This window comes from Ictidomys tridecemlineatus, unplaced genomic scaffold (genome assembly GCF_052094955.1).
Source record: "Ictidomys tridecemlineatus isolate mIctTri1 unplaced genomic scaffold, mIctTri1.hap1 Scaffold_88, whole genome shotgun sequence".
Taxonomy (NCBI): Eukaryota; Metazoa; Chordata; class Mammalia; order Rodentia; family Sciuridae; genus Ictidomys; species Ictidomys tridecemlineatus.
In genome coordinates this window covers 681,693-800,765 of record NW_027526121.1, presented here as the reverse complement: position 1 = coordinate 800,765, position 119,073 = coordinate 681,693, and the positions used below count along the sequence as shown (strand labels likewise).

Below are 119,073 nucleotides of genomic sequence, written 5' to 3'. Positions count from 1 at the left end.
ATCCTCAAAGAAACAAATATTCCTGTTTCACAACATAGGAAACTTAAACTAAAATATACTCAGGATCAATAATCACAACTAAGACATACATTCAATTCTTTATGACTCAGCTAGTGTTGCATAATTACCAACATTTCAGAAGTATAATGAAAGCAGTACTAAGATGGAATTTTATAACTATGAGTACATACATTTAAAAAATCACCACAGCAAACACAAAAAAATCTAATGATATTTCTCAGGGCATTAGAAAAACAGGAGCAAACCAAATCCAAAATCAGTAGCAGGAAATAAAACATAAATATCAGAACAGGAAATAAATGAATAGAAAGAATAGAAAAGATCAATTAAACTAAAAGGTGGTTCTTTGAAAAGATAAACAAAATTGACAAATACTTAGCTAAACAAACCAAAAAAAAGAAAGAAAGAAAACCCAAAGAAATAAAGAGATGAAAAAAGGATAATATGACACATATCACTGAAATTCATAAGATCATTATCAATATTGAGTAAAACTATATACCAATACACTGGAAATTCTAAAAGAAGTTAACAAATTTCTGGGCCCAGATGACCTACCACAATCAAACCAATAGGACATAAAAAATCTAAATAGATCAATAATAAGCAATGAGATTGAAGCAGTAATAAAGAGTTTCCCAACAAAAAAGTATAAGAACCAGACAGATTCATTGATGAATTTTACCAGATTTTTAAAGAACTACCACCAATGCTCCTCAAACTATTCCATGAATTAAAATGGAAAGCAACTCTTTCAAACTCATTTTGCAATGTATCACCCTGTTACCAAAACTTGATGAGGATACAACAACAACAACAACAAAAAACTATAGACCAATGTCCCTGATGAACATAGATGATATATATCCTCAATAAAATACTTTCAAATGGAATTCAACAGCACATTGAAAAGAGCATATATCATGATCAAGTTGGTTTCATTCCTATGATGCAATGATGGCTCAATATATATGAATCAATAAATGTAATACAGCACATAAATAGAATCAAGAGTAAACATCACATGATCATCTCAATAGATGCAGAAAAAGTCCTTGGTAAAATTCGACAGTCCTTCATGATTAAGTTCTGAATAATCAGATATAGAAAGAAGATACCTTATTATAATAAAACCTATATATGATAAACCTATATCCATCATCATTCTGAATGGGGAAAAACTGAAGGCATTTCCTCTAAAATCAGAAAATAGAGTTTCTATTCTCAACCTTTTCATTCAGTACATTGCTTGAAATTTTAGCCAGAGCAATTAGGTAAGAAAAATATATAAAGTGATATAAATATGAGAAGAGGAAGTTGAATTGTCCCTATTTCCAGATAATACAATTATATTCTGAGAAAATCCTAAAGATTCCACCAAAGGACTCAAAACTGATAAATAAATTCAGCAAAGTAGTAGGGATACAATATCAATATACAAAAATCAATAGCTTTTCTATACATCAGTAATGAATGGACTGAGAAAGAAATCAGTGTTTCTTGAACGAGGAGGCGAAAGATTGCTACAGTGAAAACTGGAAAGTAGTGAAGAAAGATATAAGAGAGTAGAAAATGTAAAGATCTTCCATGTTCATGGATTGGAAAAATTAATATTGTTAAGACAGCCATAGTACTGAAAGTGATCTATGGATTCAATGCAATCACAATCAAAATACTAATGACATCTTTCACAGTTCTTCACAGAAATAGAAAAAAAAATCCTAAAATTCATCTGGAATGAACAAAGACCACAAATAATCAAAATCATTCTGAGCAAAAGGACTAAGGATATAGGCATTGTAATCGTTTATTTTAAAATATACTATAGAGACCCTCATCAGTATATAAAATATGAAGATGTGAATTTGGTGTCAACATACCTTAAAGATATGATAAATTGTGGTATAAAGGTGTATTAAGAATTGTAATGCAAAAAATAAATAAGCAAATGACTAAACAAGCAAATAAATAAAGTATACTACAGAGCTATTTTAATTTAAAAAACCTGGTATAGATATAAAAACAGATATACATGGATACAACAAAAAGAATATAAAGGGGCTGGAGTTATGGCTTAGCAGCAGAGTACTTGCCTAGCACATGTGGGTTCGATCCTCACTACCACATTAAAATAAAGGTATTGTGTCCAACTACTACTAAAAAAATAAATATTAAAAAGAGAGAATATAAACATAAATAAGATATATCTTCCTATTTATAGATAATACAATTATCATTACAATTTCTTCTCCCTCCCTCCCTCCTCCCCCTCCCCCCGTCTCTCTCTCTCTCTCTCTCTCTCTCTCTCTCTCTCTCTCTCTCTCTATATATATATATATATATATATATATATATATATATATATATATATATATGAATTGAGGACCCAGAAATAAACCCATGTATCTTCAGACAGCTGATCTCAATAAAGTGCCAAAAATCATATACTGGAGAAAAGCCTTTTCAACAAATTGTACTGAGACAACTGGATATCCACATGCAGATGACTGAAACTAGATTTCAATCACCTGAAAAAAATCAACTCAAAATGGATCAAAATCTTAATTTAAGACATAAAACTTTGAAACTACTGGAAAAAAAACATATAGGAAACACTTCAAAATACTGGGACTGGCAATGATTTCCTGAATAGTACTCTGATATCTCAGGAAACAAAAGCAACAATTGACAAATAGGATTACAATAAATCAAAACTCCTGCACAGCAAAGGAAACCACCAAGAGAGTGAAGAGAAAAATCTATAGAATGGGGAAAAATCTTTGCCAGCTATTCATCTGACAGAGAATTAATCTTCAGAAAGAACAAATATTCCAATCAGTAACTGGACCAATGATCTGAACAGACATTTCTCAAAAGAATACAAATACAAGACAACAAATATATGTAAAAATAATATCTTTAGCCTTAATAAATCACAAAAAACTACATGGAGATTCCTGTCACCCTATTCAGAATGGCTCTTGTCATATAAATAAACAAACCAAAGCAAAAGCAAAAAATAAAATAACAAATGCTAGTTGAAATGTGGAAAAAATATGAATCTGTATAAACTGTTGATGAAAATGTAAATTAGTACAGCTGGTATGGAAAACCATTTACAGATTCTTCAAAAAACTAAAAATAGACTTACCATAAAATCCAACTAGAGCTGGGGATAGTGGTGCATACCTGTAATCCCAGGAGTTTGGGAGGCTGAAGAAGGAGCACCAAAAGTTCAAGGCCAGCCTCAGCAACTAAGCAAGGCCCTAGCAACTGAGTGAGACCCTGTCTCAAAGTAAAAATAAATAGACAGGTGATGTCAATGACTAAGTACCCCTGGCTTCAATCCCTAGTTCTCCCCTCCCACCACCACCACAAAAAAAAAAATCCAAATAGACCATTCCTTAGTGTTTTTTCAAAGGGTAAAAAGTGGGAAGAAGATGAATTGAAGGAGAAAAGAAATTATTGGGAAGGGGGAAGAATATTGTGGAGTGGGGCAAAGAGCAAGAGAAAGTAGAATGGAGGGTAGACATGATCAAAATATGATACATGTATATATGGAAATGTCAGAGTAAAACCCATTACTTTGTATAATATATATTGATAATAATAATAGTAATAAAAATGCACAAGATGATCTTGAAAACAATTAAGAAAACTGTGAAAATATATTGGAGTTTATGTTAGAGGGACTCAGGATGGTCTCTAATGCAAAAATCTGAACAAATTTGGTGTCATGACTCCATAATTAAAACAATCACATACGTTTCATTCTGTGCTTTCATAATGATACTAAGAAAAGAATGCTTCATCATGTTCATGCTAGAGAACAAGACCATTATTTAAAAACACATCCAGTAAAGAGAAATAAATTATCCCATTTTCATATGACCTTTTCTGACTGAATTTAATCTAGGGAGTCAACTTGCTGATATGAGTGCGTTTGTTTTATAGAAATATCTCAACAAACAGTTAAAAGTAATGTTCACATACACTCTTGTCCTTTATCAATTACTGGTTAAGATGCAGACAATAATTGTTGATGGCTAACATTAGAAAATATGATAACATGTTACTGTCAGTTAATGGTAACACAAAAATAATACCTATGAAGTTTTTTTTTTCTCTCTATTTTTTGGAAGCAGAGTCTCCCTATGTTGTACAGGCTGACTCCTGGGCTCAACCAATCCTCATACCTCAGCCTCCAGCGTAGCTGAAACTACAGGCGAGTGCCACCATGCCTGGCTACTATATTCTTGCCAGAGATGTGTCACTAAAACCTAATTAAGGCTCTAGATTTAATAGTCAAATTTCAGGAAATAGAGGGGACAAAGAAACATGTGACAAGAATACATCACCAAATTTTTGAGTAAGACAAACTATAAAACAAATGACCTGGTTTTGTCAACAAACCAATTGCAAATAATAAAAAAATTAGGACAGGAATAAATTTCAAAAGCATTCTCTTACAAAAAACAAGGGTTTTATAGCAAATCACAATGTAATTTCAATGACATTGAAAACAAAGCACTGTGTGTCAAAATTTGATATAGCTAAAGCAGAGCATAGCAAATATACATTCTTAAATGTTTATTTAAAATAAACGTTCAATAAATGAAATAAATCATGATAATGTAGGGACTTCTCTAGGAAGGCAAAGATAGTACCAATAAATATTAATGCAATATGTCTTGATAACATTAAAGAAAAACTATATTCCACAAATTAAAACTCATATCTGATAATCCAAATATTAATTAAGTAGCATGCATTCTGCATGAAAAGCCTAACAATAGTAACAATTAATAATGATGAACAGGTGGATAGGACTTTATGTTTAAAGAATTTTTCATGAACAGAGCAGGGAGGAAGAGCAGGAAGAAAAGACTAACATTAAACAGAGACATGAGATGGGAGGGAAAGGGAGAGAAAAGGGAAATTGCATGGAAATGAAGGGAGACCCTCATTGTTATACAAAATTACATATAAGAGGTTGTGAGGGGAATGGGAAAATAAACAAGGAGAGTAATGAATTACAGAAGATGGGGTAGAGAGAGAAGATGGGAGGGGAGGGGAGCGGGGATAGTAGGGGATAGGAAAGGTAGCAGAATACAACAATTACTAATTGGGCATTATGTAAAATTGTGGATGTGTAACCGACTTGATTCTGCAATATGCATTTGGGGTAAAATTGGGAGTTCATAACCCACTTCAATCTAATGTATGAAATATAATATGTCAAGAGCTTTGTAATGTTGTGAACAACCAATAAAAAAATGGATGAAAAAAAAAGAATTTTTCATAGGCCCATTTTACTTCTTAGAATATCTTTTTGAAGGAGTTATCAACAGTTATAATTCTAAGCCCTTCTTATTTGAGTAACGCCAGCATTTACTCTATAGATATAAAGAAATATAAGCAATGTTATCACTCGAATTCACATCCAAGGAGCCAGGTGATCAGAGATTTGAATAACTTGCACAAAGATACACAGGTTATACATGGTAAAACTAAAACCAATATCTATTTAAAGACTTTCTGTAATACTTGTGGTTTTTCTTTTTTATGCTGCTATTTCATTTTAAGATAGAATCCCCTAATAAATAAATATATATATACATACACACAATTAAGTTAGAAGAACAGGTGGAAAATTCATATGGCAGCACAATAAATAATATGACCAGAGTGCCAAGCATGGTGGCACATGCCTTCAATCCTAGCTATGGAGGAGGCTGAGGCAGGAGGATCACAAGTTCAAGGCCAACTTGGGCAATATAGGGAGACCATGCCTCAAAATAAAGCAATTCTTACAAGGGCTGGGGATGTAGCTCAGTGAAGAGCACCCTTAAATTCAATCCCTAATACTGGGAGAATATTTATTTATTTATATGGAGAGTATTTCAAATAATGATTTTTCCAGACATCTTGTCATCCTCTGCACTAGTTAACCCATCTTCTCTAAAGTTCTAAATAGGAATCACTACAAGTCAAAGTGAAACACTAAGACAAGTGAAAATTTGAGCCTATTTTAAAAAAACAACTCGATACTAGAGTTTCCAATGATACCAAACAACCTAAGAGCTGAGGACACTTATAGCATTTTGGATTGACCTGTAGACACTGTTAAAAGAAAAAAAAAAAAGCTTTCTTAATCTTATTCAGAGCATTCAGTCATCTGTAAAATCACATACTTCCACTGCTGGAAGGTGTAGTAGCAATCTATATATTCAACACCTTTAAAATGAGGTACAAAGGATTATGAAGTTTGCTTAGGGTTAAATACATACAGAGTGGCAAAGTTAGGAGCAGAAGCCAAGTGCAAGTAACAGTGCTGTTTCTGGAAGGAACACAGAAACCATTTTTTTTCCCAATTTTTGTGCGTAAAGGCAGACGGGGGGGGGGCGGGGGGGCAGGGGGAGCTTACCTCCAGCCCTTCAAAAGGGACAAAGCTGGTCCTGGCAAACCCATCGATGATGTCCTCTTTGGCCAAGGTGGACTCGCTACGCTTCCTCAGCGGGGGTCTGGGCAGGACCAGGCAGAGGACCGGGGCTTCCCATTGTCTTCCTTGTCTGAGCCCGACGACGAAGCGAGCCAGGGCGCCCGAGTCCAGCCGGTCCCCAGACGGACCCAGGAGCGCATCTCCCGGTGTCGCTGCGACCGCAGCTTTTTGCGGAGTCCAAGGCCCGGATCGGGTCCATCCATGGCTCTGCCATGCCAGGGTCCCCGCGCTCACCGCCCGCGCGCCACAGGCTCCGTTTGCACAAAAAAATTGACACCGAGCCCTCCCTCCTGCGGCATAGCGTCCCTCCGCCCCATGCAGACGCTCGCCGCCCGCACCCGCCGCCGAGCCCGCAAAGGTCGAAGCAAAGTGGGGACGAACGCCCCCGCCGCTGCTCACGCAGGAAACTCACCTCTGGGCCGCAAGAAGTCCAAGCAGCACAGCCAGTGGCGGCTGGGACCCGACAGCAGCCAACAGGATCACGTGGGCGGCTGGGGGCCGGCAGCGCTCCGGAGCCCAGGGCGTGCACGCTGGGGCAGCCGGGCCTGCGCACTGGGGTAGCGGGGCGCCGCGCGGGGGACAGGGGGCGAGGGCCGCTCGGGGGCTGCCCTCCGGAGCGCACCACCGGGGGATCCTACACGCGAACCGTGCGTTTTCCCGGGACACTTGCTCCTCGACCCGCCCGAGGAGCCCCAAGGCGTTTCCCCTGGGCGACCCGTGGGGTCGGAGGAGGAGGCTCGGGGCGGGGACACCGCGGGGTGCTCGGGCCTGGGCGTGACCAGGCGCCTCAGAGGAAGCGGGGGTCAGGTCGGGCGAGGCCCTGCAGCGCTCCTGCAAACTTTTCCGCACGTGGCGCCACCGCGCGAGGCAGAGCCTCCCCGCCCGCGCCAGGCGGCCTCCAGTGCAGCCAGGGGCCCGGGCGGCCGCGAACTTGACCCATGGGAGCCGCTGCCGCTGAGGGCTTTCACCGCGTCTCTGCGCCGGAAAGCAGCTGGTGCTTGTGGAGAGTTGTCCTGAGGAGCCCAGGGATGCAGGACCACCGCCCTCCAATGGGTTGGGATCCCGCGGGCCATCACCAGCCCCTTGGCACCTCATTGTCCCTGCAAGCAGAACCCCACCGCCTGTCACCCTATCGCCCTGGACAGCCCACTTGGGGAGGAAGGGAAGGGAAGTGACCCGGTCTCCGGGCTCTGTGTAGGACCCTTCTTAATTTAGAATTCCGACTTATGTGTTCATTAGTTCTATGGGAAAGAGGTGGAAGGAAACAGCGGGGACCGAGTTTTCTCGGATACACCCCGGACTGACTGGCTGCTTTTCTTTTTTCCTTTATCCCCCACGCTGCCCCTCCCTTTCTCATTTCAGTTTTACTTACCATAACACACTTTGATTTGTAAACATATCACATGCCTGAAAGAGCTAATGCAAATAGCATGCTACATTTCTTCAGAGAATTTATTTAAAATAGCTTCACAGATAAAGAAATTTGGAAATTTAATGATCACCAAGTTAACACTAATACTTACATTTAAATTAAGAGCTAAGAATGTTTGTGTTTACTATAAACTGAACATTTAATGGCACATAGAAAATGTAATATTCAATTAAAACCTAAGTTGTCCTGGTTGGACATATTTATTTCGAAGTCCAACACTGAATGGCTGTTCACTTTTCTCTATTGCCAATTTGTCTGCTTCAGTAGGTTCTGTATCTGGAATTTCAAATCTAAGAAGAAAACCAAAAGGAAAGGAATTTGTTGATACATAAATAAAAAAAACATTTTAAATACAACAGAGAAAACTAATCAACTGAAGATTCCAGTTTCCTATCATTTTATAGAACATACAAATTCTATAAAATCTTTTCTACAGTACTGCATACATAGAACTACAAAAAAATTGCCTTCAGCTATATGATGCTTAATTAAGAGAAGCAAGGGCTGCCATCCAATTATTTTTCTCTTCTTCAGACTTAGCAGCAAATATGATACTGTTGTCATTTGGGGGTACTAGTGCAAAGGCATGTCTGCCCCACAAGTATCTTCCTCATCACAGATTTCTACTCTCCACATAAAAGAAAACTTTTTTTTTTTAATCTATAGTCTGCACTACTGTAATCTGGAAGCTGGTCTGGTCATGATTAAGTTTACTTCTGATCATTAAGCCATCAAAGAAAAAAATATGTCTTTCTTCTTAGCACCAGTTCTTGTCATTTGTCCTTCCATTATGAATTCATTGCAGCACTGTGCATATCTTTGCTTATCCATCCATCTATTTTTCCCAATTTCTGTCATTTTTCTGTTGGTCCAGTTCTTTCTAATTAATTGATGATTATAAAAAGGGCAAACTGGATCTCTAATTAAAAAAAAAGATAAGAATTTAAGTTTAATCAATAATTGCACAATCCCAATTTCTAATTGCCTCAAGGGCAAACTTTCAAATCAAGTTGCAAAAATATTGCATTGGGCTAATGGTGTTATTCAGTGGTACAGAACGAGTTATCGGTATAAATAAAACCATACGTATAATACACAGACTTTTAAAAGAAAAAAAATAAATAACAAAATACTAAATTTTATAAACAAAATTTATGTTCCTTTAACTTTGTCACTAATACATATATGCCCTGTTTCAATGCTGTGAAAAAGAACTACTACAGACTCTATATTTCAAAATTCCTATTACCCTAAGTAGTAAAATTACAAAGAAACTTAAACTCTTGTATTGATTATAAAAATAATTAAACACATTTTAGGTGTATTAGCTGTGAAAGAGCTAATAAAAAGTAAAACAAACAGAAAATTGAAAGAAAAGCACAACTTTTAAAATTGCAACTTTCATTATAATTTATATTTTTTGAGAAAACCAAGCACCAAATACAATGAAGCATGAAGAAATATTCATTGTTTCTTCAGTTTGGAATTAAGAAGATTGGTGTCTAGATGAATACAGTTTTTACATTATGTCCATTCATGATTCATGAGAGAAGTAACAGCTTGGTTCAAATCTTCTCTGTCTTCTAGCTCCTCACCACAAGCTTCCAATTGCTAAGAATATCCAAAAAGATAACTTAAAACTGCATTGTTTAATTCTTGCCTCAATTTTTGTTACTAGAGAAAGCATCATCAAGCATTTAAATCTTTAAATACAGTTTAAATACATTTAATAAAACAGTTATTTTACACTACTCTGTGTACTTTATTATCCCTTAAACAAAGCCTCTTTCTACAAATACAATATACATGTAAATTATTACTAGCAAAACAAACAGTAAAAAAGTGAATATTATTTAAACATCTTCTAGATTTACAATAATAATTTAAAATATCTAAAACAAGAAAACTATGTTACTTTTATTTATTAGTAACTGTGACTGCATGAAACAGGATAAACTCCTACAAATGATTTCATATTCTTTTAAGGATAACATACTTGAGTTTCAGCAATTTCAAAAAATTTACATATCTTTGTTTTACAACAGAATAAAGTAGAAAACCTTTACCACTTCAAATCTTCAGAAACTTTTCTGCATACAGAGTCCATAAAGGATTCTCCTAAAATTTTTATAAGAAAAAATAAAACCAGTATATTCAGTATCAAAAAACCATGAAAATAAATATTCTATGTTATAATCCTGAGAAATCATAGTTAAAAATCAGTTTGTTAGTCTGCAAATCTTTGGTTTTGTTTCATTTTCCAAAACTTCTCTTGTATCTCCCTCTCAAAAAGAAAGAAAGTTTATTTTTTCTAAATCAATTACATTGGACTATGCTTCTATATTTCAGCTCTTTTGACAGAAAAATTCAAAGTGGAATAATGCATAAATATCATATAAAATTATATAAAAGTATGTTTATGCAAAAACAAATGTAACAAATTATTATCACTTCTTTTAAAAAAAATAAAACTTAAAAATCTATTTAATGATTTTAACTGTCTAGAAAATGTGTGCAAAGTTTATATTTTCCCCATATTTCAATCAATATCTCAAAAGCATCCAGGGATATTTTTTTCTCAGTAAGGAAATGGTAAAATATTATTTGAGAACTTGATCCATTAACTTTAATTCATCTCCTAATAATTACTTTATGTATGAAACACGGAGGCACTTACCTGGAGAAGTTTTGCTATTAAGAGATTAGCAATAAAAATATTTTAAGTGACTATCATTTGAAGTAATATCTTAATCTCTAGACTAAGAAATAAAACATTAAAGTATTAGGAAAAATAGGTGAAATTACCATATAAAGTTTCCAAAAATATAACACTTGCTTATTCTGTACTTTTAAAAATTTAAAAGTGAAATTTACTAGCATAATCACTTATTTTGCTGCTTTAAAATTTCTGATGTTTCTTCTCAACTCCACTTTAAAATATTCTTAATAAAGATGGATATTGATTTTAGAAATGGTTAAAGCATTTTATTCAGTTTTTGTTGACATCAATTTCTAAATTGCCACTAATGTTCAACATAACTCTTATGCGTTAACTTATTTAATCTTTATTGGATTCTAGGGCTACAATGATACTAATTTTTTAAAGTCTACTTAGCTTAAGCCCACCCAAACGGTTACATATGTCTTTTTTTTTTAGAGAGAGAGGGGGGGGAGAATATTTTTAATATTTATTTTTTAGTATTTGGCAGACACAACATCTTTGTTTGTATGTGGTGCTGAGGATTGAACCTGGGTCGCACGCATGCCAGGTGAGCTCGCTACTGCTTGAGCCACAACTCCATCCCCAGCATATGTCTTTTTAATAGAGTTCTGTAATAATTACAGGTTGTCAAGCAGGAAAAAAATTCAGATATTTAGAATTTGAGATTTTCTATATTTATTGGTATATAAATCATGATTCTGGCATAAACTTCATCCAATAATTTGCAAAATATTTTTAAAATTTTCAGCTTAAGAATATTCTAAGCTAGTTTCTGTATAGACATTTGAAAGCCTATATTCTAAATTTTCCACACTGACATGCAAATTATCATACTGAACTACTTACAAATTAATCATACTCTTTTATGGGCTCCAGATCCTTTTTACAAGTTGGCTTTGCTAAATACCCAATGAACTTAGCCTTTAGGATATTTAGAATGGCTCTTAATGAACTTGTCTTCCAAGTAAGCCTTTTATCTCTTTATTTTTTTTCTTTTGAAGCGACAGCACATTCACAGAAAAGTTGCATAAAAAACACATAAACTCCTATATATTTTGGTCAGTAATTTGTTTTAACACATGGTAAATACCCCCCCCACCAAAACTGGCAGAATTTACTAAAATAAATGACTTATTTTATAAACACTTAAAAATTAGATATTAAACCAAAAAAGATGACTATTTTGTATTTCTCTGTCCATGTTCTCTTATGCATTAGCTTATTAATCTTTATTACATCCCTGTAAGATAAGCCTTTTTATCATAAACATGGCACAAATAAAGGAAGTGAAGCACAGAGAAGTGAAGTCATGTGCCTAAAAGGTTTAGGGGGTGTAACAATACACCTTCCCCTGAAGCTTTAAACTAGAGACCTCCTAAAAAAGGAACCAATACTTACTCTAAATTTACTGAAGTCAAGAATTCATCAATAGATGAGCAGATAAACAAAGTGATAACCTTAAGTCACACTAGTCCAGCCTTATTTCTTATGATTCTCATGTCTTTAGCAATGAAGGACAGACGTGATATTTTCATGTGAATATAAAATTGTATCATAAAGAATTTGTAAATTGGGAAATGAGATTATTTTCTTATTCCTATTAAATAATGATTGAAGAATGTTTTAAAAACTAAAATTCATCTTTATAAAGAGGAGTTCATATGAATTAATATGAGGACAAAAATGAAAAACAAGATTTATAATCAACCATGGGAGGGGACCAATTTATAAAGAACAAAAAAGTGTTTTCTACAAAAAGAACTTTAAAATATTGCTATCAGTAACAGCAATTCAGCAATGTATTTGAAAATAAATTTTAGGCAACTGTGTATGTATGATATCTAACAATTTCTCATTATATAAATGTATTTCCATCTGCCCATATAATGTATGTGCTTTGGGGAAATAAAATTCAAAAACTATTTAAATACTAAGTTCACAAATAGATTTTTCTTGTCACTGAAGTAGATAGCCACTTTAAATTAAAACAGTGGCTTAAATATGGTCTGATATTGTGTTTTATATTCCTAAAGAAAGTGATAACCTTAAGTCAAACTAGTCCAGCCTTATTTCTTATGATTCTCCTTCCAAAGTTATAGGAAGTTGAACTTATTTTGAGTGAGTACTAATTAGTACTAAAATACTAAATAGTATCATGAAAATCATGTCTCCAATACATGTCCTGAATGTATAAAGAATTTCTATTTATAAATTATTTTAAAATTCTGGTTAGAGAATGGGCAAAGGACTTACCTAGATATTTTTCCAAAAAAAGGGCCAAAAATTTACTCAACACCACTAATCCTTACAGAATGAGATGTGCATGGTAGCCAAAAGGTGGAAGGAATCCCAAGAATTCATCAATAGATGAGCAGATAAACAAAATGTGGTACATATATACAAAAGAATATTGTCATCTCTCATATGTAAGCATCACTGATAATGGTGTTTGTTGTACTAAATTTTCTTCCAGTTTTCTGCATAAGATGTAATTTATTTTTTTATGGTTGAAATTTTTTTTGCTTTTATTATATTTTATTTTTATGTGGTGCTGAGGATCAAACCCAGAGCCTCACACTTGCTAGGTGAGAACTCTACAAGTGAGCCACAACCCCAGCCCAACAATGTTTTTCTATTACTGATAAAACTTGCTATAATGAACATTCTTTTGTGTAAATTACTTTAACAATATTTATTGAACATCTACTATGTGCCAGGAACTGTGATTTTTTTGTCCTAAGTGGTTTTACATGACAGTAAAGCAGAATTCATTTTGACACAATGTACACAAATGGAGCATAAATTCTCATTCCTTTGGGTGTACATGGTGCTGAGTCACACCAGTACTGTAATTATACATATATACATAAGCTAATAGTGTCTGTTTAATTGTAATGTCCTTCCCATCTCCAATGCTTCACCCCTCCCTTCACTCTCCTTTGCACTATCCAAAGGCCCTTCATTCTTCCCTACCCCCACTCCCACTGTGGATCAGCATCCATTTATCAGAGAATACATTCAGCCTTTGGTTTCTTGGAATTGGCTTATATCATTTAGCATGATGTTTTCTATTTCCACCATTACACCTGCAAATGACATAATTTTATTCTTGTGCATGTCTCTTGGTACACTTATGCAGTTAATTACTCTGTAGTACATATTCAGGGATAGAAATGTTTTGTCATCAAGTATGTATATCTTAAAGTTTAAGAAATAATACTAAGCAGTTTTCCAAACTAGTACAGATTTTACTGCTATTAGAATACATAAAAGATCATGTTGCTCTTTATACATATTTTCAATTAAGTTCTGTCATATATATGTATGTAATGGTATCTTGTGGTTTTAATTTGTATTTCCTTGAGTAGTAATAATGAGCTTGAATATATTTTCACTGGCCATTTGGATAAACTTTTGTGGAGTTATTAAAAATTTTCCCCATTTTTAGTATCTTCTCTTGGCTTATCCTTCCATTCTACACTTCTTCTTGTTTTTCAAATCTGCCACGCTTGAATTAAAACTAATAATATTCTATATTAATGCCAAGGATTATATTTTTGTTGATTACACATGGGTGGTTTCCTTGTAAAAATTATTTAAAACTTTAAAGTACCTAGTAAGAGAGAGTAACTGCTGTCCTTAAATAAGAATCAAAACTAATCAATGAGTTTCTTTTCTCACTTCAAGTGCCCATGCACTTTCCTTTAATCTTTTAAAAGCAGGAGGGACTACCAAAGAGTCATGTGGGAGAAGGAGATTTTCTGGAACCATCCAATATCATTTCCCTCCACAAGTGCTACTAATTTTCATTGATTTCAGCTATCATCCAAGCACTTTCATCTACTTTCAAATCAAAATTTCTGCTTTTGATTTTTCAGGTGTGATTCCAACAAATATTGTTCACTGAAATTTTCTTCTCAAACATTTTTAAGAAGCAAATGAATTTTCTGCTTGACTATTTTGTACTTGCTTTCTTTTGGGGGAGTTTTGGGGATTAAACTCAGTGGCAATTAATTAATGAGCCACATCTCCAACCCTATTTTGACTTTTACTTACAAAAAGAGTCTCACTAATTTGCTTGGTGCCTCACCATTGTGGAGGAAGCTGGGTTTGAACTTGTAATCATCCTGCCTCAGCCTTTTGAGCTGCAAGGATTACAGGCACACCTGGCCTAATTTACTTCTTTTGATTATGTTGCTTCAGAGAGCCTGTTTACACTTTTTCCATCTAGTTGTTTTAGTAAAAATATTAAATAAATGTCAGAATAATTATTGTACATACATTTTAGGCACATAGGCAAGAAATTTATTTGGTAATTTTTTTCTGTTTTGTATAGTTTGATTTTGCTGTCAGCACTGAAAACTGAACCCAAGAGTGCTCTACCTCTGACCTGCATTCCCAGTTTTTTTGTTGTTGTTGTTTAATATTGAGATAGTTACCCATTCTGGCTTCCAACTTTCAATCCTTATGCCACAAGCCTCCTGTGTTTCTGGAATTAAAAGGATATATTTGTTGTTGTTGTTGTTGTTGTTGTTGTTGTTGTTGTTGTTGTTGTACATGCTCTAAATTCCTCACTCTCTGTGGCATCATGATGGTCTTTTTAAATTAATTTTGATTGCTGCCTTTTTTCAGGGGAAAAAGATGCTCTTGGAAAATATGTTTTTTTATTACTTGTAATATTTCCTTTATGAAACAGGTTACATAAAAGCATCTTGTAGTCCTTGATTCTTGCCAGTTTATCTACAAAATTTAGAAGATGTAATGTCACACAATAAATGTTCAATGAAAGTTTTGAACAGGTGACTGTAAAAGGCAAGGAAAGTGTGTCCATGGATTTCATGTTAAGGGTTTTTACTCTAATATTTAAAAAAAAAAACCTGTCCCTAATGGTTCTAGAAAAATCACATACTCATAATTTCCTCCCAATGTCTTAGATGCTGTTTTCACTCTAATTTATGTAGGCAAATAAATCTGGAACCATGGTGAAGAATCTGTATACTGATTTTACAAACAGCTCTTACTGTTGTTTCCTTTACATAGTACTTCCCTACCTTCTCATTGTATTTCAGTTTAAAAAGGTTTTAGGGGAAGTGTGATATGGGCCATGAATAATTCACAAGATGATTGAAGTCTGCATATTCCTTTCCTCATTTGGAAATTTTTAGGAGAATTAAAACTTCTTCAAAATCTCATTCTGGTTGAATAAATTATATGGTAAATTTACTGGTATCTGATTTCCATAGTGAGATAGTCAGGATTATTTATAGAAATAGAAAAAAAAACCCATTGTATCCACACACCACACATTCATTCTTGTATAGACATAAATATGACTTATGTTAAGAAATTGGCTTATGCAATTATAAAAGCTGAGGAGTTGTAGGATCTGTAGTAGGCAAGCTGGGGATATAGAAGAGGAAGAGGGAAGATATGTTCCAGTCTAAACATCAGACAATTCAAGATCAAAGAAGAATTGATGTTTCAGTTTTTGTCCAATGGCAGAAACAAAGCAGAAAAAGATGTTTCTGTTCAGGTAATCAGGTGTGAGAAGCTCCATATTACTTACTCAGTTAATCATAATATTTTGTTCTATTCAAACATTCAAATTGGGTAAGAGCTATCACAGAAAAAATGGTAATCTGTTTTCACACTCTACTGATTCAAATCAGTCTCATTAAAAAATCACCTTCATGTGCATCATCTGAATAATATTTGACCAAACATCTGGGGACAAGTGGCTCAGAGGAATCAATGCATAAACTTAATCACTAGAAATGCACATGCATGCTTATTCACAAAAAAAATTTATTATATTTTCATTTCCTGAATGCCACTGATTGAAAGAAAAGTGAGATCATTTTAAAATTATGTTAGCCACTGATTTAAAGACAAATGAGATCATTTTACAATTATGTTAGCCGTAATATACCTAGATATTTTTTATTTATATATACACACAAGTCTCACTCTGATTATTGTATCTTCATCTCTTAGATATAGCAAAAAAAAAAAATTAAAAAATTTCAAGGCTTTAAACATAAAACTGTGTAACCAAAATCTGGTATTTTCTCTCCAAGTAAGAAAGTTAGATATTTTAATGATAAAATCTCATGATTCTCTGTACAGCTTATATTAATTTCTTCATTATTTTCTGTATTTTATGTTTTTTATCATTTGATTTTGAGTCATAAGTATTTTTCATCCTGTCTAATTAGCAAATGATAGACTAAAATCTTATTAGAAATGAGACAATTTAGTAACATGTTGTGCTAATTTTAAAACAAAATTAATCATTTAATTTGCCTTAGGATCCATGTTTCTTATTTAGAGATATGAAGCATAATATTTTATGGAATATTATACATTACATTATGAATTGTGTACATTGTTGTATCTTTTTATTGCACTCTTTTATATAAAAAGATATTCACACTACAGTTTATTTCCTAATGTAAGAAAGATATTTTGATTTCACTGTGAATCTATGCATTTCATCATTGCACCCTCGTTATACACTCTTGTTTCATTCTGTATAAAAACACAATTTTATATACAAAAGTCACAGTGCAATTAGGCTCCTATGTGGAAACAACCAGAGTCACCAAACCAGTGAGCTATATCCCCATTTCTTTTAATTTTATTTTTTAAATTTTTAGACAAGTTCTAAGTTGCTGAGACTGTCCTTAAACTTGTAATCCTCCTGCCTCGGGCTTCTGAGTTGTTGGGATTGCAGGCATGCATCACTATGCCTAGCTGAATTTACATTTTACAAATAAATTGGCATGAATATTTACATGTACCTATATTTTTGTATTGAAGGATTTTGGTAAAATTACTGAACGATAGAAGATGTGCATTTAAAATATTACATGTTTCACAGTTGTTAGCAGGTATTTGCATTGTGTTTCTGATTTCACAGAAATTTTTCTGAAGATTGAACATAATGAAGAATCTCACTTTAGATTAATTTGTTTTTAAACAAAGGTACCAATATTTTATATCTGAGAAAAACTTTCCAACTTTTTGTTAGTAATATTTTTAGACATGAGTAGGTTTTGAACTACATCACAATTTTGTATAAAATTGTTTTTTACATAATTCTGACAGACCCTATTTAATGTTCTTCCAAAACTTTCCTGATTCTATTAAATTAACTTTGGAGCAAGTACAGATATAAGATGTCCAAATTTTGAGTAAAATCAAGATTTTGTCAGAAAAAAAGAAAGAATATAGTCACTAGGAGGAATGAGCAGAAGATGCCATATTGAGCAGAACTTTTATTCAAAATGTGATGAAATAAATACAGACATGTAATGAGTCCTCTGAAGGATATATAAGCAACTTGTAACTGGAGGATCAAAATGTATCCAGGAAAAGACTATCAGAAAATTGACAAAAGTGACAGCTTTGCCAATGGATCAATAGGAGATGTCATTCTCTTGAGGCTAATTCTAAAATGATCAAAAAGTTGCAATACCAGATTTGAAAATAAAGATGTGGTTAATAATAGAAGCCCAAAACATCAGACCCAGAAAAAAATTTTGCAGAATTTCTCAGTGAAGATGGAAGTGGGGAGCAAGATGATGGATATGGAGCCTTTAAAATTATGTTCTATTCAATTTTTAATAAAGTTATCAATGTAACAACAATAACAACAAAACAACACAGGTTTTCCAAATAACTCTCATTGGATTAGAACTGAATTTATTAATTTAACATAATTAGCATGTTAAACATTAATTGACGGATAAAACATCAAATTTAGTATGGTGACCTTATAGCCAGCTACTTTTCAAGCTGTCTTAATAATTATAAAAGTTAAATGTCCATTTTCTCAAAGAGTGTATTGAGTTTTACTTTTTCGCTCAAATTCTTCTAAATATTCTTATTTTAAGTATACTTTTACCTTGAGAGAAAAGGCTAAAATATACTTAAAATAAGAAAATCTATTCTAGCAGATATTTATGTATGGTCTCTTATACAAGCACACCAAATCAAGATGATGTTTTGCTTCATATTTGTTGTCCTTTTGAAAAATGGAAACTAATTTTAATAGGTTAATTGATTTCTACTTCTGATTTTTAAAAATAATTTCCTAGTCACTAATAGACATTGAATATTATTAAATGTGTTTCATCTGCCTATTAATACTCATCAGTTTCTGTTCATTATGTGACAAATTACATTGATAGATACAACAAATTCTGGTCATCATTGAAAAAGCCCTTGTCTGTGAGATATATATATATATATATATATATATATATATATATATATATATATATATATATAATATTGTTAAATATACAACTGAAACAGTTGAGAAGCTCCTTATTACTTACTCATGGGAGAGTATGCTATTTTGTTCTATTCAAGCATTCAATTTAGGTAAGAGCTACCACAATAAAGATGTTGATCTTATACCCAGCTACTTTACAGTTAACATTTTTTTTCTATTTTTTTCTTTTTTTATTATTTTAATTGACAGATAAAATTGTATTTCTTTCTTTCTTTCTTTATTATGTACAAAAAGTTTTGAAGTATATATGCATTATGGAATAATAAAATCTTATTAATTAACATGTATTACCTCTCATATTTATTATTTTTGTTGTGAAAACACATACTATCCACTGTCCCAGAATTTTTCAAGTTAAGCTATATGATTATTGACTATAGCTAACATGAAGTACAACAGAACTTTTAAAATTGTTACTCTTAACTGAGATTTTTGTCTCCTTTGACCAAAATCTCTCTATCAACCCTCCCACATCCACCTCAGACCCAGGTAAGCACCATTCTGCAGTTCAATGGGAAATAATTTTAGATTGTACTTACAAGTAAAATTATGGGGTTTGTCTTTCTGTGCATGGTTTTAATTTAATAACGTCATGCCTTCCATGTTTATGTATCTTCTCACAAAGACCAGGATTCTCTTTAGTTTAATGATTGAATATTATTCTATTGTGTGTATGTACCATTTCTTTATCCATTCATCTATTAATGAATCCTAAGGTTGATTCTTTACCTTGGATATTTTAAATAGTGCTGCAATGAAAATTAGAGTACAGATGTCTCTTAGACATACATATTTCATTCCTTTGGGATATATAGCCAATAGGGATTGCTGGATATGTGGTAGTTCTTGAAGTCTAATGAAGACAATTCTATAATCAAAAGGAGGGGGATAAATAGGTTTTAAATTATTCCTTTGTCTCTGTCAGTTCTGTTGCTGTAGTGTTTCTGCCAGAACTGGCCCTGCAGTCTGGTAATTAACAGCTTTTATTATAACATGTCTTGATTGATCCCAAACCCTGAGTCTTCATGGTAACACACACTTAGACTCAATAGTTACAACACTCTTTTTAGTTCTTATGCACTCATGATTTTTTATTTAACAATTGTTTCCAAGCAGCAGCACTCTGCTTTGGCAACTTAGCCTCTAGCTTTGGCCAACAAATATTAAACACTCTGACCTTGTCCCCATTTTAGGAACCTGATTCCTATTAGCCTTGCCCTTTCTGGTGAATTATCCTTTGAGGACTTTTTCTTTTCTGTCATAAAATTAAAATCATTCAAAGCTATTAGAGAGCTTCAAGTAATGTCACTGGAAGATATCAAAAAAGAGTTTTTTGTCAACGTGGCTAATAGATCTGTTCCCTGAATCCTTCCATCCCTTGAAATAGATTTTCTTTAACTGCAGGGAGCCCCATATCACTGTTTTCCAGGGTGGATGCCAACCTTTGAATGGCACTTCTAATGGTTTTCCGGAGCAATGAAAAATTTACAAGCTGTTGGAATCACTGCCTAAAGTTTTGAGCATTTATTAAGTTCTATCTCAAAAGGAAGAGATTAAGTAGATTCATTGAATGCAAGAGAGCTAAGCCCCATCATGACTCCTCAGCATCCATTGTGTTAAAGAGGAGTTTGTGTTCCATGTCAGTTGGAGATCAACATGGAAACATAGCTACTCTTACAAAGATCTGCTGGTTCTGTTCAACTAGGTAGGGAAGAAATGGTAGTCGACCAAGCCAGTACTTGGCATTTGTTAATTTTTTGCCTTTGATGCTATTGATTAGTCTCACAGAAGGGGATGATTATATTCTTTATTAAAGGAGATGTTTATAAATAGATTTATAAATTAATTGCTGATTTGCTCTGAGTTATAAAGCACAAAGAAGAGCCCAATTGATAATGAAAGTTAGGACACAAGCATTTTTTAAAATAATTTTAACTTTTGAATATTAGAATCTGTGAAAAATACACACTAGTTCTAGGTCAGTTTTAAGTAGTGAAGTATGCCATTATTTTACTATTTTGCTTAACATGTTTCAATATTATCTTGGTAAATCTCAATAACAACCTGGTGAACAAAAGTTATACAACCCTAATTTTTAGAAGGCTTTTAAGCCTAAGAGAAAGTACTTGTGCAAGAAAAAAAAGCTACTTTTTAAAGACAGAGCATTTTCTGAGTTCAGTATACACTAGTTAATATATTTACCTGTCTTTCTCTCAATTCACGATCATTTCATCTTACTTTTTCTTTTTAATTACAAGTTATGAGTACAGAGACACATGCATTTACCCCAGCCACTTGGGAACCTGAGGCAGGACAATTGCTTGAGCCCAGGAATTTAAGATCAGCCTGACCATCATCATGAAATACCATCTCAAAAACAGAACAACACTGTACAAATAATTTCAAGTTAATAAAATATTTATACTGCATACAGATTTGGAGAGCATATTAAAAAGTTCTGATACTAGATCTAAAACATTAATAAGTATTGAAATGTATTTGGTCAATGTTTTCATCTGAATATTAAAATACCAATTTTATTACTTTTTAAAACATAGCAACAGGAATCTAATTCTTTGTTATATGAAAGCACAATCTAGAACATCAGTAAATTTCAATCCAGGTAAGACTCACAAAAGTGAGTTACTCTTGGTGTTCATGCCCTGTGTAAATAAGAGTAAGAAAGTTTGATCACAAAAGAACAGTGGAAAAAAATAAATTTTCAAATTCCATTAATATTTTTCTTAATATCTTTCTTGATCATATAGAATTCAGGAGTTAGTAATTAATTATAGGAAATTTATCATCTAAATGATATTGTAAAGAAATTCTACATTAATTTTGATTATGAAATTTTATGTCTTCGCAGAAGATATAAAACAGGTGTTCTTGTCAACTATTAATACCAACTCCTATTGTATGACCAAATTAGTGAATTTCACAGTGATATTTCTATACACTCATATACAATACTTGAATCCTGACCACTCTCCTTAATTCCAATTTTCCCTCCTCTCTCTTTTTCATCCCCAGTTACCATCCCTATTCTTTAATATTCCCTCGATAATTTCTCTTTCCAGATACCATATGTTAGGAAGAGAATATGATAATTGGATTTTTTTCTGATTTTTTCACCTTAACATGATGACCACCCTTTTCATCCATTTTACAGTTTTTTCTTCATTTCTTTTATTAACCTTTTCATGTGAGGTTTGAATTATACCATTTCCTACTATCCTGGGCCTTTAAATTTCTACTCATAAATCTAATATTTTTCTGATGTGTTTATAATTGCTTTGGCCCTTATTATAGATTTCAGTTTACCTTTGGTAATTTTATAGACTATGATTTGGAGAGGTTCTTATATGTCCATGTCCACTTAGTATTCTAAAATCTTATACCTGGATGTCCATAACTTTCACAATATAAAAGAAATAGTTACTTTTGTTCACTGAGAAAATTTGCATTGCCTGCAGCCTGTACCTCTTCTCCATTGTGTGTACCAGTGATTCATAAAAGTAGTCTATGAATTGTGTCTAGTGGGTTTGTAAGTTGTTTACAATTGTTTTAATTGTTATTGATATTGTGTGAATGTGATATTTCATCACGTTCAAGCTATGATATTTTTCTTTCACTTGATCTAGTTTGTGGGTCTGACTTCAACTGGATATTTTTTAATTTGAGGTATTGGGCTCTTCATTTTTAAGATTTCTAATTGATTCTTTTCCAGAATCTGTATTGAATTTTTTTCCATGTCCTGCATTGTTTTCCTTCATTTACTCAGTTTTTCTTTGCTTCATCTTTGAATTAATTCACAATTTTAAACCCCTTTCCAAACTTTTTTCTGGCACTTTTGTCTATTGCATTATCTTTGGAAAGAGTTTCTAGAGTTATGAACTATGAAACAGTCATGCTACCTTGCATTTTACCTTTCGTATATTTCTATATTTAAATTTGTACATTTTCAGGGATATATATCTTTTCCACATTTATGTGAGTGTCTGCTAAGGAAATAGATTTCCCTGGATGATGTGTCCTGGGCTATTGGTTAAACGTGTAATGTTGAATTCTTTTCCAAATGGTGTCTGTATTGTAGTTTCCTGTGTCTTATCTATGACTCCTGAGTTGTGATAGTTTGCACTGTCAAGTAACAACTTTTTGTGTTGGTGTTGTGAGAGTGGAGTCACGTTATTGGACTAGTAATATAGGCAGTAGAGTATCTGAAATGCATTTTCTGTTGTGGTTCTTCCAAACTTGTCAATAATGTGCTGTCTGCAAATACATTGGAGAGACCTAGGCTGAGGACCTGAATAAATGAAGATCTCATACCTGCATAATTCCATAAGAGTTGCTTCGTTTATTTTTAGTCTTGCTTTAGGATGTCCACACCATTTAATTTTAGTTATCTCTATTTATTACTAAATGGGTGTGTTAGGTGAAAGCTTTTTATCTCTGTTCTTACTTTTAATTTCTTTCAGCACCAGGTTTTATTTTTATTTTTGAAGATATATATGACAGTATAGTGTATTCTGTACATACATGGGCTATAACTTATTCTATTTACAATCAAAGAGAACATTTGGCATTTGGTTTTTTGGTATTGGCATATTTTACTTGGTATAATAATCTCAGATTCCATCCATTTACCAGCAAATGCCATAAATTTCATTCTTCTTTAAGGATGAGAAATACTCCATTGTGTATATATACCACATTGTCTTTAAATTTCATCTTTTGAAGGCCACCTAGGTTGTTTCCATAGCTTAACTATTGTTGGGCTGCTGTAGATATTGATGTGGCTGTGTCACTGTAGTATGTTGATTTTAACATACTACAGCGTGTTTTGGTTATATATGTAGGCCCAACTCTCCATCATGTCAGTTTAGGAACTGACTTCCTCAACAAGACTTCTAAATTGCAACAAATAAATACAAGAATCAACTGGGTTGATAACTGGTTGAATGGGGTTTCCATTCCAAATTTTCTGAGGAATCTCTGTACTGTTTTCCAGAATGCTTGCACAAATTTGCAGTCTCACTAGTAATGTATGAGTGTAACTTTTTTTTCACATACTCTCCAGCATTTATTGTGACTTGCATTCTTGATAATTACCATTCTAACTGAACTAAGAGTGGAATCTCAATGTAGTTTTAATTTGCATTTTTCTAATTGCTAGAGATGTTGAGCATTTTAAAAATATATTTGTTGACCAGTTGTATTTCTTGTTCTATTAACTACCAGTTCAGATTCTTTGCATATTTATAGACATCCTATGCACACTAGAAGAGAATATAGGCCCAATTGTATTGGGTTATTTGTATGTTTGGTTTAAGTTTTTTGATTTTTTTCCATGGGGGCAAGTACTGGTATTCAACTCAAGGGCATTCAACCACTGAGCCACATCCCCTGCCCTATGTTTTGCATTTTATTTTTATTATTTTTAGTTATAGATGAACACAATTTATTTATTTATTTGTTTGTTTGTTTATTTATTTATTTATTTTTATGTAGTGCTGAGGATCAAACTCAGGGTCTCACACCAGCAAGGCAAGTTTCTAACACTGAGCCCCAGCCCCAGCCCTGTTTTGAATTTTATTTAGCCACAGAGTTGTTTAGTACCTCTTGATCCTCCTGTTTCAGCCTCCTGAGCTGGTTTTTTGAGTTCTTTACATATCCACAAGACTAATGTTCTGAGGTGCAGGTGGTAAAGATTTTCTCTCATTTTGTAGGCTCTCTGTTCATGTTCCTGATAATTTTCTTTGCTGTGAGAAATCTTTTTACTTTGTTACCTTTCCATTTATTGATTATTGATTTTATTTGTTGCAATTTAGAAGCCTTATTGAGGAAGCCAACATGATGGAGAGTTGGGCCTATATTTTCTTCCAGTGGGTACAGGATATCTGGTCTAATGCCTAAGTTCTTGATGTACTTTGAGTTGAGTTTTGTGCAGGAATAGGGATATGGGTTCAATTTGATTCTGCCATATACATATTTCCAATTTTCTCAGTACAACTTGTTTAAGAGGCTGTCTTTTCTTTCAATGTATGTTGTTGGTGCCTTTGTCTAGTTTGAGATAATAGTATTTATGTGATTTCTGTAATGTTTTCTGTGTTCCATTGGACTTTTTGCCTGTTTTGGTGTCAAAACCATGCCATTTTTAGCATTATATTATAATTTGAGATTGGATATTGTGATGTCTGCTGCCTCCTTCACTTTTTTCACTAAGGATCGTTTTGAATATTCTGGGCCTCTTGTTTTTTCAAGTGAATTTCATGACTGCTTTTTCTATTTCATTGTAAAATATCATTGACATTTTAATAGGAATTGCATTAAATCTATAGAATTCTGGTAGTATGGCAATTTTTATAACATAAATTTTGCCAATCCAAGACCATTGAAAATCTTCCATCTTCTAAGGGCTTCTTCAATTTCTTCCTTTAGTGTTTGGTAATTGTCATAAAAGAGGTCTTACACTTCTAAGATTGTTTCCCAATTATTTTGTTTTTCTAATTTTTTGAGCCTATTGTGATTCATCAGCTGATACATAATTTGTGTACAAGATCATAACTGATTTATGGGTGTTAATTCTATATCCTGCTACTAAGCTGAGTTTGTTTATGAGTTCTAGAAGTTTTGTGGTGTAGTTTTAGAATCTTGTTGTTGGCAAATAGGGACACTTTGAGCTCTTCTTTTTCTATTCATATCCCTTTAATTTCTTTAACCGAACTTCTCTGATTAGAATTTCAATATTCATATGTTGAATAAAAGTGGTAAAAGAGGGCACCCTTGTCTTGTTCTAGTTTCTAGAAATAATTCTTCATTTTTTTCCATTTGAAATGATGTTAGTCTTGGGTTTTGGAAAATAGAGCTTTTAAAATGTTCAGTTATGTTCCTATTATCCCTCGTTTTACTACCATTTTGAACATGAATGGGTGCTGTATTCTGTCAAATGCTCTTTATTCAATTATTGAGATAATTATGTGATATTTTTAAGTCTATTTATGAGTTATGTTTTGATTTTCATAGGTTGAACCAACCTTGCATCTCTGTGATGAACTCCACTTGGTCATGGTGCACTATGTTTTTAATGTTTTTGTATGTAATTTTTCAGTATTTTGTCAAGAGTTTATGCATATATGTTCATCAGAGATATTTATCTAAAGATTTATTTCATTGAGGTATCTTTGTCTGGTTTTGTTATCAGGGTGCTTCTTCCTTCATAGAATGAGTTTGGAAGTGTTCTATCCTTTTCTATTTAATGGAATAATTTGAGGAGTTTTGGTGTAATTTCTTCTTTACAGATTTGGTAGGAATTGCCATAGAATTTATCTACTCATGGAATTTTCTTTATTGGTAGCTCCAAATACTGATCCATGAAAAATAAGTGGCTTCAAAAATGCTAATAGTCTCTGGGCTCAGTAGTACATGCCTATAATCCCAGTAGCTTGAGAGGCTGAGACAGGAGAATTGTGAGTTCAAAGCCAGCCTCAGCAATGGCTAGATGCTAAGCAACACAGTGAGATCCTTTCTCTAAATAAAATAAAGAAGCAAGGATGAGATGTGGCTCAGTGGTTGGGTACTCCTGAGTTCAATCCCCAGTAACAAAAAAAATGCTAGAAATGAGAAAAAATATGAATTTGTATAAATGCCCATGAATCATTCAGGTCACAATTAAACAGAAAAAGAAAACAATACATTTGAATATATATATTAGTGCTTTTGTGGTGCCAGTGATTGAACCCATAGCATCATGAAATTGAGGTACATTCTCTGTGAGTTGGCTACATTTAAAGCTGTTGTCTTCCATTTTTCGTACTTTTGTTCATCAGAATAGGACATGAGGACATATAGAATGCATACTGAAGCATGCTGAAGAATTGTGGAGTCTATAAAAGACTTCTACTTATGAGGAGGGTTGGGAAAATTGACATCATATTGTATAACACAGTACTAAATGGACCATCCTGCTCTCCTGGGACCAGATAAACTCTTCTTAATGGAATTTTACAGTCTCAAGAAATTGTAGTTTGGGCTGGGTTTTTTGGCTCAGCAGCAGAGCACTCACCTAGTACATGCAAGATTCTGGGTTCAATCCTTAGTACCACATAAAAATAAATAAAATAAAGGTATTATGTCCAACTACAACTAAAAACATATTTTTAAAGAAGTCTTAGTTTATAAAATTGTCATCAAAAAGTCTTCTACATTTACCTTGTTATGGGAAATAAAACTCAAATTTGAATAGAATGCATGAATTGAAATAATTTCTCTTCTTTTGAGTGGTGAATATAAATTCAGCCTGTATAATTTTAACAGTACAATTTTTTTAAAAAATCATCATTCATCATCATAGTCATCATCATCACCATCATAGTTATCATCATCATTATTTATTTCACTGTTGGGGATTGAAGCCAGAGCTCATACATTCTATGCTATACATTACCACTTATCTCTTTCCTCTGTCCTACCAGTAAATTCTCTCAGAGGAAATGCCACAAGATTCACATTGTTTTTTTTCTTTGATTGTTGTTGTTATATTATTTTGTTTTGTTCTATAATGTAAATGAAGTGGGAAAGATTTTCTTCTCCTATGTGGATGGACAATGTTTGGCTCTTTCTGAAAGAAAGAGTGAGTTAATAGTCTATTTAAATATTTTATTATATCAGCTACTACATAACAACTTACTGATACCTTTCTAGTGCTTCTTTCTACATTTCCCCATGACAATGTGGTGTGGATAAAAGTATATAAACTCTGAACGTTGTCATCTTTAAACACTTTTACCCCTAAGGGAGGTAAAGTTTTGTTTGCACCACACATAAAATAGAAAAAGTAGCTGGAAGTAAGATACTAGCATATTTGCTCTCTCCTACACTGGAATGTCTTTGTAATCCATCTTTCCCTGGTCTGTTTACTGCTTTTCTTTAATTTCTATAAACATTTTTATATATTTGTTGATCATCTGTATTTCTTCTGTGAAGTTCCTGTTGAATTTCTTTGCCCATTTATTAAATGGGTGGTAGTGTTATTATTAGTTTTAAGTTATTATTATTATTATCATCATCATCATCAAAATCATCATCATTATTTAGTTCTTTTTTTAAAAGAGAGAGTGAGAGAGGAGAGAGAGAGAGAGAGAAAATTTCTAATATTTATTTTTTAGTTCTCGGCGGACACAATATCTTTGTTGGTATGTAGTGCTGAGGATCAAACCCGGGCCGCACGCATGCCAGGCGAGCGTGCTACTGCTTGAGCCACATCCCTAGCCCCATTATTTAGTTCTTTATTCTGAAGTTAATGCTTTTTCTGAGGTGCAGGTGGCAAAAGTATTTTTCCTATTCTGTTGGTTCCCTTTTCATGTCCTTGGTGTTTTTCTTTGCAATGAAGAAGCTTCTTAATTTGATGCAGTACTATTTATTGATAATTGACTTTACTTTTTGCAGAAGAGTCTTGCCCTTCCAGCATCTACTATTGGGAGCATGAAGGCACAGAGAAACCGCTAAAAGACATTTTCAGAGAATTATTTCTTATCTATTATGCAGCAAAAATAGCTTCTATAGTGGGTATGTGCCAATTTACATATTACAGTCATGATAGGCCAGAGGGGATACACAGCCTATCATATTACAGGATTCTTGAAACCAAGAGTCTAGGAACTGCCTTGTACCAACAGAGGAATAATTTATTGTCAAAGGAGCAGAGAAATGGTGCTTGCCAGTGTTCTGACAACACTCTGTTCCAAAACATAGTGTTGTATGTTAGGACTTCTCTGTTGCACAATGAGCAAGATAGGCATTCTTCTTTGTCGATCCATGGTCAGGCCCACCAATAACTTCTTGTACTTTAGAGATTATATTAAGAAGTCTGTTCCTGAGCTGATATGTTGGAGTTTTTGACCTACATTTTCTTTCATCAGGAGCAGGGATTCTAGTCTAATACATAAGTCATTGATCCACTTTGAGTTGTGTTTTTTGTGTGGTGAGAGGATTAGGTTTCCATTTAATTCTACTACATATGGATTTCCAATTCTCTCAGCACCATTTGTTGAAGAGGCTATCTTTTCTCCAGCATATTATATTGGTGATTTTGTCTAGTATGAGGTAACTGTATTTATTTGGTTTTGTTTCTGTCTTCTGTTTCATTGGTGGTCTTGCCTGTTTTGTTGTCAAAAGCATACTGTTTTTGTCTTTAGAGCTCTGTAGTGTAATTGAAGTCTGATATTGTGATGCCTCATGCTTCATTTTTCTTGCTAGGAATTGTTTAGGGTATTCTGGGTCTCTTGTTTATCTAAGTGATTTCATAATTGCATGTTTTCTGTTTCTGTGAAGAACATCTTTGGGCTCTGGAAGGGAATTGCATTGAAATTTTATAACACTTTTGGTAGTATGGTCATTGTGACAGTATTAATTCTGACTAAGAACATGGGAAGTCTTTCCATCCCCCAAGGTCTTCCTCAATTTTTTTCTTGAGTGTTATGTAATTTTCATTGTAGAGGTCTTTTACCTCTTTTGTTAGATTGTTTCCCAAGTGTTTTTATCCTATTTTGAAAAAGATAATTTTCCTAATTTCTTTTTTAGCTCATTCTTTATTGGAGAATAGAAACAAAATTGATTGATGAGTGTTACATTTGTATCCTGCAATTTGATGAATTCATTTGTGTTCTAAAAGTTTTCTAGTGAGTTTTTTTTTTGTGGGGGGGTGTTCTAAGTATAGAATCATGTCCTCTTTAAATGGAGCTAGTTTTAGCCCTTTCTTTCCTATTGATATCCCTTTAATTGCATTCCTTTGCCACATTGCTCTAGCTAGAGATTAAAGGACTTGATTTGTTCAGCTCTCTGTTTATCATTCAATAGTGAATTTGGTCATTTGGTGTCTTATTCCATTATGATCTGATAGATTGCAGGGTATTATATCTACATTTTGTATTTGCTAGCAGTTTCTTTATGTACTAATAGAAGTTGTGAAAGTAGGAATCCCTGTCTCATTCTAGTTTTTAGAAGAAATTCTGTAGTTGTTCTCCATTTAGGATTATGTTGGCATTGGGTTTGTCATGTATAGCTTTTACAATGTTGAGGTTTGATTCCTTAATTCCTGTATTTTCTAGTGTTTAAAGCAAGAATGGATGTGGTATTTTGTCAAAAGTAGATGGTGCATCTATTTGGATAATCATGTGTTCTCATCTCTGTGTCTATTTGTGTGATGAATTACATTTATTGATTTCCATTTGTTGAATCAATTTTGCATTCCTGGGATGAAACTCACTTGGTCATGGTGCACTATTTTTTAAAATATATTTTTATGGAATTTAGCAGTATTTTATTGAGGATTTTTGCATCTATGTTCATCAAGGATATTAGTCTGAATTTTTCTTTTTTTGATGTGTCTTTGGATTTGGTAGCAGTGTGAGATAGGCTTCATTGAATTAACTTGAAGAGTTCCCTCTTTTTTACTTTGATGAAATAATTGAGGAGGATTGGTATTGGTTCTTCTTCAGAGGTTTGGTAGAAATAGGCTGAGCATCCATCTGGTCCTAGGCTTTTCTTTGTTGGTAGAGTCTTGATGACTTCTTTATTCTCATTATTTGCAATAGATCTGTTTAAATTTTCTATATCCTCTGGTTCAATTTGGGTACTTCATGTTTCCAGGAATTTACTGATGTCTTTAAGATTTTCTAGCTTATTTGGATATAGATATTGAAAAATAGACTCTATTTATGCTCTGTTTCAGTAGTGTCTATGCTGATATTTCCATTTTCACCATATACTTTAGTACTTTGCATGTTTCTCTCTGTGTTAGCTTGGCTAAAATTTACCAATTTTGTTTATTAAAAAATTGATTAATTTCTTTTTCAATATTTTGATTTTATCAGTTTCATCTTTGATTTTTATTATTTGCTTTCTTTTGCTGATTTTAGTGTTTTTCTCTAGGTCCTTAAAATGTAATGTTAGATTATTTGCTTAGTAGTAAAAGAAATAAAGAGTAAAGAGAGAACAATGGAATTTGATTATTTGTAAGAGAAATGAGAGATATAGAAACAAAGGGAAATAAAAGATTTGAAACAGAATACAAAGCCAATGCAAAATATGCTAAATGAAATCTTTAACCCTCAGAAACAGATAATGGAAAAAATAACTATGTTTAACAATGGCACAAATGAAGAGGCAGAAACATATGTAGATGTGCAAATGTATAAATATTCATCATGCATCCATCTGTACACAGAGAAAAAATAAAATAACAATAACAACAACAAAAATAAAAACCTGGGTTGTTACTGAGATTATGTGCTTGTTGTCTGTTCCAAAGTATCTTTCCATATCTCAGTTTCCCTTCTCCATGGAATGGCATGGGGAGCTGTGAGAAGTGCTGTCAGCTGCATTCCCATGATAAGGGTTATGCTGCATTGTACAAGGTATACTCAGGGAAGGCAGTGAGGTCCAGTATTTTCCCCAATTGTTTTATTCCATGGGGAGTTACTAGGCATAAATAAATCAATGCAAATCTCGTACTATATCCCACTCTTCTCCTCAGGGCTACATTCATGGGACAGGGAAGCCAGTCCTTTACCATTCTGTATTTCCAGGGCACTGTTCTTTCTGACATCCTGAGATCTGCTACCAAGCACCAAGCTCCATCAATCCTGCTCAATGAGATTTTGAAGCCACTGCCACTGGCTTGGGGCACTGCTGTGTCAAGGGAAGAGAGGAGAATAGGCTCTTTTTGGCTTATCTGACTTGCATTACCTCCAGGAAAAATACTGTCCATGCCAGGAATTTTACTGATTTGCTAGGCTCAGTTTAGGCCTTGTGGCTGGTGTCTGCCAGAATTATGTATCGAACTGAGCCTCAACACATGGATCTAAATTCTCAGTCTGAGTTGGAGCCACTGCAGTAACAGATGTTTAAATATATCTCCAGCTTCTGCTACCTGTACATAGCAGGCAGACCGGTGGTGACTTTCATTCCACAGTTTAATGAGTAGAAAAACTTGAGTCTGCCCAGGGCAGGCTTGACCCCTGGTCCCAGATTCTGCATTCCAAGACTGTCTGCAGCACTTTTCTTATTATTATTATTATCTTTTTTAATTTTAGGTGGACACAGTATCTTTATTTTATTTTTACATGATGCTGAGAATTGAACCCAGTGCCTCATGCATGCTAGGCAAACACTCTACCTCTGAGGCATAACATTAGCCCCTTATCTGCAGCACTTTTCAGTCTCTTCTGTCCTCATGTACTGATTTCCCCCACTCACATCAGAACCTAAGCTTCAGTTCTGTTTCTCATCTTCATCTGATGCACCCCAAATTCCCCAGTTTTCAAGGCTCTCTGTCCAATATTGAGTATCAGGGGCATGCTTTAATCCCCACCTCACAGAGAAGTAATTTTCTCACTCTCTGAATCCCATGTCATGGAGCTATGAGAAAAGCCACTTCCTGCTTGTCTCCCCTTGTTTGACACTGATATCTTTATCCTATTTTATGTGACAAAGATAAGGTTTTCTTTCATTTTTACAGCTTTTAGTAAAGATTAAGGTTATGGGACCAATAATTTACTTTTAAGTATCAAACTTTTATAATTCCCATGTTTCTTCCTTGCATTTGATAAGTACAAAGTGGGAGACATAGGAATTGTTAATGCATTCATTAATTACCTGTCAGAAATACAATTAATATTAATTCTAAAAATTTCTCCAATATGGGCCTGGGGGAATATTTTATAACAAAACATCAGTGTCATAAGCTTTTAATATTTTTATTTCTATTTTGATTAGATATATATTTAGACAGGCCACTGATTGAGATTCCTTTTAGTTTAACCTTATGTCAGGAATCTGCATATTTAAGGAATGTAGACTTCAAGTTTGGAGACTGCCAAACTGATTTTTGCAGATGAGAAACTGGGAAATGGATTCCCAGAGAAAGGAGGACATTTACATAATAGTTAGGGAAACAGAGGTACAAATACCAAGACTCTGCTTTTCTGGCAGTCTTTCCCCTTGAGTGTCTGTAAAGGTTTTAAAATGCTTCCTAGTTTATGAGGACTTGAAAAAAGTAGGAATGACACAGAAAAAAAAATCAATTTTATAATTTATTTCAATGTGTCTGAAAGATGTATTCTAAATAACATATATATATTCACTTTGTAGCTTTCAAAAAATTTTTAAAGTTCCAGAGAACTCTTTGCACTTTTTATGTATAAAGGGATTGGATAGTGTATTATTACTGGTGATTTCCATGCTGAATAACAAAGACCGACATTTTCAAGCCACCTTGCTTAGTATTTGACTCCTGGAATTCCAAGATAGGGAACTGTGCATCTTGCTACCTTGTCTTGAGTTATCAGAGGTTTGTTTCAGTTCAGGTGGAAGAAAAATTCCAGCCATTACATGGATTTTAAGTTCAGTCTTCAAGACAGGCAATTTGCAAAAATAAATTATTATCAGGTTCTGCTGATTTATTGGCTTTTTCTCTGAATTGGAACTAAGAGTGCCTTCATTGAATATTTTATAGATTCACAGCAGTAGAGACAGAAAGAGGTAAATATATGCTATTTTTTTTAAATGGAGGTCATATTTTAATTATATCAATCATGAAACACCATTTATTTAATAAATTATACCTTAACTTTAAACAGAGTTTACTTTAAAAAGAAAACTACTCACCTGTTTTTTTATACATTTTTGCTCTAAAGATCTACTAAAAAATCACATCCAGGTGATTGCTGCTTTGCAAGGGTTGAGAGCAAGTATAAAGCTCATAATAAGGTAAAGTGATGTTTTATAAAGCTCATGTTCTTGCTCTGAATTTTGTGTTTTAAGATGTTAATGCTGAAAATGTGGCTATATTTTTCTTACATTTTATATGAAAATTTACTAATAATCCATTTTAAAGAATTATGTTGAATTTTTTTAAAATGTTTTTTGTATCAATGTTCTCTTAAGTACTTGGGCGTCCTGGGGGCAGGAAGGAATGATAGCCTGGGAAATAAATAGTAACAGAAAAATTGCAGCTTTCTAACTGCAGAAAAATATAATATTTAGTCAAGGATTTTTGGATTAGTTTATATTCCTGTAGTTTTAAATCATTCTTACATGACTTACAATATCCATTCCTAAATTAATTTTTATAGAATTGTGGAATTTCCCTGGTGCCATTAGTTTGGAATGTATAATATACATTGCATATAACTTTTCTTTTTTCACTTGGACCCTTGATGTTTTGGTATCATAACATTTAAGGAGACTTGTATTCTCTATTTCATTCCTTGGCTCTGTATTTATACGAAAGTAATATTGGGAATTGTGGCAACCCAGTAATCTAGAATCTATATCTTAATACTTGCATTAAGAAGGGCTTGCATATTCATACATTGAGTCTTTCCACTAAAACTTTCAGTAATTTTAAAAACTATAAGTAAATAGCAGATAGATTAGAAGAACATAAGGAAGTACTAGGTCCTGAATTAGAACAAATTAAATTCTATGCTTTTATAATTATAACCTAGTATATAAATTCTATTTTGATGTATAACTGAAAAGAACCAATAAAAATTCTCAAAAAAAAGTCAGGTAATGAAATTTTCTAAAAATTTACTCTTCATCTAATCGAAGAATAGATGGCATGTGCAAAGTAATAACCAGTTTTAGAAGCAGAAACTCCAATAATTGAAATACTTTAGTTTCAGAATTGTTGTTTTTTCATTATACTTTCTTAAAATATCCAAATTCTATGTCACACTCTGAAATTTCAAATTTTAGATGTTTCTATATTTACTTAAATATTCATTGCAAAACACTACTATTTTATAAACTATTCCAGGTTAGGAAATATATTTGCAAATATCCTGGAGCAGCTAAAATAAGGTTAAATGTAAACAACATCTTTTGTTTTTGAATAACTTTAATTTTATTTCAGTTATAAAGAGCCAAATATTATGTGAGTAAGAAGGGTGTAATTTTTATTTGGGGGATAAAAGTATAGAGTTATCATACTGTATTCCATTTAGAATGCTATTATGATATTATTCATAACTTAACTGAGCTCATTTGGCTTGGAAAAATGCACTATTTCTAGCAATTGGTGTTATATACTTTGTTGAACATGAGTAAATGTGGATAAAATAAATGTCTACTTGTTGAAACGTCCTATGTAATATAATATGCATGAGATAACTAGTAATTAAGTATATTGAATTCAAAAATATGCTTTAATTTTTCATTCTCTATTAATATGTTGGATGTGAAAGTTTTGAGCAAGTTATCTCAAATTGGTGCTATAAAGGAAGAATAAACAAGTTAGAGTAATGTCATAAATGTGTTAGTAGAAACAACAATATCCTCCAAGCCTTCTCCAAATTTGAGTTTAGATTTGGACTTCAGATGAAAATTTGTAGTTTCTCCCTTCTTGCTTATCCTTTAAAAAACAACATATTCCACTGTCTTTTGTTACGTATGTCAAGCAAACCTGGTGATGTGGTTAGCAGCACCACCTGGTTTATTAAGAGATATTGTATTGTTTTATATCTTATTGTTTTGTTAATTTAATTATATGAAGGTACTGGAATAAAAAGAATATACATCCCTTTCTAAAACAATAACCTACTATAATGCCTAATTTTCCCTGCAGAAAACATTCTTCAGTGTCTTTTCATTGTGCCATTTCTGTCACTTTGGTTTGGTTATTGAGTTAGTGTTTCTGTTTAGTAACTCTGTGTGGTTTTTATTCATTGATATCACCCCAGAAGATGGTTTTTGTCATTTCTCTTTCTTTTGAAAGCAGCAAAATTTGTATAATCATTTATCTTTAGCTATTTAACACATAAGATGGACAAAACTTATACTGTTTATGAATACAGTCAATCATCTTTGATACTCTAAAAGCTCATGTCTTATGAGCTTTTTCCTCAAGAGGTAATTCATGCCAATATTAAGTCATAAAAACACATTAAAATATTACCTATAATTTCTCATATTGTTAGTCTTTTTCAAAAGTATTCTAAATAAATATGGATATGATTTTTATTCTATAACATTCTGCTTAAAAATAGTATAATGTATTTCAGTATTTGTGTAAAAATCAATTGGAGATAAGGGGAGTGACATTTTGGAGATATCTCTGTCATGGCTCATAATTCTTACCCCATTAGTGAGAGAATTTTAGTTTGAGTATACATCAGAATGCTTATTCTGTTGTACCCTGCAGTAGTGGAGAACATTAATTATTTTGTCAACTTTGGTTCTTATTATATTTTAATTTTTTTCTTCCTAGAACATCCCAGAAGAAGGAAAAGAATTAATTGAAGCTTCCAGACAATCCATGAAGAATGGTAAGATATTTGAAGACTGCCTGAAATTGTGATGCTTATTGACTTTAAATTGCAGAATTTTATATACTGTTTATTATGTTTTTACCGTCAGAAGTAAAATATGACATTGGGAACCAAAAGAGTGGAAACTTACCTGTCAACAGTAAACCTACCAATCAAAGAAGGAAGTAGTTGAAACCACACTTGTGCAGGCAATCAGAATAAAGAATGATTGTCCTTCCATTCCGTCACCTGATTCAAAGGTAATGTATTTAAAAAAAATTCTTTGCATTTTTTTTACATATCATCTTCCATGATGACAAACATGCTAGAAAGAAATAAGGCTACCAGGTTATAGTAGAAAACAAGGATAGCAACAGATGAGGTATATTTATAGAATTCACATTGAGAAAATATGGTGGGAATAAACAGTTTTTCAGTGTGCCCTTATGGAAGGAAAGAAATAGAAAAGAAGCCAAAAAAACAGCTTTATGAATATAAACCTGAGAAAAGGGGATTCATACAAAGAATTCATTTATGAAGGGAAAGTTGTGTCCAGATTGAAAAAGAGAGTCAAGATAGCTGATAGTTAAAATAATAAATATTAAAATTAATAAGAGTAGCAACTTAATATTAGGCCAAACTTTGGAATGTTATGGGAAGTACATGCTGGACATATAGAACAATGTGTCATATTTGTCTATCATTTACTCTTGACGTCCTTCAATGACTAGGAGGCAGGGTTTGGGATTACAATCACAATCATTTGTGATTATAATGAATAGAAAACTAAGCAAATAAATGTGGCATATTTTATATGCTTAAGAAATCAATGTGACATATAACTAAAAAGAAATCAATTAAAAATATATACATATATATATATATATATATATATATACAGATAGTACTGCTATTCAATAAAATAAAAATCTAAACAGAACAAGTATTAGTATTAATGAATATAATAAATAAAAAAATGAACTTCTAAAAATTAAAAAGATGGTAAATTTTTAAAAATTGATACACATTAATTATACAGAATTTTCGTGGTGGCATATTTGTACATACATATAGATTAAGTATATTCCCATAATTCTGTCTTCAACATTCTTTCCTCCATACTCCCAATTTTATGTATGCTAATGGTTAAAAATTTTTATTCATTTATTTTTATGTTGAACATTTCCACCTCTAGTTATTCATATGAGAACAATATATGATACTTTTTTACTGAGTCTGGCTTATATTACTTAACATTATGCTTCCCTGTTTCATTCGTTTTGCTAAAATTAACTTATTTTTGTTGTTCTCTTTGCATAGAAATCTTCCTTGTGTATATATACCACATTTTCTTTATCCATTCTTTTATTAACAAGCATCTAGCCTGATTCTATAACTTGCCTATCATTAATAGTGTCATGGTAAAGATGGGCATATGTATATCTCTAAAGTAAGCAGATTTTAATATTTTCCATTAAGCACTGAGTAGTATAGTTGGATAATAAAGTAGTTCTATGTTCAGTTTTTGAGTAGCCTTCATATGAATTTCCATAGGGATATAGTAATTATGTTCCTACCATTCACATATAAGAGATTTTTCTCCTCATCTTCCCAGTATTATTTGCTTTCTTGATGATTACTTTTTTGAATTGTGTAAAATGGGAGCTTGTTGTTTTGATCTGCATTTTCCTGATTGATAAAGATGTTATGGGTTTTTTTTTTTCACTGAAGTGTTGGCCTTTGTATCTCTTATTTTGAGGACTCACTGTGCATTTGCTCATTGATTGAAAAGGTTTTTGTGTTTCTGGTGTTAAGATATTTGCATTAATATTTTCAGGTTATTAACCCTCTGTCAGAAGAGTAGCTAGTAAAGCTACTCTTTTCTCCAATTCTGGAGGCTACCACTTCTTACTGTTATGCAGGAATTTTTTCAGTTTGATCCACCCCCTCTTATCCATTGTTGCTCTTTTTTTCTGAACTATAGGGAGCTCTATTCAGGAAGTCATTGCCTACATACTGAAGTGTTTTCCATATATTTTTTCTTCTAGCATTTGTAAACCTTCTAGTCTGGTACATATGTCTTTAGTCCTTTTTGAATAAACTCTTGTATAGTGTTATAAAATAGGCATCTAGTTTCCTTCTTTTACATATGGATATCTAGTTTTTCCAACACTATTTCTAAAATGTCTTTTGTCTTTCCTCCAAAATATGTTTTTGGTGTCTTTGCCTAGTATCACATGACTGCATCTGTGTGACTTTGCTCTCTGACTTTTCTTCTATCCATTGGTCTATGAGTCTTTCTTTACACCAGGGCCATGTTTTTTATTACCATGGCTATGTTTTATATTTTGAAATTGGGCATTGTTGTTTATCCATTGTTTCTCTTATAATCAGCATCACTTTGTCTAAGTCTTTTTTTGTTTATTTGTTTTCCTCCCATACAAATTTAGGAGTAGTTTTTTTTTCCCAATTTTCGTGAAAAATGTCATTAGAATTTGAATGGGAATACATGGAATATATAATTCATTTATGGCACTATGTCCATTTTCACAATATTAATTCTGCCTCTCCATGAACATAGGAGGTCTTTTTAATTCCTATTTTCTTCTTTAGTTTCCTTTTTCATCAATCTGTAATTTTTTTTGAAGAGGTCATTCACTTCCTTCTTGAGGGTTATTCCTAGCTATTTTTAAAGCTATTTGAATGAGCTATTACTCTTTCTTCATTCTCACTAGGTATGCTATGGTATATAGACACTTTATTCTTATATATTTATTTTGTTTCCTGTTACTCTGATGAATTCGTTCATCAAAAGTAGAATTTTCATGATACATCATTTATGTTCCTCTAAGAATAGGACTATATCATTTGCATATAGAAATGATTTAACATTTTAACTTCCCTATTTGAATCTCTTTTATTTCTTTCTCTTGTCTAAACTTTTAAGTACTGTGATTAGTGAGATTGGTAGCAATGAACATTTTTGTCTTTTCCGATTTTAGTGAAAATGCTCCTTGCCGCACTCCAGCTGCAGCAAAATAGTGTGGGGCGGAGGGGGGAGCTGACAAGGAACTTGTTTAGATTGATACAGCAGGAGTAGAAGCCCTTTATTGTAGGACAACAGAGGTATTTATACATTTTGCACAGCTTATCTTAATTAGCATAAACTAGATACATCAGTCAACCAATAAGGAATCTCCACACTTAATGGCTCGCTGGCCTTACTTCACAAACCACTCCCTCTGGCATTTTTCCAGGCGCCATCCAGACTTGTTTACAGACTCTAACATTTCTCTGGAAAAATGCCAGGTGCCATCCTGACTTGTTTACAGACTCTAACAGTTCCTCTTCATTATACTATTGGCTTTGGGCTTGATATACTTGGTCCTTATTATCTTGTAATAAATTTCTTGTATTTCTAGTTTCTTGGGGCTTTGTTATGAAGGGCGATTGAATTTATCAAAGGCTTTTCCTGCAGCTGCTTAAATGATCATGAAATTTTGCCCTTGATTCTATGTGGTGCATTAGTTTTATTGATTGGCATGTATTGAATCATCCTAGAGCAAAACCAGCTTTTATATTTTTTGTTTTTGTTTTTGTTTTTATGTGACTAGAGTCTCAAACCAGGAGCACGGTACCACTGAGCCACATCTCCAGCACCTTTTATTGTTTACTTTGATACAAGTCTCATTAAATTTCCCAGGCTGGCTTTGAAATTACAGTGTTCCTCAACAACCTGCTGCCTTTCTGAGAATGTAGACATATACCACCATGCCTGACACTGTATGTAATTTTGTAATGTGTTGTCAAATGTTATTTGTAAAGATTTTATGAATTTTGTACTATGTTCCTCATGGATATTGGTATCAATTTCTTTCCTTGTTCTGTTCATATTCGCTTTTCCAGTAAGGGTAATACTTTGCAGAATTGCTTTGGAAGAATCTTTCCTTTGCTCTTACATGTAATAGGAGGACTAATATCAGTTCTTCTTTAAATATCTGATAAAATTTAGCCATGCATTCACCTTTGGTCTTGGAGGCCTGTTATTATTGCTTCAACCTAATTGCTTGTTATTGAGCTGTTTGTTTTTTTTTTCTATCCCTTTGATTCAAAAATGTTAGGCCATATTTTACAAATATCTTCTAGATTTTTTTTGTTGCAATTTTAGTTTTTAAAATAATCTAGATTTTCCCATTCATTGACAAATAAGGTTTCCTATAGTCTCTAGAGATCTTCTGGATTTCAGTGGTGTCTGTTTTAATATTTCTGTTTTTGTTTATACCTTTATTCATTTGAATCTTCTTTCTCTTTCTTTTAGTTCCCTTGGCAAAGGGTTTGTCAATTTTATTCACAATTTCAATAACCAATTATTTGTTTTATTATTAATATGTTTTTAATTATTTTATAATTTTGGCTCTGAAATTAATTATTTCCTTTCTTGTATTGGTTTTAGAATTCATTTACTGAAGTTTGTCTTAGACTTTGGATGCTTCATAAGGTATTTAATTTGAAATATCTCAGATTTTTAATGGAGGTAGCCATTGCTATAAACTACCCTCATACAACTGCTTTTGGTAGATTAGTGAAGGGACATCAGAAGGGAAAGAAAAGTTCCTGTGCAGTAAGATTTATCAAAATATGACATGTGCATTTCTGTATATAGTATAATGAACCCCACTATTATATTTACATATAATGTCTCAGTAAAATAAAATAAAAAATAAGCAATAAAAAATAACTGCTTTTATTTTGTCCCATAAATATATAGATGTTGTGTTTTGACTCTCTTGTGGTTCTTGGGTTTATTTAAAACTTTTCCACCCCTGATTTTATCAGTGACTCTTTGATTATGCAACTGTATTATTAATTCTTCAAGTATTCATGCAGTTTCTGTAGTTCTACTCACTATTTTCTTCTTTTATAATTAGATAATTATTTCACATATAATATTGGGGTTCATTTTGCAATAATCATAGAAGCATGGTATATATTTTTCCAGTTTGAATTCCCAGTACTCTCCCTTCCCTACCTCTGTTATCTCTTATCTACTCCACTGTTCTTTCTTGTATTTATTTGTAGTTGTTTTAATTAGTACATCATTGATATACATCAAAGTGAAATTCGGTGTGATATATTCCTAAGTGTACAAAGGAAAATTTCTTCAGATTCATTTCACCACACTTCCTTTGACAGTCCCTCCATCCCTTTAAATCTCCTTCCTCTACTCCTCTGACCTCTCTATTTTTATGGAATCCCCCATTTTTTCTTTATTTTTATCTACCTTCTTAATATAAGGGAAAATATTCAACCCTTGACTTTCTTGAGTCTGAGTTATTTCACTTATCAGGACATTTTCCAGTTTCATTCATTTACTAACAAATGTCATTATTTCTTTTTATTGATGACTTACTAAGTAGAGCTGCATTACATGTATGTGCCATATTTTCTTTATACATTAATCTGTTGATTGGCACCTAGGCTTCTTTTTGATAGCCTTTCTATTTTGAATTGTGCTGCCATAAAATTTGATGGGGCTGCATTCCTAAAATATGCTGATTTTAAATCTTTTGAATATATACCAAGGACTGGGAGAGTTGGGTAATACATTACTGGTGTTTTGAGGAATCTCTTCATTGCTTTCCAGGGTGTTTGTGCTAATTTGCAGTCCCACCAACAATGTACAAGTGTACTTTTCTTCTGCATCCTCATCAACAGTTATTATTACTTGAGTTTTTGATAATTACCATCCTGAAGAGAGTGAAGTAAAATCTCAATATAGTTTTTATTTGTATTTCCCAAACTGCTGGAGATGTTGAACTTTTTAAATATATTTATTGTTCATTTGTAATTCTTTTAAGAACGATCTCTTTAGTTTTTTTTTTCAATTTATTCTGTGAGTTATTAATTGCTTTATAATAGTTTTTTGAGTTTTTTATATATTCTGGATATTAACACGCATTTGTGGATCAGGTGGCAAAGATCTCCCATTCTGCAGGTTCTGTCTTTATGCTTTTATTTGTTTCCTTTAGTGTTCAGAAGTTTTTAATTTGATGCCATCCTACTTATTGATTCTTGGTTTTATTTCTTATGCTTTACAAGTTTTGTTAGGGCAATTGGTGCTTGTGTTAATGTGTTGAAAAGTTCACCTTACAATTTTATCTAGCAGTTGTAGAGTTTCTTGTGTAATTCCTGAATCTTTGATCCACTCTTGAGTTTACTTTTTCTCTTCATATGTGTATCTATTTTTCCCAGACCCACTTGTTAAAAAGGCTGTATGTGTTATTTTCTGATAGCAATCCATTGTGATGTGGTAAGGGCTAGAGGGAATTATTTCAGTTTTGTATTTACTAAGACATGCTTTGTATCCTAATATATGATCTATTAGAAAAGAAGTTTTTTGTATGCTAAAAATTATGAGTTCTGTTCTTCTCTGATGAAATAGTGTGTAGATAACTATTAAGTTGATATGATATAAAGTAAAAGTGATATATAGGACAGTTATTGATGTTTTGTCCACCTAACCAGTCACTTTTGATAGTAGTATTAACTTCACCAACACTTATGTTTTTTATTGGGGCCTATCTGTCCCTTTAGACTGAATAGTGATTATTTTTATAAAATTGGTTGCAATGCCATTCACGTGTAAATATTTTACAGATGTTTTTCTTCTTGTTGGATTTTTCCCTTTAGCAGTATGTAGTGACCTTCTTTGCTACATTTGAGTAATTGTTGCTTGAAGTCACCTTTATCACATTTACAAATAGCTACTACTTTTTTGGCTTTCATTTACATGGAATATCTCTCTATTTTTTCACTTTTATTATGTGAACAACTTTGCAATTCACGTGTGTTTCTTGTAAACCACATACATTTGGGTCTTGTTTGTTAATTGAATATTTCAGTCTATATCTTTAAGTTGATAATTAACACGATGTGAATCCAATGTTAATTAGGAGTGTTTCTTTATAATAGAGGGTTCACTCTTAATTCGCATTTGCTTATCCACTCTTCTGGTTACATTAATTCTTTGTATTCTCCAATGATTTATTTTAATCTTCTTCTTGTGTATATAAAATTCCATTGTGAATCTCCTACACTGGTAGCTTAGTTGTCATAGTTTATTTTAGTTTATTCTTGTTTTGAAAGGTCTTTATTTCTGAAGAATAACTTTGATGCAGATCACAGTATAGACTGGCAGTACTGAAGTAAGACAGATGAGACTGGACTCCAGAGGAATTAGCAGGAAGCAGGTTTATTGTCTCCAGCATCTCCAGAGGGAGCTTTCACTTAAAACAAATTCTCTCACTGAATACTGAGTCTAGACATTTGTTGAGCTTTATACCCAGTGGTGTGGACAGGGGAGCTTGAAGGTATACATTTTTGCAGGGGTCTACATGAAAGTTATTTTTTTTCTGCGAGTTCTCATAAGTTACCTGGTGTCTCATTTCTTAGAACTGTCAGGGATTTTACAGATTATACCACAGAAGCAGAGTGCATTCATTAAGTCCAGGGGTAATTTTTTTTCCCCAAATTTGAATTGCTTTTAATGATTTTTAAGTTTCCAAGAATAAAAACACAATACAGGTCTATATCATACCATATGTTAATTGCTCTCATTCAGAGGAAATGCTATCTGGCTAGGATGGTGTCTTAATACAGAAGAAGGAACAAACATAACCCAGGTTTGTTTTGGCCCCTCTTCCAATTTTCTCTTTATCCCCTATAACACACACACACATAGACATACAACTTTTCTCACCAAATAAAACTAATCTTGCTTGGAAACAAATGTGGATACTATTCATCTCTGCATACTGCATAAAACACTGCTCACTAAGAGTGAGTATGAACTATGAAGTAATCATTTTCAAAACCAGTTTAATATAGTTGTAACTTTGCCACATAATCCAATTTTAGTTTTGTTTCCTAAAACTTAGTAAACTATCCAGGTTGACAGGTCTGTAACACTCAAACCCTTTTTTTCTATCACACATGTACTCTACACCCATACATACCACACAAGCACACAAAGACATACAACATTCCCACTCTTCACAGGGCTCTACATTAACATTTGCTCTAATGTGGTGACATCTGAAAATATTAAAAATCACAAACATCTCCAGATGACCTTTCAACCTTGATGTCAATGTATAAGCTTAAGATTAATAACATATATCAGTACCCTGTGGCAGTTCCAATAATTAACTTAAATTTAATAGTTTGAGGAGAGTATAACCAGTAAGATTTTCCTAGAAATGAAAGTGAAAATTTTGAAAGAAACATTTCATGCCTCCAAATTAAGAATGTCAAATTGTCAATTTACTGAGGTTCTATACAATAATATAAACTTTACTGAGGCTGTTAATTATGTAATATAAAATAATTTGTTTTTGTTTGTTTACACCACAGTCAAATGTGAATATTAATATAAACCTTCTCTGCCCAAAGATTATAAAAATCCTAAGTTTAATTAAATTTAGGGGCCTTCACCAAACTTGCTGCAAGTTTGGGGACATAAATATCCAACAGCCATAAAGCTGTGAAAGCCCCTATAGGGAATAAAATAAATCCTACTTGCCTCAGACTGAACAGAGTAACACTGAGACTCAGCCTCAGCCTGTCCTATGGCAGGGCTATAGGAAGAAGAAAATTTTAATTTTAGAAAAACATTACCCAATTAATTTAAAAGACATGCATTAATTTTTTTTAAAAAAAATCCAATGATCAAGCAAGAAAAGGAGAAAAGAGCAGCTCTTTTATCTACTACAATTCCATTTTGAGCCCATATTGTTTTTTTCCTAGGGAAAGGGAATTTTCCCCTATATAAGTTTAATTAAACTGAGTTCAATACATAACTTGTTCAATGGAATAGGTATTCTCCCATATCTAATGGCAAAAATTGTGAGAGATTTCCAAAACACAAATTCAAATGAAATAATTCCAGCAGTCTCTTAAAAATTGATCCTCATTTGCCAGCCTTGTTACTATCATCAGTAGTAAATCTTATAAAATAGAAACTAGTGCCAGAGAAAATGTTGTTTTTGCTTTTCTACAAAGGATGATAAGTGGAGTAGATGAAAGAGCCAAAACTACAGTTCTATTAATCTTATAACTTCCTCAATAATGGCAATCACAGTGCCTGCCTGAATTTATCAAATCCTCAAAGTAGGACAGTTAAAATTCAATTTGACTCAACTTTATCTACTACTTAAAGAAGCACAAGTCAAAAGAGTTATTTCAACATAATTTGTCCCACTCATGATTCAACCACATTAAGGACCCCAGAAGCAGTTAGGTAAGAGGTATTTTCTAGAAGCTTAATCATCTTTAGGTGCATGAAAATTACAGATTACATAACACTAAATGGGCATCACCTATGAGCCACATAACTTACAAGGTACAGGAAAGATCATGTACTTAGTTCTTAAATGCCATGCATAACACCATCAATTAATTGTTCATTAGAATTTTATCACTTGTTTAAATTTTTTTATCCCTTTGGACCCCAGAGAACAATAAACTCTGCTATAAAATATTGGTCTTCTCATAAAATGCACATAAAGCTTTACACAATTTTTATAAAGGTCTACCAACTCTTATAAAGTTTGTGGATAAATCTGTACATGAAATCCTTTATTAACACTGATTTGGGAGAGCATTTCCTATTTAATCATTATAAATGATTAATCATTCTTAATCAGGCCACTTTTACCTTAAATACTTTTCAACAAAGATTTTCTTTGGAAGTATGAAAAACTAGTGACCAAATCTAAAAAAAAAACTTAAGCATATTACAAAACAATTTAGCTATGCAAACAGTGGAAAGGATTGTGGGACTGGCAAAAGCTTTCTTGGTGATAAATGGATTCTGTCTTTTCAAAGTATGGAATTTTTTGCACCTCAATGGTACCAAAGTACAGAAGCTATATCAGAAGAGCACAGCACCAGATTTTAAAAACCATTCAGCTTTAAAATACTTGAAATTATTCACTTAAATACAAACTCTTCTGTAATGAGTACACATTTAAATATATTTTCCTACAAAGTTAAAGCCTTTTTGCCTTAAAACTTTATTTTTTAACATTTTTTCCTATAACCTCAAAGTTATTTTAAGAAATAATCACTTTTTAGAAGCCTTACAATTAGAGAAACTCCACTTGTATTCATTGATAATTACTTTGTGGATTATTTGATACTTAAAGATATCAGGAAAAACAAAAAGTCCAACAAGGGCTATTATTATAAAAGATTTGTAACACAAAATACTGAATAATGGCAGTTATCTCTACAGAAAAGTTCTCTATTAGAACACAATAATATTCAAATTTGCCAAAGATAAAAATAGCAAAGCCAAGTAGGCTTAATAACAGAAGGTATCCATCTAATCAAATAAATAATGTTACCTTCCAGGAACCTAATATATTTAAAAATTGTCAGTCCACCAATTACCATCAAACTACCCCAAGAGGCACAGTAGTACACTTAGAATAACACATAACAACCCATTAACAACATAAGTAGCTATTACTACATGCACCTAAGCTTCTAGAAGTTTGTACCTGAAAAGCTTCTGAGGTCCATGCAGTACTGAAATCTCAAAAATAATCAGCATGAAATTAATCGGTCTGGCAGTAGGCTCTAAATAGCTCATGGAAAAACTATTAAGGCTTATATATTTTAAATATCTATGAGATATGATGACACCCAAGGGTGTGGAAAGGTGACAATATGAAGATTTCAAACCTATTGCATAATAATTAATATGTATATTTAACGGAAATATCAACATACAATTCTATATAAACTGTTCAGTTTAAAACATGCAGCTAAGAAACAATCTACTATTCAAAGGACAGAATTCAATAATGTATCAAAACTGCATTGATAACTATGAATTTTATTATGTGGACATCTACTGTGGCATGCATCTGTACAAACCTTTCAGGCAGTGGTCCACAGCTGGGTTATGAATAAAAAGGCATACATTTATCTCTCTTTATTACAATGAAGTTTAACAGTACAGAAAAGTCACATGACCTTCGTGGGTCAGATTTCTTAAACCCTGCAACATGAGGAACTCTAAATACATTAAGTATTGTTACACATTCAGACTTCCAATGCACAGGTACTTGGAAACAGCCCTCACCAAGCTAGGTTGGGGACATGAAGTCCAACAGCATCTGAAATGCTGTGAATGCATAACTTTACAAATAGCAATGTAAGCTTACAGAACTTGCCTTTATTAAGGTGGTATGTTCATGTAATTCCAGCACCTTTACAATTTAACAATCCAAATTTACTATACTTCACTTCTAAAAGCCTAGACGAAACATGAAAAAGAAGCCATACAGTATAAATTGCAACCTCAGGAAAAGTTCCTGCTTTATTATTCCAAATAATTTTTCCCATGTAAAATAAATTTACAATGGTTCCTGGTATGTGGGAAGATAATGTTTGTTAAAGTCACAATGAAGCCTTATTGACGGAAGCTCGGCTATATAAACAGCACAAGTTGAGAAAAGGTTTAATCTCCAGACCTATTAAACTGGATGAAGCAAGATCAGTAACGGCCACCTTGCAACATTACAGGAGGTCTCATTCCCATTGGAGGTTGAGGAGGCCCACCTTGGTTATTGGGTACCATTGGTGGTCGCTGCCCATATGGTGGCATAGCACCAGGAAGGTAACCAGGCATGCCTTGATGATGACCACCATACTGACCATGAGGTGGCATTGGGGGTCTCATTCCTTGCTGCTGTGGGATGCCTGGCTGTGGTGGCATTATACCTCCAATTGGTCCAACTGGTGGATTACTGATTGGGGCCTGTCCTAGTCGAGGAAGATTATGCTGATAATTATGTAACTGTGCCCTTCTCTCTTCCAGTGATAAATCCTCATCTGGATGGATCAACTTACTGGTTGCACTGGTGGTTGTAAGTGTAGCAAGCTTACTTGTTATTGAAGCTGCTGGTTTTGCTGCAGTACTATTTGTTGTCCTAGTGGTTGAAGCTGTAGACTGTGTATAAGCAGGGAATGTAGGCTTTGGGGGTCCTGTAATTGTTGCAGGGGTGCTATTTAAGGGCTTGATATCTGTACCAACAGGTCCTTGCACAGCTGCCTGAGCTTGTGCTGTGCTAGGAAACAGAGCTTTAGAAGATGCAGAAAGACTTTATGAATTGGATGAAGCTATACTTGAGCTTGTTACAGGTGTCCCCATTTGTCCAGCACTGGGAAAAAGAGGCTTAGTTACTGGAGGCTGTGGAGCAGGTACTGTTGCTGTTGGTGCAGGTGGCCTATTAAGAATACCTGGTGCTTACACAGCCTGTACTTGAGTCATTGAAGGAATTCCAGGACAGGGAATGGGGGGGCATACCTGGTGGCATACCAGGCATAAGAGGTGGTATTCCTGGTTCAGGTGTCATCATTCCACCCATTGGCATCATTATGGTTTCACCACAAAATGACTGGGTGTATTTTCTCTGATGATGCAATCCAGGTGGCATGCCTGGCATAACTGGTGGCATACCTGGCATCAGAGGAGGAACACCTGGCATTACTTGAGGCTTGCCTGGAGGCATTCCTGGTGCTCCTGGAACTGGTGGCAGTCCTGGCTGAGCCATTGGAGGGATATAACCTTGCTGGGGTTGAACAGACTGTGGTTGAAATGAAGTTGAGGCTGCAGAGTCATCATCATCATACTCATCAGAATCATCCTGTTGCTTCTTTTTTTTTTGACTCTCTTGTGTTTTCTGTTCAAGAAGTTGTCATCTTTCATCCATATCTTTTTCAAGAATACCTTCCATACCGTATATTTCCAACTCTATGTATGTTCTCCTAGGTATTGCATTCCTTACAGCATCTATTGTCTCTTTATGAACCTGCATGCAATGAATAGCTAAGCCAGGTCCTGTATACAATTTCTTATGACATATATGGCATTTAAAATGCTTTGCCTTTTTGTGCTGTATAAGGATCTTCTCATCATCAAATCTCTATTACAATACCAGCACCACGGCTTCAGCTAATTCTTCTTCTTGCGACCCATAGCTGTGTCCTTTCGGAAAATTAAAGGGAGGAGAAAAAAGCAGGAAAAGGAGGAAATACATTGCTCACTTTTCTGACCCAATGGCCACCACCTCGTCCCACAAGAAACCCAGGGGTAGATTTAGTTTCTGCAAGTCAGAGCAGATCAAAAAGAAATAGGGAGTGTAACCACATTTGAGCCATTTTGTAGAGATCTTTGTTAATACATTGTAAACAAGAACAATTATGGTGAGGGTCTGTGGAGAAGCTTAATGAAGATGCATTTGTGTATGAGGAGGTGCCACTATAGTATTTCTGTTTTAATGCTTGAAATATATTATTGCGTGTCCTTCTGGCCCTTTGAGTTATCCAGATGTGTTACCTTTTACCAATGACTTGGTGCTTCTCTCTTGAATCTGTAAAAATCTTTCTTTGGTCTGAATTTTGGCATTTTAAACAAAGAGCAGCTTCATTTGTGACTGTCATAAACTGGAAGCAATCAAGATTCCCCTGGACAGGTAAACAGAGAAACAAAGTGATCTCGCCACAGAGTGGACATGACTCGGGATTTAAAAGGGACAAACTAAGGTACCAATAGCGTGGCTGAGTGAGCCACTCTGGGAGTTTGTGTCATTCCATTCACATGACATTCTGGAAGGGCACATTGGCTGAGGCTGGTGTGGGGTTGAGAAGGAGATGTTCTAGGTTATTCTATGATGCTGTGGTGGTGGATATATGCACCATGCCTTGTGAAAATCCAGAGACCCACCAAGAGTGGAACTGGATGTAACCAAGTAAAATCCAACGTGAAGATGGGGACCTGTGACCACGAATCTACCTGCATTAGGAGCACTGAGGATTGAGCCCAGCACTGAGGATTGAGCCCAGGACCTCCTGGGGGCTAGGCAAGTGCTCTGCCACACCTACAGCCACACCTCCAGTCCAACCCTACTGCAAATGCATGCCACAACCCTGCTGAGCAGGGTGAGGGGAAGTGACCTCCTGGAAACTCTGGAGGTCAGAAGAGACTGGAAGACAAAGACAGAGGAACTGCGCAGAGCACCGTGTGCTGGTGGTGACCAGCCCTGGGAGGCAGTGGTGATGGTAGGAGCAGGGTCTCTCACTGGTGGAAATGAGTGACAGATAGGCAAGGGGGAGATAATGAGAGAAACACTCAGTGACAGAGAACTCCCAAACCCGGGATTGAGGGGGCAGGCCAAAGGGATACAGGAGCCAACTGAAAGTTGCCAGTGGCCAAAGCTGGAACAGAGCGCTGGATTGTAACCAAAGGGCAGTGTAGGTATTCATAAGGACAGACTGAAAAATAAATGACTGCACTCATCCCGCCCCAAAAATAAAATCAAATAAATAAATGGTTGCATGAATAAATAAACGGGGACACCCCCAGGCCAAATGACAATGTCCATGTTCTTGACTTTTATAGGTACTCCCTCCAGAAGGCAGGGCTCAACTCCCACTCCTTCAGTGTGGGTGGCCCAGTGACTTCCTTCCAAACAGGACACAAGGTGGAGCAGGGAAAGCCTGACCCCTCACAAGGTGGTCAATACGGGCAGAGGTGAGTCACGCCCAGGACCTGTACCCCGGCAGGAGATGGGAAGAGAGTGACACTCACCATGGTCTTCCTGCCTGAAATCACAACCCGAGGCTGACCAGGAGTGCAGAAGGCGGCCCCCTACACTGAAGGCCAAGGAACCCCCTGACCAGAATTCCCCAAAACTGCCCAGTCATCAAAACAGGGGGCCCGTCAGTCTAGCAGGGCCTTGGGAGACAGATGACTAAGCAACATGGTGTCCTGGATGGATGGGTTCCTGGGACACAGCAAGGGCAGGGCAGTGAGGAATCTGATAGAGGATGGGCTTTTGTTAACACTGTACCAACAGCGGCCCCAGAGAATCGTGAGCAAGAAGGTCACTGGCACAGGGTCCAGGGGACTGCCTGCCCCTGCAACCCTTCGGTAAATATAAGCTATTCTAAAATAAAAGTTCATTTCAAAACACTAGCATGATTTACCTGTTAATTACAAAATTAAATCTGCCTTAAATTTAGGTCTTCAAACTACCCATGACAGTTCCACACAAAATGCCAATTTTAAAATACCTTCTAGTGCTGAGGTAGAGGGACATACTCCCTTGTTATTTTAATGCCCTCCTCAGTAGACACGTCTGGCTCCCATCCAAGAATTCAGTCTCTCTCACATCTGCTCTCCTTCCTGCTGTCCGCCTCATCCCAGCCTCCTCTCTCTGCCGTACCCACCTTTCAGTCTCATCCATTCTTTAAGAATACACAGTGGCTGGAGTTATAGCTCAGTAGTAGAGCACTTGCCTAGCACATGTGAGGCCCTGGGTTCGATCCTCAGCACCACATAAAAACAAATAAAGGTATTGTGTGTATCTACAACTAAAAAATTATATATATATATATATATATAAAATATACATACTGAGCTCCTAATTTGGATGCACGAAATTTGCATCCACTGGGAACCTCAGAATATGGCTGTATTTGGAAACTGGGTCATTGCAGGTGTTATCAAGGTAGGGGGCCAGATAAAACCATTGGATTGAGTGGTCCCTAAACACAGTGAGAGTTCCCTCACAAGAAGGACATGTGTGGACGCCCAGGGGAAGGTTGTGTGAAGAGGCAGGGACCAGCGTGATATGTCTCCAGCTGAGGAGCGCCGGAGACTTCAGGAGCCACCTGAAGCTAGTGGAGCCGTGGAGCAGTGCTCCCTTGGAGTACAGAAGGAACTACCTGCTGACACCTTGGTTTGGGCCCAGAGAATAAGTGGGCTTTGGTGGCACTGTTCTTTTTGTCCCCACTGTTGCTCTCTCTGAGTCTCCCCTCTCAGCCTTCCAGCACCAGCACATCTCCCGCCATCTGCTTCTGTCCAATCCAGTCTCCTTACAGCTCTGGTCAGAACACCCCAGCAACACTCCTGTCTGCCAGGCAACCAGCGCGAGCTTCATAAAAGAAGGTTCGTTGCATAAAAAATTGCTAGTGAGTTTTAAATTAAAGAGGCAGACTCTCGTTTACTTTTATTCTCAGCTCCAGGACGGCTTCTCCTAGCTCCCGCCTCCAGCCACCTAATGCGGTGGAGAGGTTTACAGAAGAGACTAGTGAGAGAGGGAGAGCACGCCAGGGAGTGAGCTTTTATTGGGGAACAAAAAATTCCAGGGAAAATCCCATCCAATGAAGGTTAAGGGGGGCAGCATCCCAAGGTCAGGGCCAGCTACTAGGTCTTCGGGGCAGTGGCCAGGCACGCCTCTGCACGGATAAGCCCTCGTACCTGGGACAGGGTGGGAAAGGCTCTGACATGGCTGTGTCTAAGCGCCTCTCACCCAGCCAGGGAGGTAACTCAAATCACATGCGAGGATGGCCTCCTACACTCCTGGGCCCTGGGGAGCCTGCTGCTACACCTGCTGCAGGTGGTCAGTCCAGGCAAAATGCAACTGCTGGAACGACAGCAGTCCCCGAGCACTTGGAGATGGGCAGGGTCAGCAGCGTGGAGAACACCACGTCTCCTGACCAGCACTGAGGCCTGGCCTGACTCCCACTTTACAATCAGGTCTCAGGAGAATGGAGGCTGGCCTGCCCCACCGAGGGCTGGGCTTGCAGGCGTGCTCCACCACACCTAGCTGCTCGTTCCTTCTTGAATTATAGTTCAAATTCAGCCTCATAATAACCTAGCATTGCCCTTCTCCCTAAAGCAGAAATAGGATTTTAAAAGCCTGTGTAATGAAAACTAAGTGCACGCTGCACGGCGTACAAGAAATTTTACCTTAAAATCTACCAGAATAGCATCGGAAGTAGACAGAACTACTGGAGCCGGGCTGAGAAATCAGGGAAGGATAGAGGGAGAAGGGAGGGAGGGCCAGGGAGCACCCTTGGGATGAGGCTGGGAAGCTCCCCCACTGGCAAGATCACTTCCAGCCACACCCCCCACGTGTGACACCACTGGCCTCTCCCACACCAGCATCACCCCAGCTCCAACAGTGCACTGAACCCCGATTCTGCATGTGATGTCTCTCCAGGCTCCTTTCCTGTCACCAAATCACAAAAGCCTCAGGCTCTGAAGCCCTTCGCATTCTCCCTTAGGGGAAGGAAGGGCAGCTGCCCTCCAGACAGCAGGGACTTAGGAGCCCACTGCTGAGGGCCTGGTCACAGCCTGTGGTGCTGAGGGAGGTGGGACCTGTGGAAGGTGGGGTCCAGCAGCAGAAGGAAGCAGGTCACTGGGGGCATCCCCATATAAGGACAGTGTGACCTGGCCTCTTTTTGCTCTCTCTTTGCCTGCTGACCACCTTGGGCCACCTTGAGGTGAGCAGCTCCCTGCAGCACATGCTCACTCTGTGATGCTCTGCCTCACCCCAGCCCAAGACAACGGGCCAAGTGACCGTGGACTGAAACCTCTGAAACCAGGAGCAAAGTAAACCTTTCCTCCTGTAAGCAGGTCACCAGTAGCATTTGTCACAGCAGTGCAAAGCTGGCTGATGGAGCTTTCACTGAACAGGTTCCGCCTGGACCATGAGGACAGCAGGGAAGTGGAGCAGCCGTGGCCAATCACTTTCAGAGAAGTGCTCCTTCGGCGAGCCTGACTTCCTGCCCTAGTGCCCTGAGGCTCACTGCCTCACCCAGGCCTTGGCATCAGTGCAGAAAGAGTGATGGTGCCCATCCTGCAGCCTGGGAGTGAGGGACGGAGCTGAGAGCGGGCACACGGAAGTGGCAGCTGATGAAGTGGCAGCTGATGTCCTGTAGCCACATTGGCATGGAGGAATGCTCCATTTTGGACACCAGAGTGTGTCCTGAGTAGCATGAGTCATGGTGGAGGGACCTGAGGCAGCCCGGGGTGCTCCTGCGCACACCAGGAGAGCTGGAGGGAGACCCCAGTCAGTCTCGCCCAGCATCACTTCTGCACTGATGCCAGGCAAAGGAAGGCAGGTGGCAGAGCAGGGAGGGGACTCAGGTGTAAGGTCAGGAACCAGGGCGCTGTGCCTGCTATGTCCCCCACTGGCAGTGTGACCACAGGTGAGGCCCCCTGGACCCTGCTTTCCTTGCCTACAGGGGAAAGGCTTACATCTAAATGTTGCTTAGGGAATTTCATGCTCTGCAGTCCATGCCCCTTCACAAGTGAGAAGAGCCTCTGTCAAGTGACACCTGAGGCTTTCAGTTGAGCATGCTGCGTCCCTTCCCATGGGCAGACTGTCAGGTCTGAGAGGCCTGAGGGACAGCAGCCAGAGCAAGAGGCAGAGCATGTGTGGCCGGTGATTTCCTGATGCGCCCCATGCTGACCGACAGTGTCACCAACCACCCCGGGTCAAATTCCCTGCAGTCACACTCGAGTTAGGAGACAGAAAGATCTCTGGCTCTAACTAAAGCATGTCCAGGATGGCAGCAACGGAAACACTCCCCAAGCCAGGAGTGACATTTCTTCTCTCATCTTTCTTAATGGGAGTTTGGGGATACCTAGATTTCAAGAGGTACTAATCATGATGATATATTTTCAAAATCGCAGTTGCTGTAAATACAGAATTTCCAGTATAAGCTAGTCAAACCTACTAAAGCATATTATTATGGGATTAAGTATCAATCTATGGAACAACCAATCCCTTTACCTTACATGATATTCACAACTCAGTGTATAATATCTGGTACCTACAACTTCCCATTAGATTGAGAAATAAATGAAATTATACAAAATATTATTTTGTCTATGATTATATGTGAAAATCTGAAGTTTAATTTAGTACATTTGACCATTAAGCATCAGGATTCCCTAATTATCACTAGGCCAGGTGGGCCACATCTGTAATCCCCAGTACTTGGGAGGCTGAGGCAGAGGATATAAATAAAATAAAAAGAGCTAGGAAGGAAGTTCAATGGTAGAGCACTTGCCTAGCATGCATAAGGCCCTGGGTTCCATCTCCAGTACTGCCAAAAAAGAAAAGAAAAGAAAGGAAGAATTCCTAAATATCTATTTCAAAATTAAAAGATGTCCATGTTTGGAATAGGAGAAGGCAACCTCGTTTTGCTAAATTGAACAACAAAATAGATGATTGCTGAGTGCTAGGGAAGATTCCTGTTGTCACCTCCACCAGGACCTAGCAAAATCACAGAAGCATTTGTCCTCCCGCCCAGCAACCCCACTTCTAGGAATCTATCCTAAAGCCGTCCTGGCCAAAATATAAAACACCCTCTGCACGAGGCCAAGCACGGCAGAGCTATTTGTAAGTAAGACCGCACGACACTGGCTGAGTAAGCCATGTCTCAACCCCATGTGGAGCTCTAGGCAGCTCTGGAAACTCCCAGCACTGCCCTGCAGGCCTCTGGACATGCCCTTGTGAAAAGGGCAAAGCACAGAGGGCGGTATCTGGTGCTCACTGCCCCACAAACCTGAAGATGTAAAGCAGGCTTGAACCCCTCTTATTTATTTATTGGTACCAGGGATTGAACCCAGAGGCACTTTACCACTCAATCACAGCCCAGCCCTAATTATTTTTTATTTTGAGTCAGGGTCTCCATAAGTTGCTTAGAGCCTCAACCTGGTGATTGTCCTGCCTCAGCTTCCTGAGCTGCTGGAATTACAGTTATGTGCCACCATGCCTGGCTTCTTACATCATTAAAAAATATATATTTTTAAATGAGCTTTGCATGGTGGTCCCAACAGCTCAGGAGGCTGAGGATGGAGAATTGCAAGTTCAAAGCCAGACTCAGCAACTTAGTGAAGCCCTAAGCAATTCTGTGAGACCCCATAAAATACTAAAGTAAAATACTAAAAAGATCTGGGGATGTGGCTCAGTGATTCAAGGCCCCTAGGTTCAATTCCTGGTACCTCCTTCCCCCAAAATTTAAATGATCAAAATGCATAAGTTGAGTTTTAATATATTGATCAACAGGTGGATGAGGCTCTCCATTGTACCATTTTTTAATCTGAATTCTGAGGGGTGGGTATAGTTGTGCAAGAATGCTGTAACATTAAAAATTCAATATAATAAAAATATGTGGAAAAAAGACATTAATGAATTGAATTCATGTCATTTGTTAACAACCTAAATGTCCATCAACTGATGCAAGGATAAACAAAATGTTGCATTTAGTAGAAATATTATTCAGCAATAAAAAGGAACGATGGGGGCTGGGGATATAGCTCAGTGGTAGAGTGCTAGCCTAGTAAGCACTGAAAAAAATAAAAGTGAATAAACACACAATAGACATGTTACAACATGAATGCACCTTGGAAGGGTTATGTTAAGTGAGGGAAGACAGTGGTGACAGCCCTCGCACTGTAGGATCCTGTTTACAGAAGACCCCTGGAGAATGGGAGGACCCACAGGGACAATGGTGTGGCTGCAAGCTACGAGAGGAGCCACTGGAAATGACTGTGGAGGAGGGCAGGTTCCTACCTGGTGATATCAAGATTTCTGTGAATATTAAAAACCAATACGATAAGTGAAATGCATCTCATATTAAACACAATTTAAAAATCTGCTGTTAAAGGAATGGATCGGGCAATTAGGGAACATGAAGGCTGACTTGATATTAGAGGATGTAAAGGAACTGTCAGTGTTTAATGGTTACTAGGATCAGTAATTTACAGACTTAGGGAAGAGTCCTTGTAGCCTGGAGAGACACACTGACGTGCTGTGAATCAAGTGACACTGGTCTTGGGTTTGCTTTTAGGTGACCCACCACGGAGAGCAGTGGAGTGAGTCCCTGAGGAGGCGGGCAGAGGTGCTGTCCCGCTTCTGTGTACATTTGAACATTTTCGTGTTACAAAGTTTAAGAACAATCTTGACCTCTGAAGAGTTAAGAACATACTCAATGTTTTCTATAAACAGTGCAAAAAAACCTACTTAGCCTGGCAAGGCAACTAATGAGAAAGTGAAAGAAACAGGGTCTTCTAGCTAAAGGAGAGAAATTCTCCCCCTGTAATTCACCATTTTGTGAGGAGAAAGATACAGAGAACATGCATAGACGAGAGACATAGAAAAGGCTATTTGCTCCCTGAAATTGGTTAACCAGGATAAAGAACTAAGTTAATTATTCATTGATTCCATGAGGGTGAATAGCCCCAAGTATTGAATTTGTTAGTTGTACCTACCTAATAAAGCCTGGGGAGAGACCACAGCATAATATTTCTACACAAGGGCATGCTGAATGTGGTCTATTATATTGCAAATACTTTGCAAATAAAATTAAATCTTGGTGGATAAAAGTCTTATTTCCAGCCATGCAGCTATTCATTTCTTAACTATTTGGTTTGATTTGATTCATGCTAATTTTGAGTTCTATTGCTAAGACACCTGCATAAGGAAGCAGCCCCCTGGCAAAAAAAATTCCTGGAGGTGCTGCCTAGGGTTGTCCCAAGCCAGCAGGGCAACTGGGACAAATTATCCAGGCCTCCTGGAGGCCGCTTTTTCTTGTATAAAAAGAGCACAATAACACCTGCCACGTGGAAGTGTGGAGAGGTGAAATGTGCCAACACGTCCAAAATTGCTATTGCAAAGTCCAATCAACAGCAGTAGTTATGAGAATTGTTCTGAAGCTCAGTGTTAAGTTAGGCTAGCACAGGGGCTGGCAGAAGATCTTGGTCTTCGTGGCCAGGGTGGCCGAGGTTAAGGTCTGGGGCTGGAGGGTTTCAGGGTCTTGGAACGGCAAGACCAAGTTGGCACTTGCTGGCTGACTGTGCCAACTGAAGCCTTTTGGTTCTTTAGTAATTATCTGATCTATTAATTAATAAAGCTATTAATTAATGTAATTCTCCAATCTCTTAATGAGTGGATCCACTAGCTGATATAGCCAATAAAATAGTTTCCAAAGGCACATTAAAGTATTTTAAAAGATAAGCTGCCTAACTATAGTCTGCACGAATGAGCATAATTTAAAATAATAAATATAAACTACTTGCTGGTTCCTGAGTTACAAGAGATAATCCCAGATACATGGAAGAATAGCAAATTTTAATCTACATTTTACATTTAAAATTCCAGCACTAACATGGAAATCAGCCATGCCTGCACACAATGGATCTTTTATTAAGTGAACCCCACACCCTGATCCTTGAGAACACGTGGGAGCCAACCCACCTCCTGACGTTGCCAAGAGCCCTACAGTCCACCTCAGAGTCTGCAGTAAAAAAGAAGTGATTTTTAAAACATGTTTTTCCTGCTTATTAAGGACTAGGTACCACAGAACACTTAGAAACAAACTAAAATTATATAAAAAGTAAAAAAAAAATTAATCCCACACTCAGAAAAAAAAATATTACCAACTTTTGGTCTACTTCATTCCAGTCTTCTCTGCATGACTTTCATCTCTACTTGAAGTGATAGTGTATTCAATTCTATATCCTGCTTTTGACTTAAAATACCGTACAAGCGCTTTCCCTTTTATTACCAATTCTCAGCATTTTCTAAGACTGAACAGGACTTAGCCATATGGAAGTAACCGATTTGGGGCCTGCCCTGTTGCCAGCCGGCTGGCCCTATTGCTTCCCATTTGGGGTCTCCACTGTGCCCAGCTCTGCAGGGATCCCTGCATCCCTCAAGGGTCTGCTCTCTCCACATTGCAATAGCAGCATCTACAGGGTCACTGTGCTCAGCCAGCAGCAAGACCCCCACTCCAGTCACGTCTCTGAAAAACAATAATACGAGCAGGAACGTTAAGAATATAGGCCTCGGGGCTGGTGTTGTGGCTCAGCAGTAGAGCGCTCGCCAGGCATGTGCGAGGCACTGGGTTCGATCCTCAGCACCACATAAAAATAAGTAAATAAAATAAAGGTATTGTGTCCAACTACAACTCATATGTATGTGTATGTGTATGTATGTATGTGTGTGTGTATGTGTGTGTGTGTGTGTGTGTGTGCATATAAAATTTTAAAAAAAGAAGAAGATAGGCCTCCATAAACTTCAAACAACTGGGTTATTTCTTCTCCACTATATGGTAATCCAAGGTCAGCAAAATGGGGACATGCCTAGTGGAACAAACTGTTTCTATGGTCCATGAGCCCCCAGGCAGCACTGAGGCTAGCGAGTATTAACTGCAGGCTAACAGTCAAGGACACCACCGCAAAGATGGACACATCAGGCACTGGCTTCCAGCTGAACCACCTGAGCACTCTGAATGTTCCCTGGCGTCTAAGGCAGCCTCTTCCTTTGTGGTGCAACTGCCCACGCTGTCACCTAAGCAAAGAACAAGGATACACACCTGCAGCTCCAAACATTGAGCCTAGAGTTTCTGTCAGTTAATCTTGGGGTTGGGGGAGTCCCTTAATACTTAAAGCTCAGAATGCCTGTGTCCAGCCTATCTCAAAGCTGTAACAGGAACAAGAGCCAAAATATTGCAAAATGATAACAATAACAGAGGTCAAGCATCCCTCATCCAAAAATCCAAAATGCCCCCGAAATCTGAAACTTTTTGAACACTGACATGACACCACAAGTAGAAAATTCCACACATGACAGGTTGCAGTAAAAATTCAGACATGCAGAATCACTGTAGAAAACTGCTGCTACACCTGGATCCGGAGTGGCTCCCAAAGGCCCTGTTTTCATGGACTGTTCTCAGCTTGGGGCTACTGGAAGATGTGGGCCTAGTGGGAGGTCTTCTGGTAAGTGGGGGCATATTTTTTATCCACTCTGAGGCCATGGTGCATGCAATGTCACCATGATGTGCTGCCTTCCCACAGGCCCAGAGCCATAACACTAGTCAATCATGGACCAAAACTATAAGCCAAAATAAAACTTTCCTTTTTATGAGTTGACTGTCTCAGGCATCTGTACAGCTAATGGAGAACTGATTAACAAGATGACCTTCTGGTACATAAGGTGTATAAGAAACATACATAAAAAAAATACATGAATTTTGTTAGGATTTATCCCCAAGATATTTCATGAAGTATATGTAACTATTTCAAAATCTGAAAAAGTCAGAAATACTTCTGATCCAAGTGTTTCAGATAAGACGTGCTTGACCTGCAATAACACAGCCTCCCAAAACCTTAACATATCTCACAGAGGAAATCCTACACCAAACTGTGGCTAAAGAGTGCAAGGTCAGGCCATGGTGCAAGGCCATGGCTAAGGGGCAGCTCTCTACAGAGGGGCACCCACAGCTTCTGATGCATATGCTTCCCTCCCCTGTCCTCCCCTGCCCTCCCCTCCTTAGCTGCACAGTGCACAGAAACCACGCCTGCTCCCGGGAGACGTCCCGCTCATCCACTTTCTGTGGACTCCATCTCTCAGTGACCTGCTGGCTTTCATGATTAGATTCATTTTCACTTATGAAGAGCAAGGTATAAAAAAAAGTCAGGTAACTATAAAAACAAATCATTTCTCTTAGAAGAAGTTTTACAAAAACCAAGCTTCCTCATAATCAAGAAAATAAAACTCCTGGGCAAGCCCTTTATATTGTTTTTTCCCAACTTTTCTAAAAATAAAGTTTTAGAAGTTTGAATCTTCATAAGGCAACTGCTTCAAATGTACCCTCTGGGATACAGTCGTCATCACATTTATTTTTGGAAAGCCGAGTAGGTCAAGAATACCTAAAATAACCTGGTTTCTATTTAAAATACCCTGATCACTTTGCAACTCAGAAGGAAAAAAAGATTACTTACAATTATTCAAAATATAGACATCCGCTAAGCATGCATATCTGACACACAGTGGGGCAGGACTCCTCTGAAGGACAAAGAGAGAGATTTCCTTTCCCAGATGTGTGAAAATGCAGCCAAGTACTTGAGAAAAAAATTAAGAGATACGCTGGACAGTCATCTCCACGCCAAGAAAAACACATTAACTGTGAAGTGATCTGCTGAATCCAAACAAAAAAAAAAGGCATTTTTCAAGAGATCTCAACATGTTCTTACCAAAGAAACCTTTCAGCCATGACGGCAGCCACTGTGAACATGTTGTGGCAGAAGAGCAATGGCACCCATCCAGTGCAGGCCTTGGGGCCCACCCAGTCAGGGAGATGTTTCCGAGGTATTTATTCCCCAATTTTTAAGCAGTACTTACCACAAATACTTTTTAATGCCTCATTCCCAGGAGCCACAGGACATGAAACAGTGACTTAAATTTGCCAGAAATCCACTGGCTCACACCTCTGCACAGGTGCCCCCGCCCCACCCCATGGCAGAGAAGACTCGAGACAGAAGGGGAGGCCAGAAGGAGTGCCCCAGCCAGGCAGGGAAGTCAGGGACACCATCAGGACTCAGAACTCCTCAAGGAGGGACCCCACCTCTGTGCCCTGGCTGGGGGCCTCCCTGGTGGTGTACATCAGTGAAGTGTGTGCTGTGTGAGCTGAGGGCACAGATAGAGATGGGAGCTGGCAGCAACCAATCCCTGCGGGGCCCTCCGAGGGGCTGGAAGGAGCGGTTACTCTGCAGGCTCTAGCCCCACAGCCCTGATGAACACGGCTCTCAGCAGGGCATGTGGACAGTCCCTTTTCCGAACCAAAAAGCACTGAATCACCACACAAATGCACACCCCCTAGGCAGTGTGATTCACCAACATTGTGCCCAAAATACTTCCACACTTAGCGTGGTTGTTTTGACAGAGCGAATTGTTGTACTGTGATTCTGAGTTTTGCTGCTGTCAGCAATCTCAATGAGACCCGTGCCTCCCTCGTTCCTGAATAATGCCCACCTTTGGTAGTTCCTTTCCTGTTGAGCACACCCTGCTGTTCCTGAGTGATGTTCAGCCGCCAAACCACGTTGGCCAGTGCTGACTTGAGCAGCTGGATGTCGTCTTCCTGCGTCTGGACCTGCTGCTCCAAGGAGGCGATGCGGTCTGACACCTCCATGCTACTCGCGGCAGACGCGCTGTCATCTAAGCCAAAGGGAAGATGGGGAGAGTTTTAGACACTCCCAGAGCAATCACATCTCCAACCACAGGCTGGCACAAGGCTCCAACTAGACTGTAAATTGTACATTGTTAATTGTAATTTATAAACTGAAAATGAAAATTGTAATTTATAAACTCAAAACTTGAGAGACACAGACAGAATGAAAAGAGCGCAAGAGAAGGCATATCTGTCCCAGCATTGCCACGTGCTCCAGCCCTCCCTCTTCCTGTGCTCCAGCTCTCTCTTCTCCAGTGCTCTAGCTCTCCGTCCTCCTATGCTCCAGCCCTCCCTCCTCCCATGCTCCAGCCCTCCTTCCTGTGCTCCAGCTCTCCCTACTGTGCTCCAGCCTTCCCTCCTCCCTTACTCCAGCTCTCCCTCCTCCCATGCTCCAGCCCTCCCTCCTCCCGTGCTCCAGCTCTCCCTCCTCCTGTCCTCCAGCCCTCCTTCCTGTGCTCCAGCCCTCCCTCCTCCCGTCCTCCAGCTCTCCCTCCTCTTGTGCTCCTTTCATTCTGTCTGTGCCTCTCAAGTTTCAACTGTAGTTTTAACTGCTGTTGTCCTTTTCTGCAGGTTGGCCAACTTACTGTCTTTTCTATGACATTAAGAATTCGGAAGTAGAAGGGATGCAGGCATCTGTCCACTTCACCTGCATAGAAGTCTGTTTTGCCTGGTCTGCTGGCTTGTGTTCAGCCATGCTGACGGTAGGCCACACAGGGCTATGTCAGTTGAGTTTGAAGAACAAAGCGCCGAGTGGCCCAGTGTGCTCAGTACACAGCAGCGCACCCCCCATGCCCCCCAGGCAGGCGCTCCAGCATCCTCCTGCCTTTCCTGTCCTCCCCTTCGCCTACCCTGCTCCAAGGGGCTGGCCTCTCCTCTCCTCGGGATTTTTGTTTCTGCATTGCCTTTGCTTGGGCCGTTTCTCAGCCAACTTTTTGCATGACCAAATTCTTATGCTTGAGACTCAACTCAAATAGGAGCTTTTGGGAGAACCTTCCCAAGAACTTTATCTAAAGCTGTTACTTTCTATTTCATTGACCTTATTTGTTGCACAGCATGTTCTAAAAACTATAAAATGGTCTTACTGGCATGTTCACTGCTACCCTTCCACCTGGAATGTGAGCATTGTGGAGGGATTTCTGCTTTGGGGTATGTCAGACTAAAAGACCCTTCTGGAAGCACCCTCCACCCCATGCAGAAACCAAAAACCTGAAGTAGCATTAAAAAAAAAAAAAAACAACTACGTGAAGGTACAGGGAAGAGAACAGAAACATGCACTCTGGTGGGCACTCACACTTGCCCTAGTGGGAAGCTCACTCACCCTAATGAGAGCTCATAGATTCTGATGGGGAGCTCACACTGAGACTCTAGTGGACAGCACACTTAAGACTATAGTGGAGAGCACACACTGAGACTCTGGCGGGCACTGTGGGCCCTTGTGCTCACACTTAGACTATGGTGGGAAGCTCAAACTTAAGACTATGGTGGGGAGCTCACACTTGGACTCTGGTGGGCACTCACATTTCATCTCCAGAGGGATGCTCACACTCAACACTGAAGACTTCACATTCACTTAGAAGAAGTAATGTAGAAAACTATACAAGAAGCCTGTCTCATTGCTTTTACCCTGGGGATAAGCAGTACACTCAGTGGTAAGGGCCCAAGTGGTAAACTTTGAAATATTTTTGCCCTAAGAAATTTAAAAAAATCAAGTTAGGAAACACTACTGAAAAAGGTGGGGAAATCCTACAAGGAAAAAAGCAAGAGAAGGGTCCCCAAATCCCATATGCTCAAATCTCTGACTGATCTGTGAACTGCATACACAGAACAGAGAAATACTCCAGTGAACTGCAAAACATCAGAACTGAGAGTGGAGCTGTTGGCCCAGAGATAGGGTCTGCAGCTGAAGTCCAGAGAAGAACAGCACCTATTAACACAAAGGAAACACCACCAAAGAAAAAAGATATCATGTGGCTTAACATTCACAATGCCCAGCACATAATTCAAAATAACCAAACACACCAAGAATAAAGAAATGGAGCACATTCTCAGGAGAAGAGAAAATAGAATTGAGTCCAATCTCAAGAGGAACAAAATATTGAAACTACCAGATGAGGAATTTTAAATAGATATTATAACTATTCTAAAAAGAAAAATTAACATTCTTTCAGTGAATAAAAATTCAGTAGATAAATGGGAAATCCCAGCAGAATAGAAACAATCAAAAAGAGAACTAAATACACATTCCAGAACTTACACATATATATACATACACACATTTTCTGAAATAAAAGTTCACTGCATGGACAACAACTGAAAGGACACACAGAGGAAAGATCAAGAAAACCTGAAGGAAGGCTTATCGGAAGCAATGAAGATGAAGGACACAGAAAAAAGCCTGACCAAAAATTAAGAGAGCTGTGGGAATCTACTAGGCACTCTTAGCAGTCCAACACACACTTAATTGGCACACAAGGAAAAGCAAGAGAATAGGGAAAAAAACAAAATCTAAAAAACAATGGTCCAAATATGCCAAATCTGATGTGCAGGAATATACAATTGCAAAATGCTAATCAAATGCAAAGAAATAGACGGCCATGATTAATTTCTCTGAAAAAAAAATATATGGGTACTGTTTATGATATTTTTAAAAAGCTAGACCCAACTATAGGCTGTTAACAAGAAATGCACTTCAATATGAAGATACATACAGATAGAATGGAAGTAAATGAATAGAAAAAATACACCGTGCAAACAGTAAGCAAAGAAGGCTGGACTACTGTTAATGTCAAATAAACTAGGTGTCTAATAAAGTGTATATTAGACACTCATTCCACAATGAAAAAAGGGATAAAAACCAGGAAGATTCAACAACCTAAACATGTGTGTGCCCAATATAGAGCTTCAAAATACAGGAAGCAAAATTTGACTGAGTTGAAATGTAAAATAGATGATTCTACAATTTTTCCTGAAATTTTACACCCCATCTTTTAGTGACTGATGAACAACTAATAAAAAAAAATCAGTGAAGTCACAAATAATCTAATAGTATAAACAACACTTACTTGCTACAGACAGAAAACCACACCTATATGACAGTACATATGGTACATTTGCCAGGATACATCAATTCTGAGCCACAAAACAGATTCGAACAAGCTTACAGATTAAAAAAGTACATTCTCTGACTACAATGGTATTAAAATAGAAATTTTAAACAATAAGACAACAAATATTTGTAAGTTAAATACTTCTTAAGTCAAAGAAGAAATTACAGAAAAAATTAGAAAATTGTCTCATTGAAAGGTAATGAAAATACAATGTATCAAAATGTATGAGAGGCAGCTAAATCAGGCTTTGAGGGAAATCAATAGCTTCAAATCCCTGTATTAGGAAAGATTGATTAAATGTAAGTATCACAAACAGGGGTCTTTTTTGCTGCTTCACTTCTCTATGACTTGGTCCATAACACAAAATAGGAACTCAATAAATATTTGGTAAATAATTGATAAATGGGTAAACAATCATTTTTAAAGCATGCATTAAATTAGATAACAGGATATATAGACGACTGATTCACTGACCCATATCTTAAGAAGTTCCCTGTCTAATGGAGAAGAGACATGCCCACAAGTTTTAATTGATACATTGATAATACAATTGATAAAATTATACAATTGATAAATTGTATAATTCAGAAATACACAAAGTGATAGGCAAATACACAGATGGAAACATTAACTATATCTGGAAAAATAGGATCATGTAGGGATTGGTTCCTATATGCAAGCTCTGTCAACTCTATAAATAATAGATAATTGTTTCATACACAGAAATATTTTTAAGTGTGTCTGTGATACCTCTAAGAAAGAATAACACATTAAATATCTGTAAATTAACAGAACTTATTAACTATCTAAGTACATTTAAAACTTCTAAACTCACCTGGACATGGTGGTGCATACCTGAGGCAGGAGGATTACAAATTCAAGGCCAGCCTCAGTAACTTGGTGAGACCCTATCTCAAGATAAAAAAATAAAAATGGCTAGAGATGTAGTTCAGTGGTAGAGAGACCCTTGGGCCCAATCCCCAGTGACAAAGGGGAGGGCTGCAGGGTGTAGTTCAGTGGTAGAACCCCTGGGTTCAATCCACAGTACTACAAAATAATAATAATAATTATCATAAAACTGCTAAGCTCTGAAAAAAAAACATTGTGTCAGTCCTTTTTCTAACTTTATTTTATTACTTTTTATTTTTTGCAGTGCAGGGAATCAAACCTAAAGCACACTCAAGCTAGGCAAGCATTTTTTCATTGAACTACATCCCCTGTATCATCAAAGCCTTTTAAAAAGTATATCCTAGCCATATCTCTTTAAAGAATCAAACTATGAAGCCTGAAAAACTTGAAACATCCTCTCTCACTCTCCTCCTCTCCTAGAACTCTAGGTGTCATTTCCGTGCTCCTACAGAATCCCATTGCATGTCAGGAGTACTGGTGGGTCTCTGGGCCTGCTTTTCCTCTGTCCCTCCCTGTAGATTAAGGCACACACACACACAGTGCATTTAGACTCAACAGTGAGAAAACCAACAACCCAATTTTAAAAATCGTGAGAGAAAACAAGCAAAAGACTTGAACATGATAAGATGCTCAAGGTCATTAGTCACCATGGAAAGCACACTGAGCAAGCAGGTAAATGAAGGTGCACACCTGCCACCCCTGAACTCAGAGGGGGTGGCAGGTGGATTGCTTGAGCCCATGAATTCGAGACCAGTCCCAGCAAAGTGGTGAGACATGTCTCAAAAGAAAGACTGGAGATATGGCAAGCATTGCAGTGGTTAAAGAATGCTGACACCACCAAATGCAACAACATCCAGCAAAGGAAACCCTCCTCCGGGCAGCCAGCACACAGGGCGGTCTGACCCCTTGGAAGGCAGGTTGGCACTCTCACAGAGTCAACAAGCACTTTCCTCAGGACCTAGCTCTTCCCGGGTCCTTACTCTAGAGAAACAAACACATCCAGATACAGGTCTGTCTCCGTGGCTCCACTGGTGAACGGACAGAGTGTGGCATCTGCACAGCCGAGCACAGCTGAGCAACATAAAGTGAACCAGGTCACCCAGAACAACATGGGTGGGTCTCAAAGGTGTTACCTGAGTGAAGGGAGCCAGTAGAAAAAGGTGAGTGGATAGGAATTCATGCAATGACACTCTCCAAAAGACAACCATAGAGGGGAACAGATGGGGTCACCAGGGGTTGAGAGGGGCATGGGGCAGGAGAATTGGGGGTGGATGATTACAGTGCTCTGTATCTTCAAAACATGCAGCTGCGCAAATCCATATGGTATTCCAATGACTGAATTATCTCGAAACCACTTTCCTTAATGTTAACCTACAAAATAGCTTTGTGAGAGTCCAAGTGCAGTAAGATTCATGCACTGGCTTTGCCAGTTTGGGAGGTCATACTTCTGCTTGTTGGGACTGGTTGCCATTAGACTCTGATATCCTAGCTGAGAAATGCTTCTCTGAAACAATGCGTGCTGCCCAGGGGAAGAGACACCCCTCAGCGTTGCCTGACTCCTGTGAGGGCAGCAGGTCTGTGGAATTCCTCCGCTGTCCTTTGACCTGCAGAGTGGAGTAGGAAGCCCCACTTCAGATGTGAAACAAACTGGGAGAGAGAAATGGGAAGATAAAAGGTGTTTTATATCTGTTTTTCCTCAGAGGAGCAGCAATTGAGCAGCCTAAGGTAATCTGCTCAGGTGTGATCAAAAGAAAGGGCGGGCAGGTCTGAGCACAACTGTGGCAGGGGAGTCTGGCCAAGCCAGCTTCGTTGGGGATCTCTGGCCTGGGAGGAGGCAGGGAGGTCTCAGGTGGGGAACCATTCGGGGGCTAAGTGGGTGAAAGAGGCACACCCTGGATGCAAATGCCAACATGGCTGCTTTTAAGTGACCAAGGGCATAAGGGTTAATCTCTAGGTACCTCTATTTCTCCTGCAGTAAAATAGGGACAACAGCAGTATCTACTTTGAAGGATTATGGTAATGTCAAGTGAGTTAATAAATGTAGAGCACTTGGAATATATATACATACATACATACATATATATATATAAGTTATGGATGGATACAGTATCTTTGTTTTATTTATTTTTGTATTTATTTTTTATATGATACTGAGAATCAAACCCAGTGCCTCATGCATGCAAGACAAGTGCTCAACCACTGAGCTACAACCCCAACCCCCATTTTTTATATATAAGGTGAATATATAAATGTAATCTATTTGTTATTATTACCAATTACCAAAGTAAATTCAAATTTAACATTTCCTTTGAAATTTCTATGTGCTAATATGCAAATTGGCATTGAATAAGTAATTAGAAACTGGTATTTTAATATATGTAATAGTTTTTAAGTTATGAGAATGCTATAGTTTGGATGGTAAATGTTGCCCAAAAGTCCATGTATCAAAGACTTGATCCCCTGGGTGGCACTATTAAGAAATGCCAAAAAAAAACAAAAAAACAAATAAACAAAAAAGAAAAGAAATGCCACCTGTGAGAGGTAGGGCCCACTGGGAGGCCCTTAGGTCACTGTGGGAGTTGCTTTGAAGGGGACTGTGGAACCCCAGTCTCCTTCTCTTTTTTTTTGTGTGTGTGTGCTTCCTGGCCACAAGGTGAGTAGTTTTGCTTCACCATGTACTAGAGGCACAAAGCCTCACCATAGGCCCAAAGTCACCTGGCCTATTGGGCCAATTGATCATGAACTGGAAACTTCAAAACTATGAGCCAAAAATAAACCTTTTTTTAAATAAGTTAATTATCCCAGTTACTTTGGCACAGTGATGGAAAGATGACTAACAGAAGCTGCAGTGTACAGAATCATGGATTTCTATCATCTCCAGGGTTGTTCATGCTGACAGCAGCTTTTAGAGAGGGCACGCATGCTCAGTGGGGCCCAGGCCAACACAGTACTAGAAAGGAAATGAGCATCTGTAGTCCAAGCTGGGATTTCACCACACAGAGTAAGACCAGCCTGGCTGCCACCTCCTAAAAATCCAGTTTAACTCAACATCACTGCAGCTAATAGAAGGGTGGATAGAAGGGATGAGTGGGTGGGTGGGTGGATGGACAGAATGTAATAAAATGCGTAAGTCAAGTGCTGGGCTGGGGCTTAGTGGAACAGCAGTCACCTAGCACGTGGGAGGCACTGGGTTTGATCCGCAGCACATTTATTTATAAATAAAAAAAGGTATTTTTAAAAAATTACAAAAAATGCAAAAGTCACCCTTTTAATCACATTGTCAAATTTGTACAGGAAAAAGCTTGATTTTCATATTTTACAAAACAAAAATTCCCAAGCATCTCAGCATTTGCCTTCAAATATAAACTGATCTGTTCACAAGAACCTCTATTTGTGATATTGCTAAAGTTTCCCCCATGATATGATCCCAGTGCTTTTCAAATCCTGCCAGAATCACTGCTCTAAGCTGTAATGGATTTTCTTCCTCCTACTTACTTCTGAGGATTAATGTTAAGAGCACAGAGGAGACTTGGCAGCAGGTGAGTCTGGGGCTCTCACCCTCTTGCTTTCAGGAAAGGTCAGCCTTGCTGCTCAAATGACTCACACTTCAGCTCAGCTAGGGACCTGATTAGTATAATGAAAATGAACCCCAGAGCCTGGGCTAGCCCCACAGACCCTTTCCAACTCCCCACATTCCACAGGACTTCACAGCTCCAGGGGGAAGGCTACATCTGAATTGTCAAAGACCTCACTAGATTAGGACTATAGCACAAATAAAATCTTAAGTTATCATTCTGAAGTAAGGTGAGTTCCTGTGCTCCTACAATTTACCTAAGGAAGTCATTAAAATAGTGTTGGTGTTAGAGCCTTTTATCTTAATGCTTCCAAAATTTTCATGTTCTTGTCAATAATCACTTTGCTTTATAGCATTAGAGGGAAGTATAAAAAAGAGGGTCTCACTGAGTTGCTGAGGCTGGCCTTGAACTTGAGACCCCCCCTGCCTCAGCCTCTGGAGTAGCTGGGATTATAGGCATTATAGGCATTTGCTGTCTTCCTTGGGTATTTTAAAGAGGTTTTAAGGACTACTCTCTGAACTGGAAGGCCTGGGGCACCTGCTCACTCTTTGGGGAAGCTAGGGAACTGTTCATCCAGCACAATGTGTGGGGGTCTCTTCACTGGGCAGCAGATGGCCATCTCCCAGATAGTGGCAACAATGGCGGCAACAACTCCAAGGGCACAGAGTGGACATGATTTACTCCTAGCCAGGCTCAGCTCACAGTGAGTGGTACGTGGTGTGAGGTGCAGAGGTCTCTGCTGGCCACTTCTTCATAGGCTACTCAGCCTCTTTGGCCAACAGCAGACCTTCTTGGGGCTACGAATCCAATCCACTAATATTTTGTCAAGGGCCAAGCACAGGTGAGAAAACTAGTCTTCACAAAGCCTACGAGGGTCACATGTGCCGACCTGAGCACTGAGAGGGATTCAAATGGGGCAGGGCTGACTCCTGGATGTGCTACTTGCTGGCCGTGGGTCCCTAGCAAGGGACTTGACCACTCAGGCACTATCCCCCTGAAGCATACAGCACGAGGAGGACACACAGATGCCCAGCCCAAATGACAGTGTGGGACTGCACAGGTCTGGTGTCCTTCATCTGAGACGTGGGACCAGAAATGCTTCCAATTTCAGAACACTAGTATAGACACCCGGCAAGTGACTTTTCCAAGTCTGAAAAGCCAAGCATTTTAGCTCTGAAATCCAAAACTTTTTGAGCATCATGTTGACATTCAGAAAGTTTTGGATTTCAGAGCATTTTGGATTTGGGATTTTCAGATTAGACATGCTTAACCTGTAGTTAACTGTTGGTAAAGGAAATACTGACCTTCAGTGAGATCATGATTAAAATGGTTACTGGAAAGTCTGCAAATACCACTGTGCCATGCTCAGTCCAGGAGTGAGGCCCAGACGAAAGTAAAACTGTCACTGCTGCCTCTTGCACCTCTAGCCAGGTGGGGATACAGCACAGATGGGTGGACAGAGCCCTCTCCCGGGGCAGCAGGCAGAGCCCCCAGCCTCATCTCCCCTTGCCTCTCAGGGGACCCAGCCCAGCCTTGGTGGGCTTGCAGCTTAGCCCTACCCTGGGCTCATGGGAAACTCATGGCGTCAACCTTTGACTACTTTTGTAGCTGTAAAAGGTGACAACGCAAAAGGATCTTCAGGAAGCATGTCTGCTCCATTCCACTTAGAATGTGGGAGGAGGAGGTTTTCCCCATTCCTACCGTTGTGTCACCGTCTAGAGGTAAGCGCAGCCTCCCTGCTCCACCGATGTTCTGGTGATACTAAGACCTTGCTGTTGTTAGGGCCCTTCCTGGAGGTCAGAGGGGCTATTAATTTTAAAAGGTCAACCTAGAGCTCTGATTGTGCTTCGTGGTAGAGCACTGTGCCTAGCATGTGTGAGGCACTGGGTTAAATTCTCAGCATGGCATATAAATAAAGGTCAATTGACAACTAAACAAAATCTTAAAAAAAAAAAGATCAACCTAGAATCTGCCTCTTCTATGTTGAGATGTCCTTACTACCTTTTCCTTAATTATTTAAAATTAGATGATGCCAAAGCCACAGCCACCCTCCTCTCCACATGGGGGGTGTCAGAGCCTGTGCCCCATGCCTAATCTCTATCCATGCGACATCCTTTGGCTTAGCTGCTATACCACTTCACAGATGAGGACGGAGAAGCTCCGTGCCACTCTGCCTCATCTGAGGTCACACAGCTGCAGGGCGGCAGGCTGAGGCCAGCTGTGAGGCCCAGGCTCTTCTCAGCAGAAGTAAGCGCTGCCCACTCAGATGAAAGCACCGCCCCTGTGGGACTCCATACTGCTAACAGAACACACACAGAGTTTCTGCATCCTCTTAGCTTTTGCAAAATAGCAGATAAATGCTGTTGGATTAAAAAAAATCTCACTGGGTTTTAGTATTTTAGAGTCAATAAGGAATGATAACTTTTTCCAATTATTTGCAAAAAAAAATCTAATATAAAAGTTGGCTTTCCATGTTATGCATCATATGCAGAAAAATTATATTGTCATCGTCTGCGCCACCCTATGTGCATCCAATAGCAAAGGGAGCATGAAAACAATCAGTGTCATTTTTCAGGCCTCCCGTCAGATTCGCAGCCCTGGGTGCCACCTTGGCTGAAGGACTCCAGCTTTATTTCTAAACTAAGACTGCTGGTTTTCCTTGGATCATCTGGACAGTCAGAAGCCTGAGTCCTGCTCCTCCCTGGGCTGGACCTCCACCAGAGCTCTGGCTCCAAACCCATCACTTCATAGAAAATTACAGGACTCTGCCATATCTTAAAATAAACTCGTCTCCTTGAAGCTCATGAACTAGTGTTGGCACTACTGACCGTGAAAGGCTCAGCAATAGCCCTGGATGGATACAGCAAGGTTGCCATTGCCTACCGATTAAGAGAACTGCAGCAGAACCCTTGAATCTGGGGAGGGGTGGTGTAAAGAACTCAGTAGATTTGGAGTGTCCCCCAAGGCTCGTGTGCTGAAGGCTTGGTCCATGGAGGGACTCACAAGCTGATGGCTTCATTGGCAGCTGGTGGAACTGTGGGAGGTGGGGCCCAACTGGAAGAAGTAGTGGATCAGTGGGGGCATGCTCTGGAAAGGAGCAGCTTGTCCCCAGCAGTCCCCTCCCCAGCTTCCTGGCTACCATGCCTTCCACCAATGTATTCTGCCAGAGCAACGGACCTGGCCAACCTTGGGCTTAACCTCTGAAACTATGAGCCAAAAACTCTTTCCTTAAGTTGATTTTCCTAGGTATTTCATCCCAATGATGAAAAAGTTAACTAACAGATTTTTTTTTTAAATTTTAGACTATATAATGGTAGTGGAGAGACCAAAAAACAAACAAACAAACAAACAAACAAAAACCATGACATTACCCTAAGAAGCCCCATATGACCATTTAGGCGACATGGAGTTTAAAGCCAACAAAATTTCAGCTCAATAAGGAGAACACTGTTGGGATCCCTCTGGACCAGTGCTACCCTGGGCAACACAGCTAACCCTGCCAGTTCCCCAGTCTTTGGTGCTCGGTGTTGCAAGAGAGACTGGCCAACAAGCAACCACCGTGGAGACACAGAAGAGAGGAGAGAGCAGAGCAGGCCCTGCTCCCCCGACTCTCCTTCCAGTTCTGGGCATGAACCCAGGGCCTTGCACAGCTGGGTGAGCTCTCTGCATGAGCCCCACCCAGCCCTGCCCCAATGCTCCCAGGCCAATCACCAGGCCACAAAGTGACCCAAGGACTGGGCACACAAGCTCCAACACCGGGGAGGGATGAGCAGGCCTCTGACCAGCTGCTTCCATTTCATTGGTGAACAATCATTGACAATCAGAGGAGGAAGAACCATCATCTGTGGGTGATAAGCTGAGTGTTGAGGAAATTCACTAACTACTTTTTCCAGCTCTCCTTTCACCTTGCCTGACCACAGTCCTCAGTCAACAAAGACTTCCCAGGAAGGCCTTGATTCCTTGCCATCTCTGGAATGTTGACAATGCTACACACACACACACACACACACACACACACACACACACGCACGCACTCGCAGGCGCAAGCAGGCGTGTGCACACACACACTGTCCTCCGCCTTGGCAGAAGCAGTTGTTTCCATCAGGAGCGACGGGCCCTGCACCTTGAGCTTCACAATACCTTCCCACACGCACACTTTCCAGCCTTGAGGCAAACGAGGGATCGTACCACTGGGCAGAACCGTACTCCTGGGGACGGAGGAGCAGCGTGCTTTAGAACCTGGCTTGTGCCAGCAGGGTCCAGTGCCAGACACGGTGATGGCAGCAGAGGCACATCCTGTCTCTGGGACAGCTGGGATGGGGGTGGGGGACCCAGGTCTTTTAATAATGGTCCTAGCAAGTCACACAAGATCACCAAATCCCAACCATACAAGGAAAGATTAAAGCTTCAGAGGTGAGCGACCAGACAATGAGCCTGAGGACAGGACCTGGGAGAGGCCAGCTGTGCAGCCTCAATGATCATTTCACATGGAGACTACTGCCAGCCTTCCCTGAGAACCGGCTGTACCCTGAAAGATGTTGGGTCATAAGCTGATTTAACAAAAAGCATCTAAAAGGTAGCTTTAATTTTTTAAAAATGATAACAAGGTTTCAAACCTTTCAGTAAATAGAATAAAAGAAAAGCTCTTTTTAAGCTGGGCACAGTGGTGTACACCTGGTCCCAGCTACTCAGGAAGTTAGGGCAGGAGGACCACTTGTGCCAAGTTCAAGGTCAACTAGGCAACACTGCAAGATGCTGTCTCAAAAACAAGCTTATTTTTTCCATTAACTTGCATATTATTTATTTCCTATTTAAAGTATTACCTGTTACTCACTGACTTCTGAACTTAGAGGTTTTGCTGAGATTCAGATAATGTTCCCTTGCCCTTGAGGACATGTCCTGAAGAGCTGAGAAGGAAATCAGAAATGCACAGTTTAAATAGTCAGAATGCACCAAGGGGCCGAAGCCACAAACTGTCTGCCGGAGATGAGAACTTTCTGGAAAATAGGCAGCTAGTGGTCCCTCATCAGGAGGTCACCGTGGGTTAGTTCAGCTGGCCAAAAACACTTAAGAATGAAAACACGTATGTAGGTTCTCGTAGAACGTTGCTCTCGCTCACTACCAGAAAGTGGAGCCAAAACAACCGGACACCTAGAGGAATCTAGAGAATCTAGGAATCCCAGAATCTAGAGGAAGTTGAGATGGAGCCTTCTGCCCACGCTCCTTTTTTGTGACTGGTGTTGTAAATGTTTTTGCCCTTTTTTTAGTAATATTGTGGAGCTAATTTTTAAAAGTGCCATAACTTCTGCTTTCAGCCAAGATGGAAAAACATGGACTGCATTTACCATCCTTACCTTGAGCAGTTAAAAGAAAAAAAATCAAGAAAAACTATATCCAGCAATGGTGTTCAAGACACTGGGCTTTAGACTGTGAGGGACGGTGATGGCTGAGAGATGGACAGAAGGAGTAGCCTGTGATGACCTCAGCATGCAGCTGGAGCTGGAGGTGCTGCTAGTTGCGGGGGAGGGGAGGCTGGTGGTATCCCTAAGTTGAGGTGACAGAGCTAAAAGGCCAGGTCAGCTAGGGTGACTGGAGTCCACAGGGCCGGATGCTGGAGAGGGAGAGCTCCAGAGATGGGCAGACACAGAGTCTGCCACCCACAAGAGCTACAGAGAACAACCACCAGGACTCAGGGCCAGGAACAGTGCGTGTCACCACCAGGCGGACTGTGAACCCCGTCACCCAAGGGCAATGGGCAGAGGACTCACATGCACTGCACTACACTAAATGCTACTGTGGTCCCCACGGGCTGAAGCACAAGACCCAATGTGACCAAATGCTTCCAAGTAACTTAACCACTTCCCAGAACAAAGGTGGAAAATATTTACAGGAACATGAAAACACCCGCCCAGCCAGGCAGGCAGAATGCACGGTCCTGGCTTCCCGCAGAAACTACCAGGCAGGCAAAGAGGCTTGGAAACATGACCCAGTAAGGCACAGATGGACCTACAAACCCACCCAGAAGAAATAGGTGGGGGAATTGAGAGGAGAATTAAACAGCAACCAGGAGGACACGCATGTGTTCACGATGCTGGAGGAAGGAGAGATGTGGAGTAGAGACGTGGGGGATACACATCAAAGAATAACTCAGCCCTCTAATTGTGAGCCTCCAGGACGCAGTAAGGCGAAGAAACAGCAACAGAAATGACCCGAACAAAACAGGGACAGCTGGGAGGCAGGCGGAGGGACGTAGAGCAGGCAAGCAGGTGGGGTTGCAAGGCTGTGTCATCAACAACAAAAAGCTATCAAGAAATAATGGCGGGGACTGGGTATGTGGCTCAAGCGGTAGCGCGCTTGCCTGGCATGCGTGCGGCCCGGGTTCGATCCTCAGCACCACATACCAACAAAGATGTTGTGTACGCCAAAAACTGAAAAATAAATATTGAAATTCTTAAAAAAAAAGAAGAAATAATGGCAGGAAATTCCCAGTTTGATGAACATAATAAACCTACAGATCAAGAGGCTCTGTGAATCCCAAGAACGAGACACATGAAGAAAATGACACCAAGACAAACCAAAACCAGACTGCTTAAGACAACTGGTCAAGAGAAATTGGGTAAATGAGGGACAGAGGGGAGCTTCGATGGGAAAAGAACATGCACAGAAAATCTGCAGGTAACCCCGTGTTTCACAGTGAGATGCTGAACCCTCTCCCCTAGGATCAGGAGCAAAGCAGGGGGTCCCCTCCGCCACACCTAGTTGACTTGGCACAAGTCCCCCTTGGTGTGGCAGGACAAGAAAAGAAAGCAAAAGCGGTTAGGAGAAAAGACATACAGCTGTCTTCCTTGCAGATGTCCTGCGTGTCCACGTCCATGCTCCCAATGAACCAAGGAAAAGCCCCCTGGAACTAATAACACAGTCCTGATATGAGTCTAAGATATCAAAGTCAACCACTCTCCTGGAGGCCAACACTGAGCGACTGGAGCCTGAAATTTAAAATGTAATCGCAAAAAAAATGTAATCGCACTTACAACAGCACCAAGTTGAAATGACTACATGGAAATCTAACAAAAATGTACATAAAGGACAGATGTGCAGGAAACCACAGAATTATGATGACAGAAATTCCAAAGAAATGGAGAGATGTTCCATGTTCATGGATTAGAGACCCAAGTCTGTTAGGATGCTAAATTTTCCCAATTTGATCGGCATATAACAAAACCCCAATCAAAATGCTAAAAAAGCCATTTTGTGAATATTGACAAGATAATTCTAAAGTTTATGGAGCAGCGATGCAATACTGAGAAAGAGCACAGAGAACAGAACCATGTGGCTTCAAGACCCCATGACGCTAGAGAGAGAACAGACACAGAGATGTATGGGATGGAAGGGTCCAGGACAGACCCCACCAGTGTGCCCGCCAGCCTTCCGCAAGGAGCGAAGGCCGTCTAGTGGGTAGAGGCGAAGCCAACCCTTCAGCAGATGGTACTGGATGCCCACGTGCAAAAAGGAAACAAGCCAGACCCGATGTCACCAGCCCCGACTCAGGCTGGGTGTGGCTCGGTGGCACAGCACAGTGCAGCCAGTGTTCACCACCAGCACCACAAAGAAAGTAGAAAGAGAGGGAAATTAGGAAGGAGTTTGAGTTTGAAGAACACAAACATGCAGTGGGAGGGAACATGGGAGGGAGGGAACCAAAACAGCGCCTAGGAATTGATATCGGGGACACCGACCTCAGAGAGAAAGGAGACGGGGACGAGGGAAGCACCCGCAGGCCACCCTGTGAGACCCAAAGTAGGCAGAAGGAAGGAGCACTGGACCTGCAGGACTCGGGGGAACAGGAGAAAAGCAACAGGAAGCTTACAAAACTAACCTGACTCTTGGAGAAAATAAATAAAATCCACAAACCTGTAGCCAAAGCGATGAGAAAACGAAGAGAGAAAAGACATGAAATATCTGATCAGCAACAAGAGAGATGACATCCCCACACCAACGTACACTGAAAGGATAAGACGATGTTAAGAATCTTAGCTGTTGGGGCTGGGGATGTGGCTCAAGTGGTAGCGCGCTCGCCTGGCATGCGTGCGGCCCGGGTTCGATCCTCAGCACCACATACCAACAAAGATGTTGTGTCCGCTGAGAACTGAAAAATAAATATTAAAAAATTCTCTTTAAAAAAAAAAAAGGATCTTAGCTGAAACAGATAAGCTCTTTTAAAGAAAGCGCCGGGCTGGAAAAGGAAATGGATTCCTCCATGGGAAAAAGGACACAGACGGAAGACCCTACACAAATATCATACAATGCAACACTGAGGAAGAGCACAGGCAGTATTGTCCCAGAGGCTCCTGCCAGCCAACAGGTAAGAGGGGAAATCGGGTATTCCAACTAGGTTAGAAAAGGAAAAAGAAAAAAAAAAGATTTTTTTTCCATAGGTGACACGGTTGTACAACTAGAAAATCTGCTGGAATCTACTAGAAATCTTCTGGAATTTTTGAGTTTATCCAGTTTACAGGAAGAAAGATCAACACAGAAAAATAAATTGCATTTTCAAATCCTTACGTCAAATAATTGAAATATTTATTATAAAATAAGAAATGGTTAGGGATCCATATGATAAAAGGTGTTTAGGATCTGTACACAGAAGAGAAACATTACTTTTACTCTCAGAAAACACCACTGAGAGAAATCAAAGCCTTAAATAGATGGAAGATTTGTTAAGACAACAGTTTTCCTTGCAGAAAAATTAAATCCATCACTTCAATGCAGTCTCAATCAAAATCCCAGCAGCATTTTTGTAGAATTGAAAAGCAGATCCTGAAATGTGCATGGAAATGCTGAGGACCTGGAAGAGCCCAAGCAATTTTGGAGGACGAGGCTGAAAGATGAGCACCCGACTCAGTCGCTGCAGAGCCACAGTGATGGGGCTGTGGGGTCTGGGGGAGCAGATCAACACATGGGGACAGGGAGTGAAGGAATGCACCCTGGTGTACGTGAACCACGGTAAAGAGAATTCAGTGGAGAAAGGAGTCTTTCCATTAAATTAGGCTGGGACAATGATAGAGCCACACTCAGAACAAATGCCAACCCCCTGTCACCATGTAAGCAAATTAACTCAAAATGGATCACAGACCTCATGCAGGACAGGAAACAGTAAGACTTCCAGAAGGAAAGGTGATGACCAACTTAGGCAGCCGTCTCTAGATGGGATGACAGGACCCCACTCCACAAGAGAAACGAGACAGCAAGTGGACCTTCATCAGGCTCAAGCGCTGCCCTTGAAGAGGTACAGTGAGGAGGGTGGAAGGCAGGAAGGGCACTCATGGACAGTGATGGGGAGTGGAGGGGCCAGGCCCACAAGGGGCACAAAGAAACCCCAGGGGAGGGGAAGGTGTCCTTGCTCTGGCTACGGTTATGGTTCCACAGTCGGGGACATGTCAGAACTTATCAAACTGCTCTGTTCAGTAAGTTCACACTGTACACCAATGGCACCTCAGGGGAAGGAGCAGCGAGAAAGTGGCCTCTTTCAGGGAAGGGGACAGCTGGGGAGGGGCAGGGCAGGAATGGGGAGGGGAAAGCATGTTGTGAGTGACCCAAGAAGCTTCCCCGGGGGCTAGAAGGATCAAAAACCCTCTGTGGAACAAGGCAGAGTATTAAAAATAAGAACACATCCAATTTGGGCAAAGAAAGGGAGGTGGTGAATCGAACTGTTTCTGGGCCTGAAGGTTACCAGATTTTTTTCTTAATCGTCCTAAGGAGAAGCGCGAGGGCCGGAGCTGCCCGTCCCAGAAGGCAGAGCAGGGCACGCTCCCCAGCGCCTCCACACTCAGCCCAGCTTCAACGCCCCTGCAGCTGCGCGCTCCAAGCTGCACACAACGGGAAGCCTTGGCCCAGCTAAGGACACAGCGCCCAGCGTGTGCAGGAAGCTGGCATGGCACCTGTCCCCGTGCCCCATGGCTCCACTGGTTCTCTGCTGTCAATGGACGGTCAACCCGAGTCCTCGGCTGACGTTCAGATCTACCCAGGGCCATTTGCCTCTTCGCATTCAAAGCCCAGCCTCACACTGCCAGGCCAAGAGAGGCTGGAAAGCCAGGCCCAGGGGTCTTCAGGAGCAGTGCCACTGCTAAAGAGCATCCACAGACACACGGACACTCCAGCTCTCTGACTCCTTAAAGTGCACTTTAAATGCTTGAGCCGTCGGAGATTCCAAGTGAAACTGCAGTTTGATCCTTTCTTGGAGTGCCATTTGAGGCTCCACCTGAAATGTGAGCCACAGGCAAAAGTGGAGAAAGCAGGTGGGACGGACGATCACCCTAACCTTGAATATCCAGAGCCGTCAGAGGCCCCTAGAAAGCCGAGTGTGCAGGAACCTCTGCCCTTGACAACAGCACATGCTTGTCTTTGCACTTTCAACCATTTTGTTGGATAACAAAAAGGGTTGGGTTGTTTATGCAACCTAAAAATGGGCACAAACCTTAAATGAAGTTCCCAGGAAGATGGACCAATGGCCACTGAGCCCAGGACAAGATGCTCCTGGTCAAGAGTCAGTGGGATGCAAATTAAAATCACCACGAGCTGCCCCTTTCCAGACCAGACCTGCTGTGACCAGGAGAACTGAAGCCAGGGGGCACAGGCAGCACCCAGGAAAATGGCCCTGCAGCCTGGCAACAGGATCTCAGGGGCAGCCCCCGTGGGAGACACTACATGGTTTCATGAGAACACATGGTTCCCGTGGTTCCAGTCCTCAGAGCCCACCCTGCAGGGCTGAGAGTGGACATAAAGGTGTGCACACTCCCACAGCCACTGCAGAAAAGCTCACAGCAACGCAAAGGTGGAAACAGACCATGACCTTGAATAGATGGTGGATGGCCAGCACGGGCTGCAGCCACACAGGGAATGCTATGCTGCCATAAAAAGGGATAACGTCCTGATTCTTGTTATAGCAGGACAGACCTTGAAAACAACCACTAAGAGAAATAAGCCAGTCACAAAAAGACAACTACGGGATTCCACCTACATGAAATGTACAGAGCAGGCAGATTCATAGAGAAAGAATGTGGACTAGAAGTTACCAGGAGTGGGAGAGGGAAGAAGGGGGTTACTGCTTCATAAGCAGAGTTGTTTGGGGTGAGGGAAGAATTAGAAATAGAGGTGATGCCGCTCAGCACTGGAATGTGATCTACATCATGGGCTGTACACTGGAAATGCTTAATATCTCAAGTCTCGTTATACATTTTATCTCAATTCAAAAACAGCCAAATAATATAGGCATTCTAAATAACTGGCTCTCAGGAAAATGATGTATTCACTCACTGTCCACTCGACCGGGGGGGAGGGGGAAAGGCCCTTGTGCACAGAGACCACCGGAGGCACAGGGGCACAACCTTGGAAGACACAGGATGGCACAAATGAGCACAGGGCCAGAGCCATGATGAGCGAGAGCCATAACGCCATAACCTGCCAACTGCCCTGAGACGGACACCCAGACGGCCACAGTACCAGCAGCTTCGATGCCCTCCACGTACTTCTCAGGCAAACATCCTGCAGGTGACACCCCCATTCAGAGGCTACATGTGCCCTGCAGGCCCCAACACCCGGACTTCCCCGGGTCCACCTGCTGGGTCCACCTGCTGGGTCCACCTGCAGGGTCCACCTGCTAGGTCCAGGCATGAGACCAGGTGGCTGGCTTGCCAGGGCTGCCACAACAAAGTCACATGGAGCCAGTGGCTTCCACATCAGCAATGTGACTTCCTATGCTCGCTGTGGCAGTACGTACGATACAGAGAAGATGAGCATGGCCTCTGCGCAGGGATGGTCTGCAGATTCTGAAGCGCCCCATGCTGTTTCTCACACGGGTCAGAATGGTGGCTATCAACAGACAACAGTAAGTGTCGGTGAGGACGTGGGGGAACGGGCCAGAGGAGCCTGCACCGGGACCTGCCTGAGAGTCCTCCCCACTGTCCTAGCCCTGGCCTTGCTTCTGGGCTCTGGCTACCACCAAGTTCTGGTGTGCACCACGTTCCCAGGCACACAGCTGTCCTCCCCTTGGCACCAGAGTGGACTTCAGCTTGCTTCTCTCAAATGACCTCTGGGATGGAATTCTTTTTGCCCTAAGTGTTGTTTTTAAGAAACAGGATGACACAAAATTGGACTAGTATCATACTGGTGCATGGCCTTGGTGTCACTCAAGTCCCTGGACAAAGGGCAGCGTCCACAATGCTGGGACAGGAGCAGCAGGACTCCACTCCACAAGCAACAGGGCGCATGGTAGAGTGAGGACCCTCCAGGGGCCAGATTCAGTGCTCTGCAGCACTGAGAGTCAGGACTCAACCCAGCCCTCCCCGAGGAACGACAGGCAGCCATGCAATCAGGCCTGTCCCCTCCTGCTCAGAGCCAGGGCACGGAGGCAGACGCCCCAGGCTGAAGACCTATCACATAGAGAGTGGCCAGCTGCCCTCTCCCCCACAACTGCTCCAGGTTTCCCTGCAGTGGTAAGCAGGGGCTCAGCATGACCGCTGTACATTTGAGAGGAAAGACTTCTCAAAAAGTCCGTGTTTGTAAACAGACACCTTTTATCTAAAGTTATTCTTTAGATGAAAAAATCTCTGTTTTCTCTCCAGGTGCATACGACAGCACTGCTCCCACCGCAGCCTACTGAGCAAGTTTCTCAGAAGGGTACCAAAGTCTGCGGCGTCCATACACAGGACTGGGGCTGGCTGGTCACGAACTCAGGGACTTAGAATAGGCTTCTAGAAAGTGCTCGGCATGGCTCCTTTGCCAAGCAAGGCAGTCCCATGCCTCAGGAGCTCTGGGGCTACCAGGGACAACATAGCAGCATTAATTGTCACAGACAACAGTGAGGCAGGGCCAGAGCAGAGGGTCCTGGGGATGAGGGTGAGGTGTGGGGTCTCTGCAGTCAAGATGCTGTCCCACCTGGCCTGTAGGTGGCAGGAGCAATAGCTTGGCCTCCAGGACCCGGGTCTCCCCATAGAAAGCAGAAGAGGCTGGGGCGGCACTCAGTGCTAGAAGCCCTGGGTTCCACCCCAGCTGCACAAAGCCATGCCAGGGAGGAGCATGGAGTGGAGCCCAGGGAAGTCCTCAGCACTCGCAGCCTCTGTCCCCTCAGCCTGGGACAGTCAGGTGACAATTCCTGGAAGCAATGGTGCCCAGTTTGTGTAAGAGGGGTAGAGTATGATGCCCAAACCACCAGGCAAAGTCCCCACAGCACTCCCAGTCTCCCAGCACAGGCTCCAGGGAAGTTCCTGCTCCTCCCCCACTGGACGGCAGGGACCTTGGATGTCTCTGCACCCTTTGCCCAGAGCCTGGCAGCGGGCTTGGCATGTGGCACTCAGTGAGAGAGAACCAGCCCCTCCAGGCGCTCAGAGTCATGGGTCCTGGCACGCCCGTCGCTTCCTTTGTTTCTACACCGAACCCAATGGCTGGGATGGGCATCACTGATCATGAATACAATTCTACAGATCACAGAAATTCAGGCCCAGAGAGGGTGCGTCAGTCCCAGAGCCCATCCAATCTGAACCAAGCCACGTGAAGCCAAGACCCCGGCCCTCCTGCTCCAGCTCAAGCACCTGGCTCTGGTGCCCAAGCCATCTTGGCTGCAGTGTGACGACGGCAAGGTTGCCACCACCCACATGGGGTGGAACTCACACTGACATAAGGAGAGAAGCTGCTCTGCTGGCAGCAGGGCCTCTCGGTGGCAATGTCATAAAGCTGCAGCCAGTGGACATCTTCAACCAGCCTCCCCACCGCATCCTGGAACTTAGGGGCCGCAGGGCCCGGGGCTCAGACCAGAGAGCAGAGGCGTGAATCACTGCCCAGAGGAGATGGTGCTGCAGAGTGGCAACTGGGCCTGCCGAGGCCTGGCACCCAGTGTGGATCCAGAAAACATAGATGGACTGGACTGGTGACAAGCTGCCTGCCTGATGGGCAAGGTGGGCCAGAGAGGAGGAGCGCGGAGGAGAGGCTGGAGAGAGGCTGCAGCAGCCCACAGTGGGCTGAGAAAAAGAAAGAAGAGACTCGGCGGAGGGAGAAAAAAGGCAGGCCTGTGTGGAGTCGGTGTCCTCCGCTGCTGACCTCAGCCTGCAAGGTAAGCTGGAGAGGATGATTACTACAGTTCCAATCACTGAATGCTGTCAAGTGACCACTTGTCATTGCCAGGTCCCTGCCACATGTGTGCACTTGTGTTCTCACATATACACTCCTGCATTTGATATCCAAAAATACCACTGATGATGGAGCAAAGCTTCAACAGATAGAATTTAAAAACAAAGGTCTCTCGAGTCCCAGGGAGTCCTGACCACAGGGAGGACATGCTAGCCTGCCCTCTGCTTGGAAGCCAGGGCATCTACTACCATCATTTGCAACGGCGCACAGGAGCGAATGCCTTTGTTCAAAAAAGAGCAGCCAGGTCTCTCCTGCACCCTGAGCTGTCTGCAGGCTGATTGCTCAGGGCTCCCAGCGACTCCTGTCTCTGTTGTGCCCAGACCTGCTTCTTGACTCACCGCCCCCCTGGGGGTGCACTCCAGCCTAACCACAGATGTCCTCCGACGCGGCGGGTCCAATAAAGAGACAGGGCTTTGAGGTCAAAGGACCTGGTGTCCTAGCACCCTGGCAAGTCCGTCAACACCAGACACTCTTGATCTGTGAATAAGAGACCATGACCCTGTTCCCCGGACTCAGAGAGGCTCAAATGTAAAAAGTAGGAAAAATTTAAAGGTTGATTCAGGAGTCCCTGCGAGGATGGCCACGTCGGTAATCACCCAGCCCATCTCAACCTCCCAGTGAGGCTGGGGGAGGGCACTTCTCAAGGCAGGTGGCGAGTCACTGGAAGAGGGCGAGCTTGTGAACAGAGTGGCCATGATCTGCCACACAGGCGCCTCCTCCGCTGCCCCTGCCTCCTGCACATGACACATAGCTACTTCCATACGCACTGGAACTTGTATGTTGGTGGAGGTGTGCCCAGGCGAGGCACAGTGCTACTCACTGCCTGTGTCCCCACCTGCTGTGAGAGGCCTGAGTTTTGCTTGGGAGTGGGCTGGTTCAGAAAGCCCACCAGGCTCCTGGGAAAGACCTACACCACGTCTCTGGCCTGCTCTCGCCTGCAATTCTATCTGAGCACCCAGAACTGCTTTCAAAAGATCCATCCCAACAGGAAGACAGCAAGACAGATGACAGGTGCTGAGGTGTCCCAGTGTCCAGGCTCTCGCTCATCGCCCTCAAGTCCTCTCCCTGTGAGCTGCTGACAATCAAGAGCAGGGACCAAAGATGCAGGCTCCTTCTTCTGGAGGCCACCCAGCCACCACCCAGCGCAGGAGCAGCATGCACACAGCTTGCTCTCTGGGACTGGGCATCCAGTGCTTAGCTAAGATGAAATTCTGTGTCCACCCCACCCTTATGAAAACAGACTAAAGTGCAGGCAGGGCTGAAAGTTTCAAGCAGCGGAGTTGAAGACAGGTGAACCTACAACACCCAGCAGGCTGATGTCCCCAGCACGTGACAGCATCTGGCCGCCTCACACTCAGTCTGTGCCCAGCTCTTCATCCCCCTGGATGGGCACAGGGCAGTGTGTGCCACAGCAGTCTGGGTGGCAGGTGAGCCACCTGCAAGTCACAGGCAGGGGGCTAAGAGTCCCTCTAACTGGTTATTCTTCTTATTTGTCTTGATTTTCATTTTTATTTTGCTAATCTTTTGCAGTGTTGGGGATGGAACCCAAAATCCTGTGCATGTGCCTCGTGATCCTAGACAAATGCGCATCAAGAAAGATCTTCAAAGGTAAAGGAAAGCAGAATAATGAGCCTTCCCACCCCAGGGGAGGCTCGGTGCTGGGCCACAGCTCAGGATGGGCTGGGCTCACCCTGGGGTGCAGAGTGGGCAGGGGGAACGCCCACCAGCCTCGCCCCACTCCCAGGTCTGCTGCACATCCACACCATGGGGGAAAACCAGCAGACACTGCCACCTGAGCCACACTGCTTCAGTCCTAAGAGGGAGACCTCCAACTACCCTGTTCCCACCACCACAGTGCCAGGCCCTGGTTCTTATCTGCCGCAGTCCGGCTGCAGCAAACTAACCAGGGGGGTGACGAATAACTTTGTACATTGATACAGCAGGAGTAGAAGCCCTTTATTGTAGGACAACAGAGGTATTTATACATTTTGCACAACTTATCTTAATTAGCATAAACTAGATACATCAGTCAACCAATAAGGAATCTCCACACTTAATGGTTTGCTTTTGTTACTTCTCAAACCACTCCCTCTGGCATTTTGCCAGGCACCATCCAGACTTGTTTACGAACTCTAACATTCCCCTGGCAAAATACCAGGTGTTATTTTGACTTGTTTACAGACCTTAACACTTATCTAAACCCACAGAGAAGACAGGGGCGCTTCTGACATTATCAATCCCACCTCGGCCATCCCACCTAACAGAAACCGTCACTTCCAAAGCCACCAGTAACCCTATTTTCTCATTGTTTATTGGTACATTATATTGTACAAAGTGGTGGGACTTGTTACATATTCCCATGTTAACACACCCTCTTAGTATAAAGAAAGGAGGGTAAAATTTCCAAGAATCGTGAAACCACAGATGGGAAAAGAGCCACCCCCCTTTTAAAAAAAAACATTCAGCTGGGAAAAGGAAATATAGACGGTCATTGGTATTTGTACCACCCTTTACAGACGTAAGTGTGGGTGAGCTCAAGAATCAAACCACATAGTACACAGGCTGTGCTGCTCACAAAGCCACGCTTAGGGTGCTACACTTAAAAGCATGGTTGAACCATATCCAAACAATTAGTTAAAGAATTAAGATTCTGTGCTTTGCTCTCTTTGCGGGTCTAAAGGACCAGGAAGGCCCGGGGCCTTCCCCCTGAGCCTGACACCTCTCTTGATGAGAGCTTTTTGTCCTCGTTGGGCAGGTGCACATTCCCCCTGGGAAAACCCTCAATTCAACCTCAGCTGGAATCTACAGCCAAGCACCTTGAGCTCCAGGTCTTGCCCATGCCAGGCACCTGCAGGTGGGTAGGTAGGTGGCAGGTGGGTAGGTGGGTGGATAGATAGATGAACAGGTAGGTGTGTGGGTAAAGTGAGTGGATAGGTAGGTAGGCAGGTGGGTGGGTAAGTAGGTGGGTAGGTGGATAGGTGAGTAGGTAGGCAGGTGTGTAGGTAGGGAGTAGATAGGCGGGTGGGTGGGTAGGTAGGTGGGTGGGTGAATAGGTGAGTAGGTAGGTGGATGGGTAGGTAGGGAGTAGGTAGGTGGGTGGGTGAATAGGTGAGTAGGTAGGTGGATGGGTAGGTGGGGGTAGGTAGGTGGGTGGGTAGGTAGGGGGTAGGTGGGTGAGTAGGTAGGGGGTAGGTAGGTTGATGGGTAGGTGGGTGGATAGATGGGTAGTTACGTGGGTGGATAGGTAGGTGGGCAGGTGGGTGGGTAGCTAGTTGGATAAGTGGGTGGGTGGGAGGCAGGTAGGTGGGCAGGTATATAGGTGGGCAGGTGGGCAGGTAGGTAGGCAGGTATATAGGTGGGCAGGTAGGTAGGTGAACAGGTGAGTAGGTAGGTGGGTAGGTAGATAGATGGGCAGGTGGGTAGGTACGTGGGCAGGTAGGTAGGTGGGTAGGTGGGCAGGTGTGTAGGTAGGTAGATGGATAGATGGGTAGGTAGGTAGATGGGTAGGTAGGTAGGTAGGTGGGTGGGCAGGTAGGTGAGCTGGTGGGTAGGTAGGTGAATAGGTAGATAGGTAGGTGAATAGGTAGGTAGGTGGGCAGGTGGGTAGATGGGTAGGTGGGTAGGTAGGTGGGCAAATAGATGAGAAGATGAGTAGATAGATAGGCAAGTAGATGAGCAGGAGGGTAGGTAGGTAGATAGGTAGGTAGGTGGGCAGGTAGGTGAGCAGGTGGGTAGGTAGGTGATTAGGTAGGTAGGTGGGCAGGGACAGGAGTGTATGTGCATATGAATGTGTGAACTTGAGACATGGAGTGACTCCTGCCTCTCTCTTCCCAGACTCTGCTGGCTTTGCAAACGAACACTGTTCAGTCAGTCATTAATCTACCTTGGAGTGTCCTTGACTGGTTCCATATATCAAACACCAAATCCTGCTAATTCTAGACATCTGCATATTTAGAAAATTTAAGATCTTCCAAATATCTATAGATTCCACCTCCAATGTCCCTTCATTGGTTTGATCCTGGTCATTTGCTTCTGGACTCCTGCCATGGCCTCAACTGGTTTACTTGCCCACAGTCCCACCAGTCCCTTCCCATCCCTCTTTGTGATGTCACGGTGATCTTTCTAAAACAAACGGGATTGGCTCATGGCCCTGCTTGACTTCTGCAGTGGGTCTCTGCTGTCCATGGGGCAAGGCACTCAGCACTTGACCTGAGCCCCATGAACCTCGTCGGCCCCACCCTCTGCCCAGCTCCTGGGCCGGCCTTAGTGCGCTCCTGTGGTTCTCGGGCTGTGCACTCTCCTTCTCTCATCTTTCTGCCTTGTGGGCATGGCCCTCTCTTCTTCACCTGACTTCCTTCTACCCTTCCCAGCCCAGACACTCCCCTAGTAACCACCACAGGAACAGCAAGCGGGGCTCCCTCCCCCAGGACAGGGCCCTGCTCACCATGCATGGTCACAGCCCCTTCTCTACCAGACCTGGGTGCCAAGAGCGCAGGGCCTGTGCTCTCGGTTTCCCGGGTCCTCCCCACCTAGCATGCCACCCGGCACAAAGCGGCCTCCAGGATACGCCCAGTGAGTCACTATTTCTTACCCTTAATGGTAGGGGCAGGCCCTGAGAGTCCCCAAAACCCTTGAGGTCAAACCACTTTTGTACTAATACCAAGATGTTATTTCCTTTGTGCCCGCTGCGCTGTGCACTGCAGCTGGAGCCTCCCAGGAGCACCTGTCCACTCGGGAGAACAGACAGATGGCTCAGAAAGACAATGGTGTTTGCTGCCCATGAACTTACCTGAGCTTTCCAGAAAAAAATAGGAGAACTTCGGGGAACTTTCGTCAGTCTCTGTGGGCGTGACAGCTTCCCCGGCCTCAAGTTTTCTTGACAACACCAGTGGTGATGTCAACCCCCGTGATTTTCTGGATCATCTGCATAATCTGAGTCTGTTTCTTTTTTTCTTTCTTTTTGTATTGAGGATTGAACCCAGGGAAACTCTACCACTGAGCTACCCGCCCCCCTAGTCCTTTTTGTAATTTTGAGACACTAAATGGCTGAGGCTGGCCTCAAACTTCCAATTCTCCCACCTCAGCCTCCTAAGTCACTGGGATTTTAGGCATGGGCTATGGCACCTGGCTCCACCATGTTACAAAAGCTTGTATCAGAAAAGAGCCATTTAAATGCAAGACAGACCACAGGCTTGAGAGCCACTGACATACAGGGCCAAACTGAAGGGTATGCAGCAGAAAGACATCAGGCAGTCACGGTGCCTTCAAAATGCACCCTTCTTCTCTTAGCATCAGCCAGCAGTGAGCCCCGGCAGGTAGGGCGCACCTGATAGCCTAACCCTAACCCTAACCCCAGCAGGTAGGGTGCACCTGACAGCCTTTCTGCCCCACCCCCCTTTCCCCACTTCAAACCAAACATTCACCTCTCAAGTGGCCAAACTTAGGAGAAAGCCTGGGGACCAGGAATCTGCGCTCCAGAGGTCAGTGGCCCCTGGTCACTTGGGCAGAGTGAGGCCTCCCTCCAGCCTCTACGTCCCTGGCGCTGTCACCTATAGCATACAGAGTGTCCACTGCCTGTGGACAGAGTGTCCTGGGATGCAAATCAAATGGACAGGTCCTCCAGGTGGTGCCCCTGCCCTCAGGCATACATACCCAGTCTGCACCTTGAAGGGCGGGTGCACAGCCTGAGGCAGAGGGACAAACACAGCACAGGACCCCAGCAGGAGGCCAGAGCCAGGAGGACTATCTGCAGCCAGCAGTGTCACTGGGAGCCCTGCCCACCAGGCTCTCCTGGGGCCGCCCCTCCACTACACAGAACCCGTGCTGGAGTGGCCCAAGTCATGATCTTTAAACCATAAAGAAGAATATCTCAAACACCCTAAAAATTCCCTTGGCTCTCATGCCCAACACAGCGATGTGCAGGGTCCTCACTGGTCCCCACGGAGCTCTCCTCCTGAACCAAGCCCACCACACAATGGAGGCTGTTCTTCTGGAACGCAGGGGTGTTGCCCAGAGCTGATGGCGCTGGCTATCTAAGACAGGGCTCATTCATCCCCTTCAACAAAGAAACACAAAGGGAAACCATTGTTTTTACAAGAAAAATAGAACAATTGTTAATTTCTCTAAAATTAATCACTATTAATCACGACACGAGAGGCAGTACCACTGCTGTGCTAACATCCACAGTTCTCAAACAAAACCTCACAGATCTTGGTTTTAGCATGGGGGAAAATTCAAGCTCACAGACACCAAAACGACCAGGCAGTGCTCAGCCATGAGCTATGGGTTCCACAAGAACATTCTGGAATCAAGTCGGTTTGAATACAGAGTCTGCCCCTCCCTAGCTGTGTGACCTTGAGCAGTTTACTTTGCCTTTCTGAGCCTCAGCTGTTTTAGCTGTAAACCTGAGGGGGCCCATCCTTCCCCAGGACTGCAGAGAGGGATGACAAGCACATACACTAGCAGGCACTGGTTGTTTGTCTTTGCAAGAATAAGGCCCTCAGAGTCCCACCCAGGATGGCATTCTTCTTGGGGAGTACGATCCGCAGCCTGGGAAAGGACCTACATGCTACCACCACTGGGTGGGAGTCAGGACATGGGCGCCACAGCCTGGATGAGCCGTGACAGTGGCTGGTCTGACCACGCCTGTCTCACAGTCACTGACCCACTGGAGGAGAGTGCACAATCTCAAACCTGTCTCATTGGCCTTCCTTTTGGAAGGTTTGTTACTCTTCAGTCTCTTCTGAAATGAGTTTTGTCCTGATCTTGTCAGGTCCTTTACATGAAAATGAGGACAAATCTACCTTGCCTTCCGTGTCCCCAACTCTTAGAAGTCATGACCTCACAGCTGTTGTGGAAGGCAAACGCACAGATCTGCGTCACCGGCTCCAGATCTGGGCCGGCAACTGCAGTATTGAAGCCAGTGGCCCCGGCCAGCCGAGAAGGGGTCTCCTGGCAGGCGAGGTGCGCTCTGGCCACCAACCTGGGTGCCAGCAACCTCACCGCAGGCGCAAAAGGGACTCTCAGGTCAGGTTTTCCAGACCATAAAAATAAACATCCAATTTGTCTGAACTCCAGCCTGCATTCCATCGTATTGGTGGAATCTGACCACTAATTGTTCATTAGGATCAGTCTAATGACCTGCAAGTCGACAGTCCTCTCGAAACGCCACAGTTTTTAACAGGCTGGTTGTTTTGGCTACTCCACTGTTTATCTTCTTCCACAACTACACTTTTATACACTTCCTATGTAAATGTGTTTGCTAGGGCATCTGAATTTTGCCTTGAAGACAATGATTAAAAAAAATAAAAGCTAAGCCACAGCTTTATATTTTCCCTTAAATCCAAAGCCGGCCTTTCTCTTGCATGAGGCTGTCCTTTGTTCTCCCTCAATGGAAACCCAAGACCAACAGGGTTGGTTTTTCAGAGCACAAAAAACTGGTTCAGCCCTACCCATAATCCTTCTGCTCGATAACAAGATTAATCATCTTTCCTCAAGAAGGGGCGCTAACAAAGAGTCTGGGGTAGCAGGCCCTTCACTTCAAAGGGGAGCACCCTACATGCGTGGCCTTGAGGAGGACAACCCAGAGCCGATAGAGTGGGAACAGATGCTTGGCAAGCTCGTTAGCAGCCCCTCTGCCACTCCCACTCTCCACATACTGACAGAGAAGGGCCGCACTCAATTCTATGCGCTCACATGCTTGCAAAACCAAGTGACAAAGCGGTTGGCAACTGAGGCCCAGCAGAGGGCCCCGAACTACCTGCAGCCTCTGCTCACAGGTTGTCCTGACCCCTGACATTGTCAGCAGCCCTGTCTGCCTATCCTTCATGCCACTAAATCCTGACACCCTGAGTCCCTCACAATGCTAGGGCCAATGCACCCGAGTGAAGGGACAATGGGCTGCAGGAGGACCCCAGGCAATGGTGAAAGGGTGGCAGACAGGCGTGGAACAGAGGAGAAACGCTGACAGACATCTTTTTGCTTGCCCAAAAGGCCAGATGGCTTGTGAGCCAGGACAACCCTAGTCCAGCAACCAGAAAGGAGTCACCCTGGGGACGTGATTCAGAAAAGAATCATCAGCTACATTTTTAGATTTAGGATAGAAAACATTCACTGGCTAACTTGCTCTCTCAGTCCATATCCAACTCTTTTGTTGTCACATAGGCACATCTGAGCGCACACCCTCAATCAGGTACCCAAATGCCAAGTTGGTGACCTAACCAGGGACCCTGCAGCTGCCCAGGCACCCAGTAATCCCAGCAAGCCTGAACTGCCAAAGTAGCATGCAGTGCCCTCTGGACGGCATCGATGCCATCACATGGCTCTCACTCTCTTGTCCAGCGAGGCAGCGCACAGTCCCAAAGCTGGCCAAATGGGAGCCTAGTCACATGCTGCACCAACCACGCTACGATGGGGCCATGAACCACACTATCGAGCGACACCGTAGCTGGCTCAGTTTGCGTAAGCACATTTACAATGTGTGCACAACAAAGAAATAGCCCAAAGACAGGCTTACCAGAACATGACACAGGACTGCGTGTGAAGTGAGCCCCATAAGATACAGGGAGCACGCGAGAGGGTCCCAGACAGATGAGTCTGGGTGTGCGGCAAAGAAAGGAAAGTTGGGAAAGGCTTCTCCATGTGATCGGCTAGGATTCTTTTAGTTGGCAAATAATAATTATATGTATTTAGGGGGTAGAATGTATTGTTCTGATAGATGTACACATGGGGATGGCTAAATTGGGCCACTTAAGGGGCCCACCACTTCACCACCTGCTTATCATCTTCATGCTGAGAACTCTTGAGATCTACCATGTAGCAACTGAGAGATGTAATGACTACTACCTGGGCATCAACAGCAGACACCAATGAGAGCCCCGAGGAGACTCCTCAGTCCCCAAAACAAGCACCACGTCAGACTGGCACAGATGAAGAACAGAGATCTGGGCACAAGGTCAAGCAGCTTGTCCTAGGCATCTGAAAAGAGCCATCACTCCTGGACGGGGCGTTGAGGGTGAGCTGAGTTCTAGATGGGGGGACAGGCGGGAATCCACAAATAATGTGAGGGCCTAGAGGGCAGCGGAACAGGAAAGGATGGTCCCTGGAGTCCACAGGCTTGGAAAAGCTGCTTAGCCTCAGCTTCCTCATCAGTGGAAAAGGCCGATGGCGGCCTGTCCAGCGTGAGAGGAGACACTTCCGGGAAACCGTAGTGCAGATGCTGAGCAGATGTGGAGAGTCACACTACTCACAAGCCACCGCCAGGCTTTGTTTATAAAGAAATGCAGGTTCCTGCTGTGCAGGGCAAGAAGGACGGAAGGAACAAGCCAGTTGTCAAAGTCACTGAACCCTCCTTAACTTGGCTTTCTCGGGACAAGATTCTACCAAGTCTGGCTGCCTGGCTCCCCAGACACCTGCTCCTTCCAGAGGATGCTGTGACAGGTGACTGTGGTATAATGGCCTTACAGTTTTCCAGGGACACATTCACCCACGGGCCAGGTTTCCACAGGAATGTCACAAGTGCTGGGCCAGTGTCCACAGATAAGGATGTGACAGCGTGTGGCCCTAGGAACTAATGTGGGTACAGGTCCAGCTGGGTCATAAGGACACAATGGCATTCAGACTTACTCAAGCCTCTGGGAACCAGAATATTTCTGAATTTGGATTCAGACTTTAGAATGGATATGTGGAGCAAATTTTAGATATTGCCAATACCCAGTCTAAGGCAGCACCTGCAATCAAAAACACCTCTACAGAAGGCAGAGCTCTAGAGTCAGCAGAAACCTCGAGGGGCCAGATGGTTCAACTTGGGAGTTTCTGTTTCACCAAAAGTAATTTCAGGTTAGGTCAGTCCATCAACAAACTAGTTACCTAAAGCATTTGAGGTCCAGAGCTTACTGAATTTGAAATCACAGATGAGGGATTACGGGCCTGACTCAGGTGCTCTGCCCAGATATGAGGTATCTGAGGGGCACCCTGAGCTGGGGAGGGACCCAGCAAACAGGCAGAGCACCAACCAGGTCCCCAGGATGCCTACCAGGGCTCTGTTCAAGCACTGGACATGCTTCCGGGCATCTGTTCATCCCAGGAGGGAACCACAGGAGCAAGGCTGCACTCCTGCTCAGCTACAGTGACCAACGGTCCCTTTAGACATGTCACACTGAGATTTGAGGGAGAAGAGGAATTGAAAACAAAGTGCAAGCCAACTTATTCCACACGTGGCTATGGAACACAAAGCTCGTTAAATAGGACATTTGAGCAGACAGGGAATCAGAAGTTTTAAGACAATACCATGTGTTCTATACAAAACCTTGTAATGGTATATGTTTTCTATATTCAGAAATCTGAAAGTCAGGTTTTCTCAAAGCAAGGCACAGCAGCTATGAACAATATTCAAGGTCCAGGGGGAAGAAACAAAACTCGCAGAATAAAAGACAAAACTGCCCGTATCTTAACCTCTTTTTAAATCAAGTGCTTTAAAAGGTGAGCCAACAGATGGCTGTGGACACAGCCTGGAAACCACCAAGAGGAGACGCCAGGACAGCTGGGAGCCCTGCCACTGCTGTCCGCTGCCCTGCTAGGTCATGGCCCACCCGCCTGCCCACTGTCCACACGAGGCGGGGTATGTGCCAACATGCTACCTCACCCACCTGAGAGTTCCTGAGACAAGGAAGGACAGGCCCCGTTTCCAGGGAGGCAGGGGCAAGAGGATGGCCTGAGCCCAGGAGGTCAAGACCAGCCCAGCAACACAAGATGTATCTCAAGAAACAAAACAAAACAAAAACCTGCAAAACATTAGAGGGGAGACTATTCACATTGGGGTCACTTCGTAAGGTCAGTGGATGGAACAGAAACAGGGTGTGCCTTGAAAAGCTCCTACAGTGGTCCGCAGGTGGAGTGCACAGGGTTCTGCATGGACTGCACCATCTCTCAGAAAATGCCTCCAAGAGTGGACAGATGGCAGTTCCGTCAGCTGAACCTGCAGAGCCCTGCCTGCCTTTAGAGGCCACAGTGAACAAATGAACGCATACAGGGGTGTCCTGCTGAGTCTCGCACAGATGCCCCTGGCCCATGACCCTGCAAGCCCCATGCTCTGGCTCCACCTGCCATAACCAGAGGCAGGCTGGCTGTGAATGCAGGCCGCTCGTTACTGTGTAACACAAAAAATGTTTTGGTAAAACTGAAAGGCTTTCAGGACCAGAGGTTCTCTCTCTACAGTCACTATGATACAGACCACAGGCCTCTGCATAACTACAGCACTGGAGGCACCCACGAGGCATGCCGGGCACTATGCAGAGCGTCAAACAAAAAAGCAGCTCAGCCACCAGCCCTCAAGGAGCATCCAGCTAATGGCAGAAATGAAGGCACTCGGGGCCAACCACAGTGCAAGATGGGACAGGATAGGACAGAACAGGACAGGATGAAGCCAGCATTGTTGGAGGTGCATGGAAACAGAAGAGACAAGCAACCCTCAGGATCATAGAAGAGTTCACCCAGGAGGCAGGCTGAAGCTGAGTCCCAAGGGATGGACACATTTCAACAGGAGATGGGAGGGGTCGGGAGGACAAGGCACAACCATAGAGCCAGAATAGTCTTGGCACACCATACACAGAAGATCCAACATGGATGACAACCTACTAAGTGTCAGGAACAAGAACAAGACACCCAGCTGCAACCACCAGGATGACACTAAGAGGACACTGAGACAACATGTAGATACTTGCTGCTAAATATCAACATCTCCATAGATGACAATATGCTGCATCTCCGAGCTTCCCCTGCAGACCCTGCCTGACCCCTCTCTCCTGTGCTCCATGCCTGCCGGGAAGCTGCATCCTGGGCTGTGCCAAAAGGCCTCCCCAGGTGTTTCAGCCAGCTTTTTCGCTGCTGTGACCAAATGACACAACCAGCGCAATTGTAGAGAGAAAAGGTTCATTCAGGGGCTCACAGTTTCAGAGTTTCCACCCATAGACAGTAGGCTCCATTCCTTGAGGCTCGAGGTGAGGATGAACATCATGGGGGAGTATGTGGAAGAAGGAAGCAGCTAACATGTGGATCAAGAAGCAGAGAGAGACTCTATTTTGCCAGATACAAATATACATCCCAAAGCCACACCCCCAATTCCCACCTCCTCCAGCCACACCCACCACTTCAGCTACCACTCAGTTAATCCCTATCAAGGGATTAGTTCACTGATTGGGTTAAGACTCTCACAACCCAATCATTTCTCCTCTATACTTTCTTGCATTGTCTCACCCAGGAGCTTTTGGAGGACACCTCACATTCAAACCATAACATTCTTCCCTTGGCCCCCAAAAGCTCACAACCATCTCACAATGCAAAATGCTCAAAGTTCAAGTCCAAAGTCTTCTCTGAGGCTCAAGGCAATCTTGCATTGTGAGCTCTGTAAAATTAAAAGCAATTTACAAGCATCCAATATATAATGGTACAAAGTAAACATTTCCATTCACAAAATTAGGGGCATAGAAAAAAAGGGAACAGCATGGCGGAAGAGTGTGGCAGAGGGAAGCAGCTTACATGGTGATCAGGAAGCAGAGAGAGGTCTCCACTTGCCAGATACAATATATACCCCAAAGCTATATCCCCATGCCCTCCTCCTCCAGCCACACCCCACCACTTTAGCTACCACTCAGTTGGGATTAATTCACTGATTGGGTTAAAGACTCTCACAACCCAATCATTTCTCCTCTGAACTGTCTTGCATTGTCCCACACATGAGCTTTTAGGACACCTCACATCTAAACCATAACACCAGGGGTGTGCCCAATGGGGCACTGTCCAGCAGATGGAAGGACAGAAGAGACCAAGGTCAGGTCCAGATTCCCCAGCTTCTCCATGTGGGGCCACTGTGGGTTGGCTGGTCACAGATCCTGTTTGGAGGTCCTGTCCTTGCAGCCCTGGCTGAATCCGGTCTGGTAACTGGTAACTGCTCCCCTCGCTAGAACTCTACCTTCTGCACCAGTCACAGGCACTACTCCAGCCCCGTGGCTCAGTACACACCCACTTGAGCCTCCCTAACAGCCTCTTTATTAAATGCCCCTCAAATTGCCCAATGTGAGGTACAACTGCTTCTGCCTGGACTATGCAGCCACCTTATTCAGGGCTCAGGACCACCTCCCCTTAGTCCACCTGAGGAACCTGAGGCCAGGAAATAATATGCAGTTGATTCGGGTCCAGTCATTATTGCAAATGCAAAACCAGGACGGGAACCCATATCTCCTCTCTCCAATGCCCATGCTCCCAACCTCTGGGGAGTAATTTGTGGTAGATTCAAAGAATCCTGAAAGGAACAAACATCATCCTTTTTGCTAATTCTCAAGAATTACTTATTCATTTTGGACATGTGCAGCTTCTGCCTGCTTATCTTTTTAAATGGTCCTGCAAATGAGAAGCTCCAATCAGACGCTCATGTCAGTGAATTGTGCCCAATGTGCAAAAACAATCTCAAAAAAACAAAAACTAAGAAATATTCCAGGACTCCAGTCCAGATCCTCCCTAGATCCTGGGTCCTACATCTGCTGTTTCCTTTCTTAGATTCTTAGCTCGTGGAGAGAGAATGCATGTTACTGGTGATGAGCAGGCATATGTCATGGAATTTCTTCAGCAAACATATGCCCCTCATCATTTCCCTACACTGCTCTGAGATCTTGTTCCAGCTCCCCCACCCTGGGAGCTCAGATGCATGCCACCATTCTGCCTGTCAGAGCAGCTTTTCTGGCTGTTAGACAGTGGGAAGGCGTATTGGGCTTGGGGCCCAAGTCCCAGGGCTCCACACTGCCCTTCTGGAGTGTGGCCTTGCACTGGCCCCGGATCAGGGTAAGAGCAAGCTTTTCACTGCTCTGATTCCAGAGGTGAGATGCTCACCCCACACAGGCCGAGCGGGACTGTGGTGGTGCACCCAGCGTCAGGTAGGGACAGGGCACCCACAGTTCCGATGGCCTGAATGCTCAGATAACTGGCCCTCTCTGGGCACCCGGCCTATGCTTGTAGCTAGACGTTGTTCAATTTGGGATTCTATAACTTCATGATATTATTGTTTTACTTCTGAGAGTGAAGTAAGCCACTTGCAAAAAGAGGAACACTATAAGTGGCACTTACAGGAGACCCTTGAGTGGCCAAATTCCGAGGACAACGTGAGAACAGGGCTTGGGCTGGAATGATAGAGGGAGTTCTGTGGTCAGTCATGTTAAGAACGAACTCAACACCACTGAGCTGTGCACTTGAACATGGGCAGGGTGCTAACTGCATGCTGTGCTTTACCACAAGTCGATCTTTTCGCTCTTACAGAGAAAGAAAGACAGTAAGTAAACAGAACAAGGTTAAAGAAAAACTGAAGGTACAAACTGCCAACAGTGACAGAGTGCTTTCATCAACTGTGGGTCTGCAGGTGGGCTCCTTCCCTTCGCACTGCAGTGCTGGGGCTGGCCGTCGTTGGGGACCTCAAGCAAGCCACACCTGGCCAGAATCTGAAAGCTTCCTAGGCAGGCGGTGACCAGACGGAAATTCCCATTTAACATTCCACTGGGAAATGGCTCACACTCATTCAAAAGCATGTCCCCTGGGGGCTGGATCCCAGGGCACTAGGTTAGCAATGCAGGTGGCAGTGGCACCCAGGTCCACCCACATCCTAGGGTCGTGTCTTAGGGGCTGCACTCTTTGGGACTGGGGCAGTTCAGAGACAAATGAGGTTTCCATAGTGAAGAGTTGCCAAAGTGTGATCTGAAAGAGACTGTGAACACACTGCCTTGGTGCATTTCCTGTTGCAAGAAGAACACCACAGACCAGGCCCATGGTGACAGGAGGTCTGAGGTGGAGGGCCACAGCTGGTGGTGGCCTTCCTGTGCAGGGCATCACACAGTCCTCTTCTTACACAACCAGGAGGGTCAATTAGGGAACTCCCCTATTTACCCAACCCAGTCACCTCCCCTAAACATCCTGGGATTACTTGTCAACACAGGACCCTTGGGGCACACACTGAACAACATCCAAAGCATAGCAACAGATAAGCTTGCTCTAGACCCCCCAGAGGGGACAGGCAATCAAACCCAGGTGACGTGCAGCAGCCTCTCCCAGAGACCAAGGGCAGAATTGAGCCAGCCCCTTGGCACCTCTCATGCCCACCAGCATTCCCACCTGGGGATTCCTTAGCATGCCCTGCACTCAGGCTGCAATGCACGGCTCACATCCCTGCTCTTCAATGCACCAGCCGCCTGCAGCTTGGTACTGAGAATGCTGAGCCTCTGTTTCCTCATCAGCCACAACAGAGGCAAGGATAGTGCCCACTGTGCAGGGGTGGGTGTAGCAAGGATCAGGTGAGACACACTGCAGTGTCTGGCGAACGCCCAGGAGGGCACGTCAGCAGAGTTTTCGTCTCTTGTAACACACACACTCACACACTTACTCACGATGCCCGGCAATGGGGAGATTAAGCTGAATGTGACGTGGTGCCTACTTTCAAAAAGCACAAGCACTGGCGGGCTGGGAAATAACTCTGTGGTGTGAGATATGATTAAGTAAAAGATGCAATGGGAACACATACTTTTACATAATTAAATTATATCAACTAGATAAAAGATCACTCTCAAGAAAGACAAAGAAATCACACAACAAATCAAATTTTAGAGCAGAGAGGTGTGGGCAGCCCTGCTCAATTACTTTCTAAGGGCTGATCTGGGGGAGCTGCTAACAGATCATTGTTATAATGGCTACAATGATCTCTGGGGAGTGGCCGCCAGGCTTCAAGCACAGGATGGGTCAGCAACACAAGTGACTCTGGAGCAGAAAGCTCTCAGAAGGTCCCCTCCCAAGGTTTCCAGGATGCTTCCCACTCTAAGGTTTTTCACCATGTTTGCGTCTACAATTGGAGCTAAAATATTTATAACACTGAGGCACAAGAAAGCCCTAATTCCATTCAGTCATTTCTTAACTGGAGCATATTTTTCTAAGAATGTAAGACTCTTGTTACATAACTTTTTGGGAGCAATTTAAGTCAAATCCTTTTTACTATCTAAAGTGCTGGGTTTGCCAAGAACTACTTCATTGTGTCAGTTACTTTGGCTTAAAATAATGTGTGCTAAGACTGTCAAACCACCAAATGCTTTCCCCAAATGTTTCTACTTAGTGATTCAAGTGACAGTGTCCAGCTAGAGGCACTGTGTACTGATGGCACAGGACAGTCCTGAGGCGTCAGGCTCAGCCCTCATCAGCCTGCACTCAGGTAGGGGTTAGCCTTGGAGATCTCAGGTCTGGGATGCCTTCTCTCTGAGCACCCAAGTATAGTGGTTCTTGGAGGAGGGGAGAGCTAGGTGTCACATGCCTCATGTGTACAGGTGCACATACGTGCATGCAGACATGCAGACATAACACGTGTGACAGGCCACACACAAACATACACATGATGTCAAGGAAGTCAAGGCGAGAGCTTTTCCTCTTGTACACGTGTCATATGGGAGGCCGGGGGCTGGTGTGTGTATTTGAGGAGGCCCTGGAAGATCAATTAGCTGATCTCTGAGTTGACTCCATGGACATTCATCAGGAAACCCACCATGGGCCCGGCACTGCCAAGGGGCAAAGGCCCAAAGACGATCCCAGGAAACAGCCTGGAAGGAGCATATAGTCTCAGGCAGGGCACCTGACCCCACTGGCTGGGCCCTGGCAGGTGAGAGAGCCCAAAGGCACCAGGAGCCATAGGCCATACCCTGAAGGGCCTTGGGTGCCAAAGATGGAGAGAGGTGAGTGGAAGACACTGGACCAGATCTGCCCAGAGGAGCATTCAGCGTCAATCTCTCCTTGGGCAAGTCAGCCGTGCCCACGGGTTCAAGTTCTGTCTCTGTGCTGACTGCTGACAAATACCTGTCAGTTTCAGCCCAGATGCCTCCTAGGCTCTAGGCCCTGCACCCACAGCTGCACAGCACCTCAGCGGGGCCCTCATGCCCCACACTGAACCCACCACCCACCCACCACCTATCCCCTATTTCTCACTGGCCTGGGGTCTGCCCTGGCTAGAGGAGGCGGGGCCTAGGATTGTCCTTGGTTCCTCCCCCTCCGTCCTCTAAGGCAAGTCCAGGTGATGTTGCCTGCAAGTATCTCCTGAGCCTTGCTCTCACCCCTCCCACGTAATTACCAAGGCTCTCCTGGGTGACAACCTAATGTCCTCCTCCACCCTGGTCTGCTCTTCCAGTCCACCCTCCCTGCTGCAGGGACAGTGATTTTATTTTTTTTTTAATTTTTTTTAATATTTAGTTTTTAGTTCTCGGCGGACACAACATCTTTGTTGGTATGTGGTGCTGAGAATCAAACCCGGGCCGCATCCATGCCAGGCAAGCGCACTACCGCTTGAGCCACATCCCCAGCCCCGGGACAGTGATTTTAAATCTGAAAACCTAACCAGGTGCAGAGGCAGGAACCTGTAGTCCCAGCTACTTGGGAGGATGGGCTGGAAGGACTGTTTGAACCCAGGAGTTCAAGACCAGCCTAGGCAATGTAGCAAGACCCTGACCCTCCCCTATACACACAAAAAAAATCCTGAAACTCTGATCAAGTCACTCATGCCTCAGCATTGTCCCCGACACTCTCCCTGCTCTTAGCAACAAGACCAAGCTCCTTAGCATAGTCTCAAAGTCCCATGCCATCCTCCTGGCCACCTGGCTTTGCTTTCCTTTACCACATATGACTATCCTTCAGTTCCCAACAGGTTCTTACACCAACGGAGGGCTTCCTGCAAGCTTCCCTGGGTCTGGAACATCCTTAGCCTCACCCACCTGCCTGCAGCAAGAGGGCTGGAGGATGGCCCCTTCACCTTCCTTAGGAAGTAGCCCTGACAGAGCCCCAGTCCAAGGCCTATGACAGCCACCATGGCGCCCTGGGCTGCCCAGCACAGCCTATCCCTCTTGGCATAAATAACTGTGAAAACTGGAGGCAGAAAGGCCAGATTGGGGCCACTACTACAACCAAATCAAACTCTGGATGAGAACTGCTGGGGTCCAAGCTAAAGCAGGTGGGATGGATGGTCAGGTATTTGGGAGGCACAATCCACTGGACCAACTGAAATGTGAGTGGGGAAGAAGAGCCCACTGTTTCTAGCACAGACCACATTTTTAACACTTGTAATTGCCTCAGCCTGTTGTGGGTATTCACCAAAAATGGGGAGAATGTGTCAAAATGACCTGGGGTCCTCCTGATGCACAGCTGCCCATGTACCTCCAGCCTCGCTGTCTTGACTTGTGCTGCCCACCTTCCCTGGGAGACTGTTGGTGGGAATGACTGAGTTCAGGAGGTGGTCCCACCCTGCGGAGTATGCAGAGTGAAGGGCCACACCTCAAGGAAGAATCGACCCTGAGGGTGAGCATCACTGGACCTGGCCTCTGGTTCCCCTCCCTCCCACAGCACAGCATTCCTGCCCTCAGGCCTCCTGTCATTCCCACTGTTGGCAGCTCCGAACCCGGCCCTTGGGTGCCATGCGCTCTGCAGGTCAGGTGTGCCTCATCATTGGGGGTTGGGGAGTCACTAAGACAGAGTTTAAACATTTTCCAGAAAGCTGCACTTTCACACATGGCTACTCAGCAGACACGTGGGTTCCCACACCTCCAGCATTGGCCAGTAAAGGAGCCCGTGGACCGGAACTGGAAGTGTCTGCCTAACGCTCAATTCCACGGTGAGTCCAGCACTTCACAGAAAAACTCTTTCAAACAGCTGTTTGTTAAAAGTAACCCACAGAGGATGGCACTTGCTCCTGCTTAAGACTAAAGTCTCCCCCCAACCTGGGCCCCATGAAAATAAGCAGAACTGTACAACACCCAGGGAGCAGGAGGGCTGGGCGATGGATGGCGACCACACAGCAGGGGACTTCACAGCCACTTTTCGTTTTTATTTGCAATGTTTCCAAAGGCATTTAAAATGTTTTGCTAATACTAGAACCCCTCTGTGAATAAGCCAGGGCTTTAAAGATAAATAATAATTTTTCCCAAAGGAAGCAGCGCAAAATACCAGTGATTTCAGAGCCTGGAGCAGCCGCCTGGCCTGAGCGCTCAGCCTACCGCATGCTTCCCACTCTCCGGGGCCTGCCTGTGAACACCACTTCCACGCTGCGATAGAGCTTTATGGCACAAGGACCGCAGAACTATAAACCAAGAGTCACTTCTCTTCTCTCCTCCGTCCTCCACCCTCCACTCTTATTTTTTAAGAGAGTGTATGAAAACACTTCCACTTTCCCAGATATTAACAATGATCAATTAATGACTACTTTTAAAGCAGAATTTTGTGCATTTTCCACCAAGAAATATGAGTTTGTTTGTAGTGTCATAAATGCTTGTGGTTTGGCTATAAAATAAATTCCTTGCTGGGGGGGGGCGAGCGCACCAATTAGCGATTCTCGCTTAGCACAGCACTTGCTTTGCACTTTTCTATGGAGGCGTTTCCCTTTGATTGAGCTATCACAGAATGCTAAAGTCAGTACTCTGTCACCCTTGAGCATGCAAAAGAGGGCTGAGAACACTTCGTGTTGTGGAGTCCACATGCTGCCCTCCCAGGAGCACTGGGTCCTGGGTGAAATCCAAGTATTTGCCAACTTGAAAAGTCTACCATTGTCCATTAAGAGACCGTCACCAATACTATAGATGTCAGAGGAGTTTAGGATGACTGGGAAAGGGGATCCCATTTCCCATAACAGAAAGATGAAAATTAAAACACTCTTCCATTTCCAAACTAAAGAAACTAACTGCAGTAGTTCAACGATTATTAGAGCCCCTTCAAAATGTGCCAGGCAGGTAGAGTGAGTTGGTCTGAGTGGCTCCTAAGCAGCACCCTGCGGGAGAGCGGGGAATAGAAAAGGCAGCAAGCCAGGACCAGACGCTTACGACACTGATCAACTTCCCCGTTGTTGTAACACTAGATATATTTCCTGAGTCCTGGGATTATTTACACGATCACCATCTTTAAACACTGATGATACTTGGTTTAATCTGAGAGAGCTCTGCCTGCTGGAGGAAACTCCACCCCCCCCTCTCTCTCTCTCACACACACACACACACACACACACACAGAGTTATTGAAACTAAGAAAAAAAAGGACTTGGTCATAGTACCTGTAAAACAGATAAGAACTTAGGTGAATATCAGCAGGAGGTAATAATGGAAATGTGGCCAGCAAAGGAGCGAACATGACCTTAGGCTGCAGTAGTAGAAGGAGGACCTCAGAGGAGAGGACAGTGCTCTGCTATGGAATACCACGTTCACTGTATCAAATTTGAAAATGGACACAAACAAAATGAAACAGGCGTAGAGGAGGCAAACCAGGATGATTAAGGGTCTAAAATTCCTTGTTTTTTAATGGTAATGTTTAGTCAAAAGAAGACTGAGAAGGAGCCATCGGGACTGTCTTCTAACAGTGATGACCCAGTAACACAGAAGGAGCTGAAAACTCTTCCCCCAGACCCTCAGGGAAAGCTGGGGGCCAAATTTTGACTCCATATCGGAAATGACAGTCTAAATGTTCTAAGAAGGAAAGGACTAGGCAGGCAGGTAGTGAGCTCCTGAGTCATGGGGTGGGTGTGGGAACAGAGGCTCCCCCCTGGCCAAAGCAGCTTCCCTCCCTTTGCTGGCCAGCTGTGTCCCCAAGTCATCAACTCTGAAGAAACCACTCAAAGACCTAAGACTGTGAAGCACGCCATGAGAGGACGTGCTCAGTCCTGAGAAACAAGGATGGGCAGGGACGTGCGCTGGCACATTTGGCTGTGACAGCCAAGGTATCCAAAGGACACAGAAACAGAGCAGCAACATTTGTTCTTTGCCCTCACTTCTTCCCCTCTGTCATCCATTTTCTTAATTCCCATTCTTTTATCAGCAAGGGTCATAGAAAGAGCTGGATACTTAGATTTCAGAACTTCAGATCAATTCCTCAAAATGTTAAAAAAAAAAAACAGTGATCACGTGACTCAGCAATTTCACTCCTAGGTATCAGCTCAAGACAAACACGTACATCCACTCAAGATGTGTCTATATGTAATCCCAGCAGTTTAGGAGGCTGAGGCAGGAGGATTGCAAGTTCAAAGCCAGCCTCAACAACTTAGCAAGGCCCTGAGCAATTTAGTGAGACCCTGTTTCTAAATAGAACATAGAAAAGGGCTGGGGAAGTGGCCCAGTGGTTAAGCCCTCTGGGTTCAAGCCCCTGTACCATAAAAAAAGGAAAGAAAAAAAGATGTGTGTCTGTGGCTGGTATAGAGAGGGAGGAGGAGGGTGGCACAGGAATCCCTGGGGAACCAAGTCCACCACACCCCACGATGTCCATGTGCATATATACCACGTATATACCACGATGGATGCGCTGTTAATTACAATTATAATGCAATGATTAAAATAATAATAACAATAATAATAGGAGCTCAGTAAATCAGAGTAAGCCTGTCAGGGGAAGGAGAAAGGAAAGGGAAATGAGATGGACCAAATTGTGTGTAAGTAAAAATACAGCATAAGAAATCTCACTATTATGTATGATTATAACACATTAATAAAAAATATGTATGTGAATTTCATGGTGCATCATTCACAATAGTGAAAAAGTGAGGGGAAAAAAACCCAATGTCACCAGCCAGTGAAGGAATAGCATGTTACCCACAGGACAAGACCTCAACGGCCATAAAAAGGAAGGGCACCCAGCCTGCATGGACGTGCTGAGAGAAAGAAGCCAGCAATGGAGACGGAACGTCATAGGATTCCACCTACGAGAAATGCCAGGATGCACAGAGGCGGAAAGCAGATGGGCGGCTGCAGGGGCTGAGTGGGGCACGGTGGGGGCGTGATGCCACCTGGTGCCAGGGCTTCTCCTGGGGTGAGAAGGATCTTCCAACTCCCACAACTCTGAGAGCAATGGGTGTTCCTGAAAGGGTGAGCTAGTTGAGGGTACGTGAGTAGCTCCACAGAACTACCATCAGCAAATAAGCACAGAGCCCCAGACCGTTTCCCAAGCCCCAACTGTGGGTTCTTTTAAAGTTCCCAAGGTCTCTCTGTGCCTCAGTTTCCCCAAATGTACAGGGAGGATGGAAATGTTATCGCCTCACAGGGGACTCTGAAGAACACCTACAGTGAAAGATGGTGTTTTCTAAACCACAAATTGGCTTGTAAAGCACAACTATTGTCCACTTTTCAAACTACTGCAGTTTTTTTTACAGCATTAAAAAGAAGTCTGATTTCTAGCTCACACCACAGATTTTAAATACTTTGAAAAAAAAGCAATACACACATTTTCTACTTTAATGAGAGATGATTCCTGAAAAATAAGACTGGGCAGCCTCGTTGGTAGGCCAGAGATTGTACAAGTTTACGTTTATCAGCCCGAACAATTAAGTAGGAAAGAGAACAAGAAAAAGAGTGAACAGGGAAAAAGGAAATTTCATTCATTAGAACACATTTTCTTCTTTCTCCCTTCTCACTTATGCATTCTTTTGTCTTTATCTCTCTTGATAAAGTCTTGCAGATAATAAGGGTGGATTGTATTCTCTGAAGCTAATACAGTATAATGATGACTTCTGAGTCCTGAGTTCCCGCCACTATTAAAACCTCGAAGCACATTCAACATATAAAAATGTATGAGTTCACATATTATCCCATGTGGTCCTGCCACTGTAAATCTACTTTAAAAAGAATTTTTTTTCCAAAGTAGCTAATGAAATATCCAAATGTTTAATTTAGTTCTTGGTAAATGGTGTTTCTGTGGTGCACTGTTTTAATTGAATCAACATAGTAATTAACTGAATTGTATTCATTTGTATTTTCACTTAATGAGAGCCTCTTAAAATGAATGATTTCACATCAAAACATCTATTTCCTAAGTTGTCATCAGTTAAACATACATTTTGCACCAAAGGCTATTCTTTTTTTTTTCTTTTGGTACTGAGGATTGAACTCAGGGGCACTCAACCCTGAGCCATATCTCTAGCCCTATTTTGTATTTTATTTAGAGGCTGGGTCTCACTGAGTTGCTAAGTGCCTGCTGTTGCTGAGGCTGACTTTGAATTCATGATACTCCTGCCTCAGCCTCCTGAGCCACTGGGATCACAGGTGTGCGTCACTGTGCCAGGCTCCAAAGGTTACTCTTGCTTCAACTTTATTCATAAGGCAAACCTCATCCTGCACAATACAGAGCTAATAAGAACTTTAAAAACTCACCCAACAATCTTTGATATTGTTTGATTGTAAGGTGATTTTTCTTAAGCTGGTTTAAAAACACATCATGTTTAAAAATAAGCTTAAACTGGATGCGGTAGGGCACAACTATAATCCCAGCAGCTCTTGGAAGGCTGAGGATCGTGAGTTCAAAGCCAGCCTCAGCAAAAGCAAAGCACTAAGCAACTCATCGAGACCCTGTCTCTAAATAAAATACAAAATAGGGCTCAGTGGTGGAGTTTCCCTGAGTTCAATCCCCAGTACCTCACCCAATAAAAGAAAACACCAAGCTTAAGAGCTGGTTTTTACTTTCTTCTAGACATATTACCAGTAAAATATCATACCAATATCTCCAGGCTGGCAATTAACAGGAAAAGGCAGAAAACCAAAACATTCATGAGTCTTTGTGTAAGCCAACTTCATGACTGAATTTCTATTTAAGAACCATATAACCAGACTTCCAAACAACTGCTCAAATAAAAATATCTACAGTCACTTTCATATCCAAGTCAAACCGTCAATGATACTGCTGCCCACATACTAATTTTTGAAAGGCTTTATGACTGGAAGTCATTTCATGTAATTTTCAGCGGCATGCCCCTTACAATTAAGGCAAAGAGAATTCTACCATAAACATGGATCTTGGAGATCAAAAATAGTAATTTGGATATGATCAATCATAAGTCAATTAAGGAAATTACTCAATATATTAATTGAAGAAGGGAATCATCCTGCTGGCATCCCACCACTAGACTATGAAGTACCCCAGTGGCAACAGTACCAAATCCATTCTACCCAGCCATATGAAAATCACAAGCTGCAAATCTGTCTGAGTACACACTGTCATGAAAAAGATGATAAATTTCACCAGAGAGAGAGAGGGGAAAAAAAAAAAAAGAAACTCAGTATACAGGATGGATCAACACACTCGCTACTCTATACTGCTACAGTGATACCTCTTGTTTGCAAACAGGTGTTAGGTCTCCCTAGACCACAATTACAATGAAAAATCTCTCCAGTTGCTCAAGACTCTAGAATTCAAAATTATCCCGACTGCAATGTAAGCATATTCTACAAAATACACATTTTTTTTCCTTTAACAAACTTTGGGGGTCCTCTGATGAAGCAATGACCCCAACTTGTAAAAAAAAATAGGTGGTAAACTTTTGTGCATGAATTATGACACATCATGTTCTGATAATACATGCAGCGTGCTGTGAAAATCTGTTTCAGCCCTGCTAGTGAGACCAGAACTCTTCCAAGCATGCAGGATTTCATATTTGTTTACACGATGCCCTATGCACAGGTAGGAATGTTTCCTTCTTGTAAAAAAATGCAACAAAAACTATTATCCCATACGCCAAATAAGACGCAGCACCCTGGAGCCAGTCCTCGCCGTCTTTGGGCTGAAAAGCTCTGGGCTACGCTAAACGGCGGGGCTGTGGGGCGGCCCGGGTGGGTCCCGGGGTCCCTCTGCAGCACACCCGCGCACCCCGGGAGTCAGCCGGTGCCTGGGGCTGACCTCCGGGCGCAGCGTCCAGGGCGCTGCTCGCCGGGGAACCAGGCGGCCGCGCCGCCGCTCCTCCTAGGGCCCGGCCGGTCTGCCGGCCTCCCCGCCGCCTCCCGCGCTTCCCGCTGGGGTCCGCACGCCGGCCGCGTGCGCGGGGCCGGGGCGAGCGCGGCCCCGCGGCCCCAGCACAATGCGCCGGCGGCGGCGGGAGCGGGGCCCCTGTGTGGTCTCCGCGGCCGCCAGGCCTGGCCCCCGCGCGCCGCCCGCCGCGGGCCCTCACCGTTGCAAAACTGGAGCATCGAGGACGTGTCTGGCAGGCTGCTGTAGCTCGAGAAGCCGTCCTCCATGCTGAGGCCGCGGGCCGCGCCCGCTCCCGGCCGGCCGCCGCTCTCCCACACACTGAGCTGAGCCGCGCCGCGACCGCGCTGGCGCTGGGGCCCGGCCTGCTGTGGCTGCGGCTGCCACTGGTCACCATGGCAACCGGCCCGCCGCCGCCCACACCGCCCGCGCCGCCAGCCAGGGGGCGCCTAGGCGGCGCGGGGACGTGGCAGGCGGGCGCGGCGGCTGCCTCCTGGCCCGGCCCTGCAGCGGCGGGCGGCCTCGCGGGGACTAAGGGCGAGGCCGCGAGCAGGGGCGCGGGACCCTGCCCACGCTCGGCGGACGCGCTGTCCTCGCGCCGTGCGCAGCTCCGGGACCCAGCGCGGACAACTAGCCGGGCGCCTCCCGGGGGCCGCGTCCTCCGAGCGCGCCCTCGCCGCCGGTTTCCCCCCGCGGCGGGCCCTGCCTCGGCCAGGACAGCGCGCAGCTGCCACCCTCCGCGGCTTCCCACCCAGGGCAGCCCGGCCCGTCACAGTCACAGCCTCGCATCTGCCTTCATTCAGTCAGGGCGAGGCCAAGGGTCAGGACAAATACCGTAGCAGGAGAAGCGCGCCCATCCGCGAGTTTGCAACTTTTCCTGCCCCTATTGAAGCTAGGTCAACCTTCTGAGCTAACTACGCAGGGCCAGAAGTGATGACAGTGCGGGCACTAGCGGTGAGGGGGCTCTAACCCCGATGGACTTGGTCCAGAAGCGACAGTGTGACGTTTACACCTCTGATGCACAACCACTCGTCCCTTGAGTTATATGGGCAAATCTGAAGGAGGTTGAACATAGCGGGGGATGTATGAGCTACTATTAGGGAACTTTTGGGCCTCCCTAGGTCTGGAGGCCTGTCTTTCTGGAAACTACTAGAGTAGATACCAGTAGATGGCAGGGTGGGGGACGGGGTCTGTCACTCTGTGTGTGGCCCATTTAGTTTATGGGGAAACCAGGCTGCTGTTAGGTGCTGCAGGCAAAGGGGGACATTTAAGGCCTGTTATTTAAGGAAAACAAGGATTGTTGACAAGGGACGATATATCGAGGATAAAGGCTGAAAGACCTAGGTGGGTGAAGGACAGTGGGCAGGACGTCCTAAGGATGTTGCATGAAAGAAGGCCAGCAGGACCTGCAGAGGGGCCAAGAAGCCTGCCCTGCCTGGTGGAAATGGATGGCTCATGTAGCAGACATTCGCAGAATGAGATTGAACTGAGGGCCAGGAGCCAGGGGAGAGAGTTCCAAGAGCCAGAGGGGACTAAACAAGACCCTGCAGGAGATGGAGGGCTATGTGGAGGTTTTCATGGGTGCACATGCTGATGAGAATGGGGCTGAGAGCTGAGTCTGTGTGTGACCTGGACACCAGGGGTTAGGGACTGCTGCTGGAGCAACCCAGGGTGTCTTGAGTGTTCCAGAAATGAGCACTGAGGGCCTGGATAGAGGAACCAAGGTGGACCTGGGGGATAGGCAGGGACAGTGAAACCTCCAGTGAGGAGTGCCCTGTGGCAGCTGGAGTGAGAGGGTTGGGCTCTAGGAGTCCTTGGCAAAGAGTTGTAAGTGAATTCTCTAAAGGAGAGAGTGGAAAGTCAGAGGGGAGCTCGGGCAGAGCTTGGCAAGGGGGGAGAAGGAAATTCCAAAGGAGCAGTTGGAGAAGCCAGAATTTCCACGGAGGATGTGGTGCAGGAAGCTGAGAGCACAGACAGCTTCCGGGGGTGAGTGCTTGGCAGGGTCCTCTGCAGAGGGCCAGGGAGGATGCAAATGGGGAAAGACCCTTCATCTGGTGGCAAAAGGCTCCCAGGTGACCTGAAGCATCTCAGGGAGGCAGTGGGAATGGAAATCAGGTTCCTGGATGCCAAGAGGAGGACACATGTTTGAGGACTTAATCAGGGAAGGGAAATGAGAGCCCAAGACACTTGGCAAAAGGGCCAAGTAAAGGTCTCCCTGTCCCCTGCATTTCTAAGAGGCAGGTGCTGTGCAGAGAGAGCTTCCAAAGGGCGACACAGAACACGATGAACATTCTGAGTTTGCCCTTCTGTTTTCTCATTTGCCACCCTTCCCCTCTTTGGTGCCCATCTTCACACTCTCTGTTCAACCTCCCAGTCTCGAGCTTCAGGATCCAGGGGAGGTTTGGCATAATCCGGGCGTGGCATTTCTGAACTAGGAAGGGAAATGTTAACTATGAATACATGATTAAAAGTTGCTTCTCTTGGGTTGGGGCTGGGGCTCAGAGGTACAGTGCTTGCCTGGCATGTGTGAGGTGCTGGGTTTGATCCTCAGCACCACCTAAAAAATAAAGAATTGTGTTCACCTATAACTGCAAAATAAATATTTTTAAAGAAGTTGCTTCTCTTTAGCGACTTTTTAAAAAAATATTTATTTTGTATTCCTGACTTTGAATGGTAAAAGAATACTATCTGGTCACCACAGCTGAGGTTTGGAAGTAAAGAAAACTCAGAAGTGGGAAAGAAAAACTCTGTTTAAAAGTTCAGCTGCAAATTTGAGCTGGAGATTTTCTTAGAAGATATTAATTCCACTAGAGTGGAATTACAAGGAAGAACTCAGTCCACTTGCTGTTGAGTCAATAAAGATCATCATTACACTCAACCTAGGGTATCCAACAGCTATGTTTTTCCCACAATGATAAAACCTTAGGCTTAAAAAAATATAGAATCATTTCAAGCATATTAACATTAAGTCAATGAGGTTTAATCTACATGACACTAAAAAAAGAATTCATGGAGAAAGGTCAAGAAAAATCTCTGAAGATTTAATTAATAATGTGTGATATTTTTCCCAATTATTTTAACAGACTGTGATTCCACATCATTTTGAGGTAATTTGTGGCCTAAGCCCAGAAAATGTTGTCATTGTAATAAATGATGTACACTCTGTAGGACAATGTAACCATAGTGTTCAGTGGAATTAATAACAGCATTTGTATAATGTGTGAAAAAAGAGAAAAGAAAGTAGGAGCTGTGTAGCCTTTATTCATAGAGAGCAATAAAAAAAATTACTTAGAAACATGAAGCCTTGGACATCTATTGTTTAATGAAACAGGCTTCCAAGAACATTTACACAGTGCCAGACACCAGGCTTGGGGCCGAAGGTGCAACACAGAAAACATGGAGTCTTTCCAACTGCAGGTGGCCATGAACTCAGGTTATAGGGTTGTAATCAGCACCTTAAAAATGAAATAGAAAATTCCACTTCTGGGTATGTTCTCACAAGAACTGAAAGCAGAGACTTCATAGGTATTTGTACACCATGTTCACGACAGCATCGTGCACAGTAGCCCAAAGTAGGAGTAAACCAAGAACACTCCAATGGACAATGGGAGAAGCACAAGGCGGGAGAGCCGGACCACGGAACATTCCATTTTTAAAAGACAGGGCATTCAGACACATGCTATGGCATATAGATGAACCTTGAGGACATAGTGCAGAGTGAAATAAGTTGATCCCCAAAGGACAAATGCTACAGGACTCCACTTATATCAACCTCTAAGAGTAGGCAAATTCATAGAGTTGGAAAATAGTATGGTGGGTGCCTGGGGCGTTGGGGAGATGGAATGGGGACAGAGTTTCAGTTTGGGATGATGAAGAAGTTCTGGAGAGGGATGGTGCCAATGGTGGCCCAATGATGTGACTCTGCCAATGCCGCAGAGCTGTACCCTTAAAAATGAATATAATGGTCAATTTTATGTTCTCTGTTACCACAATTTAAAATTATGAAATGGACTAGAGAGTTGCCATGGGTACTGAACATAGTAAGAACACATATTTTTACTTGGATTGTGAGTCTTTCTTTTAAATGCAGCTACCTGGGCCTAGTTGATATTTAAAGCATGTTCCCCCAGGAATATGCAGAGGCATGCTGATGGTAAAATAATTCATAATTACAAATAATAAGTGCTATGAAACAAAAATGGAAGAATTCCAGTAGTTCTGGAGGATCCGAATTGGCCTGAGTAGGAAATTGAGGGACCAGAGGGGAGGTCAGCCCCAGGCACCGGCTGACTCCCGGGGTGCGCGGGTGTGCTGCAGAGGGACCCCGGGACCCACCCGGGCCGCCCCACAGCCCCGCCGTTTAGCGTAGCCCAGAGCTTTTCAGCCCAAAGACGGCGAGGACTGGCTCCAGGGTGCTGCGTCTTATTTGGCGTATGGGATAATAGTTTTTGTTGCATTTTTTTACAAGAAGGAAACATTCCTACCTGTGCATAGGGCATCGTGTAAACAAATATGAAATCCTGCATGCTTGGAAGAGTTCTGGTCTCACTAGCAGGGCTGAAACAGATTTTCACAGCACGCTGCATGAATTATCAGAACATGATGTGTCATAATTCATGCACAAAAGTTTACCACCTATTTTTTTTTACAAGTTGGGGTCATTGCTTCATCAGAGGACCCCCAAACCCCTTAACTGCCTGCCCCAGGGGCTTTTGCTCATGAGATTCCTGCTGGTGAAAATGTCTTTCCACTGGATCTGTGGGCTCCCTGGCCTTGCCCCTGGCTGGGAGCATCAGGCATGGCAGCAGCTCCATAGCTCAGCTAACAAAGCCAAGCTCCTGGACCACCAATGTCACTGGTAATGGCCACAGTGGAGGAGAGGTATGGCTGAGAAGCAGTACTTTCTGCTCAGACAGCCTCATCAAAGGCCACTCCAACTCCATTATTCTACCACAAAAATGTTGACATCACAGAGCCATGAACATTGAAGCCTCTTAGATAATTTGTTTATTGTCCAAGGAGATGTGACATCTCTTTATTATCTAAGAAGCCCATGGCCTTTTTACCCTAATAGGCTATTCAATCCAACATGTCCTTAATGATTTACATTCATCCAAAGAATTTACATGTTTCAAAGTATCTGAAATGAAGCGGAAGATCAAAAGCAACAGTTGGTTGGTTTTCTCTGCTTAGGAATATCAACCCATACAGAAAATGCATTGTCATCCTTGTCTCTACAGTAAGTGCCACAGAACATTGTGAATCTTTGGCTGTGGCCTCTCCACCAAATCATGTCATTTTGGGGGCGTTTGGTTATTTGCTCCATTGTGCCGGCTGTGAAGTTTCACGGCCGTTCTTGGCATACCACAGGCTAACCACAGAGTAAATAAGCTAATATTAGAGCAACCACTCATTGCAGGGTGCCTGGGACAGCCGGGCTCCCAGACTGTGTCCTGGCTGATGGCTCACATCTCCCTTTGACTCGCTCAAGTATTCTGGTAGGGATGATAAATCATATGGTCATCCTAGCTGATGTGGGAAGGCTTAGGATCCGTCCACACTGTGCGCCACAACAAATTATTTTAGATTCCTGCAGGCACATTTAAAATGCCATCAGAAGCTGCCTCACAGCATCAAAATGGCAAGAAATAAAGTTGCCAGTCATCCAGATTTTTATCAGAGAAGTCAAGGGGAAAAAGGCCCACTTCTGAGGTTTGCCTGGGGCCTGCTCACCACGTGTCACCTGGTGCTCATCCTACGTGGGAGCTGCCAAGAATGAGCAGGAGGTGGGCTCAGAGACAGAGAGGGGTGGAAGGAGTCCCCGGGAAAATGGACCTGGTCAGGGATAATCATGTCCACAGAAGGCCGCCTGCGGTGCTATTTCAAGAAAGGCAAATGTGTACCAAAAGGAAAGATGATGTTTGGATGTGGCAGTGGCTTTGTGGAGGAAGAAGAGTGAGGGGTGGCGTGGGAAACCAGGGAAGGAACGGCCCCCTTTTAGTCTGAAGCCTTGTAGAACTATTTGATTTTTTAAAATAAGCACAGTGTGCGACAAGGCAAATTTCAAACTCACTCAGAAAGTCCCTTGTATGTTTTAATCTAAGTCCTCAAGCTGCCATTGTGTATTTGCTCCTGATTGTGAGTTCCGTCCTCGTCGACATTACAGACACCTGCGGAGCCATCTTCTGAGGCTGGCGACTGTGTCCGCCAAGTCTCAATTCCAGTCCCAAAGGGACCTTTCCTTTGAGTAGGGAAATCTTGGATGGTGAAAGATCTACATGCCTTTTTATTTTGCTTTGTATTGGAGCTGGGTTTCCAAAAAACTCCAAATACTATGTAAATCAATCAAAGTCAGGAAAATGTGTGGCTAAGGGTCGTGATTTTAAGGTGTCCTGGGATAAATTTTACAGGAAAAAAGTATATTCCTGCATGAGATTATAACACGTCAGGTTCTGTTTTCATATACTGTCCACTTGCTGAGACATGGAGGTGGAAGTCAAAAGGTAACTGGAGAACATGTTCCCAGGCAGCCTCTCACCCTGTGAGGACAGGGGGTTCCCTTAGGACCCTCTTACTAATGACAACAAATTAGAATTCATTTTCATACCATATACTGAGATGAGGCCATTAGTTACATTACCATATGCCCTCTTAGTGACGTCATTCAGTGGTTTGAAACTCAACTCCATCCAGTGAACTTAGTAGCAAAACGAATGTCTCTACCTACTGTAATAGGAAGTCATTGTCTTTGTCATGATTCACACAGGCATGGATATTCTATGTTCTGCTTCTTCCCTTGCATATCTAATGTCCTCAATCAACTGTCCTGCAAGTGCATCTAATTGGTGGAAGCAAAATTATAAGTCTCTATGTTGAGTCAGTGTGTCTATGCAAAGTGATTACATACTTTTTATGAGACCCTATTTTTTAACTGAAGTTGTAGGTTATTAATTTTGAGTAGTGCAGTTTCTCAAAATTATGACTATCTAAATTTTTGTCATCTTCATACAAACTTGAGAATACATTTGTAAGATATTCAGAATAAAAATGTTACTACATTGGAGAAAATTAGCATATCATCATCCCACATCGTACATTGCCCATTTCTGTTTACATAGCAAGAATAGCTAAAATATACTCATTTAATTCAACCCATACATAGTACAATTTCATCACTCCAGTCCTCACATTGTACAGTACATCTCTAAACTTGCTTATCTTGTACATTGCCACTTGGTATCTTCTTGCCTACATTTTCCAGTGTCTACTTCCCCTTCTATCACCACTCTTGTTGCCTAGCTCTTGAGCTCTTCCAAACAATACAAGCAGAGAACATACTTCCAAACACATTTTATGAGGCCAAAATGTACTTTCAAGTATTGATTTTGTATACTGTGACCTTGCGATATGCACTTATTTCCAAGAGTTTTTGGTTTTGTTCTTTTGAATTTTCTACATAGATTACAATGTCATCTAAAAATAAAATCACCTTGTTTCTTCCTTTGAATGTATATTTTTTTTCTTTATTTTTGAACTGGTGAGGGCTTCCCATATGATGTTGAATAGAAATAGTGAAAAGGGGTACCCTTGCTTTTCTCTTGGAAAAATCATCAAATTGCTCACATTAGGTATGATGTTTTCATTAGAGTTTTGTGTATGTTCTGTATAAGACAAGGACTTTTTATTTTTATTATGAATAGAAATTGGATTTTGCTAAGTAATTTTTTTTTACTTGAACTCATGTATTTTCTTCTTTTAGCATGGTAATGTAGTAGATCATGTTAAACCTTGTATACCTAGAATAAATTCCACTTTGTCAGTATGTACCTTTTTACACATTTTATTTGCTAATATTTTTTGAGGGGTTTTGTGTTTGTGTTACCGAGAGAGAGATTTCTATACTTTTCCTATTTTGCAATGTCTTTATCTGATTAGGGTGCTGCTGGTCTTATAGAATGTGTTAGTGTGCCCTCTGATTCTATGTTTGGGGAGAGATTGTGGAGAATTTAGAAAACTATAAATTTAGGGTAGAACTCACCAATGAAACACTGGAGACTGATACTTTCCTATTTGAAAGGTTATTAATTATTGATTGGATTTCTTAGTAAATGTACAATGCTATACAGACTTTATATTTCTTTTGTGAATTTTGTTAGTTCGTGTTTTTTAAGTAGTTGGTCCACTTCATCTAGGCTACCAGTTTTGAAGCTATAGGGCTGGTTGTTTATAGCTCTCTTTTGTCATCTTTAAGATTCATGATTAGTAATAATAGTCTCTCTTTCCTTTATAATGTTGGCTTATTATGTGTTCTCTTCGTTATCTTGTTAGCCTGGCTAGAATTGTTATTAATTTATATTGTCAAAATACCAACTGTGGTTTTGTTGATTTTCTTTATTATTTCCTGCTTTTCAATTTTTTTTAAATTTCTGCTTCAAATTTGATGATCCTCCCCCTCCCCTTTCTTATTTCTTGTTTGCTTTAGAACTTCACTTGCTATACTTCTACTGAAACTTGGGTTATTGATTTTAGAACTCCTTTTTCAACATAAGAATTTAATGCTGGGACTGGGGTTGTGGCTCAAGCGGTAGCGCGCTCGCCTGGCATGCGTGAGACCCGGGTTCGATCCTCAGCACCACATACAAAGATGTTGTGTCCGCCGAGAACTAGAAAATAAATATTAAAAAAAAATTCTCTCTCTCTCTCTCCTCTCTCACTCTATCTTTAAAAAAATATATTTTTAAAAGAATTTAATGCTATATATTACTCCATTTAAGCATTGCTCAGCTGTATTGCACAACTTTTTGTAATCTGTATTTTCATTTTCATTTACTTCAAAATATTTCTAAACTTCTCTTGATAATTTGAGTAGTGGGTTGTTTCAGAACTGTATCACTTATTTTATAATATTGAGGTATTTTTCAAAGAATCCTTTAAATTTTATTATGATAGAGGAAAACTTTTTGTATGATTTTGATTTTTTTAGAGAGAGAGCGAAAGAGACAGAGACACTCAGAGAGAGAGAGAATTTTTAATATTTATTTTTAGTTTTCGGTGGACACAACATCTTTATTTGTATGTGATGCTAAGAATCAAACCCAATGCTGCGCATTCCAGGCAAGTGTGCTACCACTTGAGCCACATCCCCAGCCCATAATTTTGATTTTTTTTTTAATTTTAGTTGGCAATAGACAAAATATCTTCATTTTCTTTATTTAGTTTTTTTGTGTTGCTGAGGATCAAACCCAGTGCCTCACACCTGTGAGGCAAGTGCTCTACTCTTGAGCCACAACTCTAGTCATGATTTTTTAAATAAATTTTAAGTATGTTTTATGACCCAGAAAATGTTATATCTTTGTCAAGTTTTCATATTAATGTAAATGTGAATGTAAATTCTGCCAGTGTTGGATGGAATATTTTGTTCATGTCAATTTCATCAAGCTAATAGGTAGAACTCTTTGGTTTGTGAATATTTGTACTTGTTGTCTAGCTCTTTGATTGATCAACTACTGATAGAGGGTTATTTTACACACTTTAATATAGGCTTGTTGAGTTCTCCTTTCAACTCTGTCAGGCTTTGGATTGTGAATTCTGATGCTGTCTTATTAGGTACATACACATTTAGGATTTTTATGTCTTTCTGAACAATTAGCCCTTTTATTATTTTTTAATCTTTCATAGTCATTGCTCCAAAGCCTGCTTTATCTCATATTAATGTAACTATTTTAGCCTCATTTTGGTTAGTGTTAGCCTAGTAGATATTTCTCCAGAAATTTACTTTTAAATTATCTGAGTCTTCATATTTAAAATGTGTTTCTTACAGACAACATAAAGTGCCCACCTTGAAAACTTCTTTTAGTTAGTGTGTTTAGACATTTTGAAGTTATTATTGCTATAACTTGAACGAATATTCACCATATTAATATCTGTTTTCTATTGTTTGTTTTTGTTCTTTGTTTCTCTCATTATCTTTTACTGCCTTCTGTGTTTCAATTTAATACTTTATATAACTCCAAATTATCTCTTAACAGAGTTTTCTTTTTCTTAAACTCTTTAAATTGTTGACCCAGACTTAAAATATATCACTTTAACTAGCATAAGCTCATCTTCAGAGAGCAATCTATCACTTCAAATGTGTCACAGGTAACTTATAATGTGTCACTTTCTCTTTCTGTCATTTCTGATATTTCTGTCATTCATTTCACTTAGGTATATGCTATATTTGGCCCATATATTTTACAATTGCTGCCTTAAATAGTTATCCTTCAAATCAATTAAGAATAAGAAAAATAAACCTGGTTTAAACCTTGATCCATCTCTTCATCTTTGCTCTCCATTTCCTTACATAGGTGTGATTTTGACCTTTTTTTTTATTT

The 119,073-nt window shown here is 41.6% G+C and overlaps 1 protein-coding gene, 1 non-coding gene and 1 pseudogene across 2 annotated transcripts; 1 reads left to right on the top strand and 2 right to left on the bottom strand.

The window, feature by feature from the left end:
• Positions 1–9,339: 9,339 nt before the first annotated feature.
• LOC144374789 (echinoderm microtubule-associated protein-like 1) lies at positions 9,340–109,088 on the bottom strand. The gene is made up of 4 exons (XM_078037536.1): positions 108,903–109,088; positions 61,974–62,156; positions 10,022–10,073; positions 9,340–9,566 (listed from the first exon to the last, which is right to left on the bottom strand). The coding sequence occupies exons 1-4, from the start codon at positions 108,967–108,969 to the stop codon at positions 9,539–9,541; spliced, it is 330 nt and encodes a 109-aa protein (XP_077893662.1). The 5' UTR covers positions 108,970–109,088; the 3' UTR covers positions 9,340–9,538.
• On the bottom strand, positions 47,169–49,336 carry LOC101962933 (BUB3-interacting and GLEBS motif-containing protein ZNF207 pseudogene; annotated as a pseudogene).
• Positions 81,495–81,602, top strand: LOC144374795 (U6 spliceosomal RNA). Its single transcript, XR_013434088.1, has one exon. It is a non-coding gene; the product is annotated as a U6 spliceosomal RNA (small nuclear RNA).
• Positions 109,089–119,073: the final 9,985 nt, after the last annotated feature.

What these genes read in the sequence shown, in the direction of transcription:
- LOC144374789 (XM_078037536.1), bottom strand. Translation starts at nt 108,969, where the DNA reads ATGGAGGACGGCTTCTCGAGCTACAGCAGCCTGCCAGACACGTCCTCG. An exon ending in GATGCTCCAGTTTTGCAACG is followed by an intron (nt 62,157 to 108,902) that starts GTGAGGGCCCGC and finishes CCTTTGGCTTAG; the next exon opens with ATGACAGCGCGTCTGCCGCG. An exon ending in CAGGAAAGGAACTACCAAAG is followed by an intron (nt 10,074 to 61,973) that starts GTGGGCATTATT and finishes TAAAAATTTTAG; the next exon opens with GAGAATCCTTTATGGACTCT.